The sequence below is a fragment of the Balaenoptera ricei genome, chromosome 16, assembly GCF_028023285.1.
Source record: "Balaenoptera ricei isolate mBalRic1 chromosome 16, mBalRic1.hap2, whole genome shotgun sequence".
NCBI lineage: Eukaryota > Metazoa > Chordata > Mammalia > Artiodactyla > Balaenopteridae > Balaenoptera > Balaenoptera ricei.
In genome coordinates, this window is record NC_082654.1 from 362,266 (window position 1) to 500,828 (window position 138,563).

At 60.1% G+C, this 138,563-nt stretch overlaps 4 protein-coding genes across 11 annotated transcripts; all 4 read right to left on the reverse strand.

The window, feature by feature from the left end:
• Window positions 1–9,794: 9,794 nt before the first annotated feature.
• On the reverse strand, window positions 9,795–11,926 carry VENTX (VENT homeobox). The gene is given in 6 exon segments (XM_059900730.1): window positions 9,795–9,972; window positions 10,508–10,643; window positions 10,934–11,201; window positions 11,204–11,293; window positions 11,361–11,607; window positions 11,889–11,926. Coding segments are annotated over 6 exon segments (957 nt in total).
• An 11,039-nt stretch (window positions 11,927–22,965) lies between these two features.
• Window positions 22,966–24,130, reverse strand: UTF1 (undifferentiated embryonic cell transcription factor 1). Its single transcript, XM_059901101.1, has 2 exons — window positions 23,575–24,130; window positions 22,966–23,456 (listed from the first exon to the last, which is right to left on the reverse strand). The coding sequence occupies exons 1-2, from the start codon at window positions 24,128–24,130 to the stop codon at window positions 22,966–22,968; spliced, it is 1,047 nt and encodes a 348-aa protein (XP_059757084.1).
• Window positions 24,131–27,866: 3,736 nt separating this feature from the next.
• KNDC1 (kinase non-catalytic C-lobe domain containing 1) lies at window positions 27,867–85,293 on the reverse strand. 8 transcript variants are annotated; one of them, XM_059899732.1, is made up of 31 exons: window positions 85,006–85,293; window positions 78,572–78,770; window positions 78,237–78,295; window positions 64,526–64,672; window positions 64,083–64,200; window positions 62,154–62,836; window positions 60,111–60,225; window positions 59,181–59,252; window positions 59,028–59,089; window positions 52,460–52,618; window positions 51,824–51,901; window positions 51,149–51,242; window positions 50,013–50,175; window positions 49,234–49,358; window positions 48,829–48,973; window positions 48,319–48,419; window positions 47,218–47,570; window positions 43,267–43,296; window positions 39,942–40,035; window positions 39,775–39,872; window positions 39,369–39,589; window positions 37,673–37,786; window positions 36,865–37,012; window positions 36,612–36,791; window positions 35,891–36,097; window positions 35,392–35,474; window positions 34,765–34,915; window positions 31,764–31,886; window positions 31,621–31,680; window positions 30,713–30,870; window positions 27,867–29,649 (listed from the first exon to the last, which is right to left on the reverse strand). In XM_059899732.1, exons 1-31 carry the CDS (start codon window positions 85,105–85,107, stop codon window positions 29,418–29,420), a joined length of 4,674 nt encoding a protein of 1,557 aa, XP_059755715.1. In that variant the 5' UTR covers window positions 85,108–85,293; the 3' UTR covers window positions 27,867–29,417. The 8 variants fall into 8 exon arrangements, with proteins under 8 accessions (XP_059755715.1, XP_059755712.1, XP_059755709.1 ...); XM_059899729.1 differs by having other exon boundaries at window positions 39,811–39,872; window positions 49,234–49,943; XM_059899726.1 differs by having other exon boundaries at window positions 49,234–49,943.
• A 16,157-nt stretch (window positions 85,294–101,450) lies between these two features.
• ADGRA1 (adhesion G protein-coupled receptor A1) lies at window positions 101,451–120,317 on the reverse strand. The gene is made up of 3 exons (XM_059900395.1): window positions 120,193–120,317; window positions 103,729–103,827; window positions 101,451–102,749 (listed from the first exon to the last, which is right to left on the reverse strand). The coding sequence occupies exons 1-3, from the start codon at window positions 120,300–120,302 to the stop codon at window positions 101,528–101,530; spliced, it is 1,431 nt and encodes a 476-aa protein (XP_059756378.1). The 5' UTR covers window positions 120,303–120,317; the 3' UTR covers window positions 101,451–101,527.
• Between the last annotated feature and the right edge of the window lie 18,246 nt (window positions 120,318–138,563).

Genomic DNA, 138,563 nt, shown 5'->3' on the forward strand with positions numbered 1-138,563 from the left:
ACCCCCACTCCACCCCTCAAGTCAGCTGAGTGGCCATCCAGGCAGAGGGCATGCCCGCAGGCCAAGGAGGGTGGGCAGGGGCAGTGCAGGGCTGGGTGGGGATGTGGCATGTCTGGGCACCTTTACTGCCAGTCACCTGGACTGCCGGCCCCACCCCTAGACCCCTGACCCCGGATGACACCATGCCGCCCACCCCGCCCCCTGGGTGCAGCCACACTGGGCAGCTGGCCCGTGGGTGTCGAGCCCTCGCTGGGCTCCCAGAGGAAAGCCCACCCTCCCAGGCCAGGCCCGAGAGAGACCAAGCGTTCCTCACCGGCCCCCACACCCGCTTCACCACTGCGAGGTCACAGCCCCAAACCCACAGGTCCTCACACACGTGCTCACACATATGTGCGTGCACACTCAGCCCCCGGGGCTCCCCCTCTCTTCCCACCGCCTGTGGCCCCGGCTCTGACCTTCCGGGCTGGGCGCTCCTCTGTGATCCACGGCTGTCTGGAGCGGGACGGTCTCGGGACTCCCCCCAGTGTGGTGCTTATCCTGGCAGCCAGGACAGGTCAGCCCCAGCCCAGCCCCTTCCCCAAATCCAGGGTCCGCTCGGCCCTCCCAGCCCCCTCCCAGGTCAGGGGCAGCGAGTCCACGGGGGCGGCTCAGCTGGGGGCTCCCACCGGCCCGGCCCAGCCAGGTGGCTTCTCCATCCAGGAGAGTGGGAAGGGGCCCCTGGGAGGCGCCTGGAGCCGAGAGGATGCTGGTTCCAGCTTAGGCTGCCCTTGTCCTTGGGAAGCTAGGCTCCCCCTGCTGGTCTGGGCCTCGGTTTCCTGCTCAGCAGAGCGGGGGCCAGCGCCGAGGGAAGCAGGAGGTGCCCAGTCTCAGGCTGTGCCCTCACCCGCAGCGCTCCCCACCCCTCACTGACCCCCAGGCCTCTACTAAGGGGCCCTCAGTACCTGCGGGGACCCCGAGGGGCCTTGGATCAGGGGTGCTGAGCTGGCCTGAGGAATGCTGTCTGCCTGTGGGTCAGCTGGCTGAGGGCCCAGGAGACTGCCAGGGGCAGCAGCCGCCGAGGGGGGTCAGCCTGAAGGTGACAGGTCCCTCCCCAAACGTGGGGGCCCAGCCCCCTGTGAGAAAGAGACCCCCGGCCCCTGGTTCATGGACAGCAGTGACCGCGCGGGGGCCGGCGGCTGGGGACCCGGGCCGAGCCTGGGGTCGGGACCCAGGGCCGGTGGCCAGGGCTGAGTGTGCGTGCAAGCCTGTGTGACAAGCCCAGCGGCCCAGGCTCTGGGCCAGTGGCTGGGGTGGGGCTGCCAGGTCAGCAGTCTGGAAAAAGCGGCCACAGTTCTTCCTCGGGTTGGGGGTCCCGGGAAGGCCAAGGGTGCCCTGGGAAGGGCCGTCTATGCTGTGGCCTTGGAGGGCGGAGGGCAGTTCCCATGGCCGGGCAAGTGTTCCGGATCTGCCCTGGAGAGGGGAGAGAAAGTATCCAGAAGCCGAGATTATCTCCCCAGCAAGGGAGCTGCTCAGACACAACCTTGAAACCCCGACGTGGAGGCTGGGGCGGGGGGAGTGGGGGGGCCCAGGTCCAGGCTTAACTCCTTGTCTTCCCTCCCAGCCCTTCCTCCGAGCCTTCAGGCCCAGCCTGGCCCACGCATTGGTCCCGCCTGGGGACCCAGCGCCCACAGGGGCTTCCCACAGGTGCCCAGGGCCACCGGGGCCTCTGACCACAGTCACGCTGGCCGCACGGCCCTCCCAACCGGGCCGGGCTCAGGCTCTCGGTGCCAGAAGCCCCGAACCCAGGAGGCCCCGGGAGCCACAGGAGTCTCGGCCCAGACCTGGTTTCCCGTCCCCCCACCTCTCCAGGCCCACGTCCTCTCCATAAACAGGGTGTAAGGACGCCAGATTTAGCAAATAAAAATCCAGGGCACCCGGTTAAAGTGCAGTTTCAGACCAACAACGCATAATTCTTCCCGTGGCCACGCTCCCCACGTTACCGCGTGCTCTCCACCACGTGGACCTCAGGCCGCCGGGATTTCCACCCCCTGCTCTTCGGGGGGCCTTGCAGAGGTTTCCAGTCTGAGGACAGACACTGCTGTTCCAGTCTGTCTGGGGCAGCTCGTCTTGGGTGCACAGACACCTGGCAGTGGAGGTGCCACGTCACAGGGTGGACACCGCTTCAACCTGCTGTCTCCAGACGGGCGGGCCATTTTCAGAGCCTCCTTTGATGGGTGGGGAAACTGAGGCCAGGAGGGGCGGCCTGCACAGCACGGCCCGGCCCCGTGTGAGCTGCAGCCAGGCCTCAGCCGCGCCCTAGGGAGGGGCTGCTGACCCTGCCCGGCCTGCCCCTCGGGGTGGGGAGCGCCAGTGGATAATAACCCCGGGAGTGCAGGTCGGGCGCAGGGCAGGACTGGGGAGCAGGGCAGGTTGGGGCGCAGGGCAGGTTGGGGTACAGGGCAGAGGCCGAGGTCCCTGTGTTCTACAGGCCACCCTCTATGGGAACCCACCAAGGGTTAATGTAGGCTACCTCCTGGTGGCTGGAAACTTTGGCCTGAGTTGAGCAGACAGCTGTGGGGACCCCCCCCCCAGGAATGGAGCAGAGGGAGGGAGTGAGCAGTCCTGAAGGACACCCCTTATCACCAGTCAACTCCATGCCAAGCACGTCCTCCAGGGCCGGCAAGGATACTTTCTGTCTTGTGGGCAAAGGGCGGGCTGGGCCCAGCATGTTTTGTGTTCCAAGGGCCGCTTGTGGGTGCCTCTGCGCCCAGGGTTTGGCTGGACCCAGCAGGGGGCCCTGCCCCAGGTGACAGGGACCAGGACGCAGTGCCCGGGGCTGTGTGGACGCCAAAGGGTTGGCAAACAGGAAGGGTTCCCACAGTGGGGTCCGGCCAGTGGCTGCACGAGTGAGGAGCCCTCGTCCGGCCTCCCTGGAATCCAGCTGCTTTGTCTGCCCGGGGGGACCGTCCTCACCACCTAGGGAAGGGGCTGGACCCGGCATGCACTGCTCCACTCGGCTCCTAGGAAAGTCTGACGGGGTCCCCTGGATGGGTCTGCGGCCAGAGCGCAGGAAGGGGCAGCCTGGGGCCTTGGGTCCCACTGAAAGCCCTGAGGGGCCGCATAGCGCCTCGAGGCAGGGTGAGCACTTGGGGTGCACCTGTTGGGCAGCGAGCAGCCTCAGCGCCCTCTGGCTGGGGCCTTCCTGCCCTCGGCCACCACGGCCAGAAGCTGGCCCTGAGTCCACTCCTTCACCTCCAGAAGCCACAGAGCAAGCCTTTGGGGGCTGAGACCCTAAGAGTCTGGGCCCTCCAGGGGTCAAGGTGGGCTGGATGGGATTGAAGCCCGCTGTGGAAGGAAGGCCCAGCCCCTCAGCCGCCTCCTCCCTCTGCCTAGCTCTATGTGGCAGCCTGAGGAAATCTCCTGGACACAGAATCTACTCCCTGCCGCCTTTGGGGAAACAGTGGGTCCAGCCCCCTCACCCCAGCTGGCCTCCCACCCAAGCCCCCCGGGCTCCCGCTGGTAGAGGGCCAGCTACTCCCACTGCCGGAGGGAAAGTGGAGGCAGGGGCTTAAGGGGGTGACGGGAGCAGGGCCAGCGGCACAGCAGCGGACGGCTTGGGGTCCACACACCGGAGACGCTGGGCTGGTGCGTCCCTGCCCCATCTTCTCTTTATGCCTTTCTGAATTCAAAACGTGGTTTGTAATTAGCAGGTGTTGATTTTATAATCAGGACGGTAAGATTAAGAAGACAAGGGAAGGCCTCCGAGGTGCTTTGGAGCAGCAGGGCCTCCTGCACCCATCACCCCTCCAACTCCCTGTCTCTGTCTCTCTGTGTCTCTCTCTGTCTCTGTCTTTGTCTCTGTTTCTCCGTCTCTCTCTCTATCCATCTGCCTCTCGCCTCCTCTCCTGCAGGCCCATCGCCCACCCACCTGAGCCCAAGGTCAAAGGTGCAAGTGTGTTTCCCAAGAGCCAAGGGAGGCAGCTTCGAGGGGGAGGGTGAAGGGCGATGGAGGCTCAGGATGGGGAGGCCCCGGGGTGGGGAGAGCAGGACCCCGAGTGGTTCTCCAGAGGACAGGGGCCTGAGCAGATGGTCCCAGAGCCGACACTCGAGTTGGGGCTTCACCCATCAGCCTGAGACTCAGCAGGCGGCCCCCCTCGGGCCTCTGAGCTCCCGGAGCGGGGCGGGGGGTCTTCCTCCACCAAGGGCCCCTCCCCTGCCCAGCAGAGGTCGGGGTCTGACACCCCCTTTGTGGCCCCATGCAGCCCAGAGGTCGGCCCGGCCCCTCCCACCCGCCCAGGAGAGCCCTGAGCAACTGCCCACTGGCATCTCCTGACCCTGCGCCCACTGCCAGGCTGCAGGCCCCCAGAGGCCCTGGACTGCGGATGGCCTCCCGGCAGGGGTACCCACCTCCTCCACCCAGCCCCGGGTCTGCAGCTTCTCAGCCACTGCTCAGCCGGGACGGGTCCAGGCCACGGCGGGCGTGTGTCAGGAGGGCCTGGCACGTCCACGGGCATGGGTGGTCGCTCTCTCACCTAGCTTCCCTCACACGTCCACCTGTGCCCTCCGCCTGCCTTTGCCCATCCAGGAGCCCACCCCTCAGTCGGGGTTTCAGCAACAGTCCCGAGGCCCCACTGGTTGGCTGAGCGCCCGAGGGGCTGCTGCACCCCACACACGCAGCAGACACACAGACACACCAGGGCCGGTCTCAGGGCAAAGGGCGGGCAGGGTGGGGTCGCCTCTCTGGACCCTCAGGCAGGGAGGGGGACCGTCCCTGGTCCTGGAGGCGCGGACCACCCCAGGGACGGAGGGGGAGCAGAGGCTGTGGGTGCTGCACGGGAGGGGCCCCTGGGACCCAGGGGACAGGTGGTGGACGTGATGGCCGGTCAGTTTCAGACTCAGGCCACCACCTCTGCCATTCCCCACAGGTCAGAAATGTTCGTGAGCAGAGTGGGGACCCTCGCCCACGTGGAGCCAGCTGCCTCTCCAGCGGGTACTGACTGCACCCACGCCCACACACGGCGGGAGGCTGAGCTGCCCTCCTGGGGCCCCTGGGCCTGGGAGAGGGTTGGCGCGCCTGTGTGTGTCTCTGTGTGGGAAGCCTTGGGTCTTCGATCAGCTGTCCCCTGGGTGCCGCTCCCTCTCCTGTCCCTACAGTGTCCCCCCAAGACTGCAGAGTCCCTGCCCTTCTCCAGACAGCCTGGGGCCCTGGGGCAGAGCTGAGCACACGGCGGGCGGGTGTGGCGGGCGGGTGTGCGGCCAGGCAGAGCTCCCCCACCAGATCCTCTGGACTCCTGGCAGCCCCAGTCCCAGGTGGCCTCCTGAGGCAGGGGTCCTGGGGCTCCGTGGCCGGGGCAGGAGGCCGGGAGGCCGGGAGGGGAGGGGAGAGGTGCCACCTCCCTGGAGGCTCTCTCTCCCCTGTGTGTTCTGGGCCATGACGCAAGCAGAGGCTCGTGGGGAGATAAGGTCCGGAGGAGGCTGCCGGCCAGGGCTGGCCCGGTCCCAGGTCCTGGCCAGCAGCCCCCGGCCCCGTGGGCCTTGCCGCCCGCCTGCCGAGGCTGGGAGCTCTGCTCAGAGCGGGTCTTTGTGCCCCAATCTCGCAGGTGCGGGGGCGGGTGGGGTCCTTGGCACAGAGCAGCCCGTGACCGCACATGACGGCCGCTGCTCCGGGCGCCACCCGCCAAGGTCTCTGCCTCGCATAAAGGGGCGCCCGGCAGCTGCAGCAGCAGAGCCCGCAGTCAGCAAGCGGCTCTCCTCCTCGCTCCTGGCCCCGCTCGCCCGCAGAGACCCCGGACCCGAGGCTGACCAGGTAAGGCCCCGCCGGCCTCCCTGCCTCCTCCTCAGCCCACCAGCCCGTCCCGCTCGCTCGCACCCACAGGACGCCTGCAGCCGCCCAGCCGAGCCCGCAGCTTGTCCCTGCGCCTCACCCGACCCAGCACGGACCCTTCCGGACCCGTGCCTGTGCCGGCCACGCCGCTCGCTGTTCCTTTTTCCTATGCATATACTTCTTTGAGGGTCTGGCCTAAAGAGGTGTAGGGCATGGGAAAATGGGGCGCCGAGGTCCTGCCGCGCCGCAGAGCCCATTCCCCGCCACGCACCTGCCTCTGGACCTGCTTCCACGTCCCGCACGCCGGCTCGGGGATGGATCAGGATGACGGGGCCAGGGGGTCCTTGCCCTCCTCCATCAGGATGATGGATCAGGGGGTGGGGGCAGGGAGAGGGAGGGGTCGCCCGTCGTAGGACAATTAGATCGGGTAACCTTCGCCTCCGTGTGTGCCCTAGAGCTGTGGACGGCGCGGTCCAGGCCCTGCCCCTGCAGGAGCGTGGGAGAGGGGCGGAGCAGGCCCCAGCTCCACGGTGACTGTCACTGGGGCTGCCCTGAAAAGTTACAGAAGGTGCCGGAACAGGAGCGGGGCAGCCCGTTTGGGACCACTGCGGGGTCTGGGTCTGGGACCAGGGGGCTCGGACGTGCGGAGAAGCGGGGCGGGGGGAGGGCGTCAGCGGGGGTTGCCATAGGGCTGCTCCCTCCACCTTCATCATACTTGTAACGAATGAGTGGATTTTCTCTTCGAAAATGTCAATAAAGGTGACTTCATGTAAAGTTCAGTGTGGAAAAGCTTTGACCGTTGAAGCGCTGAAAGCAAAGCTGTCTCCGTCGTGTGCTTTCCTCTCGTCCGTGCTGGTGGGGGCATTGGGGGGGCACATCAGTAAGAGTGAGCGGTCTTGAGGGAACTTAATAAAAAAATACATCGACGTGAGGGAATGAAACGACTCCCAGACACATCAGCTGGGGGGGGCAGTGGGGTGGGGGGCTTTCTGATAACCAGGGTCATGGGGGCAGGACACTCCCAGGGCGCTGGCGGGTGCCAGGTGGGCGGGCCAGGACTCCCAGGGCTGGAGTGAGCACAGCCCGCCCCCCAGCGCTGCCTGGGGCACCGGCCCGCTGGTCCAGGTGGGAACTCCCTGGCCCTGGAGCCTATTGGCCTTAACATCCTGCAGCAGGAAAAGGGACAGAGGGAGCCCAGTGAACTGAGCTTCAACAGCGACGGGCAGGCTTATCTTATCAGCTAATCAGCCCAGCGAACGGAGCTCATAGACACCAGGCTCCCTTTACCAGTGGTCGCCCCAGGCTCGGCAGTGGGAAGAGCACGGGGCCGCCGCAGCAGGGAAGGCAGGGTGTGCAGCCCCCAGGGCCCTCCCTGCTCAGGCAGCCGCCCACCCCCACAGTGCCACTCTCCGTCCGGTCCATCCTCACCAGGGGGCTGGGGGCTGGCTCTGCTGGTGAGGCTCCCCTTGGACCACTGAGAGTATTGAAGGGAAGCAGGTATATACAATACCCTGAGTGCATGAGGAACAGTGGCCTGATCCAGACACCTGTGTTTCCTGTGATGGGGAGAGAGGTGGGTTGCAGGCACGGCTGGATCCAGGCAGCCAGTGGCTCTGCCTTGCTCTCTACCATTATCCTCCAGTCAGCAGCTGCAGGGTATGGCTCCTGGGCCCAGGGAGGGAAACCCTTCGGAGTCACTACAGCTGGCCGGGCATACCCTCCCCTTGGTCCCGGACTTGCCCCAGCCGCAGGGTGGGGTCCCTTGTGGGCAGCTCCCTGGGCAGGGAGATAGGCCAGGAGTCCCCACCAGGAGGTCGAGCAGAGCAGGCCAGTGTGTCCTGTATCAGCTCTGGTTCAGCTGAGCAGCACAGAGAACAGCCCGGGGCCAGGCAGCCCTCAGAAAAGCCAGGTGACGCCCATACAGGCCGCCAGTCTCAGGGGGACCCTGTCCCGGTAAATGGTGGGCTGGAGATCAGAGGCGCTGGGTGAATGGCTTCCCTGTGGAGGGGTTTCCCTCCACCTGCCCCCTTGTCTCTTGCAATTACCACCACAGCTGGGAATGAGGATCTTACCGGCCTGGGGAGGGGGCGACACGGAGCCCTCCAGCTGCAGAGGCCTGGGTGCTGGCGCCTACCTGCCGCCCCGGGAGGCTTGTGCTCCCACCTGGTGGCCAGGAGCCCTGCCCTGTGGCCCCTGGTAGTCCTGACCCCTGGACAGCGATGGTCTTGGATATGGCAGGTCCTCTGCCACCAGGGGCCACTGAAGCGGGAGGAGGACCGAGAATCTGTGCGGTCGTGTGGGGGGGGGGGGGGAGGTGCTCCCACACCCTTAAGGGGGCTTGGCAGTGCCGCGTCTGTTCTGCAGGCCCGCTCCTTCCACTCGGCTATGGGGCCTGTGTGGGTGGCCTGGCTGAGAGCACCCATTCGTGACCCACAACCAGGCGTCACTGCCTGGGCGCCAAGAACTGGGTGGCTCAGAACTGGGGGGGGGGGGCACGGGCGGAGGGACGCGCTTGGCCCTGGGAAGGGGAGGGGCCGACACCGAAGCAGCCCAGCCCAGCACCTCCTGTGACAACTGCAGAGAATAAAGCAAGACAGACAGCCCGTAGACCCCACCAGCTGGTTCCGCTGTAAACATTTGGCCTATGTACCTTACCGTATGGATTTGGAATCTTCTGCATATAAGTTTCAGGCACGAGGCCCTGCAGACTGTCACCAGGTCTTGCTCCCAAACCAGAGGAGGCGGACCTGGCAGAGCCGTGGGCTCTCCCGTGTTCGTTCACCCGGTTCCTGCTCAAGGCCAGCTACCCCAGCCAGTGTCCACTGCAAAGTCCCTGTTTCCCTAAACTGGGATTTAGACTGTTCTGCCCAGTCCCTGCCAGCGGGTGAGGCTCTAACGCGCCTGTCTGAGCAGCAGGAGGGAAGGCGGGCTTGGGAAGCGCGGCCCCACCAGTCACTGCTGGTCACGACAACCGTGGGTTAGAGGGGACCAGGTAAGGGGGCACCGCTGCCCAGAAGTGGGCAGAGGTTGCAGACAAGTGACACCCAAAGCCCTGGGAGCAGGGGCGACAGCACTCAGGCAAAAGACACACAGACACAGAGACACACACACAGACAGAGACACACACACACAGAGGTGCGCACACACACAGAGACACACACACAGAGGCGCACACACACACAGAGGCGTGCACACACAGACACACACACAGAGGCGCACACACACACAGAGGCGCGCGCACACACACACACACACACACACACACAGAGGCGCGCACACACACACACACACACACAGAGGCGCGCACACACACAGAGGCGCACACACACACACACACAGAGGCGCGCACACACACACAGAGGCGCGCGCACACACACAGAGGCGCACACACACACACACACAGAGGCGCGCACACACACACACACACAGAGGCGCGCACACACACACACACATCACGGCACACTGACACTGAGCATCACTCAGCTTCCCCTGAACCACTGGGTAGCTTAGAAGTAACGAGACAAGCTAGACACTGGCTAAGATTTTAGGGTCGAGAGAGAATCCAGGCAGGCGTTTTTGAACCAAAGGTTCAAACAGCTGAAACCACACAAACCTGTACACGTTTAAGCAAATCCCGATCCCACAAGAAATCTTGAATAAATGGCTGCACACAGCTGTAAAAGCCCCACCTCTGTAAAGTAAGCCACAATCGCGATGCAGTAACAAGGCCCACGTGGTGCTGCTGCGAACTTGGCCAAAATCCCAAAGGCTCCAACTGGCCTTCGGCAGCGGCTCCCACCCTGGCCCGGCTCTATCCTCCGGCACCCAGGCTTCTGTTTCTTGCATGGAGACTTTCTGCTCAGAACCCACCCCGATCACCTGCCTCTTCCTCAATCCCTCCTACTCTCCCCCAAAGCACTCCTGTAATGAATACGAAGTGATCCTGTAATGAACACCCAGGTCCCCTCTGAACTGGCCCTTCACCGCGGAGTCATCCCCACGCCCCGGCTCGCCCGCTGTCACCCATGTGGCGCAGACACCCTTTGAGTGCCGTGTCGGAACCCTCCGGAAAGTTTGCACCCCTGGCTCTTTCCTCCAGCGGTGAGGCGGCTTCCAGGCGCGCCTCCGGCAGGGAGGGGCCCTCTCTCTCCTGCTCCGGGGGCACAGCCCTGCAGGCGAGGACAGAGGACAGCTCAGGGGGAGCAGGCCAGACGCTGCGTGGGTCCTTCCTCAGCAAAGGAAGGAGCAGGGCAGCACGGCGAGCAGTCCCTGGCTCACACGCGCTCTGGAAGCTACGATCACCACCGCGGAAATCAGTCACCTCAGTTCCTTTCCCGCTTCCAGCTTCGGGGTCATTGTTAACGTGGAATTCAAACCCCAAGGTGAGAAGCACCTTCACTTCCCCCTAATTCTGCCAGTTTCCATGTTCATGCGCAAAGCTTGGAAGCATATAGCATAAGAATCCGACTTCATTTATCCTAACTGGAAACCTTCTGTTGAATAAGTTACCCTTAACGAAGGGTAACTTTGTTACCAATGTGTGAGGGCCCGGGCAGCGCAGTACACTTTGGCCTTTGACCGTTTGCTGACCCATCACTTCCTAAACCAACCCTTTGGCAATTTTCAGGTATGAAGTGGCTCTGAAACGCCTTCGACTGTAAACCCTCCGCACTCCTAAGGCCGGAAGGTTCCAGGTGCCCACACAGGGGATCGCCGTGCCTCTGCAGGGACGCCAGGCGCAGCTCTGCACGGAGGCCCAGCGTCTGACCGGCCTCAGCTGCGGGCTCCTGGGCAGCCACACGTCCTGAAAAGGCATCCCGGGGGCCTCCCTGGTGGCGCACTGGTTGAGAATCCGCCTGCCAATGCAGGGGACACGGGTTTGAGCCCTGGTCCGGGAAGATCCCACATGCCGCGGAGCAACTGGGCCCATGAGCCACAATTACTGAGCCTGCGCGTCTGGAGCCTGTGCTCCGCAACAAGAGAGGCCGCGATAGTGAGAGGCCCGCGCACCGCGATGAAGAGTGGCCCCCACTCGCCGCAACTAGAGAAAGCCCTCGCCCAGAAACGAAGACCCAACACAGCCATAAATAAATAAATAAATAAATAAATAAATAAATAAATAAAAAAGGCATCCCGGGTCTCTGGCGGGGCGCACAGGCGCCAGGCTCCCCAGGGCAAAGCTGGGCTCAGCGTGTGCACCGGGCTCCCGGCGTCTGGGGGGCTGTCTGCCGTACGAGGCCCACATGGAAGCCAGGGAGGCTGGTTCCGCTCGGCAGGGACCCCAGAAGGAGCCCAGAGGCTGGGCCAGAGCTGGGGGCCCAGGCAAGGATGCCCATGGGCACAGCAGCTGCAGGCCGCAGCCCAGGGCAGAGGGTGGGGGGGGCAGAGCGCCAGGGGCGCACGGAGTGCTGTGGGGAAGGGCGCGCTCAGCTGGGAGCCCTGCAGGTGGCGTTTGTGTTTCACGCGGCGATTCTGAAACCAGGTTTTGATCTGTGGGGAAAACGAGATCAGAGCAGGGCGACGACGGGCCACCCCCCTGCCCGGCCAGCCCCCTCACCTGAACTTCGGGGAGCTGCACCTCCCGGGCCAGCCTCTGGTGCTCCAGCGGGCCCAGGCAGCGGCGGTGCCGGGAGGAGCGCGCCAGGGCGCTGACCTGCTCCGCCGTGGAGGCTGTGCGCACACGGGGAGCCCGAGCGCCCTCTGCCTCCTGGCTCAGCCCTGGGGGAGGGCGGGAGGGCACCCACTCCGTGCGGCTGGAAGTGCTGCCTGGGGGGACAGGGCACCCCCCCGGGAGGTGCCACCAGCTGTGACCGCAGAGGGTGCTGGCAGCGGGGCCTCAGGAGAGCAGCCCGCCCTCCAGCCTCCCGCTGGGCCAAGGCGACACCCCTCCTCGCCTTCAGCTTGAGTGTGGAGGGGGTCCAGAGGCGTGGATGTCGAAGAGGACGACGGAGTGGACAGCAGTCCTGACACCGGCCCCTCACCCGCTGCCCCGTGCTCCCTTCCAGAAACCAGTTTCTTTCACCCGCAGACAAGTAACTCCGACTCACGGCGGGGTGGGGGTGCAATGCGGGCTGGCGGAGCCCACCCTCGGCAAAGGCCTGCGGTCTGGGGAAGCCCTCCCATGGACTCCCCATGTACCCAGGCCCTGTCTCCTGCAGGTCTGTTCTCTGATTTCTAATTATGAGATGGGGGCAGCACTAAGAACCCCCATGAGGTGAAGATGTCTCCATGGTCATTATTTAAACTTTTTAAAACATGCAAATTTACAGATAATACCAGCCCCACTTTTGACCATGTAGGACTTGACACCTAAGAGCGGTCATTAAGTCACAAAGACTAAAAGACGGACTAAGAAAGCCCCGTCCACCAACGACAAAGCGTTCCATCAAGTTTGGAAACCACGGGAAGCTCACGAGGATGGAACCACAACGGGCTCCGTAAGCAACCCTGCAGGACTCCAGGCGGCCGGCGAACAGGCCATAGTCTGGATGCCGAAAGAAGGCACCTGGCTTTGCAGGAGGAGCCACGGTGAGCCCTCCGAACGGAGCAGATTCGTGAGCTGCAAGACGCACTTACCTGCGACCCTCTTGCAGAAGCGGGCCCCAAGGACTTCGAGCTTGAAGGCCACGTGTACCGAGTGCTAAGGTGGGCATCCTGGCTCAGAGAGGGTGGGGGCAGCCCCTCCAGGGCGGGGGGGAAGAGAAGTTCCAAGAGGTCTGAGCAGGGAAGACCGCCACTGTGGTTTCTGCTTCCAAGGGGAAGGGTTCACCGGCCGGACGGGTCCGGCGCAACCCGCAAGCCCCAGCCCTGCAAAGAATGCCCCACCTGCGGCCGGAGTACACAAATGTGTGACCCTGCTCCTGAACCCTCCCCAGCTCCCTTCCCAACCTGGGAAGGAAGGCCCCCCCATCCCCACACCTACCAGGTGTGGGCGTCCCCGGTGCAGACACTCCTGAGGGCTTCACCTCCTCCTTGCCCACGGCCTGGGGGTGGTCCCCTCCGCTGCACACCCGGGCTGGGGCAGACAGGCTCCCCCGGGAGACTTCGGCGGGCCTGGTGGTGTGCGCTGGCCCCGCGCAGCTTCTCTGGGAGAGCCGGTCCACCGAGCCAAGGCTGGAGGCAGGCTCGCAGGCACCAGGAAAGGCGGAGGAGGGAGGCATTGTTGGACGGTGCGGCCGCACTCAGGATCTGCCTCTGGACAGACGGTGAGGGCTGGGAATGGGGTGCCCCGGCCGGGCAGGAGGGCCAGGATGAGCACAGGGTCCGCCTCAGGTCTGGCAGGGCTGGGCTGCACTTATAAGCTCAGGAGGAGCGGGGTGGGTGGGAGGTGGGTTTGCAAAGAGGACCCAAATGCCCCCCACAGACAAGTAGCACCTAATTGCCTTCAATTCAGAGGCACAAAGGAGGCCATTCACACCTCCCCCGGCTCCAAGATGTCTGGGGGAGGGGCGGGCCTGTGTCGCCGGTGAAGGGAGAGGTGGTAACTGAGGACTTGTTACAGCCTTTCATCTCCCCCCCACCCCCACCTGGCTGGCCTGGGCTGCAGGAAGGTGAGGACGGCCCCTTCCCACCCAGCACCCCGGCTGGGAGCCTGTCCTGTGGAGTGCCGAGCTGTCTCCTCTGTCCAACTTGCCCCCGTGGGTCTGCAGTGCCAGAGGTGACAGGTGTGCACACCCGAGGGGGTCAGAGGTCCGCATCACTACTCCCAGCACAGGGAGGGCTTGGACAGGGCGTGTCTCCGGCAGCCTGCTGGCCTGCTGGGTAGGAATGTGGGCGGGCAACTAGCCAGACAGGGTGGGGAGGGGCTGGTCAGAGAGGGTCCCTCGGGCTCTGCTGGCCCTTCTCTCTCTCCACCCCCCAGCCCCTGCCCAGACCCTCTGCTGGGTTTCACTCTGGTGCCATAGGAGCTGTCTCCAGATTCGGGTGACAGGAAGAAAGGGGGTCTGCTGGCTCAGGACGTGGATGAGTGCGCGTCCGGCTCCCAGGAGGAACCGAGCAGGAAGGACAGGGGAGCCACCGTGCTCCGCTGTGGGTCCCCGACCGCTTCGGGCTCTGCTGTGCTGCTGCCTGGCTCCACCTCGTGGCGGCCAGGAGGGCACAGGGCTCCCGCGGACTGAGCAGCCCAGGCCGCACGGGCTAGCCTAGGGAGAGTCACCCTGTCCCAGTGCCCTGTGCCGCCAGCGCCTCACTACTCACTGGCCCCGTCTGCGTCCCTGGCGCCAAGCTGGCCTCGGGGAAGGGGGCGGCGAGGTCTGGGGCGCCCGTGCTCCGTGGGGTGGCGGCGGGGTCAGCGGGACCTCTCCTCCAACCTTGGCCGGACCGCGTCTGTCTCCTCCCCGCCGCCAGGCAGGCGGACACGTGGTGCGTTCTAGACGACCGCAGGGCGCTGCTGCGGGGACCCGCCGGCGGGAGCTGCGCCCCCCGGAGCGCGGGCTCTGAGTCGGCGCGGCGCCCCCGGCGGCCGAACTCGGCCCCCAGCCCGCCGCAGGGCTTCCGAGCGGTCGGGTCGAGCCCGCAGCCTGGACTCCCAGGGGCGCCGGCGCCAGTTTGGCGGGACACCGAGGCCGCCCCCGCGCCCGCCCCGCGGACATCAAAGGCCCCACGGGCCTCGCCTTGGGATTAACACCCCAACCTCGCCCTCGAGCCGCTCGGGCTGGGGAGGGGCCGGTGAGGTGGGAGCCGGGCACACCGGGGAGGAGCCGGGGTCGCGGACCCCGCGTCTTCCTCCCGCCCCTGGGCCAGCCCAGTTCGGTCACCGGACCCTGAGGGGTGAGGCGGGGGATTTAACTCACTCGCCGTGTGTCGCGTGGGGTGTCTTGTAAGATTACTGCACGGTGTCCTGGAAGTCGCGCGTCCCCAGGGCTGTTCCAAGGACGCCCGGGGCAGGCTTCTAAATGCCGCCGCGAGAGTGTCTGTTCCGCTACCTGCGACAGCGGCCGAGCTGGGGGGACGGGGGGACGGGTACGCGGAGCCCCTCCGGGTGGAGGCGGGGCGGTGCCTCCCCAGCGCGGCAAAGAGAAGTAAACCCCAGCCCCACGACTGCTGCAGCTGCACAGAACGGGTGGGACAGGCACCCTCTAGGTAACAGGGAACATTTGTTGGGAATTACTGCACTGTGTGCTCAAAAGCGGTGATTTAGGGAAATGTCAGGCATTAACATGTACCACGTCTTTCAAACCCCAGTTTTAGCATCTCTTCCTTTCTAATCTTTCAGGGCCGGCCCCTCGGTCTTTTGTCCCCACACGGGCACCATCCGCCGCACCCACCACCCCAGTTCTGCTGGGCGACCCCCTCCCTAATCCGGGACCCTCCTCTAATGGCCCTCCCACCTTGACTTTCCCAGCCCCTACCTGAAGCTGCCCTTCCTGAGTCCTAAGGTGACCTCACCTCCGCAGGTCAGACGGCCCCCACCCCGAGCCCTCCCCGCCAGCTCCCGGCTGCTGCCTGGGGTGGTCCCCTCTCGTCCTTCAGCACTGCCACGGGCGCAGGCCCGCTCTCTCCCGACCTGGCTGGCTCGTGTCCCCTGGGGTCTCCCCTCCCTCTAACCCTGGCTGCTCCAGTGACAGCTGTGTCACCCACGTCTGGCCTCAGCTTCCTCACTTGGCTTGGGAGCAGCGTCCTAGGCCCTGCCCCTCTCCTGGCTCTGGGACCCACCCCCCGGGTTTGCTGCCCCTCCGCAACCCCGCTGCTGGCTTCCTCGGAGACCCGGTGATGAGGCGCAGGCGTGGCCTCGGCTCTCGGCAGCCGACCTCGCGCCGAATCCCGCGCATGCGCGCCGCGGAGAGCCGCGTCCCTCCTGCGCCGGGCGGTGCGGGCCGGTGGAGGCGAGCGGTGAGTGGCCGCCCCGCGTTCTCGAGTCCCGTCTACACTCGGGAGGCCCTGCGGCCCGACCCAACCCGCGACCGAAGTCAACTCCCCCCCTTGCAAACGGGCTCTTCCAGCAGCCCCAGCCCTGCGTCCTGGCACCTGGTCCTGGGGGTCCAGTTGCCTAAATCCTTCGACCCGCAGGGTTCTCGCCATCACGGCCTCGACCAGTCCAGGCCACCTCCACCGACAGCGGGGACGACTGCGCCGAGGGAGGCCCCGCCCCTCCCAAGACCCTTTGTCCACGCCCACCCCCACCAAGAGGTGAGGCTGGTCCTGTGTGACCGCATCACTGCTCCTGTCCCATCTCTCTCCAACGCCCCGTGGTCTCGCGACGATCCCAGAGAGCCAGGGCCACGGCACTCCCCCCACCCCCTCCCTCGCAGGTCGGCCCCTCCCCTGTCGCCACGCCCCTCATCTAACCTCCCTCGTTGTAGCCAAGAGGGCGAGTTTGTGCTCCCGATGGCGAGAACAGAGGTGTGAGTGTGGGGGCGTGGTGGGCATGACCCTACCCCCAGCAGGACGACAGTCTGGGAGAGCACCCGGTGGGTGGGTGGTGTCCGATTCCCAGGTGGCAGGTGTGATGAGGTAGAGCCCTGCACGCCCTCCCCTAGTTTGGAAAGGGGCTGCTCATGGGGACCCCATCACATCTGTCTGGGTCTCCCTGTTGGGCGGGTGGGCGCCTCCCCTATGCCCCTTCCTTCCTAGGGGGCCAGGTAGGAGAGCTTCCTGCTGCTGCCCAAGGAACCGCAGCCCTGGACCCTGCCTCCCCCTGTCCCCCTCCATCCTGCCCTCAGAGGCTGCAGCAGGGCAGGCCGAGTGGACAGGCAGAGGCAGGGGGCACCTGCCACCCCCCAGCCCTCACCTCCCGTCCTCAAAACCACCGCCCTGAGGCTGGTGCTGCAGAGTGTACGGGGGCTGCAGCCCCCTCTGCTCACACCCTCCCCCCCTGCAGCCCCCTCCGCTCACACCCTCCCCCCCTGCAGCCCCCTCTGCTCGCACCCTCCCCCCCCTGCAGCGCCCTCTGCTCACCACCCCCCACCCCTCGCCAGGCCTCGCCTTCCCTGCTCTGGTCGGCTGCCTCAGAAGCGATCCCAGCACTGGCTGATTCCCGTCACGTCTCCCTTGGCAGGTGGGGGCTCCGCCATCCTCTAGTCCCGGGAGGGCCTCTGGCAGGAGGCGCTGGGCCGCGCTGGGGTGTGGCCTCGTGCGGGCAAGGTCCTCCGAAAGAAGACAGACTGAATGTCACTGCCCGCAGCCAGGCCCTGTGGTCTTGCATCTGTCCCCCAGAGACACAGGGTCGGAGTGGTACGGGGGCGGGTTCAGGCTGCATTTGGTAAGTCGTCCGGTAAGTCTGAGACTCAGAAAGGGGCCTGTGGTGACCCTGTTGACTCCAGGGCTTTGTCTTTGGTGAAAGGAATGGGATTTTGTTGCTGATAAATGTAAATTTCAAGGTGAGATTCTGAAAATAGGAAGCTGAAACCAATGGCACTAGAATAAAACAGAATTTTACATAAGGACTGAATGTGGAACTCTGAGGCATATGTGGCGACGTAAATGAACTTAGATTAAAAAATTAAGTTCCAGGACTTCCCTGGTGGTCCAGTGGGTAAGACTCTGTGCTCCCAATGCAGGGGGCCTGGGTTCGATCCCTGGTCGGGGAACTTGATCCCACATGCATGCTGCAACTAAAGATCCTGCGTGCTGCAACTAAGACCTGGCACAGCCAAAATAAAGATAAATAAATAAATACCTATTAAAAAAAATTCAGTTTCTCTGTTGCACTGGCCATGTTTCAGGGCTCAGTGACCACATGTGGCTGGTGGCTGTCGAATTGGACGGTGGTGTTCTAGAACATTCCCGTCACCCCAGAGAGTTCTTTTGCTTGGTGCTGTTATTAGAAACAGCAATGAACCAAGACAAGTCAGACAAGCACCTGCTTATAAACATGATGAGGACAATGACCCCTGGGGTCTTCAGGAAGGGACCCCCTTATGGGAGATTCTGGTGACAAAGATGACAGGCATTGCAGATGGCGGCAGGCACGGTGACTAACGTGACCTGTGATGACACGAAACGGGACAGGTTGACCCACAGAGCTGCGCATGAGCAGGGCTGTGTCACATGGGGTCAGGGGTCACAGACAGGACGGGGAGAAGTAGTGCAGCGCTCTAAAAGCCGTGGTGACTCCGACACGGTGGAGAGGGCAGGTGGCAGCCTGGCGAGGGACACGGGACCTTCTGCTCTGTTGACAAAGGCGGGCTTTCAGGAGAGAACTGTGTGGGTGTGGTGACAAACGTTAGTGAAACATCTGGTAGAAGATAGAAACATAAAATGAAGGCGGATTAATCATGGCCCAGCTGACACAGTGAAGAGTAAGACTTACCACCCATCAGCCAGGGATCTGACCTTTCTTGGAGGCCAGGAGGGCCCCTGAAGGAACAGATCAGAGCCAAGCACTCAGAAAATGAAGGCAGGAAGGGGATGCCCACGGGGGTCCTGAAGGGGAAGGAACTGGGTTAGACCCACGATGGGCAGAGAAACTGGACCAGAAATGACAGTGGCACTCACATGGATGAATGGCCAACAGAGATGGGCCGCAGAGACTCCCCACTGACCGCTGATGGAGGCTGGGCAGGGGCTGATCCCACTGTGAGGCCCGGGAAGAGGACCAGGATGGGTCACACACAGGGTCCATGCCGGGGACTCCGCAGGGCCTGGATCTGGGCCAGGTGAGGGGGAGGAAAGCCCCACCTGGAGTAGCCGTTGTCTGTTTAAAAACTGCAGATTGTAAGTGAGGACAGTTCTGGGAGAGGCCAACCAGCATGTGGGCAGGAGGGCTGGGCAGATTGCAGCATGTTGGAGCAGACGCAGCACTGAACCCTGAATGCACGTGTGTAGACTGGCAGTGGTGTCCCGTCTGCTCTTGCTGCTATGACAGAACACCACAGACTGGGGGCTTCAGCAGCAAATGCTGGCTGCTTTCTTGCTGTGGCCTCGCCTGGCAGGGAGCAGGACTGAAAGCAAGCTCTCTCATTTCGTTTCTTACAAAGGCACTAATCCCAACTATGAGGCCCCACCCTCATGACATAATCACCTCCCAACACACCCCCCTCCCCCCACCCCACCAACACCTCCACACTGGGGGTTGATTTCAACAGAGGAATTTGGGGACACATTCAGTCCATAACACAGAGCAGTGTGTTTTTTGGCAGACAAATAAGTTTAGCAGCAGAACCAGGATGAGAGGGAAACATTGCTATTGTGCCTGTTGGCACAGTTGCCCCCCACCCCCCCGGGGGCACAAAAGTGGGGAAGAAATCACAGGGTTGATGTCCTGTAAGAGAAGGGGGTGATTAGGCAGACCAGAGCATGGAGAAAATACTAGAGGGAGCCATCCTTATCTCACTATAAATCACAGAAACGCACATTTACCAAATCTTAGGGATTTCTTATTTGCAAAAACAGTAGATCGATATCCTCAGGCCCCATCTGCACTGACTTGAAAAATGATGCGGATTCAGAGCCTGCCCCCGAGTCCAAGCACCCCAGAGACTCCCCGGTTTGAGATTGTTCCGAATACCAAGCTCTTTGACAGTGGAGCATTGTATAGATGGTGTGACTGGAGGAACAGGTACAGAAGAGACTAATTTGGAAGATGAACAACGAGAATCAAGAAGCCGGGCAATTCTGAAACATGAGGTTGTACAGGAAACTTACTTCAGTTAAATTTTTAGGGACAGTCTGGACATGGGAGGGAGCACAGGTAGCAGAACTAATTAGAGATAAAGAGTGTAGCCCTATCCAGGGGTAAAGAAGCCCCCAAGTTGAGAGGCTTAAATGCCTCTTCGGGGAAAATACATCTAACATTAGGTGTTCCCTTATAACCAATGTATCGCTCATTGGAAATAGCTGCTTTTCTAGGGCCCTACAGCACTGATCCTTAATGGACGAACATGCTGTGAAAACGAATTCTCTCTGGCCCCAGCCTGGGAGGAAACGGAATTTGGGTGGAAGGATGAGGGCGCTGAATGAGGCGGGAGCTGGATTCCAGCCTACTGGCTGCCCACACGGAAACAAAACCGGCCCAGGAGCGAGCCTTGGCTACCACTCTGAGTTACGGGGGCGGACAAGGATGAGGGCCCAGGGCGGTCCTGCACACACAACACGGCAACACCAAGAGGACATGGGGTAAAGGGAAAAAGCAAAGCCAGCCCCAGGGCCCTGAAGCTATGGGGGGCAGGGCCCCATGGCAGGGAGCGGAGGACCCACGGTCACTGCTGGAGGTCATCCGAGCTAGTGGGGGCACAGGTACCCTGTTCACGGGGCTCAGTGCACCGCAGGACAGAACGGGCGTGCAGTTGAATTCACATGGTACGAACACAGGGAGCAGCTGGTGGAAGTACCAGCTAGATGGGTCCACCAAGCAGCTGGACAGGCGAGCATCAGCTGGTCAGCTGCAGCATTGCTATGATTCCACATGCTGTAACACACTCGCTAGGATGGCCGAGATAAAAAAACAAAATCAAAACAGAACATAAGTGTGGACGAGGATGTGGAGAAATTGGAACCCTTGTGCACTGTTGGTGGGAATGTAAAATGGGGCAGCGGCTGGAAAATAGTGTGGAGGTTTCCCCCCCAAATTAAAGATGGAACTACCATGTGATCCATTAATTCCACTTTTGGATATACACCCAAAAGAATTGAAAGCAGGGTCTTGAAGAGATATTTGCACACCGCTGTTCATGGCAGCATTATTCACAATAGCTAAAACGTGGAAGCAACCTAAGTGTCCACCAACGGATCAGTGGAGAAGCAAACTGTGGTCCATCCAGACAATGGAAGATCATTCAGTCTTAAAAAGGAAGGAAATTCTGCAATATGCTGTGACTTGGATGAAACTGGTGGACATTATTCTAGGTGAAATAAGCCAGACACAGAGAGACAAATAATGTCTGATCCCACTTACATGAGGTTCCTACGGCAGTCAAATCCAGAGACAGAAAGTAGGTGCTGGGTGCCAGGGGCTGGGAGAGGGGGCTGTAGAGTTAGTGTTTAATGATTCAGTTTGGGAATATGAAGTTCTGGAGCTGACGGTGGTGACGGCTGCACAAAAAATGTGAATATACCTAATGCCACTGAGCTGCACTCTTGAAATGGGTAAGATGGTAAACTTTATGTTATGTGTATTTTACCACAATAAAATAATAAGTGTGAATCTGCTGGCCAAGGGGCCACTGATGAGACGAGATGGCACTAACCTGAGGACTGGTCCTAGGAGACCCTGCTGGGTCACTGCCCTGCACTCGGGGTCTGGCAAAGGGAGAGGTGTTCTCATGGCCGGGACACCATCCCACCAGGGTGTGTCCACCGCACACGTGCAGAGCCAAACCCAGGATGCCCGGCATAAGATACACGTGTCACAGAGCGGGACAGGGACACAGGCCCGCGAGAGAGCCACAGCCAAAGGCCCGCGAGAGAGCCACAGCCAAAGGCCCGCGAGAGAGCCACAGCCAAGGGCCCGCGAGAGAGCCACAGCCAAAGGGAGTCACGGCAGGGCCAGAAGAAGGGATTTGAGAATTTCCACGCACCAGGAATGGCTGAAGTTTAAAACTAAAGCCACTAGCCAAGGAGCTGGGGTGAGACAGGCTCTCTCCCCTCACCAGGTCAGAAAACGTTAGAGATGCCGGGGGGAAGGGGTGTTCAGAGTCATTACTGCAACATAGGGCCCCAAGGAGAAAGCCATGGGATGTGGCGTCCGGGGCCCCAGGCAACATGGGCAGTAAGGCAGATGGGTTCTCCTTGGTGCCCCCAAATATTTCAGACTCGGAGACTTACACAGATTTCAAGACCCCGAACAGCCTTTCTCCAGAGCAGAAGGTCCCGGGTGACATCGTCCCCACCCCTGGGGGATTGGCGGATTTGCCGGGATGTGTTCCAAGGCTGTCTCAGACCCGCCCCCAGCCCGTGGCTCTTGCCTTCCGGGGGCGTGTGGGGGTGGGGAGAGGTGTTTACAAGCTCGAACCAGCCCACCCCAGGTTTTTGGTGGCTTTCGGACTCACAGGGACCAGGGCACAAACAGCCTCGTGGAGCAAAGGCAAGTGTGTCTTCAATGAAGATTTGGGATTTTCACACGCAGCCCCCAGGCCCTGCCATCAGTACGCGGCTGAAGGACAGGCACACCCTCGGTCTGCCCAGGGTCCCTGCAGGCAGAGGGCCCAACTGGGGCCTCCGGGAAGAAGGCTCCAGGAAAGGGCTGGGGGAGGGGCTGATGCCACTGCCGGCCCAGAGGGCAAGGACCGTAGGGCCCGTGGGGACACCCTTCCCTCTTTTACCTTTGTGGCCCAGAGCAATCACTTAAGTCTCTGAATGAGCCCCTAGTCGGTGAGAAGCTGCGCCGCATTCAGCCGGAGCCTGCATTGTTATGCTGGCCAGCTCCTCGGGCTACTTCCTCCTTCCCACCCGGCTGTGAGCACCTCCGGCCCCGCCCTGTCCCCACTGGGTCTGATCCACCGGCCCGGGGTGGGGCCCTCAGTTACTATTTGGAAAATGCTCCTGGGGCGATTTTGATAAAGTCCTCTTGAAACTGCAGGGACCCTGGCCTCAGCCAAGGTCGAAGATCTCAGACCCCCAGCCCCAGCTGCCCCCGGCCCAGCCACCTCCCTGGGGACGAAAGGAGCACCTTCCCTGGGCGTGCGTTAGCTCTCCTGCCCCCCCCCGCCCCTCTTTCCCTGACCCAACTTAGCCAAGACCGTGAGACTCTTCCCTGGGCGGCAGGCGGTGGGCGCTGGAGACTGATCATACCTCCCCCAACCGGCTCCGCTGAGCCAGGCCGTCGCCATTTCCCTGGACCCTCCCTCCTCCTCCTCCCTGCTCGGCCGGGCTCACTCACCATGGCTGCTCTGCCTGGTGGGAAGTCCCGGGGGCAGGGGCAGGAGACCTGGAGAAGCTGGCGTGCAGTGAGGGCCCCGACCTCGGGTTCCACGTGCCCACAGCCCCCCTCCCCACTGGAGACTGGCCTGCCAGGGTAGGTAGGTAGGACCGGGCAGCATCCCAACGGGGCCCCAGCCCACCCCAGCCCTCCTGGCCCCTCCCCGGGATCCCGAGGCCATTTTAACCTCGCCCTGACCTCCAGCCCTACGTTCCTACCCAGTGCGGGGCCCGCACACACTCACAGGGTTAAGTCGGAAAAAGCAATCTTTTTATTTAACCTATACCTAAGTTAGGGGTGGGGGAGGGCTGCAGGAGGGGTCAGGGCCGAGGGGCGGCCCTGCAGAGAGGACCGCGGCGGCCGGGCCTCACTGGCGCGGGTCGGCCAGGACGCCTCGCTCGGCGGCGGCGCTGCCCAGGATGAAGCCCACGGCCAGGGACACGGTCTGGTCGAAGGAGCCGCGCAGCTGCTCCACGTGCTGGTTCAGGGTCAGCAGCTGGTCACGCAGCGGGCCCAGGACGGACACGATGTCGCCCAGGTGCCCCAGGGTCTGCAGAAGGGCGGCGTTCAGCGACGGCGGCGCGGACTGCGGGGGCACGGGGTCCTCCGGGCGACCAGGCGGCGAGTCGGGATCTTCCCGGGTGGGGCCGGGGGGCGACGGCGGCGGCGGCGGCGAGCCGGGGCCGCGGAAGGGCTCGGGGTCCTCGGGGCGGCCGGGCGCGGGGGTGAATGTGGAAACGGCCGTCGGGGAGCCGGGGGCGCGGGGCGCGTCCACAGACTTGGGCGGGGACGGGCTGAACCGGAGCGTCCAGGCGGGGTCCGCGTCCGGGTCTCGGGCGGCGAGCAGCGGTGGGGCGCCTGGAACGCAGAGCGGGTGGTCGCGTGAGGCGCGCCCGCCCCTCCCCCCGGCCCGCAGCCCACTTCCCCCGGTCCGAGGCCCCCCCGCCCCTCCCCTCCCCCACCCCAGCCCACCTACCCGGCTCAGCGGGCGCCGCGGGGGCCGGCCGGCGGCCGCGCGGGGGGCGCCCGGGCCCGGGGGAGCGGCGGCGGCCGCGTCTGCGCCCGTTGTCGCCCAGCAGCCCCATGAGCTGGCGGATTTGCGCGTCGAAGGGCCCGGGCGGCTGACCGTGCGCGTCGCGGACCTTGTCCTTGAGAAACTTGTAGCGGCGGCGGCACTGCGCGGGCGTGCGCCGCACCTGCTGGCGGGCCAGCGCGGCCGACACGCGGCGGTAGGTGGGCAGCGCCTGGCGGCGGTCCAGCAGCAGCGCTCGCCACACGGCCGGCTGCAGCAGCGTGCCTAGCAGCAGCTCCGTCTCGCGCGCGCTCCAGGGCGTGCGCTGCGCCGAGCCCGGGGATACGGGTGACCCGGGGGATGCGGGCGACCCGGGGGGCGCGGGCGCCGCCAGCGCGCCGGGCGAGGCGGGCCTCGCGGGCGGGGTCCCGGGGACGCCCCCCGCCAGCCGCGGCTCGGAGTCCGGGCTGGCGGGCGACGGCGGCGCGGGCGGGGGCGGCCGCCGGGGCCGGAGCAGCATCCCGGGGCCGGCGGGCGCGCGGGGGTCGGGGCCGAGGCCCGGGAGAAGCCGCCCACACACGCTCGGTGGACCCTGCGCGTTCGCCCTCGGTCGGAGCGGGCGCCGGAGCCCAGCCGGGTCTAGGCGGCCCTCCCACCGCTCCGCCCCGCCCCGCCCCGCCTCTGCGCGCGCCAAGTTCAACTTGGCTGCTCCGGCGCCTGGGTCTCCCGGCCAGTCTTTGGGCCCCTAGGCCCTGAGCGCCTGGAGCAAAGTTCTGCCCCCGCCCGCCCAGCGGGGACGAACTCTCGCCACCGCCGTGTGTACTTCTTAAACTACTCAGTTGCGGTACAAACAAATATGGCTACGTGCATTGGGCGCGCAAGGTTCGATTCGTCTTTACGCATGTGCCATGACCTTTCACTGCTGCGCAGATGAAGCCATGGAACATTCCAGTCCCAGAGGCTCCCTCACGCCTCCTCCTTTTTCCTTTGGTGCGCCCTAGATGTTGTTTGTAAACGTAATTGTGTTCTGGGTCTGCTCCCCGCCCCGTCTTCCTAGTGTGGTCTTAGTCTGTGCAGGAGGTAGCGTTCATCACTGCCTGCTGGCAGCTTTCTGCTGGATCTGATAAAGAGCCAGGCCAGTGGTCGGACATAGTGTCATAATTCACACGCACACTTAGCAGAAAGAAACTTCTTTATTCTGATAAAGAATGGCTACAGCTAACATTGTGGTTAATACAGAGTAGTGAGCCTCTACCCCCCCTGAGAGATTAGGAATAAGACAAGGAGGCCCAACATTATGGCTTCTGCTCAACCTTATTCTAGAAGTCCTAGCCAGAGCAATAAGACAAGAAAAAGGAGTAGGAAGTATAGAGATAGCAAAGGAAGAAGTAAAACAGCCGCCACTTGCAAATGAGATGGTTGTATACGTGGAAAGTACAAAATCTACAAGCACATTATTAGAATTAATAAATGAGCTTAGCAAGGTCATTGAATACAAAAATAAACAAAAGTCAATTGTATTTCTGTATACTAGCTACAGTAGTTTTATAAAACTCCTTAGTTTGGGATAATTCTGTGTCCGAGTTGCACAGACAGCACAGAGTCCCTAACATCTTACTTGTCCGTGGAACTTTGGCAGAGCTAGGAAGTTAGTGTTGACTAAACTGCAGACTTACTGGGTTGTGCCAGGTTTTCTGCTGATGTCCCTTTTCTGTCCCAGGATCCCATCCCTGTGCTGAGCTGCATTTAGTCATCCTGTCCCTTCAGTCTACCCTGGGCCGTGGCCGTTTCTAAATCTTGTTTTCCACGTCCTTGACAGTTTGAGGAGACGAGTCAGGTGTTTTGTGGTGTGTCCCTCAATTTGGGTTTGTCTGCTGTCTTCTCATGATTAGAGTGGGGTTCTGGGTTCTGGGACGAGACCCCAGAGGTGATGTGCCATCTTATTAGTTCGTGTTAGGATGCATGACGTCGGCAGACTTGGGGCCAGGATGCTGATCCCCGTCTCCGGCTAAGGTGGTGCCTGCCTCTCCCCACCGTCAGGTCACCCTCATCCTGTCCTGCCCTGCAGTGGGGGCCAGTCACCAGGTCCCCTGCCACCCACACTCGAGGGGGTAACAAGCCTCACCTCCCGGGGCAACCACGTGTACTGTTTGGGTTTCTCCCAGTTCTTCCCGTTTATTTTTTCATTCAGTTGTCCGTTTACTCCAGTGTGGACTCATGGACGTTTGTCCTATTCCTGGGTCACAGCCCATCACTGTCGTACGTGGGGGCTCAGACAGCCCAGCTCTGGCTGTGGGGAGCCTTCACAGCTCTTTCCCTCTTGTCCTGTGTCCTTTTGATGTGATCTACCCTCCCACCCCCAAGCCCCGCTTTTAGCACTTCCTAGCTCCTGGCTCATCTGGTACTTTCCCCACTCAAGCCCTGGAATCAGCCATTTCCTTTTCTTGGAGAATTGAATGGTATCTGGAAACCAAGATTTGGGTACAGGATGCAGCTGCTGCTGTTGGGGTGTCACTGCTTCTGGGTCCGTGGTTCTGGGGGCAGTTTTGCTCCCCAGGGGACATTTGGCGATGTCTGGAGAGTTGTTGGTTGTCACAGCTGGGGGCAGCGGGCGGTGCTGCTGGCATCTAGAGGGTAGAGATCAGAGATGCTGCGAAACATCCTGCAGGCTCAAGACAGCCCCACAGCAGAGAGCCACCCCCCGACACGTCAGCGAAGCTGTGACTGAGGTCCTGCGGTGGCAGCCGGGAAGTGGACCGCGCACAACCTGTACCTCGGGTCCCTGACCGCCGCGCACCTTGGGCTCCATGAGATCCTTTCTCCGATGGTAGGAGGCCTGGTGCCTTCGTCTCCCGCTGTCTACTCGCGTCCCACCCCCAGCGAGTGCGCAGAGATCCTTTCTCCGATGGTAGGAGGCCTGGTGCCTTCGTCTCCCACTGTCTACTCGCGTCCCACCCCCCAGCGAGTGCGCAGAGGAGCCTCAGAGGGCTGGCCTGGTGCCCGAGAAGCTGCTCCCAACCGGGGTGCGGGCCTCCCTGCAGTTCTCTTGTCTTCAGCTCAGATTCCCTTCAGAACAGCGTTTCCCACGGTCACTGAGGTCCACCCCCTGGGGAGCGGGAGAGGCAGTGAGGAGATGCGGCTGCAGGAAGGTGGCAGCTCGAGCCCGTCCTGTCCCAGGAGAAGTCCCGCTGTCCTTGCAGCAGGTATCAGACAGCAGCCGGAAGGACACAAGCCGCAGGGAGGGGTGTGGCCAGCACCCAGCCGGCCCCTCGGCCACTTACCCAGCACCACCGGCCACTCCAAGCCCGTGTCGCAGGCGATGGCCTGGCTGCCGGGGCCCCACCGGCCTCCTCCAGGTGGCGGGTGCTGGTGCCGGCCCAGGGGCTGCCTGGGGCTTGATCCCAGCCTGCCGGGCGTGGGGGGTGGGACCCCGTTTGTGGCAGGGGGCCTCCCCAGAGCCTGGGTGCGCAGGGCTGGGCTCCATTCAGCATAGGAGGGGCTGCACGGGGTTGGGGGGGCTGGCTGGGGTGCTGGTTGTCAGTTCTCAGAAAAACGTGTTGATGTGATCAGAGCCGGTGCAGTGAAGGGAGAGCCGGTCTTCCTGGTGCTTTACTCGTGTCTCGGGGGGAAGAGGGCCCAGGGTCTAGTGGTTCTAAGGTGGCTGAGGACCCCCCGTTCCAGCCCAGACTCCAGAGCCACGTGGCCACGGCAGCTGCTGGCCACAGTGACACGACCCCACTATCGCCCCGCCTTTGTTGGTGCCCACCGACCCTCAGCTCTTCCACTGGGACCCTTCCCGGCGGTGACCACGCCCCGGGCACGCCCCAGCCTGTCCCCGGCGAGGACGAGCCGGCTGTCTGGCCTGTGGGCTGCGGACGAGGTCTGGGTGGCCGGACGCCAGGATGGGCAGGGCTTGTGGCAGACAGGCGCGGGCCATGGCGCCCGGAGGCCTCGGCAGGTCAGCGACCGTGGGAGGCTGGCTGTCTCCTCCTCCAGCGGCAGGCACGTCCCGGGCAGCGGCATGAGCCTGCCTGCTCGTGGGCCCCGGGTTGTGGGGTTTGGTCCTGGTGGGGTTTGGCCCTCTGCGCAGCATCGGAGGACATCGCCGTGGCCTGAGCCTCCTCGTCCCCTCGTCCCCTCCCGCCTTCGCGAGCAGCCCTGAAGACGTCTTCGTCTGGCTCGAAGGAGCCGCCCTGACCCACGGAGCAGATAAACACCAGGAGCCCGCGGAGGCCATCTTGGTAGAAATGACTTTATTTAGAAACCTAAACCGCACGTGAGGGCGACATGCAGACAGTCGTGCTGGAGCCGAAGCCTGGCCGCTCCCCCAGATAAACCGTTACAGTTGGAATGTTTATTTGCGCTGGGTGCTAACTTCATTTCAGGCTTTGTGGCGCTATCTTTGTTGAATTCAAATCCTGAAAATGTAGGAGTTGATCTGCAGAACCAAATTCTCATATAAAAGCCACGTTTGCAGGGCCAGCAGTGCCTCTCATGTTCCACGAAAGCGGGACGTAGATGTCGCGAATGAATATATGTGGGAAAACACATCTTGACAGTAGAAATTCAGTGTTTTATCACAGGTAATGGTTTTCCTAGAAATACCACGAGCAGCTGCGCTAAAGAATCACTAATTCTAAAACTTAAAAGAACAGTCTTGGGTCTTGCAGCGATTTGCAACGTAAAAACGTTGGTGCCTGGGATGGTGCCAGGGCTCTGGCCTCCCTGCTGTGGAGGTGTGACGTGCTGTCCTGGTCCCATGCCCCTGGCCGAGCGCGGTTTGGAAACAGCCCTGGGGAAGAGCTTGGTACCACTGAGGCCGCAGACCTCGTTTCCTCGTCAGAACGCGCTGGTGACAGCCAGCCTCGGGAGCTAGGCGTGGGTGTGTGAATCACATGCATGGCTGCTGAAGAAGGGGGGGACCCGGCCATGGCCCTACAGCCCCCAGGCCCCCAGGTAGGGCAGAGGGAGGCTGTGTCTCTGCTTTGGAGCTGCTGTCTGACACCTGCATGCTTTGGAAGCAGAGCCTCGGCCCAGGTGTGCCTGCCCCACCAGGAAGTGCTCTCAGTGGTGGGGCGGTGGGCACAGGGGCCACGGGGCACTTGGGGGCTGCCAGTGTGGAGCCATGAGGCACTCGCCGGCAGCAGGAGGCCGGGCTGGGACGGAGGCGAGGCCGGGCCTCTTGGCGGGAAGGGCTGCGAGGCTCTGGCACCTGCACCTGCGACTGGGTGAGCAGCCAGGGGTTGGGGCTGTAGGAGGGGGAGGCCCGGCAGGGAGGAACTGTGAGCCCAGGGTGGGGCTTGGGCCCCCCGGGAAGCCTCGGGCCCAAAGGGAGGGTTTCAGAACCCCCTGGAATCTGTGGTTGGCAGGGGGGTCAGAGGTCAGTCTTGGCCCTTCGTTTTTGGGCAGACATAGACCAGAGTCGCGGGAACACTGCTCAGTGGGCACCTGGGTTTAAAGCCTGAGCTGGGTGCTGTGGTGGGGGGTTTCTGGGGGCTGAATGGCCAGACAATTGGGTGAAAGCTGTTTATCTTTGAGAAATAGAAATGGGTATTCGGCTCCTGGGGAGCTTACTTACCGTATTTTGGTTTAAATTTTTAATCTTTAAATTTAATTTTAAAATTCTCCTAGAAACCCCCCTCAGCCTCTCCTGGCGCCGTCTCTCTCGGGTCTGGGTCTGAGCCCGTGCTCCCGCCCCGGTGCCCCTCCTGGGCCGTGGGGGTCCCTGTCTGACACAGCAGGCACGGCCCCTTCCACCCCAGGCCTGTCCTCGGTGTGGACTCCACACCCAGACCCGCTGTCCTGCGCTATTGGAACGTGGCTTTCATTCTCCGCAGCTTGTCCTGAATCTTCTTGGAGTGCTTCTCGCTGGCCACCTGGTGGGAGCCAGCCCTGCTGTCCTCAGCCAGAATGGAGATGTCGGCCCCGCTGAATCGGGCGATTCTCTGCTTGAGGTGGGACTGCAGCTTGGGGTCGGGGGCGAACGTGTAGGGGTTCTCCTGGAACGCGTGGACCTGGCTCGCCACTTTGGCGATGTTTCTGGGTTGGGGGAAGAAACGAAATGTGAGTTTGCACAAGTCACGGGGGCAGCGTCTGCAGCCAGTGCGTTCCCAGCCTGCTGTCAGGCACTGTCCCAACCAGGCCGCATCAAAGTCCAGACTCTGAGGGACCGGTCCGCCCTTGACCCTGAGGAGGCCTGACCGGCCTCCACCTGACCGCCATGTGGACGATGAAGGGGGGAGAGGATGGAGTGGGGTGAAAGGTCGTGGGGGGAGGGTCTCCCTGGAGACAGGCTGGCACTGTCCTGAGAGGCACTGAGGGCCTGGGGCGCTGCGGAGGGACGTGGGCCTGGAGCTCCTAAGGAGCGGCTGGCCCCAGGGTGGGCTTCCGAGGGCACCCCTGCACCTTCCGAGGCCAAAAGGAGCAACGATCGCCTTTGGCTGGGAGTGTCTGAGTCCCTGGCAGGGTCATGGTGGTGGTCGGCACCAACAGCCCCCCAGTCTGCTCCTCCCAGGTGGGTCCGCAGGTGTGCCGGGCAGTTGAACGGTGGGGACTGACTGAGTCCTCCGGACAGCTCTACGGAGGGGCCCCAAGGGGGACAGCAGAGGCAGGGAGAGAGGGGAGATGTGGCTCGGGGGGTCAGGGAGGGTGGTTGCACAGAGGTGGCGTTCTGGGTGCGCCTGGATCTCCCAATAGGAAGGGAGGTCACGGCAACCTCGGGGCAGTGTTTGGGGCCGTGGACGCTGGACTGTGCGAATTGTTTACCCCTTGTTTGTGGAGAAGGAGGTGGCTGGAGGTCACCCAGGGGAGAGGGTGTGGAGGCCTGGGCTGGGGTGAGGGCTGGGTGAGGGGCAAGGCGGCCCAGGTCTCAGAGGAACAGGAGAGATGGGGGTGGCCCCTCACCTGGTTCCTTTCACCTGTGGGCCCCTCACCTGGCTTATTCACCTGTGGACCCCTCACCTGGTTTGTTTCACCTGTGGACCCCGCACCTGGCTTGCTCACCTGTGGGTCCCCCACCTGGCTTATTCACCTGTGGGCCCCTCACCTGGTTTGTCTCACCTGTGGGTCCCCCACCTGGCTTGCTCACCTGTGGATCCCTCACCTGAGCTTGCTCCACCTGTGGGCCCCGTTGGTCATGGTGAAGCCCCCTGTCTCCAGCTGCTGGATGTGCATGGCCAGGAGGTGGGCTGAGGGCAGGGTGGGCTGGGCCCTGAAGCGCCGTCCTTCCATCAGACACAGGCTGTCGCTCTTCAGAAAGACCTGGGGCCCAGCCAGGGGCGTGGGCGGGGGGGACGACAGGTGACAGGTCAGCCCAGGTGCCCAGCAGGGGCCGGCTCAGCCCGGCCAGGCCCAGCTGGCGCCTGTATTCCTGCTGCATGGGGGCTACAGCACCCCGATTTATCAGCCAGTCCAAAATGTCCCTTGGCTCTTGGGTTGCGGAAAGTCCAGATGTCTAAAGCTTGCAGACACAAAAGGAACACTGACCCCCCCCCCCCCCCAGAAAGCCGTGCGCTTCCTGCTGCTGCTGGCAAATTCCTTTCCAGAAAAGAGCCAGGTGAACCCACTGCCCAAATTAGACTGAGGGCCGGGCTGGCCGGCCGCAGGGACCCCTGGGTGTGGTGGCAACCGAGGACACACAGCAGTCCCCCCACCGGCAGAGCGCTGCGTCTGGGGCCGGCTGCAGGCCGCTCCCGCCTCCTCACTCTGGGAAATGCCCCTCGTCCAGAGGGCGTGTCCCCGTTTAGGATCTCATGAGGGGCGGCCAGGAGGCAGGTAGGTCGGCCAAGCTCAGGCAGGGCCTCAGGGTACCTGCACCCCAGGCTGGAATCACGGCCCTGGAGCAACCCTGCCACATCTGCCCAGGTGAATGGCCGAGGCCCCGGGGGAGATGGGGGGGGGCCACACACGATTCTGAGGGGGCCATGAGGTGGGCGCCACGATGCAGGATCTGCCGGGCGAACCCCCCCTCCCCCGGGACGGGAGCTGCTGGGAGCTCACGCAAAGGGGTACCTCCACGGCTTTCAGCTCCTCCATGACCTCTGCTATCTTTGCAGGTAGAATTCTCCAGGCCTAAAATAAAAGCACAGGTGAAGCTCCTACAGCCCTGCCTGTGCCCACGGCGTGGCTGCAGCCGGCCCCCCCGGGGGACTCACGGGGGACTGTCGCACGGCCGGGTGCTCCAGGCCGCCCAGGATCTGCATAGCTGTCGCGAAGTTCCTCTGCTCGTAGCAAGACTTCGCAATCAGCAGAAATTTGGAGAGCAGGTTCACCCGCAGCTGGAACCAGAGAACAAGACACTCAGCGTCCTCCGTCTCAGACGAGGGACCGGGGCACAGGGGCCAGCGTCGGGGCGCAGGGCGGTGCGCCCACCTCCGTGCAGGGGAGGGGGTCGGGGGCCCAGAAAACAAAGGCACAAAGGTGTGCAAAGTCCATCTCACTTCTCTCCCGGGACAAATCTCCGCTCAGGACAAATGGGGGGAGCAGGAAGGGCACCCCCACTTGGGGAGATGGAGCCGAGGTGTCCAGAGGCAAACGGGGAGCTGATTTCAGCTTCTCGTCCGCCCGGCCGAGTCCACGGCGGGACGGGGTGGCAGCGCCTCAGGGGTCGCTGGTCGGCAGGGCAGAGTCACCAGATTTGATGGGGACACCCCACGGCAGCCCCTGCTGCCCCAGTGGGAGTCTCCTCTCCGAGCGGCCTGGCTCACAGCCCCACAGTTAGCGTGTGGGTTTCACACAGTTCCAGCAACTTCCAGAAGATTCTGGAGAATTCAGCTGACCCCTCATTTCAGAGCTGCCTCACCCTGTGGACTGTCGCCACGCCAAGGACATCCTTCAGGTGGGAACATCGCCTGCGGGTCCCAACCAGACACCCTTGTCTTGGTCACAGGACGGGTGCTGGGGGTCACTCAGCACCATCGCCTCCCAGCTGTCTGGCTTGAGTGCCTCTTAAAGGATCTTGAAAAACATCTACCCACTCCTGCTTCTTTCGTTGACACCTCATTATTTTCTCCATAGGTTCAGATGGATGCCAAGTAGGCGATTTTCAGCCCGTCCAGGCAGAGCTCTGTCCCCTCACCGTTGAACCTCGTACCAATCAAGTCACACAGTGGGTCTGCTCTTGTGACCGGCGTCCCGCCCTCCAGGCTCAGCCGTCGTGGCCTGTGTCACCATCTGGTTCCCTCATAGGGCTGAATATTTTCACAGGGTGGATGGTGGACCACGTTGTTCATCCATTGGTCCGTCGACGGATATTAGGTTGCTTCCTTCTCTTGGCTGTCGTGTTCCGTCACTTTTACACCTGTCTGATGAAGCCAGAGTCCTGGTTTGCTTTCAGTCCCACCGTTATTCATCTACAAAAAGGGAAGCTTTTCTTGAAGGTGAGAAACTTTACACTGTTTCCTTTTCTTCTTGACCTTGTGTTTCCACTGTCTCACCACCCCCCCCACCCCGGGATGTGATCTGGAAGGAATGCACTGTTACCACTGAGGGCTTTTATTAGCCTTCCGTTACATTCTCCGGCTCAAAATTTGAGTTCTGACAAATTTTTCTGAGACCAGAGTCTATGAATGTAGAAGTCAGTCTCCCGGGTTGTTCTGACAGCATAGTGAGTGACACCCAATATGTGGAACAACGTGTATTTCAGAACTTGATCAGCATGTTTGCCGAAGGTGCCCACATGGCTTCCTGAGAACTCCTGGCACTTTCTCCCCTCGGTCCCTGCGCTGTCCTGTCCCTGCTGAGGCGGCACTGCCCCGTGAACAGTCCTCCCTCCAACCTCTGCTCACAGGGACGGGGGAGCCGTTCACGCAATGGGGAGAGTTTGGTCACTGCAACAGCAGTTCCTTCCCGCCAGGCGCTGACCCCGGGTGAGTCTCAGGTGGGTCTGAAGACCGTTCCGTCCTGCGGCCTGGGGACGCCGGCGCCCCTTTGTGGTGACCTGTGGGCGGGGCAGCTGCAGAGGCTCTGGGTTGAGGACTCCCTGGTAGCCGAGGTCCCCTGGGAAGCCCGAGCACCCAGGCCCGTGTGATGTCCCTGATCAGGGGAAGCTGCACTTTGACGTCACTCATGATAACATCGTGGATTGGAACAAACCGGTGGGGGAGGGGGACCAGGCCACATCCTGGCAGAAGTGAGGACGGGTCAATCTGTCAGCTGATAAACCCTTAGAGAAAATTCTCCCGAAAAGGGGAAAGAGTGGAAAACTCGGCGTTTGTTCATGGGCCTTGGGGTTGCCCCTAGGGGCTTGGGGGACACAGGAATACTGGGAAAGGAAAGACACATTGCAGAGGCTCTTAATGCCGGAACGGGCACGTCCGGGCTTCACCGTCTCACGGGGAGGTGGTGGCCGCGGTGGGCTCTGGGGCAGCTCCTGGGACAGAACAGGGTCCCCCGCCCCAAGCTCCCCCTTCGTGCTCAGCCCACTCCAGGGGCTCATGCCTGGGGAGCTGATTCTTTGGGCCTGGGAGGCGGTGGGCGTGCACCCGCGGAAAGGAGCTGTGTGACACAGCAGGAGCCCCGTGGTCCCCACTGGTTCCTCCACGTGGCCACGTCCCACGGGCAGGACCTTGTGACCCCCACCTGCGTCTGGCCTCAGGTGGAAGGACGTCGGAGGCCTTGGCAGCGGGGTGCTCGCTGGGCGGACTCTGGGGCACTAGGCCCACCCGCTGCCCCTCCTGGCTGGGTGGGACCTGAGGGAGGTGCTGGCCCTGAAGCAGGTGGGTCGGTCCAGGCCGAGGCCTGTGGGACCCAGAGGAGCCTCACCTTGATGGGACCACTGACCAGTGTTTCATTTGTTCCACAAACTGGCCGAGGACACACGTGCACCCGTGCTGTTGTGACAGTGGCCACGAGAGCTCAGGCCAGCGGGTCAGTTCCCAGCCCTGGGTCGCGACCGAGGCAGGAGGAGTGTGGGAGCACGGGGGGGCTGTGGGTATGAGGGCGGGAAGGACACCGCGCGTGTCGGCATGTGTGTGGCGCTGCGTCCAGCTGTGAGTGGGGGTGTGCCTGTGTGAGGTCTGCGTGTCCGCGCCGTGGGGACAGGCCTGGGTGGGCCTGGAGCCGCCGTGTACCCCCAGCAGAGGGGGTCTCCCAGGGAGGTGCCCTCGCTGCCAGTAGCCCCGACTCCGCGCTGGGGCCAGACCTGAGGGCACCGACCTTGGAGGTGTGGCTGGTCACGATTTCGGCGGCCACCCAGGTGCTGACGTCGTCTGCGCTTCTTAAAAGCTGTAACAGGTACTTGTCCTGGACGTAACTGGGCAGAAATAAGCTGCAAGTTTTGGCCGACAGAGACTCGGAGGAGCTGGCTCTGCAAGAGACGCGGGCGCACGTCGCCAGGACCCGGGGTGGTGCTCAGGACCCGGGGTGGCGCTCAGGACCCGGGGTGGTGCTCAGGACCCGGGGTGGCGCTCAGGACCCGGGGGGTGGCGCTCAGGGCCCGGGGTGGCGCTCAGGGCCCGTGGGGTGGCGCTCAGGGCCCGGGGGGTGGCGCTCAGGACCCGGGGTGGTGCTCAGGGCCCGGGGGGTGGCGCTCAGGGCCCAGGGGGCTGGCGGGACGGGCCCGGGGGGTGGCGCTCAGGACCCGGGGTGGCGCTCAGGGCCCGGGGGGTGGCGCTCAGGGCCCAGGGGGCTGGCGGGACCGGCCCTGCGAGGCGGCGGTCCAGCTGAGCACCACGGGCATTGCCCTTCCGCTGTGAGTGTCCAGGAGACACGTGGGTGAGGCCCCAAGACCCTCCGGCCAACCCCGCATCCCAGGCTTCTCTGACACCCACGCCGGACACTCACTTGGGGACGGCCACACTTTTGTCCGTGACGCCCAGGGCCCGAGAGTTTAAGAAGTGGACGGGGTGGCACTTTTGAAACAACTCCTGCCGAGGACAAGGACGCAGAGGTCAGGCAGCGCCAGGGCTGGGGTGGGGGGGGCATCTGCAGTCACAGGGCTGGGCCGCCAGGGACTCTGCACGTCCACCCAGACAACAGTGGCGGGGGGAAGGGGTCGCTGGGTCCCTGCCCCTGCTGTCACCTGCCAAGTAATGGGGGCCCAGGATGCCGGGGGGCCTGGGAAGGGGCACCTGGGGGCTGGGGGCCCAGTTCCAGGAGGGAGGGCCTAGCGCACACGGCCCCCCGCCCGGCCCGCAGAGCAGGGCGCACTCCAGCACGCCGGGGGGGGTGGGGTGTGCGCCCTGTGGGACCTCGTGGGGCCTGTGCACCTGGCGCCCTCTTGCTGAGGGCCTTCAGCGCCCACCCCCTTACCCGCTGCCGCAGCGTCAGCCCCTGCCCTCACCTGCTGCAACAGCGTCAGCTGGCTGAAGAGCTGGTGGGTGCTGTACTCGGTCAGGAAGCAGGGCCCCTTCTCGCCGGCCCTGGCGTAGGGGCCGTAGAAGTCCTCGAAGAAGCAGGGCTTGGGCAGGGCGGATGCGATGCTGTACTGGCGCCCCTTGTGGTGGGGCAGCGCCAGCCCGTTGCCCCGGGACAGCCGCCAGGGGAAGCTCTGCAGGGCAGGAAGGCCAAGCCCCGGAGGGTCCCCTCCAGGTTAGGGCGGGGTGGGGAGGGCCCAGGCCCAGGACCTCGCAGCCTGGCTCGGCTAGAGCCACAGGGCAAATCCCTCCCGCCCGCGGCCACGCTGCCTCGAGGACGCCTGTCCTGGTCATTTCGTGGATGGGGCTGTCTGCACGTATCACGGTGAGGTCTCCTCAACCCTGCTCCCGTCCCGGGCCATTTCCCGGCCCCCCCTTGGCCCCAGAGTCAGGGAGGCGGGGTGTTCTGAGCCCCCGGCCGGCCCTCTGCTGTCCTTGTCGAGGGCCAGGGGGCAGGAAGTGCCAGGCCCAGAGGCCTGCTGCCCAGGACCGGCAACACGGGGGGGGCGCGTGCACGTTTGTGCACGTGTGCCTGTCCGTGTGCGTGTGTACCAGGGTACGCGGGTGTGTGCACATGAGCACAAGCGTGTGCGTGTGCGTGCCTGCGTAGGCGGTGTCCCCACGCCGGCTCCCCGGGAAAGGCCGCACCTTCCGGGAGACGCCGTCCTCCGAGAGCCTCTTCCACAGGGCGTTGAGGGGCCTGGCGGCGTCCTCCGCGTCCTTGGGGTCCTGCAGGTCTGTGCTGCGTGGGGCGCCCTCAGCCCGCCGCTCGGTGCCCACCTCCAGGAGGCCCAGCAGGGGCTCTGCGGAGCCGTCCAGGGGCAGGATCTGGGCAGAAGCACGCGGGGTCGCCCGCTGCCCCAGAGGGGCGGTGGCCCCGCTCCCCGAGTCGCGCCCTCACCTGGGAGGCGAGGTAGTCCTGGAGCCTCCCCAGGAGCCCTGCGTCCCTCCTGAAGTCCACGGCATAGCAGTCCTCCAGCCAGGCCTGCAGGAGGCAGAAGCTGCGCCTGTAGATCTTGGAGGAGGTGGAGGTGGGATCCTGGTGGGCCCTGGGGGCAGATGGAGGCCTGAGCCACGCAGGTTCCCCCGCGCCCGCCTGGTGTCACACCCAAGCCAGCGGGTGCGTGGGGTCTGAGCGCGGCTCTGTCTTCACGGCACTTCAGCCCCACCGAGCCCGCCCACCTGGTGACGGGGGTGGGGCAGCGGCGCCCCCCCCCCCCGCCCCCCTGCAACCTGGTGCCCGTCCTGGAGACCCTGCCACCCTCACAGCCGGCACCCAGGGGCTGGAAGGCGTCCCAAGAGGCAGGGCGGGAGCCTGGCTCTGCGTGTGGGGAAGCAGGGGGCTGGGGTCTCCCATGAGTCCCTCCTCTCCCAGGGCTCCCGGCCTGGGCTTGTGGAGAGTCTGGGGGGCGAGGACAGGCCAGCTCAGAGGGCCAGAGTGCGTCCAGCACTGCCCACCACCCCTTCCCCTTACCTTGTTGACCCCACTTGCCGGCTGAGGCCCGCGGGACCCTCCCTGCCCCCCAGCTGCCCTCCCCCAGCCCACGGGGGGGCCTGGCGCTCACCTCCTTCCACCTGTCCCAGCCCCCGCCCTCTGCCTCCCCCTCCTCCCCCCACCACGGGCAGCGGCGGCCCCCGCTCCCCTCCTCTGCCCTCGCCTGGGCCTTCCCGGCGGCTCTGGCCTCGTCCTCGTCAGGGTCGGCGGGTACCTGGACAAGGTGCTGCTGATACGGTCCAGCAGGAAGTGCAGGAAGTCGTGGGGGCTGCAGAAGTACCGGAAGGTGTACAGGAACTGCTGCACGTAGCCTTCCAGGAAGGCGTCGCTGCGGGGAGGGGGCAGTCAGCCGCTAGCACGTGGCCCGGCGCCCCCAGCCCCGCGGTCCCGGGGTGGGCTCGTGTGCGCCTGAGCCCCTCGCCAGGAGGGAGGCCAGCAGGAGCGCCGGTCAGAAATAAGTGGGGGGAACACTGATCACGTTAGAAATTCCTGAATGTTGCGGGTCTGAGGACTTCTGTAACGTCCGTTTTTAAGGCCCTCACTGTGTCGTCTTTTAGAAACGATTCAGAAAGCTGAGCCAGAGCAGTGGCCCAGCCCGAGCCGGAAACCACTGTGTTGGGAAACAGGCAGCTGAGGGCGCGAGGGTCCTCGCCCCTCGGGGAGGGTCCCCCACCTCGGGGTGCCCCAAGGAGCCAGGGGAGCGAGAAAGAGGTGGGGGTCCAGGAACGAGGGAGCCTGTGCCCGGGACGTTGCGGCCTGGCTCAGGCCGGGGACTAGGCAGCCCGGGTTCAGCACCCCGCAGAGGGGACACCCGCGGGGTCTGCAGAGAGAAGCCCGTGCCCCCTCGGAGATGCTGCGTCACACAGAACGCACAGCACGCCCCGTGATACCGGCACGCATGCGCGCGCACGTCTCCTGGAAAGCACAGTGCCTGTGGCGGCGTGTGACGTCCCACGTTGCAGAGGAGGCCCGAGTCTGAGGGCAGCCTGGAGCCCTGCCGGCAGGAGCCCCAGTCAGCCCACCTCGGGGGAACGGGCCGGGGAGCGGGGAGAGGCAGCTGCCCCGGGAGGGCCCCTGCTCCCCACTGGCTGCCAAGAGCCAGCAGTCTGGGGTCACCACAGCCTCCAGCCCGAAGAAGACCCCGGGGCTCCGAAGTGGTGCCATGAGTCCCTAAAAGTCAACACTGGGGTGAGGCCTCCACCCTCGTCTGGAAGGAGGTCTGTCCCCAACCCTGATGGGGCCCGGGAGGGGGCTGCCCTGTGCCTGAGAGCCAGGTGGAGCTGGTGGGGCGGACGGAGGGATGGCAGGGTCGGGCGTGGCCCGGGGGCCCCTGTGACCCTGGACGGAGGAGCCTGGTCCTTCCCGCGGTAGGTGAGCCCGCGCACCTGCATTATCAGGGGATCCCGTGAGCCTAAGCCCCGCTGATGCCCAGAAATGCTGCAGAGAGCTGGCTGGGGCCAACCTCACCACAGCCCCGGGGAGCCCAACGTTTAATTATGGGGTGTCTGACTTAGGAAAGTGGATGGGGTCCAGGTGCCCCTGAGGTTCCCGGCTGCGTTCAGATTCAGAAGCCCGCCGGGCTGTTAGTCACGGCGGCCGCATTCCTGGGCTCTCCTTCAAAGCGCCCCCTGCACACCTGACCGAGACACCCGGGTCCACAGGTGCGGGTCCAGCAGGGCCCATGGCTCTGAGGCCACTCAGCCAAGGACCTGGAGGCCAGTGGGAGCCAACACAAGGCAACTTAAAGGGAACTTTCTAAATAAAAAGTGCAAACCCATCTCAGATGAGGGCAGGCGAGAGTTCCCACCTCTTTCACCCCCTGCCCCCCACCGCGGGGCCTATTTGTTTCCTCTCTGCTTCTGTCTCCGAAAGCCTGGGGGGCACAGAGACACCCTTCCTCCCCGCTGCACCTGGAGTAGAGGTAGGCCATGAGCCCCAGCGGCGTGCCGGCCTGCAGGACGCGGGCCTTCCTCTGCCGGCCGTCACGCGGGTGCTTGCTGGCGTTGTAGAAGATGAGGGAAGAGGACTCGTCCAGGGGGCTGAAGTCCAGCGTGTCGCAGTGGGCGGACGCGATGTTCACGAGCACGGGCAGGGCGCAGGGCTCCAGGCCCCACCGCTCCGCGTACATGACCTGGGGTGCGAGTCACCACTGTCGGGTTGACCTGCTGCCGGGTCACCCCGCCCCTGACCCGGGGGCAGGGAGGGGGTGGCCTCTCAGGGGTGGGTATGTTTTCACAGGGACCAATTTCCAAGGTTTTAGCAGGAGGAGCCCTGCGGGCGCCAGGCCTCTGGAGGGGGGGGGAGCGGGGGCCTTGCCTGTAGGTACTTCTTGACCAGCCCGAGGAACTGCACCTTGGACCGCATCTCTTCCAGCTGCCCTTTCAGTTTGGACAACATGGTCTTCACCTCGGAGCCTGAGGGTGGGCAGAGTCAGCCCAAAGCGACCCCCAACCCCAGCCCCGGCCCACGTCCAGCAAGGCTACCTTTGTTCCACTTCTCCTTCTGTAAGAGCTTCTGGTAGAACTTGAGGGTTTTCCGGAAGTTTCTCTTCTCTATCATGAGCTGCTGCTCCAGCTCCTGGAGAGGAAAGAGCCGTGAGCTCCAGGCGCCCACCCCTCGGCAGTTCAGGGGAAGCAGGTTTGCACGCAGGACCCCGAGGCTGGCCTTCGGGCGAGAGAAGGGACGTCCGCGTCTGGTCAATGGAACAGGACATCCAGACGGGTTAGCAAATGTCTCAGTAAACTAACTGGAAAGAAGCAGATGCGATGGACTCGCTTAAAAAACGAGGCCAAATGTGTGAGGCAGCGGTGAGTGTCAGCCTCTCCTACCGCCCCCAGGTGGCCTGCCCCCACCAGCCGCCCAGGAGGAAAGGTGGGCAGAGCGGGGTGGGGCACGTCTGCTGCCGGTGGGTCCGGGCCACGGAGGGCCTGCCTTCCAGTGGGATATCCAGGCAGCACGCCCACTGCTGGGGGCCGGGGGGACCTGGGTGCACGCCTCCTGTGCTTTCTCTGGTCCTGGGGACTGGCCTCCGGTGGGGTGTTCAGGGCAGGTCCACGCAGCAGGCGGTGGCTGTCTTCACGGGCACGTGTGGTCCCGAGAGGCCTCTCTGTGGCCCCAGGCACACCCCCTGAGGCCCCCACCCCGCGCTTGGCCTCTGCCCCTCAGGACCCCCGTTGCGGTGCAGCCCGAGCCTCCCCCCTGTGGGCCCGGGGGCCTCCCGAGCCCCCCGTGCGCTCGGCCACCCTGCTTTGAACATGAGGTTTGGACACGCCCAGCGTCGCAGACCCCATTTGACCCGTCGAGACTGGCCCACCCCCGAGCCCACCGGGTAGGTCCCCTTGAGCCCCCGCTGCCCACTTGGTGCTTCCGTCCAGAAACCCAAAGACAGCGGGGGCTTCAGCCAGGCCACGTCTCCGCGAGGGAAGCGGGACCAAGACTCGCAGGCTGCAGGGGAGCCGAGGGCCCCCAGTTCTGCTTCGTGTGCCCAGCACCACGACGGGTCCCAGCCCCTTCCTGCAGGACCTGCATGTTCTCCTCTCACAAGGGGGGAGGGAAGCCCTGGGGGCCGGACTGCCCCCTTCAAGGGGGGGAGGGAGCCCATGATTCTGGGGCAGGAGTGGGCTCTGGGAAGCCTTGGGGGTCCCTGTGAGCTGGCCCTTGGGTTCTGGTGGGTCTTCTGCTGGGACTGTGAGGACAGGTCACAGAGAGGGGCTGGGCTGGGGGCAGAGGCCAGGGGACCGCTCAGACCCCTGGGGAAACCACTTGCTATTAACAAGAGGGTCAAGGTGGCCCCCAGGGCCTGAGTCGGCCGTACTTGCAGGAGCTCTACCCTGACAGCCGAGCACGTGGGCATTCACTGTGGGGAGTCTGACCACATCCAGTCCAGACAACGTTCCCCCGTCTCATCGTCCTACAGCAATGGACTTAGCTTTGTCGAGAGCATCTGTTTCTGAACAGTTCTGTGGAATAAAAAGTGCAGGTGGCACTTTTCTTTAAACACCCGAATCCCTTCTATCTGGTGGTTTCACTGAAAACTGGGGGTTCACGTGGCTGTCGTTTTCCACGTGCTAGTGTTTTAACGATGGTCGTAGACAGCCCCACGGGGGGTGGGACCTCCGGGCCGGGGCAGCTGGGGAGCAGGGGCCGTGCCTGGGGCGGGGGAGGTGCTGCGGCCTGAGCACAACACCTCGTCCCTCTGCGGAATCTCAGCTGTTAAACCAGGTCCCTCAAGACCTCTGGCTCCTCCTCCAGCTCAGCCGTGTGCAGCCTGTGGGGTGGACGTGTCACGGCGGGAGGCCCTGCTGGAGGTCGTCAGGAGCTGCCCCACAGCTGGCGAGATGTCACTTTCCTGGACGTGCCTCGGAGGAGAGCTCGGGCTCGTCACACAGCCTGGGTCCCATCCAGTCCCCACGTGACAGCTGGCCAGCCCCAGGCATGGTCGTGGGAGTGGGAGTGGGGGGAAGATGGGGCAGGAGGGCATCACGGTGGTTCGAGTGTTAAATGAAAAGCTAATTCCTCCGCCACGTGGGCCACACCTCAAGCGCTCAGTGGCCACACGGGCCGGTGCAGCCCCATGGACTGCGCAGGTCTGGAACGTCCCATCGTGGAGCACGTCCTTTTGGATGGTGCCGGTTGAGGCTCGGCAGTAGGCGAGGTGGCCCCGTGCCATCGGCCTCTGCTGCCCGGCACTGTCTCGGCGAGGCCCAAGGGTCTGCACGGCACCCCCTCCCCCATGCCTGCTTCGTGGTGGCCCTGGCTTCCCGAGGACGGTGGCGGGGACCCCGGCCTGCGTTCCAGGGCACAGCTCAGGTCCAGCCCTTCACCCTCGGGCCGCTGCCCAGATGCTGACTTGAGAAAACTCCCCAGCAGGGGCTTGCGGGCATTGGCGGGGGCCGCCGTCAGTGCCTCCATCACCTTGGCTTATAAAGCGTGAAGTCTGTCAGCAGCACTTCTCTCATCACTGAACTGCAGACTGACTCTTAGAAAAGGACCGTTTTGACTGATTTTAAGGATAAATCTACACGAACCAAGATTCACAGGGCGGTTGGTGTGAACTGTTGTCACCTGCATGGCCACAGCCCGGCAGGCGCACAGGCAAGCGCGGCCCCCAGGCTGAGTCAGACTGGCGGGTCTAAAGGAAACACTCAGGATCAGCTGAGTTTAGGTATTTCCTCCCGGCCTAGCCCGACCGAGGGTGGTTCTCAGAGAATTAAAAGAGCATCAGTTCACTGGACAGATAAATGAGGATGATCTGAGGCCCAGCGGCTACTGGACTTACGTGGCCCTGAGGCGGACAAATATGAAGAAGTGAACAAATAAAACAATAGCCAGAAGGAAGCTGGAAGACCAGACATCAGAGACAAAGAGAAAGGAGGGATGAACCGAAATCGGTGCCATCCACCTAAACGCTGGGAGCAAAGCCTGTGTTGGCTGCGAGCTGAGCGGGTGCTCGGCTGGCTCCCTTGGCCTGGGGGATGCCCGCAGTGCTGGACACGAAATCACGGCCGGGGCCACGCTGCGCCCACCCCCACGGCGGCGCCGGGTGGAGAGACGCTGCCGCGTGGTCAGCGATGGGAGGAGCCGCCCGCTTGCCCTCCAGTGGCCCCGCCCACCCCAGCGCCTGGCCTGTTGTACCCGCACTCTTTTTGGGCAGCAAATGTGAAACATGTCCACTAGCTGTTTTATGCCTTTTGTGTTTTCCTGAGGCCCCTGTTTGAAAGAGACACAGCGGGTCTCAAAGAGAGTGTGGAACTGTGGCCGGGGTCGCCCAGCCCGCCCGCGAGGCAGAGGAGGGCACAGGGCACTCACCTGCATGTACTCAGGTTCCAGGAGACACGCCTTCCCAGGTGAGCAGGAGAAAGGGAGAAACATGGTCACTGGTCACCGTCCGGCGTTTCCCAGCCCACCTCACCCCCTGAGGATTGTCCCCCACGTGAGCCGCCCGCAGAGCGACGGTGGGACCCCGTGTGGGAGCCTCGTCCCAACCACGGGATCACGAGCAACTAAGAACGGATGCTGGCCCAGCAGATCTGGGACCTGGGCTGGTCTCAGCGTCCACCTTCAAGGACCAGCGACGTGCGATGCAGGGGGGCACCCGGGGCTCACCTGTGGGCATGTCTCCCTCCAGGGAGCAGCCACTCCAGGACAGCATGGGATCGAGGACAGGCCCCTCGGCCCTAACCAGGCACCTGCACAGTGGACCCACTGGCACCACCCTCCAGGGCCCTGAACACGACACAGGCTGACGACGGGGCTGCCTGCCCACAGGGGTCCACGAGGACGTGATGCTGCCCGCGAGCGTGACCTGTGACATCAGAGGTTGTGACCTGTGACGCCAGAGGATGTAACTTTTGATGTCAGAGGACATGACCTGTGATGTCAGAGGACGTGACCTGTGCCTTCAGAGGACACACGGGGACCAGCCCCCCACCCTGCCCAGCACTGTCGAGAGGAGGCTGTGGGCAAGTCCGTGTGGAGCTGCCTCTGAAGGGGCCCCGTCCTCCCTGGGGCTGGCGGCTGCTCCCGGGGGACGTGGGCTCCCAGCCCTGCCACTCGCCAGCCCTGGTCAGCAGGGGTCCCGTCCTGTGGTCCAGCTGAGGTCAGGGTGACACCACAGTGCTGCTGGTGGGACGCTGTGGACACCTGGGCTCGGAGTTGAGGGGTGGCGGGCGCAGGAAGCCCAGCAGGGATCAGGGACCCCCAGAGTCCCTTCTCTATTTAGATTCAGCTACAGTGACGTCCGCAAGTTCGTTTCAACCCTCAAGTCCCCAGTGCTCACCCCTCCCTACTTTTTTTTCCCGACTCATTCAAAATTTTTTTATTTTTAAATTTCTTAATTGTGACAAAATATACATAACATAAAATTTACCATTTTAACCATTTCTCATTGTGCAGCTCAGTGGCATTAGGTACATTCATTCACACCGTTGTGCAGCCATCACTACCACCATCTCCGGACGTTTTTCATCTTCCCAAACTGAAACTCTGTCCCCGTTAAGCACCAGCTCCCCAGACCCTGGTAACCACCATTCTGTTTCCTGTCTTGTCGACTTTGACTATTCCAGGGACCTCCTATAAGTGGAATCATATAGTATTTGTCTTTTTGAACTGGCTTATTTCCCTTAGAATAATGTCCTTAAGGTTTGTTGATGTTGCAGCAAGTGCCAGAATTTCCTTCTGCTTTAAGGCTGAATAATATCCTTTGTGTGGATGGACCGCATGTTGCTAATTCATTCTTCCATTCATGCACACTTGGGGTGTTCCCACCTTTATGGCTGTCGTGAATAACGCTGCTATGAACCAGGTGCACAAATATCTATCTGAGTCCCTGCTTTCAGTTCTTTTGGGTGTATATTCAGACGCTGAACTGCTGGCTTACGTGGGAATTCTGTTTAAATTTTTTGAGGCATTGCCAAACTGTTTCCCACAGTGGCTGCACTATTTTACATTCCCACCAACGTGCACAAAGATTCTGATTTCTCCACATCCTCACCGATGGCTATTGTTTTCTGCTTTTTAAAAAATCTTTTATTAATAGCCATCCTAATGGGTGTAAAGTGGTAGCTCATTGTGGTTCTGATTTGCTTTTCCCTGATGACCAATGGCATTGAGCATCTTTTCATGTGCTTTTTGGCCATTCGTATATTTTCTTTTACAAATCTATTCAAGTCCTTCACTTGTGTTTTAATCAAGTTGTTTGTTTTGTTATTGTTGAGTTCATCAGTTCTTCAAATATTCTTGATATTAACCTCTTATCAGATAGATGGTTTACAAATATTTTCTTCCATTCCATAGGTTGCCTTTTCACTCTGTTGATGGTGTCCTTTGATGCACAAAAGGTTTTAACTTTGAAGTCCAATTTGTTTACTTTTGTTGCCTGTGCTTTTGGCATCATATCCAAGAAAGCATTGCTAAATCCGTCATGAAGCTTTCCCTTATGTTTTCTTCTAAGAGTTTTATAGTTTTAGCTCTCATGTTTGGGTCTTTGGTTTTCTAGTTAATTTTTGTATATGGTGTAAGGTACAGGTCCTGGTTCGGTTTTTTGCATGGGTTATCCGGCTTTCCCAGCATCATTTATTGAAAAGACTGTCCTTCCTTGTTGAACGGTCACGGCACTCTTATATGTGTGATAGTTTATTCCTGGGCTGTCTATTCTATTTCATTGGTCTATACGTCTGTCTCTGTGCCTGTCGCACACTGCTTTGGTTACAGTAGCTTTGCAGTAAGTTTTGAAATCAGAAGTGTGAATCCTCCAGCTTTGTTCCTTTTCACGATTATTTTGGCTGTTGGGGTCCACTTGGGATCCCGTATGAATTTTTAGATGGGATTTTCTCTCTGTAAAAAGGGCCGTCTCTCCCTGTTTAGTTCAGCCGTCCGTGTCAGTGTGGATGCACAGATATTCCGCACTCTTGGGTCAGAGTCCAATGCTGCGTTACTTCTTTTATAGCTCCCACCACTCCAGCTGGTTCCTGTGACCTCTGACACACCCTCTTCATTGTCTTCTTGATCATTTCCTTACTTTCGGGCACCAGAGATGTTCCCGGCTCCTATTTTTTTTTGTCCCGGTCCCAAGATCAGCCATTTCTCCAAGGAGCCCTGGTTCCTTTGACTGAGAATGGCATTAGAAACCAAGAAGCGGGCACTAGGTGTACTCACTGCTTCCAGGCCCTCTCAGCTGACGACTAGGAGCTCTGTGGGTGCACACTGGGTTCTCCGCCACCTCTTGTAACCACCTCACAGCAAACGCTGTGTCCACGGGCCCCTTCCTGCCGGCCGAGACCCCAGGCTCCTCGTGACCCTTCAGTGTCAGAGCGGCTCCATTTGGGAGGACCTGCTCCGTACTCGGTTGCGAGGCCTGCGCTCGTTTTGGGGTTGTCGTGAGCGCTGCCCCATCACTGATGCTGCACTCTGTCCTCTCGTCAGCCTGCGAGTCCCTTAACTGCCCCGCCCCCGCCTCCCCAGCCTCCTCTTCTGTGACAGCGGGCGGAGCAGTGGCGCCCCGCCGCGCTGGCACTCGCTGCTGGGGACGGGGACCGGGACACTTAGTACCTCCGAGTGAGCTGCGCTGTGCACAAACGCACAACAAAGAAAGGGCACTGGAGTGGGAGGAAGGAGGCCGGGGCTCAGGGGTCAGTATGTGGGCCGGGGGCCACCCTCTCCTGGTCACAGCTCTGGGCTCTGACACAGAGACATCGGGCTTCCCCAACCTGGATGCCGCACGGGCTGGCCAGGCCTGGACACTCTCCAGTCTAGGGCGTCCCCTCGCCCTGCTGACCCGGGAGGAGCCCAGGCTGCCCCTGAGCCGGGGCGGCGCGCAGGGTGCGCCGCCCACCAGAGACGCCCCCTGGGGCCTGCCCCGAGCTGACCGCCACGGGCCAGGTGCTTCTGTGCTGCTTTTCATCTCGTGATGCTGCCTGAGGGCTGACCTTGATGCCCAAACCCGACTGTGGTCCCCAGGGTGAGGTAACCTCCTGCCAAATGTCCCCTGGTGGCCAAGAGCCGAAAGAGAGAAAAGCCATTTCCTTTCCCCGATGTGGGGGACGCATGCAGGAGCACAGCCCCCCTGTGCGGACACGCAGAGAGGGGCCCAGACCAGCGTGGCGGCTGCTGGTGACCGACGGCACCAGGGCTGGGAGACACGGGGGCCCTTCTGTCCCCCGAGGAGCCCGGGAGCGCCAGCGTGAACCCGTCCTCACGCCCCACGGTGCCCTGGGGCCGAGCACCCTCCCCTCCAGCGGTGGACAGGAGCCCGGGACTCACCGGGCCCTGGGCGTTGGCGGCGGCGCACCCGGCGGCCTTCTGCCTCGCCAGCTCCTTCACGTAGCGGTGCACGTCGGCGCTGAAGCAGTCGGCCTCGTAGAAGGCGCTGCACCAGCCGGGGCTGCAGCTCTGCAAGCCTCCTGGGCCTGCGCTCACGGACGGGCCGCCCTCCAGGGGCCGGGCTAGCCGGGCCGCTGCCTCAGAGCCCCCAGCCAGGCCCCCGCCCTGCTGCCGGGCCTCTCCTGCCTGGGGCTGCTGCTCTCTCCCAGCTTTTACCGACTTCTGAGGCCGAAACCCCACCTCAAAGTTGCTTCGTGAGAGCTCGTCTGAGTCCACGCCCGGCTTCTCCTTCCCTGGACAGAGGAAGGGGGGGGCGGGTCACACGCGGCAACAGGGGTTCCCGGGGGGAGAATCCGCCCCTGATTACAGAGAGGCGACAGGTCCCGAGTAGGGGGCAGGAGCCCCCTCGGACCTCCGCTCTAGAGGAGCCGCGAAGGGTCCTCAGGGTCGGGGTCCCTCGGTCCCCTCCCAGATGGGCTGCCATGCAGGGCAGAGTTGTGGCAGAGACCCGAGGGACCTTTGAACTGTCCGTAAACAGACAAAGCAGAGAGTCCCCCAGGAACCAAGGGTCCCAGCTGGTCATAAGCTGCTCCCTGGGCCTCTCCATTTTGCTTTCCAACTTCCCAAGCGTGCACACGGTACGGGGGGCTCTCACTGCCGTCCTGTGTGTGACTGTAGTCACACAATCTAAAGGACACGGTCCCCAAAGCCATGTCCCACTCAGATCGGTTTTGGGGAAATTACAAAGATTTTAGTTATCAGGGAGTCCTGGCTATGGATCTAGGAAGATACGCCTCAGGGTCTTTAAATGGCACGTTTCCAAGAAAGATGCAGAACCCCCCATCACCAAGCTGCTGGCCCCAGCCCCTGCCCTTGCTGCCCACCTGGTGGCCTGGGGAGAATGCCCCCCTTCGCAGTACAGACCCCCCAGAGGAGGACGGGCCCTGCCCTTGGGACCCTGGAGAGACACAGGGTAACCTGGCCCCAAGGGTGGAGAAGATCCAGCTGTGGAGGGTCTCAAGCCACAGCCCTCTGTCTCACCCGCTCCAAGATGTGAGGGCCTTTTGCCGGACGGTGAGCAGGTGCTCGGAGCGCTGGTCCCACCGCCGCCCTCGGGCTGTGACCCAGCCTCCTCGGAAGTGCTGCCATCAGAACGGAGGACACTGCAGGCACCCCCGGGACCCTCCCTCAGGCTTCCCCTGGGAGCGAAGCGGGGGTGTCGGGGACTGAGGCCCCCCCAGACCTCCAGGACGGCCTGGCCACAGGCCACAGACATCACAGACATGGGCCCTTTAGCAGAGGACTTTCTGGGCGTCCGTCTCTTGGGGTCCTTCGATGGCTCCCCCAGTGATGTGACCCCACAAGCCCCCTTCCTGCCAAGAGGAGCGCTCGCCTGAAGGGAGAGCTTTGGAAGCAGAGTGGGCCTCGGGGCCGGGAAAGAGGGGCCCAGCAGGCGGCCGCTCTGGGGAGGGTGAGGAGCGGGCCACGGGGGCAGGAGGAGGGCCCTCGGGGCACAGCGGGGGTGGGGAGGCCACAAGGAGGGGCTCTCACTTCTCGGAGGGCGACGTCCTCCCGTTCACCACTCTGAAAAGACTCTGCAGCAATCTCTCCCCCCAGTAGAGGTCACAGAACTTCTCCGATATGGCCCCACAGAAAGTGGCATAGGTGAGGTCTTTCAAGGCGTAAATATACTCCCCTGAGTTTGCAAAAAAACCACGGGGGTGAGTTAAGATGTATGAGCGCTTTTCTGGGTTCCCCTGGTCCCGGGAGCTGGCGGGGGCGGAGAGCACAGCGGGGGGGCGGGGTGCAGCTGGCTTCCTCTGCTGGCCGGCCCCTGGGGGTCTGCCCTTTGTGCAGAGACGGGAGGGTGGGGGGCCCTCCTGTGGTGACCTCCCCCAGCGCACGGCTCCCCCCGGGCCTGTCCCTGGTCCTTGGGCCCCCGTGGCCCCGTGGTACCCATGATCAGAGCCTCCAGGCCGTGGTCCAGGTAGCCGTCAAAGGCAAACTCTTCCTGGATGAGGCGTGTGGCCTCCTGCAGCGATGGGCAGGCTGTCCCCTGTGGGAGGGGCGAGGCGTCCACGCTGGACGGACAGAGCTTGTGGTCCGCTGGGCACGGCCACTCCGGGTGACCTTCTGGGGCCCGGTCACCCCACTCCCTGACAGGGGCTCCCCCGGGGCCGTCGGGACTCCCTGTGGCTGACGGGGGGCCCTCGGGCTCCTGGCCTGGGCCCTGGGTGGCCCTGCTCCTGGGCGGCTTGGCTGGGTGGCAAGGACTGTGGGGGGCTGCGGTGGGCCCGGGGGGGCGGGGCCCGAGGCCTCCACAAGCAGCTGCAGTTGGGATGGGTTCCTTCGGCCCTCGCTCCGGGGGTGGCATCTGTGTTGTCATGGGCGGGGCCGGGGCCGGAGATTTGGGCATCACCAGTGAAGCCCCTTCCAGCGGGCTGGCCGGGGCAGGGGCTGGGGGGCTGGGGCAGCCCTGGGCTGAGTCTCTTGGCGCTGACTCTCTGGGGGGCTCTGGGGAACCGGGTGCTGGCTGGCTGGGCGTCTTCAGGTCGGTGGCCGCTCCATGGGCCTCGGAAGCCCGCTTCCCATCACCCTCCCCAGCCAGCCGGCCTCTCCTCTCCTCAGGCCTCTCAGCCAGCCCCGAGGTCAGGGCGAGCGTGTCCCTGCGAGCAGAGAGGAGAGAGAGTTCAGGGGGCCCGGCAGCCCGCCAGCCCCTGGGTGGGGACACTCACCTGGCGACACTGGCATTGGCAGCGAGGACGATGGGCCTGAAGTGAGTGGCCGGGGAGGAGAACGCCTCTGGCAGCAACGTGGCCCCTTGGAGGCAGGAGGGTTGACCGGGCACCAGCCCCTGCACGGCCACCAGCCTGCTGTCACTGCTGATCTGCATGAAGCCTGGAGACAAACATGGGGTGAGCAGGGTGGGTGCCGGCCCTAGTGGGTGCTGGCCTTAATGGGTGCTGGCCTTAGCGGGTACTGGTCTTAGCGGGTGCTGACCTTAGTTGTGTACTGGCCTTAGTGGGTATTGGTCTTAGTGGGTACTGGCCTTAGTGGGAGCCGACCTTAGTGGGTGCTGGCCTTAGCGGGTACTGGTCTTAGTGGGTGTCGGCCTTAGTGGGTACCGGTCTTAGTGGGTACGGGTCTTAGTGGGTACCGGCCTTAGTGGGTACTGGTCTTAGTGGGTACTGGTCTTAGTGGGTGCAGGCCTTAGTGGGCACTGGTCTTAGTGGGGTGCAGGCCTTAGTGGGTACTGGCTTTAGTAGGGGTGCCGGCTTTGGTGGGTGCTGGTCTTAGTGGGGTGCTGACTTGAAGGGCCCAGGAAGCCTCAGGGGCACTGGGAGGAAGGGAGACTCCAGGGAGAGGCCTGAGGGAGGGGCCTGGAGTCCAGGGCTGCCCCGAGCAGGGAGGGAGGGGGTGCGGTGCTCGGTGGGGGGCTGGAGTGATGGAAGAGGCCAGAAGACCCAGCCACAGACCGGAGGCTTGGACGGGCCTGTGGGGAAGGGTCTTCGTAGGCAGCAGGGGGCGGGTGGGTGCCACTGAGGCGCAGACAGGGCAAGACAAGAGCTGGGTCATCTGTGGGGCGCGGGAGTGGAGGCGAGTCGCCTGCTCTGGCTGCTGGTGAGACGGGAGGGCTGACCCGAGTGAGGCCTGAGAGGCCGGGGCCAGAGGGGCCGGCAGGAGTCCAGAGCAGGGCGGCTGGGGGCCAGCTGCGGGCACGCTGCCTGCGGTCCCGGCCATGCCCAGAGGTGGCCTCCACTCGGGGCTGGATTCCCGGAGGCAGCCTCTGGGGGGACGGCAGCGGGGGGCAGTGCGGGGCGAGGGGCCTGCAGGGCAGGGGCGGTGGGGACGGGCCGGTCCCGGGGCCCACCTGAGCCGGGCCTGGGCGCAGCTGCTGTGCTGGGGCTCAGTTCAACCACCGAGAACGCGTTTTGCAGACCGATGGTCTCTTCCTCCTGGCAAACCTGGGGCAGAAGGACACGACAGCTCCCGGTCGGGATGGGCGCAAGGCCCCGGGGGTGCAGAGAGACCCCCGTGGCGCGAGCCCCCCACCTGTGCTGACACGCAAGCCTGTTTCTCTGGAGCGGGAGCCCCTGGGGCGCGGGGCTTCCCAGTGCAGCAGGGTTCCGGTGGGTTTCCGGGGCGTGGGAAGACCGCCAGAACCCACACTCCCCAAGTTGCTGTGTGCTCCTGTCTACATCCGAGGGACCCTGTCACTGCCCGACGGGGCCCCGGCCGGTCAGCACAGCAGGACGCCGACAGGCACTGCGGGTCCCTCGGTGGGACCCCCAGGGTGCGCCCCCGCCCGCACCTGCCAGGGGTCAACAGAGACCAGGGTGTGGGCCTGTGGGAGGGGCTGCTCTGTGAGCTCGTTCACGGTGGAACGAGCCAAGGAAAGTTGCGTCAGGAGGATGAAGAGTGCTTTGCCTTCCGCCCTAGAGTCTCCACGCATCTATTCAGTAAACAGGGAAGAGCAAGGGGCCTCATCTCCGCGGCCCCAGGGGCGGATAAAGGGCCTGCGGGGTCTCCGCGGTGCCCAGCTTACCGTGCAGGTCAATGCCCTCAGGTGGGCTAGGATCTTTCTGCTGTCCATGCCTCTGTGCAGGAGGTAACCGCTGCAGGTCTGAAAGCAAGCACGGGCCAGCGTCCAGCACGCCTGGGGCGCCGGCCCGCTTCACTCCCTCAGCGGAGCCCGTTGGAGTGTGCGGTGGCAGCCGGGCGGCCCGGGGGCTTCTCTCCAGGAGGACCCCACAGCCCCCCTTCTTGGGGAGAGCCACGTGCACCCCAGCCTCGGGGGCCTGGGATGAAATTCAGAGTCTCTAGCTGTCCTTCCTGGCTGTCCTGAGCTGGGAAGCCACGGAACGACAGGGCTGCCACTGACCCAGCCTGGGGGACCCTCGGAGGAGTGCGGGCAAGTCGGGCATGTGGGGGACGCGCTGCATGGGGTCAGGGGTCAGCGCTCGGGTCCAGGACACCCCCAGCCACTCTCCGGCCGGTGGATGCACCAGAGACACAGGACCATCTGGGGGGAAGGCCGGCGCTGAGCAGCAGAGACCCCCCGCCGCCCGTCCACAAATGAAGCCATGTCCTTCCCCGTCCAACAGCACTGACCTGCCCCAGAAACAAGAACCCGTGTCCCGGGCCCTGGACCTTGAGCTGGGGCCCCCCACAGCGCAGTTACCTCGATGGCCTCGGCCGCGGATGGCCGCTCCTGGGCGCTGCGTCTGGCCATGTGCAGGAGGAGGGTCTTGAGCCTGCGTGGCAGGGCCAGCTTGTGGTCTCGGGGGACGCTGAACTTGGCTGCTGTCCACAGGACCGCGGCCACGCAGTACACAGACGCCTGGGTGGAGGAGGGGGGACGGCCGGCTGGCTCAGCAGACCTGCCCCCGCTCGGGCCCCGCCAGGGGCGCACCCGGGCACCATCCCCCAGGGCTGGGAGGTTCTGCAGAACCTGGAGGCCCCACCGCAGACCCTGAGGGCCTGGCCTGGGAATCTGCATGGTTAACAAGTACCCACAGGCCTTTAAGTCTCAGTGTGACCAGGACGACCTGGGGCCCCGGCTGGACCTTCCCAGTTCTCTCTCCACGAGGGTGAAGGTGGCACCTCAGGGAGCCTGAGGCCAGGAGTCCCCCAGAAACCGTGCTGTGCTGCTAAATGGCTAAGGACAGGCTCTCTGAACAAAAACCCAGGCCTCTTGGTACACAAGAGGTTTATTCTAAAATTTGCTGATAAAAAGGATGTGTCGCATGCGCTTGAAAATAATCACGAAAAGGGCGACGCTCTTCCCTGTAAGTTCCATGGAGTCAATTGCTTCTCCCCGAATGCTTTCCCCGATGTTTACCCTGCTCCCGCATCTGCAACCGACCTGTGACCAACACGTGGTTCCGACGTACACGTGGCTGATACCTTTGTTTCTCTCAAAAAGTGAAAGAAAGTGAAACCAGAGACACAGCTGACATCTGTGCTGAGTCAGGTCACAGTGGCTGAATCCTCAAAGGAGTATTTCCCAGAGCTTTTGTACAGACCTGACACACTTTTCAGTTTAATTGTGTTGTTCATGTTTCCTCCATTACGTCAAGTCTAGTCAATTGACAAAACAACGAATCAAGCCTTGAGTTCAGCATTTGCTGATTTCCACGGTGTGAAGACTCCCGCACGGCCAGCTCCAAGCTGCCAAGGTGGTGCCAGTGAGCCGGGGAGGGGGAGAGATGGGGGGGGCCCCCTTCCTATAGGGCTCCCGCCCAAGAGCGCAGATAACAGTCAACTATAGCAAATCATTAGGAAATTCTTAGTTTTGAGTATTTATCAACCTTTAAAAAAATTAAGCTTTTTACTTTGAGATAATTGTACATTCACATACAGTTGTAGGAAATAATCCAGAGGGACCCCACGTACCTTTCACCCAGCTCCCCACCGCAGTGATGTCTTACAAGGCTGTAGTGTGGCATCACAACCTGCTCCCTGGCGTGGACGCTGGGAGATGCAGGACATTTCCATCACCAGGATCCGGCCTGTCCCCTCCCAACTTAGTCGCTGGCAACTACTCATCTGTTCTCCATTTCTTAATTTCATCATTTCATATAAATGGAATCACACGATAGGCAACCTTCCGGGGCTGCCTTTTTCTCGCGGCCCCAGCATGCGGTGGTCGTCTCATCAACACTCCGTGCCTCCCACTGCTGCTCTGCGGTGTGGACGTGCCACCCACTGAAAGACATCTGAGCTGTTTCCAGGTTGTAGCTACTGCAAATAGAATTGCCATAAACATTCGTGTCCAGGACTTTGTGTGAACATAAGTTTCATTTCTCTAGGAAGAATGTCTTATGCGTGCAACTTCTGGGTTGTATGGTCGTTGCATGTTTAGTTTTGTAGGAAACCAGCAAACTGTCTTCCTAAGGGCTACACCATCTTGCATCCCCCTCAGCAGTGGATGAGGGTTCCTGTCGCTCCACATCCTCGCTAGCATTTGGTATTGTCAGTGTTTTGGATTTTAGCCTTTCTAGTAAGTGTGTAGTGGTAGCTCATGGTTTTAATTTGCATTTCCCGAATGCCACATGAAATGGAATACCTTTCACGTGCTTATTTGCCATCTGATACCTTCTTTGGTGAGGTGTCTGTTCAGATCTTTTGCCCATTTTTTAATTGGGTTATTTGTTTTCTTACTCTTCACTTCTAAGAGCTTTTGGCATATTTGGGATACAAGTCCTTTAACAGATATGTGTTTTGCAAATAGTTCTCCCATCTGTGGCTTGTCTTCTCATTCTCTTAACTGTGTCTTTTACAGAGCACAGCATTAAAATTAAGCATTTAATTTTAATGAAATCTAACATCGATTGTTTCTTTCATAGATCATGCTTTTGGTGTGGTATCTGAAAACTCGTTGCCTAGATTTTCTCCTATGTTATTTTCTAGAAGTTTTATAGCTTTGAATTTACTTTGAGGCCTATGTTCCATTTTGAGTTAATTTTTGTGAAAAGTGCAACAAGGTCTGTGTAAAGGTTTTCTTTGGCCTGTGGATGTCCTGTTGTTACAGCACCACTTGTTGAGCAGACCGTCTTTTCTCCAACGATTGCCTTTGCTCCTCTGTCAAAGACTAGTTAACTGTATTTGTGTGGGTTTATTTCTGGGCTACTTTGTTCCATTTATTTTTTTGTCTTTTCTTTTGCGGAAACCACACTTGATTACTGTGGCTTACAGTAAGTTTTAGAACTGGGTAGTGTCAGTCCTCTGACTTTGTTCTTCTCCTTCAATATTGTGTTGGCTATGCTGCGTCTTTTGCCTCTACATAAAAACCTAAGAATCAGTTTGTTGACATCAACAAAATAACTTGCTGGGATTTTCATTGAAATTGCATTGAATCCATAGATCAAATTGGGAAGAACTGACATCTTAATAATATTGAGTCTTCCAATCCATGAACATGGACTATCTCTCCATTTATTTAGATCTTTTTCGGTTTCTCTCATCAGAATTTTACAGTTTTCCTCATATGAATCTTATACACATTTTATTAAATTTTATACATAAGTAATTTTTTTGGTGCTAACGTAAATGGTATTTTTAAAAAATAATTAATTAATTAATTATTTTTAAAATGGCTGTGTCTGGTCTTAGTTGTGGCATGCGGGATCTTTCATTTCTGTGCATGGGCTTCTTGCTAGTTGTGGTGTGTGGGTTTTTTCTCTCTAGTTGTGGCGTGCAGGCTCCAGGGCATGTGGGCTCTGTAGTTTGCAGCAGGCAGGCTCTAGCTGAGGCATGCGAGCTTAGTAGTTGTGGAGCGCAGGATTTGTTGCCCCGGGGTATGTGGGATCTTAGTTCCCCGACCAGGGATCGAACTTGTGTCCCCTGCGTTGGAAGGCGGATTCTTTATCACTGGACCAGCAGGGAAGTCCCTGGTATTGTATTTTTTTTTTTTTTTACTTTTTATTATTATTTTTAAAAATTTATTTATTTATTTATTTTTGGCCGCATTGGGTCTTCGTTGCTGTGCGTGGGCTTTCTCTAGTTGCGGTGAGCGGGGGCTACTCTTCGTTGCGGTGCGTGGGCTTCTCATTGTGGTGGCTTCTCTTGTTGCAGAGCACAGGCTCTAGGTGCGTGGGCTTCAGTAGTTATAGCATGCGGGCTCAGTAGTTGTGGCACACGGGCTTAGTTGCTCCACGGCATGGGGGATCTTCCCGGACCAGGGCTCGAACCCATATCCCTGCACTGGCAGGCGGATTCTTAACCACTGCGCCACCAGGGAAGCCCTGGTATTGTATTTTTAATTTCACATTCCAATTGTTCATTGCTGGTAAACAGGAAAGCAATTGACATTTGTATTTTAATCTTCTATCTACAGTCTTGCTACAACTGCTTATTAGTTCCAGGAGATTTGTTGATTCTTTGGGATTTCCTACTTAGACAATCATGTCACCTGTGAACAAAGACAGTCTTATTTCTTCCTTCTCAATCTACATCCATTTTCTTTTCTTTTCTTGTCTTACTGCATTAGCTAGGACTTCCAATATGACGTTGAATAGGAGTGATGAGAGGGGACATTCTTGCCTTTTTCCCAATCTTAGGGGGGAAAGCATCTAGTTTCTCACCATTACTTATGCTACCTGTTGGCTTTTTTGTAGATATTCTTTATCAAGTTGAGGAAATTTCCCTCTATTCCAAGTTTGCTGAGAGTTTTTATTATGAATGGGTGCAAATTTTGTCAAAAGCTTAGCACCTATTGTTATGATTTTTCTTCTTTAGTCCATGTGATGTATTACATTGACTTTCAATTGTTGAGTCAGCAATCCATACATGGAATAAATGCCACTTGGCCAGTTTTAAATTTTGATGAAGTTCAATTTATCCATTTTTCCTTTTGTGGAAAACTTTATGGATAGTGCTTTTGGTGTCAAGTATAAAAGCTTTTTGCCTAGCCCTCCATTCCAAAGATTTTCTTTGATATATTTTTTTCATCAGCCTTTTGTAGTCTTTAGCATATAAGTTCTGTACATGCTTTGTTAGATTCACATCTAAGTATTTCATTTTTGGGGGAGTGATTGTAAATGTACTGTGTTTTTAATTTTGGTGTCCACATGTTCATTGCTAGTATATAGAAATACAATTGATTTTTGAATGTTTATCTTATATCCTGTGACCTTTCAAAACTCAATTCTAAGTTCTGGGAGGCTTTTTTTGGTAGATTCTTTGGAATTCCTTGGAATTTTCTATGTCGACAGTTATGTCGTCTGCAAACAGTATTATTTCTTCCTTCCTGGCCTTTATGCTTTTTACCTGCTTTTCTTGCCTTATTGTAGTGGCTAGAACTTCCAGTACAATGTTGAATAGGGTGGTGAGAGTGGGCATCCTTGCGTTGTTCTTGATCTTAGGGGGAAAGCATTTAGTCTTTCCACTAAGTATGATGTTAACTGTACAGTTTTTTTGGTAGATGATCTTTATTAAGTTGAGGAAGTTTCTTCTATTTCTATTTTTCTGAGTTTTTTTTTTTTTAATAAATGGGTGTTAAATTTTGTCAAATGCTTTTTCTGCATCAATTAATGTGATCATGGGATTTTTCTTCTTTAGCTGGTTAATATGTTGGACTACACTGATTGGTTTTCAAATACTGAACCAGCCTTATGTCCCTGGAATAACCCCCACTTGTTTATGGTGTATAATTGTTTTTATATCTTAGTGAATTCTATTTGCATATATTTTGTTAAGGATTTTTGCCTTTATATTCATGAGGGATATTGACCTATATACATATTTTTTGTACTATCTTTATCTGGTTTTGGTATCAGGGTAATATTAGGCTTCATCAAATGGATTGGGAAGTGTTCACTTCTGTTTTCTGGAAAAGACTGTGTAGAATTGGTATTAATTCTTCTTTAAACATTTGGTATACCACCCCAGTGAAAACATCTTGGCCTAGAGGTTTATTTTTGAGAGTTTAAAAATTACAAATTCAATCTCCTCAACAGTTATGGAGCTATTCAAAGGTCTGTTTCATCTTGGGTGAGTTGTAGTCTATGTTTTTTGAAGATTTGGCCCATTTCATCTAAGTCATTGAATTGTGTGCAGGGAGTTGTTTGTGGTTTTCCATTATCCTTTTGATGTCTGCAGGGTCCGCAGGGATGTCCCCTGAGTCATTCCTGACACTGGTAATTGGTGTCTTCCTTCTTTTTGCTTTGTCAGTTTTGCTAGAAGTTTGTTAATATTACTGGTCTCTTCCAAGAACCAGCCCTTCATTTCATTGGTTTTCTCTACTGTTTTTCTGTTTTCATTTCATTGAGTCCTGCTCTCAGCTTCACTGCTTCCTTCTTTCTGCTTTGGGTCTATTTCACTCTTCTTTTTCTTGGTTCTTGAGGTGGGTGCTTAGATTACTGAGTTGAGACTTTACCTCTTTTTTAGTTTTCAGCATACGAGTCCTGTACATGCTTTGTTAGACTTACATCTAAGTATTTCATTTTTAGTGATTTTGTTTTTTTTGAGGGGAGGTTGCCTTGTCACTGCTGGGTGATGGTGAAAGTCCCAACTCTTCCTGAGGCCTCCTCTGACTGACACTCCCACCCCGGGAGGGGCACGTCTCACTGATGGGCAGGGGTCCTCGTCACAGGCTGGATGCTCAGCCTTTTCCGACAGCACCTGGCCTGGGTGGGCCGCCCTCCCTTTGTCCTGGTGCTCCGGCTCCAGCATGCGGGCTTCCACTGGGCTTCTGCTGTGTCCGCTGGTGTTTCCCAGATGTGCTTCCTCATCCTTCACGTGTGAGGCAGGAAGGACACCCGGGACTCTTAGGACCGTTGCTCCCCGGGCCCAGGGCCCTGGCCTTCCTGTCCTCACACGCCAGCTTTCAGAACGGCGTGCTTTGTTTGGGGGCAGGGAACTTACGTCTCCCCCACGTCCCCGAAAGCAGAAGTTCTACCTTGGTTCTGAATATAATTTACCTGATTTTAAGTCTGTACAATTGAAGCTGTGTTTGACAAGCATCTGGCACACATCCCTGAAAGTTCAGCCGTGGGGTCTTGTGAGCGCTGCCTGGAGCTGAAGTCCAGGCTCAGATGTCACCCCTGTCACCCTCCGGGAGGCCCCTGCAGAGCCGGGCTCTGGACGCAGGGGCTGCGTTGGGGGGGGTTGCCTTGACTCCGCTGAGTCCTGATGCTGGGCCCATCCTCTCCCCACCCCCTCCCCCTCTCACGCTCTCTGGACGGAGGGCGTGGGCACCACGGAGGGGGGTAGGGGGCCACGGGAAGGGGTGGGGAGGGCCCAGGTACCTTTTCAGTCATCAGCTTTTGCTCTGCGACCTCGGGAGCCAGAAAGAACGAGTTGTAAGCACCTGAGAGAGAAAACCCCAAACCCACTGAGCTTTCCTTCAGCCTTGGCTGTTGGAACCAGAGCGCAGCCCCCGGGGGGGCCCACTTACGCACCGCTGGCAGGAGGTGGCCCGAAAAGCACAGCTCCATCCTCGGCCACCAGCACGGAGTCCAGACACAGGTAGGCTGCAAGGGAAGGCGAGGGTCAGGGCAGCTGTAGACTCACTGGGGGACCTGGTCCCCCTCAGGGCCGGCAGAGCCACGGTCGTGGGGCAGCCCCCTCTCTCAGCCACCCCACGGGCTCCCAAGCCACCCAGGGAGTGCGGGGACGCCGGGGCCCTTGCTGGACACAGCACAGGGGCCAATTGCTGGCTCCCTTTCCCAGATGCCTGGGCGACAGGCCACGGAAGGGCCATTTCAGCCAGCCCCGCCACCCCCGGACCAGCCTCCCAGCTGCCTGGGGCACAGGAGCTGCGGGAAGAGGAGGGGGACAGAGGGACGTGACCCACCCGCCGAGCGCGGCCCTGGGAGGGGTCCCGGGGGAGGCTGGGTGCCAGCGTTTGTACCCACAGGCCTGAGGCTCACAGGACCCGAGGGAGGCCAGAGAGCAGCGCCCCTGCCCTGGTAGAACCACCGTGGGGCTGGAGACCAGTCACTCTTCCTGGTAGGGCTGAGCTTCAGGGGCCACAAACCAGTCTAACGTCCGAGGACCGCCCCCCCCCCCCCCCCCGCCCCAGCCAATCTTCGTCTCCTTGGGGACAGCGTCGCCCCTGCTGAGAGGGTGTGGGCCAGGGCCCCCGCACAGCTCCTGCCCCTCCTCAGCAGGAGGAGGCCCACGTTTTAAGCTGCCCTCTGACCCCCTTGGTCCTGAGACCAGAGTGGATACCCCTAGGCCGCCCCCGGCTCACAGGGTGGACACTGCCACCCGGCCCCAGGCTGTCCACACAGCCTGCACAGGCGACAGAGGCCCCGTGTGGCCCTGGGTCCTGGCCCGGACATGCTGGGGGTCGGCGGGCTGGACGAGGACCCATGGGAGGGCGTCACCTGGGTGCTGGCCGTGCGTCCGCAGGGTGCTGAGGCAGGCGTGGGACAGAGCCCAGAGCTCGTACTCCTTGAAGGGCCGGCCCAGCTTAGACAGGAGGTCCTGCAGGGAGACGCCCTGGGGGGGCGGGGGGAGGAGCCACATTCAGTGTGTGGGCACCTCAGAGGGATGCACGGAGGAAGGCGACAGGGCAAGGACCACCTCAGACACGCGGGGTCTGCCCCACGCCGCGCACTCATGGCAGGACGGGCTGGGAGAGTCCCCACGTCAGCACTGCAGGCGCTGGGGGTGCACGCGGAGAATCCAGCACCTGTGCACGGCCGGTGGGAGCGTAAAACGGTGCAACGACGTGGAAAACAGCACAGAGGCTCCTCAAAGAATCAGACGCAGGATTACCACCTGACCCAGCAATTCCACTTAAAAGCAGGGTCTTGAAGACGCATTTGCACACCCATGTTCACAGCAGCATGATTCACGAGCGCTAACACGTGGAAGCAACCCAAGTGCCATCGGTGGATGGATGGATAAGCATTACGTGGTCCATCCATACGATGGATGTTATTCAGCCTTAAAAAGGAAGGGAATTCTGACACAGCTACAACATAGATGAAGCCTGAGGACACTCTGGTCAGTGAGATAAGCTAGTCACAAAGGGACAAACACTGTATGACTCCTCTTATATCAAAGACTAAGGGTAGTCACACCCATAGAGACAGAAAGTAGATTAGAGGTTATCAGGGCCGGGGGGAGGGGATGGGGTGTTTAATGGGGACATAGTTTCAGTCTGGGATGTTGAGAAAGTTCCAGGAATGGATAATGGTCATGGTTGCACAACAGTGTGAATGTACCTAATGCCACTGTCCTGTACACTTGAAATGGTTAAGATGGTAAATTTTATGTTATGGGTCCCCCTTCCCTCGCACCGCACCACCCCCGCCCCCGCCATTAAAGTCCCAGAGTCAGAAGAATGAGTTCAGCTGGAAGGGAGTTCTCTGCTTTGCGGCCACGGGAAGAGCTGGGAGTACAACCGCCCGCTTGGACACAGAAGTGCTTGTTCAGAGGAAGGTTCCAGAGGCAGTGTCTTCACCCCTCCTGGACCCCCCTCCGCGCCCAGGGTGTAGCTGTCTCGGTCCTGAGACTTCCCTCCCTGCCTCATCCAGCCTGTGCCTGGCCAGCGGCCCAGGTTCTGGGGCACAGGGCCCCCCAAGCCTCCTGCTACATGTGGGGTTGGAGCAGCCAGCTTTGCACCCAGGACATGCTCTCCAGAGGAGATCTGGGTCCCTGACTCTGGACCAGCCCTGACACCTGACGGGTTGTGACCTGTGTGGGGGCCGAGGTCTGGTGGGCCCTGATCCCTTGAGCCTTTGGGGCAGGGAAGCCTGGTGGTTAAGACCATGGCTGGGCTCCCAATCAGCTGTGCCCTTCAGCGACCGCCCACCCTCCTCATGGCGGCCCCAAGCCTCAGTTTACCCATCCGGGAGGTGGGCTGTCTGTGAGGCTGGTGGGCATTTGAAGGCGAGCAGAGCCCTGGGCTCAGGCCTGAGGTTTTCACCTCGGTGCCTGGGCGCTCTGTGTACACGAGTGTGGTCGTGTGGGTGGACATGGGGAGGCCAGTGGAGATGGTGTGGGCTGAGCGGACAGCACGTGGGCATCGAGCACGTGTCAGCGCGCTGGGGTCTCCAGGATGGACTTTCATTTTAAAGTAACCATATTTTTCAAGTAAATTACCCTCAGGTGCTTGCTTATCAGGATATGAATAAAAATGTAACTCAGAGTCTGCCCTCCCCTTTGACCTCTGGGTCAGCAAAGCATGGTGGGAATGAAGCTGGTGGAGTCGGCACTGCCCCACAGACGCACGTGTGTTGGGGCCACCCAACACCAGGGGACTTCGTCCCAAGACGCTCACAGGGACCCACCTTAGGGGAGCGACTTACTTCTTACTCAAGAACCCAAGCCTGCGGAGGGCGCGCGTGCGTGGGTGCATGTGCATGCGGGTGCGTGTGCACGCAGGTCCCTCCCGGGCCCCGCGGGACACGGTCACCCACCTGCTCCAGGGCTGCTCCGCCCGGCTCCCCGGCTCTGTCCGCAGTCCCGTCATCAGGCTCGGGAGCCCCTGGGTCTCTGCCGGCATCGCGAGGGCCCTTGGAACCGGGCGGGGGGCTTTCCTCCGCGGGGCCCCGGCCACGCGCCCCCCTGTCCCCGCCGCGCCGGAGCTCGGCGTCTCGCTCCGGCCACAGACTGGATTCGGGCTGTGCCTGGAAGCTGGTAAGGCCATTTTTCCCCTCCGGAAAGGGCTTCCTGGGGTCTGGAGGGAAGAATTCTGGGGCCGGCGGCTGGGTTTTCGTGCTGGTCAGCGACAGGCAGAGGGCGCCGGCCTCGGGGCCGCAGGGCGGCAGCCGGGGCAGCGTCTGCACCTTCCTCAGGCAGCTCCTCTCCAGGAAGCCTCTGTCCGGGTCCCCCAGGGGCCGCTGGGCGTCCAGGAGGAGGCAGGCCAGCCTCTCGGGAACCAGCCCCTCCTGGCCCGGGCTTTCTCCGTTTTTCACAGGGGCTGACAGCAGAGCCTTGGAGGGCGGGGTCCCCGGGTGCTCCAGGCCTTCTCCGGCAGGGCTCGGGGGCCGGCTCTCCAGGGCAGGCAGGGCCGCTGGGTCCGCGGAGCGGTCCCCTGCCTGCCTCTTGGGCCCCACGCTTTTTGCAGCCAGTCTCTCCCTCCAGGTGATCTCACTGACATCTGCGCAAAAGCAAGACGTGATTACAGCCGAGGGCCACGGCCAGGATGGGCCTCCCGCTGCAATCCCCGCGCTCACGGCCACCAAGGCACCCACTCCTGCAGGACCCCTGGACCCCACCCATCACAGAGAGCACGGGGCCTCCCAGGCCCCCCAGCCCTTCCCTCAGGACTGGCCCAGAAACGTCCTCATCTGCTTCCTTAATCACACCATCTTGGCTAAGTAACGAGTCTCCGAAGGCTCCCCGTGCCCCCGCCGCCCAGCCCAGGATGAGCTTCCCGAAGGGTTTCCTAAGGCCTAATTAGCTCATCCAAAGAGCACATCGTTTTGCTATTACAATTACACAAGTGATGCTCCCCAAAGGAATAAATTAAATCTGGCAGCAGCCCCAGCTCGTCCTGACGTACAATCTTCCACACACACGTGTCTGTGTGAACCCCTCTAGAGACACACGCCCTCCCCTCCCCGTGGCCTGCAGCCCCCTCGACGGAGCCTCTCTCAGTGTTAACGGCCTCCCTGATGTTAGAGCCGCCAGCGGGCCTGGTGCTGCAGTGTCACAAATGCCAACTTGGTGGGAAATGCCGCTCGCTTGGCTGGGGGAGGGGCCCTGCCGCCCCCAGAGGCTCCACACCTCCCCTCAGGACCCTCCAGGCTCCCTGCTGCGAGCACAGCGCAGAGCAGACGCTGGCATTTGTTCAAAGTGCCACCCGAGATTATGCCTTGTGAGCCATGAAAATCCAGATGCTTCAGCAACAGCTTGTGTGGCCGGGTAGTAAGTGGCCACCAGACAGGCGGTGCTGCGTCCATGTCCCCAGTGTCCCCAACGCCCACAGAAGAGGACAGAGGTGACCAGTCCTGAGGGCAGGCACTTCCCACATGACCTGCCTCTCACCTCCAACTGTGGGTCAGAGCGGGTGAGTGTGTGCACGTGTGCAGACGTGTTTGTGCGTGTGGGAAACTGTGGGCGTGTGCTGCGTGTGCACGGGGGTGTGCTTGCTGTGTGAGTTAATAGTCTAAATAGGTGTGTCCGAGTTTGCACATGCGTGTATGTTTCCATGTGTGCTGTGGGAGCACATGTGACCTGTCTGCATCCGCGTGCATGTCAGCGTGGGTGGCCTGCACGGTGAGTACGCCGGCGCGAACGTGTGTGTATGTGAGCGTGGTAATGCTTGTGCACACCCATGTGTGCATGCGTGAGGGCGTGCACATGCCTGGGCGCGTGTGCGGCTCGCCCACCTGTGCGCTTACCTTGAAACGCCGCGAAGGACTCGATGGAAAGCACCCTCCTCCCGGCGGCCGAGAGGCTCTGGCACAGGCGGCAGGAGGACGCGAGCTGCATCTTCTCCTCGCACAGCGCGATGATGTTCTGTGACCGGGGCCAGCGCTCAGCCCCGCCCCCCGGCCCCCGCCGCCCCCCCCCACCGCTCTAGGCGCCGGGATCGCGAAGCGGGGCGTCCTGGGCTTGGTGATCCCCGCGGGGCAGAATCTGCTTCGTGAAACCAGCAGATTCTGTCCTGCCCGTGACAGTCATAATGCACGCCGTTCGTCACAAAAATGTAAAGAAGTCGGGAGCCCGGGGGACCGGCGGGTGGGGGCCCGCGTGTGCGTGCCGGCTGTGCGTGCACGCTGGCCGGGGGCGCGTGGGGCTCCGGGCCGCGCCTGCGGGAAGCGGGGGCTGCCTTCGCGCTTACCTGCAGGTCGGGCCTGTCCCCGGGGTCCTCGGCCTGCATCTGGCCCAGCAGCGCTTCCAGCTCCCGGCTCAGCCTGGGCTGGGGCTCGGGCTCTGTCACATAGTCGAGGGCTGCCTTCAGCGTGGCCCCCAGGGAGTAGATGTGAGCCTGCGGCGGCACCAGAGAGCCGGCTGGGCGCGGGGCAGGGCCTCGCAGCCTCCCGGGGCGGCATGTCCCCAGGCGGCCGCCGCCCCTCGGGGCCAGGAGCACCTGCTCCTTACAGGGCCGCCTCCCCTGCCCCCAGCGCGGCGATCCCCGCGGCCCCGAGCCGCCCCCGTGCTCTCGGGCCTGCGGTCTGTGCCGGCCCCGCCGCACCAGCCCCAGCCCACCTCCCCGGCACAGGCCCTCGCCTGGCGCCTGCCCTGTCTTCAAAGGGCCAGCCTTTTCTTTTTCAGGTGTATGCTTCAAAAACCGATTTGAGGAGGAGGAAAGGCAGGTTTCTTGCAGTCTGGAAGTCAGGGTTTTCCCTTGTGTGCGTGGGGCTCTTCTCCCCATGCCCGCTGGGACAGGCTCACAGGGAAGGCCTCGGCCCCCGGGTCCTGCCGATCCCCGTGGCCAGGTGTCCTCCAGCACCACCTGGCCTTCTCGCCTCGTCCCAGGACCGCGCACGTGGGGCCTCATCATCCCCGCTTCACTGCCAGGACGCTGATACCAGAGAGGTTCAGGAACCTGCCCGGGGCCACACAGCCGGGCCAGGAGGAGCTGTGAGGGCCCTGGGCCGTGTGGCTCCAGAGAGGTGGGTCACACAGCTCAGGAGTAGAGGCCGGGCCCCCAGAGGCCGGCTCTCCCCACCTCCCTGCCCCAGTGCTCCCCCCACCCCAACCAGTGAGTCCCCCACCTCCAGCCCTGGGCCCACGCTGGTCCGGGGTCAACTCCTAGCCAGGGCCAGACTCAGCATGGCTGAGTGGTGGGGTCCTGGCCCTCTCCCTGGGCAGCCTCGTGACCTGTCAGGGATGTCTTGCCTGGCCTCCTCACATGACCCTCAGACCCCACCTTCCCGGTCTGTGGGGAGGTCTGGGACCACCGGCTCTTGCTGCTGTTCTCGGGCTGTCTGGTTTCCACTGGCCGCCTGGCTGAGACGTGCCCTCCTGACCCACCTCCCTGCCAGCGTCTCTCTCAGGAGCTGGGCACGTGGGGGTCCACCCCTCGCCACTCAGGGCAGTTCCTGCGTTTTGCTGTTGTGACCAGCGCTGCAGTGGCCGTCCTCATGGGGACGTCTTTGTGCACCCACAGTATGTCCAGGAAGGCTCAGGCCCCGCGAGTGGGGGACCAACCTGGGCGACGTCCGTTCCGTCTGCAGTTTTTGGAGCTGCTGAGGAGCTCCACTCGTGAGTGACCGGCCCAGCCATGTGCGTGTGTGTCTGTGTGTGTGTCTGTGCGCGTGGGGGGGGGGGGTCGTCAAACCCCTCCCCCTTCCAGCTCGCGGCCTCTGCAGCTTCCCCAAGCTCAGTGTCTCGTGCTAACCTGCATTTCTGTGACCGTGAACGAGACCAAGCATCTGTTCATCTCTATTCGCTGTTTTAAATTTTCCTCTTTCTGCCCATTCATGGACTTTGCTAATTTGTCTGCCGAGCTGTTGCCTGTTTTGAGTGCACCCGTGGCACATGAAGGGGCTGATCCCTGGTCTGTGTGTCACACGTATGTTCTGTCACTTATGTTTCAACTTCTTCATGTGTCTTTTGACATTCAAAAATTCTAATGTTTAATTTGTGAAAATGGATCATTTTTTTATTGGCTTCTTAAGAGGACCTTCCCTAGCCCAAGACAATAAAAACAGCTTACTTCTGCTTTTTCCAATACTTTTATAATTTTAAAGCATCTAGCTCTAATCCCTGTGGGTTGTATCTTTGAGCTGGCGCGCTGCAGGGATCCAGTTTTGTCTCCTTCCTGATGGAGAGCCACCTCCACCTCCCACACTGTTAAAGAAGAGCCCACCCTCTGTCTGCCCTGAACCCTCGTCCTGCTGCCCTCAGCTCTCCAGGGCTCCAGGCTCTGGCTGGCCTCCCCTCCTCTCACTCTGTGTCTCTCCCTCTGTCCAGACTATGCTACTGTGCTATTTTAATTATGGTAGCTTCAGAGTGCATTTTCTTTCTTTCTTTCTTTCTTTTTTTTTTCTGCTCAGCCATGTGGCTTGTGGGATCTTAGTTCCCCAACTTGGGATCGAAGTGAAAGCGCCAAGTCCTAACCACTGGATTGCCAGGGAATTCCCCAGAGTGCATTTTCATACCTGGTGGACAAATTGCCCTCCATTTTTTCCCCAAAAATGTTTGATTATTTTCACATTTTTCAGGTTTAAAAAAATATATTCCCCCATTCCCATTTAAAAAAAAAACCCCAAAACATTGGAATTTTATTGTAACAGCACTGACGTTGCAGAATTTGGGAAGGACCAACATCATACAAGATGAAATACTTGGATGTCAGCAAGATGGCTGTCCCTAGACTGTATCCCCCTCAACAACAATTTGGCATCCATCTGTGGACAAAATTTCCTTTGTGGGAGCTGTGGGATCCAGCAACATATACCAAGGGACCTGGCAGGAGTCTTGCCCAGCTGTGTGTCAGGTGAGAGGCAGACAAACCTCTGTCCTGGTTGTGGGCCCTTTAGCTAGCCTAACTAGGGAAAAAAAGAGAGGATTCAAATAAATAAAATCAGGAATGAGGGACGAGACATTACACCTGATACCACAGAAACACAAAGGATCATAAGAGACCACTATTTATATGCCAACAAATTGGATAGCCTAGAAGAAAATGGATGAATTCCTAGAAACCTACAACCTACCAAGACTGAATCACGAAGAAATAATCTGAACAAACTATTACTAGTAAGGAGATCGAATCAGTAATCAAAAACCTCCCAACAAAGAAAAGCCCAGGACTAGATGATTTCACTGGTGAATTCTAATAACATGTATTTAAAGAATTAATACCAATCCTTCTCAAATTCTTCCAAAAAATTGAAGAAGAGGGAACACTCCCAAACTCATTTTATGAGGCCAGCATTACCCTGACAACAAAGCCAGATAAGAACAGTGCAAGAAAACTATAGACCAATATCCCTGATGAATATAGATATAAAAATCCTCAACAAAATATTAGCAAACTAAATTCAAAAGTACATTAAAAGGATCATATACCATGGTCAAGGGGGATTTGTCCCTAAGATGCAAAAATGGGTCAATATACACAAATCAGTAAATGTGAGTCACCATATTAATAGAATAAAACATAAAAATCATATGATCATCTCAATAGAAGCAGAAAAAAGCATTTGGCAAAATTCAGCATCCTTTCATGGTAAAAACTCTCAATGAACTGGGTATAGAAGGGATCTCAACATAACAAAGGCCACATATTACAAGCTCACAGTTAACATCATACTCAATGGTGAAAGGTTGAAATCTTTTCCTTTAAGTTCAGAACAAGACAAGGATGCCCACTCTCATCATTCCTTTCCAACACACTGGAAGTTCTAGCCAGAGCAATTAGGCAAGAAAAAGAAATAAAAGGCAACCAAACTAGAAGGGAAGAAATAAAATTGTCTCTATTTGCACATGATATGATCTTATATATAGAAAATCTTAGATGCCACCAAAAATCTTTTAGTAACAACGAATTCAGTAAAATTTCAGGATACAAAATCAGCATGCATAAATCAGTTACATCTCTATACACTAACAATGAAATATCTAAAAAAGAAATAAAGAAAATAATCACACTCACAATAGCATCAAAAACAATAGAATATTTAGAAAAAACAATAAAATATTTAGGAATAAATATAACCAAGCAGGTGAAAAATCTGTACATTGCAAAGAATAAGACTTTGATGAAAGAAGTTGAAGACCCAAATAAATGGAATGATATCCTGTGTTCATGGATCAGAAGAATTAATATTGTTAAAATGTCCATCTATCCAAAGCCATCTATAGACTGAATGCAATTTCTATCAATATTCCTATGGCATTTTCATAGAAATAGAAAAAAAAATCCCCAAAAGTTTGCATGGAACCACAAAAGACTGCAAATAGCCAAAGCAATCCTGAGAAAGAACAAAGATGGAGGCATCACACTTCCTGGTGTGTGTATTACACAGCTCTAGTAATCAAACCAGTATGGTATTGGCATAAAAACCATCACATGGAACAGAATAGAGAGCCCAGAAATAAAACCACGCAAATACAGTCAACTAGTATTTGACAAGGGAGCAAAGAACCCTTACTGGGAAAGGGCAGTCTCTACAATAAGTGATATTGGGAAAACTGGACAGCCACATGCAAAAGAATGAAACTGGACCTGTATCTTACACCGCACACAAAAACTAACTCATAATGGATTAAAGAATTAAACATAAGACCTGAAAACCACAGAAATCATAGAAGAAAACATGGAAAGCTCCCTGACATTGGTCTTGGCAATGATTTTTTTGGACATAACACCACAAGCACAAGCACCAAAAGAAGAAACAAATAAATGGAACTACATCAAACTAAAAAGCTTCTGCATAGCAAAAGAAACAATTAACAACATGAAAAGGCAACCTATGGGAGAAAATATTTGCAAACCATTTACCTCATAGGGGGTTGATATCCGAAGTAGATAAAGAACTCACACAACTCAAGAGCAACAAAATAATCTGATTAAAAAATGGGCAGAAAGAGATTTCCCTGGTGGCCCAGTGGCTAAGACTCCATGCTCCCAATGGTCAGGGAACTAGATCCTACGTGCCGCAACTAAGAGTTAGCATGCCACAACTAAAAGATCCCGTATGCTGCAACTAAAGATCCTGCATGCCGCAACTAAGACCCGGCACAGCCAAATAAATAAATAAATAAATAAATAAATAAATAAATAATTTTTTTAAAAAAGATGCTATTTAAAAAAAATGGGCAGAGGAACTGAATAGACATTTTCCCAGGAAGACATACAAATAACTAACTGGTACATGAAAAGATGCTCAACATCACTAATCATCAGGGAGATGCAAATCAAAATCAAAATGAGATATCATCTCACACCTGTTAGAATGGTTGTTATCAAAAAGACAAGAGATAACAAGTGTTGGTGAGAATGTGGAGAAAAGGGGACCCTTGTGCACTGTTGATGGGAATGTAAATTGTTGCAGTCACTGTGGAAAACAACGTGGAGGTTCCTCAAAAAATTAAAAATAGAACCTCCATATGATCCAGCAATCCCACTTCTGTGTGTATATCGAAAGGAAATGAAATCAGGCTCTCGAAGAGCTATCTGCACCCCCATGTTCACTGCAGCATTATTCACAAAAGCCAAGACATGGAAACAATCTAAGTGTCTTTGGGTGAATGGATAAAGAAAATGTGGTCTATATACACAATGGAATATTATTCTGCCACAGGAAAGAAGGATGGTCGTTGAGGGCATTATGCTAAGTGAAACAAGTCAGACAGAGAAAGACATACTGTATGATCTCACATGTAGAATCTAAAAAACTGAACTCATAGAAACAGAGAGTAGAATGGAGGTTGCCAGGGGCCTGTGGGCGGCGGGGAATGAGGAGACACTGGTCGAAGGGCACAAACTTCCAGTTATAAGATGAACAGGTTCTTGGCGTCTAATGCACAGCATGGTGGCTACAGTCAACAATACTGTGCTGTATACTTCAGAGTTCCTAAGAGAGTAGACCTTAAATGTTCTCACCACCAAAAAGAAACGGTAATTAGTGGCGGAGGTGTTAGGTGTTAACTAACCCTACGGGGAAATAGTTTTGAAGTATGTTAAGTATATCGAATCATTAGGCCGTAGGCCTTGAACTTACACAACATTAAATGTCAGCTTTGTTGCAGTAAAGCTGGAAAAAATATTTCGTGTAGGGACAGGGTCCGTGTCCTCATTTTCTCGTGCCTTGTTTTTTCATCTTTAGAAAAGTGGTTTGCTGTGCACTTTCAACTCTTCCTACCATGTTCACTCCCGGGCTTTCTGTGGTCATGGCTGTTATAAGTGGGACTTTTTCCATTTCCTCTTGAACTGGTAACTACCAACACAAAGGAAAGCTACGTACTTTGGGGGATGTATCTTGCCTTCCGCTGACCTCTGCAGTCTTTTATTCTATCATTTTCCACTGAAGCCCCTGAGCTCTCAGGCCCACAACCTCGTCACCTACAGACAACGCCAGCCTGCTGAGGAGGGTGTCCAGCTGCCCGCTCGGGGCCCTGTGAACGCGGCTGGTGCCCACCCTGACGGCCCGGAGCCTGTCCGCTCTCCCTGTGCATGAGGCCGGGCCTCCTCTCACGGGAGACACTGGCACCCCCGCCCTGGTCCCCACCTCACACGCTGACCTCGCCCTCCGCACCCAGGGCCTCCACCTGGGTCCCCGCAGAGCCAGCACCCAGGGCTTCCTGAAGGGGCCAAACGTAGGTCAAGCTGCTGCACAGACTCAGGCAGACGCCTTGGTTTGGGAGCCCTGCTGGGTGCTGGGGGTGGAAGGAAAGGCAGACCCTACGAGCCCCGACCTGCAGGCCAGGCCGCAGCAGTGAGGCCCCCAGCAAGTCACAGCCCCGAGGGTGAAACCTGGCTCTGCACCAGGGTATCTGCTCCTGCCCTCCACACCCTGTTGTCCCCTGCAGGGACACTGGTACCCGTCTACCCTCCCACACATGCATCCATCCATCCATCTGTCCACCTCCTCTCCATCCGCCACCCACATTTATTTTTCCTCCCTCCCTCCCTTCTTCCTACTTTTCTTTGTATCCGTATCTGTATCTTTCTGTTTCTGTCTACCTTCATCCATCCATCCATCTCTTTTAGTCTGAAAATAACTCAGCAAACAAACTTCTCATCGGCTGTCAGATGACACTGTCCACTACACACTGGCCAACACCAGCGTCTTTGGCCCTCGAGATCTTTCCACCTCTAATTCCTGTCTTGGAAGCCCCCCTAGTGGTGATCCTGCGAACCCTACTCGCATCAAGTCCGTCCCCCTGTGGACCACGGCCCATGAGGCAGGATCCCACCTGCTCTGCTGCCATCTGAGCACAGAGCGGGGACCCCAGGATCATAGGCGGTGCCAACACCGGGATCGGGGCACCGGCGCCCACGCTGACACAGGTGTGAGGCGAGAAGGACCTGCTTGCCCCATGGGAGGAGCAACAGGGAAAGTCACCAACCACCCGCTGGGAATTACGGCGACTCAGAGAAGAAAACTTGTCATGATAGGAAGATTCCGGGGACAGGAAGCCTTGAAAAGGAAGGGGGAGCCCCTTCCTTCCCGCTAGGGACAGTCTCTCCCTTCCCCGAGCGTGGCCCGCATCACTCCCCCCTCCCTGTCGTGGGCCTGCCTGACCCTACACCCTGCAGCAGGCGGGGTCCCTGCCCCGGGAAAGCCCCTCCACCCAGGGAGCTCTGTCACTTGGAGAGCGGATGGCAGCTCCCTTCCGTTGCTGGGCTTGCTTTCTCTGCAAAGGGAGGGGTACGGCGCCGTCTACACCTCAGAGTACGGAGCAGACAACTCGGCAAAAAAGGAAAAGCGACAAAGCGACAGAAGACCCGAATGGCCCAACGCGCGGGGAGGGACCTGTGGCTCTGCCTTTCACCTGAACACTTAGAGGCCATTGCAGGGTTATTAATTGGCCTAATTTCAATACTGTTGTGTCCCAAGGATCAGGGAGGCCAAGGAGAGGGACCGGGAAGGGCGGTCAGTGGAGAAGTCAGAACACACGCCGCATCTGTCAGTGAACTGTGCCGGGGAACAATTACAATAGCAATGGTAAAGATCACTGATCACAGATAACCATAACGAATCTAATAATAGTAATTATAAAGCTTGAAATATTGTGAAAATTCCCAAAATATGACAGAGATACACAAAGTGAACAAATGCAGCTGGGAAAAATAGTACCGACAGACTTGCTCATTGCAGGGCGGCCACAAACCTTCGGTTTGTAAAAAATGCAGTATCGGGCTTCCCTGGTGGCGCAGTGGTTGAGAATCTGCCTGCTAATGCAGGGGACACGAGTTCGAGCCCTGGTCTGGGAAGATCCCACATGCCGCGGAGCAGCTGGGCCCGTGAGCCACAATTACTGAGCCTGCGTGTCTGGAGCCTGTGCTCCGCAACAAGAGAGGCCGCGATAGTGAGAGGCCCACGCACAGCGATGAAGAGTGGCTCCCACTTGCCACAACTAGAGAAAGCCCTCGCACAGAAACGAAGACCCAACATAGCCATAAATTAAAAATAAATAAATAAATAAAAATTTAAAAAAAAAAAAAAATGCAGTATCTGCAAAGCACAATAAAGTGAAGTGCAGTAAAGTGAGGTCTGCCTGTATCACAATAAAAAATAAGAAAACCCCAACCCATTCTTTCAGAAGAAATCCCAACGGAAATAAAGAAACACCTAGAGGGATTTCCCTGGTGGTCCAGTGGTTAAGACTGCCTTTCAACACAGCGGGTGTGGGTTTGATCCCTGGTTGGGAGCTAAGATCCCACATGCCTCACAGCCAAAAAACCAAAACATAAAACAGAAGCAATATTGTAACAAATTCAATAAAGACTTTAAAAATGGTCCACATCAAAAAGTCTTTTTTTAACAAAATAAAGAAACACCTAGAAGTGAATGATACTGCATATGCCGTGTGGCAAAACTCGTGTTCGGAGGGAAATTCTTAGCTTTAGGTGTTGACCCTAATATTAGGAAAGAAGAAAAGCTCAGACTGATGAACTCCGTGTCCAACTCAAGTTAGGAAAACTCACTAAACTCGAAACAAGTACAAGAAGAAAGAGACTGGAACATAAGAGCAGAATTGATGGCGAAGAAGAAACCAAGACGGGACAGGAGACCTCACACCATACAAGGTGGGCTCTGTGAAAAGCTGATGGAAGAAACTTTCACGTATGGAGGTTTGGGGAAGTCGCTCTGGCTCGTATGTGATTTGGCTTGAACTTTGTGCTGGCCAGAGCAGCCTGTCTTTTTTTTTTTTTTTTTTTTTTTTTTAAGATACCTGTCCCTGAGCTCCAGGAGGGCAAAGGGAATAACAGTCATTTAACAATATTAATAACAATAATTACACTCATTACTGACATTCACTGAGCACTCACTACACGAACGGCTGCTAAGGAGATCAGGGCTACAGGACATCAGAGAGGTGAGAAATCCCCACGGGATCCAGTGGTAGGGAAGGCTTCTGGAAGGTGGTGGACTTGACGGGTGCAGAGAGGAGACCCAGCAAGTCCTTCTGGGGGCAAATCACTGTGCACTCACCACTGCCATGTTAGCTGCACTCACATGCAGCCTGTCTTTTTAAAAAATTTTATTTTATTGAAGTACAGCTGATTTACAGTGTTGTGTTAATTTCTGCTGTACAGCAAAGGGACTCAGTTATACATATATGTCTTCTTTTTCATATTCTTTTCATGATGGTTTATCAAAGGATATTGAATATAGCTCCCTGTGCTCTACGGTAGGACCTTGCTGTGTATCCATCCTGCATATACTAGTTTGCATCTGTTAATCCCAAACCCAATCCACCCCTCCCTCACCCCTCCCTCACCCCTCCCTCACCCACACCGCCCCCTTGGCAACCACAAGTCTGTTTTCTATGTCTGTGTGTCTGTTTCTGTTTTGTAAAGTCCATTCGTGTCATGTTTTAGATTCCACATATAAGTGATATCATATAGTATTTGTCTTTCTCTTTCTGGTGTACTTCATTTAGCACGATCATCTCTAGGTCCATCCATGTTGCTGCAAAGGACATTATTTTATTCTTTTTTATGGCTGAGTAGTATTCCATTGTGTGTGTGTATATGTGTGTGTGTGTATCACATATATATATATATATATATATATATATATATATATATCACATATGCATATGTATCACATCTTCTTTATCCATTCATCTAGAGCAGCCTGTCTTAAGGCCTGCTGAACACACACTGTACAACTGCTTTAACCATTAAAGAAAAGGATGCATTTAAAAATCAAAATGGAGTAACTGTGGTTCAGGCATCCAGGATGGAGCCGGGTGGCTGCTGTGGACGTGGTTTCAGACACATTCCTGCATCCCTGAGAACTTGAATTCAGCACTCTATCGGACGCAATGACACCACCGGCCGTTCTCAAAACAGTATCCGCCAGCAGCTGCCACCCACAACCTTAGGTCTCAAGTCTCTCCTTGTAACTATGCTACCATTTCAGACCCCGACCAATCATGCTTAACCAGCACCCTTACTTCTTGCAGCTCCAATCCTAATTCCTGACAAACAACTTAAGGAATTTTGTGGATTTTGCCTTTATAAGCCTTCCCCATTTTGTAGCCTGGGGAACATGATTCAAGTGCTTCTTGAATCTGTGTCTCTCAGGCTATAGTCCTCAGTTTGGCTCACATAACACTCTTTCCTTTCCTATTATGAATTGTTATTGATTATTTCTGTCGACAAAACTAAGAAAATATATAACCCGCCCCCCCCTCGGCAAGGCTGGCAAGAGAAAGTACAAATAAATTATCCAAGGAGTGGAAGAGGGCACCTACGATGATGCAGTGATTCAGAAAGGACCTCACCTGCAACTTTAAAAACACAGGTAACAGTGGGTAAATTTTTAGAAACATATGGTTTACCAAGAAGCTGACTCAATAAGAAATACACAACAGATAAATCCTGTAATTATTAAAAATAGAGCAGCAATTAAAAATCTTTGCTCCAAGGAAACAGATGGCTTCATAAGTAAGTCTGACCAGACTTTGAAGGAACAGACCATCCCATTCTTACATAAACTATTATACGGCAAAGGAAGCGGGGGCATTTACATACAGCCAGGATAGTCCTGATGCCTCACACAAGTCAAAAACATCAACAGAATGGAAAACTACCAGTTCACGCGAGAAAAACACACAGAGACCCAAAGCAGGCATCAGTCAATCAAATGCAACGGTGTAAAGAAAAAATAGGACACAGCCAGTTTAGGTTTCTCTAAGTAGGAAAGGTTGATTTAAGGCTAGAAAATAAAAAAGGGAAATGTTAACATCTTGATGATCATTTCAAAGTATGCAGAAGCATTTCCTGATACAACTCCATCCCTCTGACACAGTGGGGACCTCAGGGGGCCGCTGCAAATGTCATCCAGGGTGGGGAGGCGGGAAGAGCTCTCTTAGGATCGTGGAGAAATCACTGACCCCGTCACACCGCTGCTCCAGGCCCACTCAGGACACTTGGCAGGGCAACCTGGCACCAAGCCTTTGGGGACGGCGGGATCAACACTGCCTGCCGCCTTCTGCTGGTGATTTGATCAGTTAAACAGAAAAACTACAAGACTCTATAAGTTATCAGAAATAATAAAAGAATTTACCAAGATGGCTGATGTGAGAGTAAGATGTTAAAGCGAACTGCATTTCTGCAGACTTGCCCCAAAGAGCAAAAAAAGGTGATTAGAAAGATGACCACCCATTTAGAATAGAATCAGAAAATATCTCATTCCTGAGAATAAACTAGTAAAGGATATCCAAGTAAAACTTACAATAAAGGTTTTAAAATGTTACTGAGACGGTAAATTAGAGCTAAATAAATGAAGAGGTATAACATACTATAGGGGTATGAATTCTCCCCAAACTGATCTATACATTCAGAGCCATTCTAGTCAAAGTGCCAACAGAGCTTTTCCTGGAACTTGATAATAATTCTAAAATCTATGTGGAAGAATAAAGAGTTAAGAATAGTCAGAACGCTTCTGAAAAGAACAGGGACCGGGCACGTTCGCTGTGAGATGCTGGGCTCGTGGCGGAGCTGGGGCCAATAAACGCCGCTCTAGTGCAGGGGTGGGCAGACCCCCATGGACCAGGGCAGAGGCCCGGGAAGCAGACCCATCTTTGTCCGGAACTGGGGTGTACATGGCTTAGGTGGCATGTACCGGGGCCAGCCAACAAACAGCTGGGGGCAACGGTTATCCATATAAAAAAAATGAACTTGGATCCTTGCCTCACATACATAACAAATCAACCTCGGGACCGCCCCGCAGGCCCAGTGGTTAAGACTCCACGCTCCCAATGCCGGGGGCCCGGGTTTGATTCGAGCCCTGGTTAGGGAACTAGATCCCACATGCTGCAACTAAAGATCCTGCAACTAAAAGACCTGCCGAAACTAAAGACCCGGCACAGCCAAATAAATAAATAAATATTTTTAAAAAATCAGCCTCAGGCGGATTAAATGTGAAGAACAAAACTTTAGAACTCTTGGTAGAAAATGTCAGTAAATATCTGTTGGATCTTGAGGCTGGCAAGGTTTCTTAAGGCACAAAAGAACACAGTGAAAGAGAACAATAATCTGACTATATTAGAAATGAGGAACTTTGTTTTCCATCAGAGGATGCCTTCAGGCAGCTTTTCTCAAAGCGTGGTTCCAGAGGCTAAACAATGTCCCAGCAACAGGCCGTGGAGGCTGCCGGGGCCGCGGGCCTGTGCTGTCACAGCAGACTGGACGCAGACGCGGCCGTGAGAACCCAGGCCTCCGCTGAGCCGGGCATTCAAGAGATTTACAAACGTGTAAAGCGATGCCACTCTCCTCACTGTTTTTTTTTGGAAGGGAATATTGTTATTTCTCACGAAAATATGTTATATGTGCTAACGTGCAATGGGTTTACAGTTGTCATTGAATGAATTAATAGGTAGACTTTTTACGCATTTCTCCGTTTTAACCTGTAATACAGTGAGTACTGGCAGATATAACCCACACAAACAAAGCTCTTTGGGCACTCAGTGATTTTTAGGAGTGTAAAGGGTTCCAAGAACCAAAAAGCTTGAGAACCGCTGCCTTCAAGGAAGTGAGACACACGGTGGACATGGCATTTGCAGTCCTGACAAAACGGACGAAAATACAGGGAGAAAAGCTGAGCAACTGGATGGAAATGGGCTCTCCCACAGAGGGGGTCCCCAGCCCACCACCTGCAAGCCCACTGTCCTGACCGACAGGAACGCAACCCCTGGCGATCCCGGCGGAACCGATCCCGCAGGAGCGGGTGAGGGGTCCCTGGGCGCTGGTGGGAGCGCACCTCAGGCAGCCCCGTAGGAAAGAGCTGCCCTGCTCTGCAAGCGACCCCGCCGCCCCGCTGGGAGCTCTCGCTGGACACACGGAGGCCACGCGGCGCAGCACGGACCCCACCAGGCCTCCCCCCACGAAGGACACGACACCCAGTGCGGAGGAGTCTCGGGAAACCACATAAAAGGAAGTTCCAGAAGCTAAGACGCGGCAGGAGACTCTTTCTAGAAAGTGGAAGCAGCACGAGGGGCCCCTCCCTCCTCTAGGTCCCCTGCCCACCTCGCTGCACTGGGGGCGCCCGGGGGCCCCGGAGGCCTCGGCCTGCCTGTGTCCTGGGCGTGGCTGTCCCTCACTCTCGTGGGTGATTCTCCGGGGCCGCGAGCCGCCCCTGCCCGTCCCTCAGAGGGCTGCGACCCCCGTCAGTCGCCCCCGGTAATTTCAGGCGCTCTTCACATCTTAAATATAGCAAATCGCACTCGGGCGACACGCTACGCGCTGTAGCGAGGAGCACGCGGCCGGACGCAGGCTGTCGCCGCAGCCAGGTCGCTGGGGACCCCAGGGCACAGAGGTGGGAGTGACCCCGAAGCCCCCGGGGTGCCGACCGCAGGCATTCACTGCCGCCAGGTGACGGTTGGGGGGTGCCGGGCACTGGCCACCTGCTGCCACTTACCTCAAAGGTGTTCCCAGTCACGTCGAACTCCGGGGGGACAAAGGCTCCCTCGGGGTCGTCTGGGAAGGGAAGAGAAGGCGCCGGGTCGCACGGCGACCCTCCCTTCCCACTACCCCCGACCCGGGTCACTGGGGAAGACAGGCTTCCAGGCTCTCCCGGGACGGGGAGCTGCGAGCACCAGTGCGTCCCGAGCCCCACAACGGCGGAGGGGGGGGCAGAGGTACCAGCAGGTGACCACGGAAACCCGGCTCTGGGACCATCGGCCCAGGGCGGGCCCGCGTCCCCTCGGGCCGCTCTGCGCTCCCGTTCCCCGCGGGCGCCGGCCCAGGCCTCACCGCTGAGTTGCTCCATGAAGCACACGTTGCCGCTGGTGTTGAAGGCCAGGGTGTCGGGCGTGATGCACAGGGTCTGGAAGAGGGCCGAGTGGGCGACGCTCCTCATGGACCGGCTGCACTCCAGGCACACGGCCCAGGCCTCCTGCTCGCTGAGGCCGCGGTCCCGCAGGGAGAGGATGTCGGCCAGGGATACGTTCTCCTGCAAGAAGGCCTGCGCTGAGCTGCGGGCGCCTGCAAGGGGCGGCGCGTCTGGGGACAGGCCCCCGCGGCCCCCAACGTCCAGATGACTCCCGGAAGCAGACGCCACGCCGCAACGGTTCATTCTATGTCGGGCACGAGGTTTTCGGCAACCAGACGACATCCCACGGTTCCCGGACGTCAGAGCCGCAGAGCGTTTGCTGCACCGTCAGCTGCTGCTGGAGAGGCGTTTGCCCAGTCTGCCCTTCGTCCCGGACCGTGCGGCCCCCGGCCCAGGGGCTCAGCACACAGACCTCGGGGGGCACGCAGGGAGCCTCACCTTTTCAGGCTGTGAGCAGGTGAGTGGATGCAGGAGTGAGGGAAGACGGAGCTTTGCCACGAAGGCACAGCCGTGCGCGGGGAGTCGCCAGCCCGGCAAATGCGACGTGAGCCCACGACAGTCACGGGGCACGCGAGAACACGCCCACGACCCCCCGGCTGCAGAGCTGCCGGACACAGTCACGTGGCCCCCGCACAGCTAGACTCCGAGGCCGCCCACCCAGCGGGCTCCACCTCCAGGTCTGACTCAGCTGTGGTCGTGCCACCCACACTCACACACACACACACGTGTGCGCACAGGGCGTGCTAACACAATCTGTCCTGCGTGTGTGCACAGACGGACCCACGCCAACAGGCACACAGCTCTCACACATTTACTTACTAACTTCGATGCACAGGAACGCAAAACCCACACATCCACACACGTGCCCACATGTGTTCACGCAAGTCACACATGCACACACACATTCATCAACGGGTGCACACAATACACAGGCTCACACATCAGACACCCTGTACCTCACAGCCCTTTTCTGGCCCATTGTTTGACGCACTGGTTAGCTCCGTGTATTTGTGTGTTCACGCACCACCAGCCTAAGGAGGGGAGGGGGACTGAGGGAGCGAGGCTGGGAGCTGGGGCCTGGGGGAGCAGGCCGGAGGGTCAGGAAAGGTCCTGGACACCCAGACTCAGAGGGCAGGGTGGAGAGTCAGGGTGAGTTGGGGGTGGAGGGTCGGGGTGAGTTGGGGGTGAGTTGGGGGTGAGTTGGGGGTGGAGGGTCGGGGTGAGTTGGGGGTGGTACAGAAGAGAGGTGCCCCTGCTTCCGCCCCCCCCCCCCCCCCCCCACCTAGCTCTCCCTCCAGCCTCCTTGCTCCATCCTCCCAGCACACAGGATGTTCTCACGTGTAGCCAAGCTGCCGGGTCCTAAAAGGAGCCTACCATCTCCTGCCCTTGAACTTCTCCCTCCTGTACTGCACGGGGTCCCTTGACCACAGCAAAGATGAAGGGTTTAAACCAAGAAAGAAAGCAGCAGCACGAGCAGCCGCTGCGTGTGTGTCTGGCCAAGCAGCGTGCGGTGTGCGGGGCGGCGGGGGGGCTGCAGGAGGGGGACGCGGCAGGTCTGCCCGTGTGACTGGGCTCATCCCACGCCTGTTCCTTCTCAGTTCAGGGAGGGGCTCAATGACATCCTCCTGGGCCCTCCCAGCTCTTCCTGTTGGGGGGTGGTGGTTAAGATGGAGGAGGAAAAGGCAGCTCTGAGAGCAGAGAGCCCCTTGCTGGGCTCCCTTATTGTAGTGACCCTGGGTGGGGGGTGGACGGGGCATAGCAAAAAGCAGAGCACGCGATTAGACTGGGGCGGCAGAGAGGCTCGTGGACCAGAAATCTCAGCTTCCTGGCCTCCCGGCTGTGTTCCCCGGGTTCGCTGATGAAAGGTCTTCCTGATTTGGCTCCACCTGGGGGCCTCTCTGCCCCACCCAGGACCCCTCACGACTCAGGAGAGCCCGAGGCCCCCCGGGATGCCCGCGAGGCCTGGTTAGAGAGCCACCTGGGCGCTGTGGGCACACACGCACGCACATGCACGCGTACACACACAGGCCTGCACCGTCAACAGCCCGAGGACCCCGTGGGCCTGGTTACTTAGGAGGGTGAGTGTGCGCCAGTCCCACTACAGCGGCCTCGCTGACTCTCCACTGCCTGTTGGCATGCAGCTGTGACAGATGTGCTGCCAGGAGATGGGAGCCCAGGGCAGAACCATGGCACGGCTTCCTGCTCATGCCCAGGCCTCTGCTGCCCCTGCCCCACAGAAAGATGCCCTGGTGAGGTGGAAACTCCTCGGGGAAGCTGGAGACCTGCACCCATTCATGGCGAGCACCCGCTGGGGAGAGCACCTACTGGGGGGATTCTCTGCGCGACTCTGTGGGGTGACTTCCATGGGTCCTGAGTCACTGCTTCCGTGGGGCTGAGGCCTCCACTCACTGGTCTTAACCCCTCCGAAACCCCACTGTTACAACGGGAAGGCGGGATTCAGCTGAAGCAAGTTCCAGGACAGCACCGAGGGACGCTGCAGGCCCCCGACACACCCAGGGCAGGTGTTGCCACGTGACGAGGGATCCCGGACACTGCGCCCACGGTCACCTCCCTCTGGGACCCACAGCCCGCCCCTCTGGTCCATCCTGCTCTGGCCCAGGCAGCAAGAATGACCCTTCCTTGCCTGAATCCACGGCCCAAGTAGGGCAGGCGGGGGTGCTGGGCCGCCTCGGCTGATGGGCCAAAGACAAGGACAGGGAGAGACCGGGAAGCAGGTGTTGGCCATTTAGGCCCCCTCAGTCCACCACCCGCCCCCAAATTCCAGCCCTGATAGATGGGAGCCTGTGCTCTTCCCAGAGGGGCAGCTCATTAACCCATGGGCCCTGAGCCTCACGCCATGAGGCCCCGATCCACACTCAAGGGGACGGTGCCTGGAGGCCGGCAGGGGCTTCACGGGCCGAGACAGACGTTTGTGTGTGTGTGTGTATGTGTGCGCGGGGTGACATGCTATGAACAGAAGAGCCAGCGAGGCTCCTCCAGATGCCTGTGCTCCAGCCTCGCCTCCGGGCACCCACCAGGGGCTGCTGCAGGCTTGGGGAGACTTCCCTCCTGCCACTGCCCACGTGGCCTGACCTGGTCATTGCCGGCCAGCTCCATCTCCTGAGTATAGAGCCAGCCTTCCGGGCAGACCCAGAAAGCCTACCGGAGCTCACCCCTCACCCCTCACTACTGCCCAGCAAGGTGCTGCCTGGGTGGGCTCTGGGGGGAGATCTGAGGGGGAGACCACCCAGGGCAGGAAAGAGGGCCCCCCTTGCAACTGTGTGGGCATAGGCTCAACCCCCATCCTGGCTGGGAAGGGGGCTTGGGAGGCAAGAGGACGCGGCTTCCCAGGGCAGCCCCTGTCGCCAGTCGGGGTCCTAGAGGGCAGTGCTGGCTTCCTGCCGCGGGCCGCTGTCCAGTGACGGCAACACGCCGGCCGTGCAGGAGCTTCTGCCCCGCAGACGCAGACTGCGAGCCAGGGCCACGTGGGGGCCACAGGACCCATGGGACATTCTGCATATTTCAAATGCTCCCCATCTGCTTTCAGATCCCCAGGCCCAGCCCAGCTCCCGGCCCACAGACGCTGGGGAGATGCCCCGCTGGACTCAGGAGGGATAAGAACGCTCCTTACCCCTTGGGGGAGTCTGGGGACTGGGAGACACCCTGCCCCCCGAAGGTCCCTGAAGGCCAGTGGCACCGCCTGCCTCCCAATGGCCTGGGGTCTGCCTGATCTGCAGCTGCTCTGCCTGATCCGCACCCCGGCCTTCGCTTGTACCGATGCAGTGGTGCTGCCTGCAGGTGGCCAGGGACCGGGCGGGCTGTGACCTCCAGGACCTCGCTGGGCGGTGCCGGCCCCCTCAGCACGCCCCCCGGGTGGTCTCCGGCCCCGAGTTCTCGAGCTCATGTGTCGCCCATGGGTCATGTGTCTCTGGGGCAGGTGCCCAGACTGAAGTTGCTGGGACACAAGTGCAGGCATCCCCACTCCACTATTGGATGCCAAACTGTTTTCCAAAGAGGCTGGTCCACTCCATCCCCCCTACACCCTGGCAGAGAGGCAGGGCCGCTACCACCCGCTCCCCGCCAGCTCGGGCCACTGTCCAGCTTTCTGGTTCTCGCCAACCTGGCGCTTGTGGGAAGGTTTTCGCAGTGGGTGTATTTTGTGTTGCCTGATTATAACGAAGTCAAACATGTTCTCATATGTCCACCAGCAATTTGGATTTTCTCTGGGGTCACAACAGGGCACGGACGTTCCAGGGGCTCCTGCGGGGTGGGGTCCACAGGGTTCTATTTCCTGAGCTCGCTGTGGTCAGTTGATATAATTAGCTGTATAACCAGCAAATGCCTGTGCCTCATGTGGCTTGTACAGTCCTGGGTCTGGCACCCACCGTCCCTCCCTGGAAGCTGCCCGCTGTCCTTGGCCACGGTTCCCTCCGGGGGCTCCTCCAGCACAGCCCTCCTTCCTCTCACGCAGGATGGCTTTTCGGATACAACCTGACTACACAACGCTGTCCCAGGCAGCCACATGTCCCTGGCGCGGATTTAAAACCTTCAACACCAACCACACCCAGTGCGTGCAGGAAGCAGGGACATTCCTCCTGTTTCACGAGAACACACCCAAAGGCATTGCCTCTCTCTCCAGGGAGGGTGCGAGAAGTTTGGGGAGCCCCGAACTTCCCGGCTGAATGCTACTACAAAGGTGGCGTCCCACTTCACCTGGAGGTGACGGCCACAGGATGATGGGGACCCCCGGCCCCATGCACTGTGCACAGCTGGGGGCTGCTCCAACCCCGAGGGGCGCTGGGGACACTGTTACCAGGAGCAGGCCTCAGGGCACGGCCGCAGGACGGACGGTGGGCTCGGGATTGAGGCTTTGCGTCCAAATCCCGGCTCTGCCTCTCCTGTTCATTTGTCATCAGTCACCGGCTCGGTGTGCCAGGCACGGAGAGGCCCTGGAAGTGTGGGGCAGCCAGTGCAGAAAGGCCGCACGTGGAGAACCACATTGTGCGTCTGCCTTGGAGAGTGATTCGGGGGGGAAGTGAGTCTTCCAACAGACACTCTAGAAATGCATCCTTCCGGGGGGAGTGTTCGAAGGCTGAGGGCTGGGAGCACCCTTTCTTGCTCCATCACAGCCATGGAGATACCCACAGGGTTATTTATTCCCTTGCCTCTCCTCTCCGCAGCCTCCTCTCTCGCCGAATCCAGGCCACGGTGGGGGGGGGGGGGTGGGGGGTGGGGGGTGGGAGGAGAGGCAGCACCACCCCCCCGGGCACTGCCTCAGCAGCCTCCTCAACAGACTCTGCCTCCAGAAGGACTGCTTCTAGGGCATGAGCCCCTCTGTCCTTAGAACCAGCTCTGCTGGGGAAGTGGGCAGGGTCCAGCTGAGGGCGAGGGACCTGGGGACTGCAGCTTCAGCTGTTATGAACCCCCTCTAGCCCCGGAGGGGCTGGCCAGGTCTGCTTCGCTGGCGGGCCTGGCCAGATGGGCACGTGGAGGGTCTTGTCATTTAGAGGGCAGCATTGCAACAGCGCTCTGTTAAGGGCGCACGGCGCCAGCAGACCCCACGGATGGGCGCCTGTACCTGCTAGGGACTGGGAGGGCCTCTGCACAGACCCCCAGCCTTGGGAGACTAGAGGGTCTTCTTGGGAGCAGCTGTGTCCTCTGGGGGCCACCTCTCGTGTGGCGGGGACTGGCTTGTTCAAGGGCCACGGAGTTTATTCATTTGACCCCAACCCACAGTCTGTGGGGCACTACGGGGAAGCCAGAGCTACAGGGACAAACCCAGGCGGGTGGGGAGGCGTCTCTGACAGAGTTGTGGGCAAACTGGCCCAGTTAATGGCCAGAAGCCCCATGTGACAGAGACCCTGGCCCCTCTGCACCCTGGCTGGGGGCTCAGGACTTGGGCTCCTGACTGAAGGCCACTTTTGTCCTCTATGAGCAGGAATCAGCCCTCAGTCATGGGGGCCCCCAGCTCCTGAACAGTCTGGCCTGACTGGGCTCTGCTGCCCGGAGCCTTCCATTGACCTCCTAGGGCCTCCGCAAGGAGGAACACAGACAGTGCTCGGGCCCTGCCGCTAAGCGCCCCCCACGCTCATGCCCCCCCCCCGCCATCTGTAATCCGGAGCCCACCCCCGCAGGGCGCCAACTTCTTCAGGGACAGCCCACCCGCTGCTGTCCCAGGTGGCATCCCACGGTCCTGTCCCCTCTGGGGGAAACGTTAAAGGCTGGTGCTGGTGGTGAGAACGGCTTTGGGATCCCCCTGCTGCCAGGACCTGGCCCGGGACAGGGGGCCTGGGGACTCTCCGCGAACCCCTCCGTGGGGAACGGTGGGGGTCCCAGCGCGCGTCGGGGGGCTCACCTCGTCCTCCGGCAGAGTGGGGAGCGGCTCGAAGTCGTAGAAGTCTAAGTCTTTGCCGTCCTCCTCGTAGAAATCCGCCGCAGCCGGGTCCATGGCCTGCATCCTCCGCGCGCCGCCGGCGGCGCCACACTCTCGGTCACTGCCTGAGCCGCCGCGCTCCGGCCGGTGGCGCACCCGCCGCCCGAGATCTACGCGGGGCCGGCGCCCCCCGCCTGGCCTCGCCCCTCCAGCGGCCTTGGCGTCCCGGCCTCCGGCTCCGCGCACAGGCTCGGGCTCTGCGAGCCGGGATGGCTACGCGCGCACGGCCGCCATGGCAACGCCCCCCGCACCGCCCACCGCGGCCCACGCCGGCCCCGCCCCCGCCGCGCCCCGCCCGCGCGCTGCCGCAGTGTCACCAGAGCGGGGAGGGGGGTGGGGACACCTGGGTGCGGAACTGGGGGTCGGGGCAGTCGGAAGGCCGTGCTCACTTTGCCGGGCAACTGGGGGCGACTGGGGCCTCCGAGGGCGTTCTGGGGACTTTGTCCCTCGGGGACGTTGGCCGCTTTCCTGAGGGATGCACTGCGGTGGGGGGGGGGGGGGAGGAGGCCTGTGCGCGGTTGGCACCATTTGGGGGCGGGGCCAGCCTTGTGGCCGGTGTTCCTGAGCGGCGCGTCGCAGGCAGCCGCAGGGTCTGTGGGCACACGGATGGAGGGCCGCGGCCCAGCCCGCGGAGAGTGCCGGGCGGGTGGTCCACCCTCCACCCGGTCCCCCTCGCTCCCTGCCCCCGCCGGCAGGGGGCGGGGCTGCCGCAGTCCACGCGGGGAGGGGGGGAGGGGCGGCTGCAGGGGTGCCCAGGAGGGCCAGGCAGGGCTGGGGGGGCCGGGCAGGGGGCGGGGTGGGGTAGAGACCAGGGAGAAGACCCGTCTGAGCGGTTGGGGTCTGGCCTGCCCCCTTCTTGAGTTAGGGTGCCATGGATGGGGGACCAATAATTAGAGCTTCATCCACACCTTGCCAGCCTGCCTCCTCGGTGTGGAAAGGAAACCAAAAGAACTGACAAGCTCTCCCTCAGTTTGGCATTCCTGCTGGTTCGTGACTAACCCCTTCGCCGCCCCGTTAGCGTCTGCTGGCTGGGTTTCCTCGGCACGGGGACGAGCCTTGTGCCAAGCCGGGGCCTGTGGCCGGGCAGAGAGCAGGACACCCCTACCCCAGCCTGGCAGAGATCCAGGGTGCCCCCTCACAGTGAAGCAGAGAGCCGGACAGCCCAGCCTCCACGTCTTCCGCAGGAGGGTGACGGGTGGGCGCCCTCCCCCGGCGCAGAGCAGGGGGTCGGAGCTCCCACAAGACGGTGGGCACTGCGGCCAGGCTCACAGCAGCCACTCCGTAAACGCTCCTCGCGAAGGAAGCTGACTCGCCGCGGGCCCTGCCAGGTCCGAGGCTGCAGGGCACTAATTCCATCCCGGCTCGGGTCTCGTGGCCCCAGGGGCCCCGCGATGTGACCCCAGGCGGGCGAGGAGCACCCGGCCAGGGGAGAAACAGGTGGGCAGCGAGGCCTCAGGCTGGCGGCCGGGGTGCCGGCAGCCCCACCTTGTGCAGCCCACCCAAGGCCCCTGAGGGAAGTGGGTCTGGCTGTCTGGGAGCTGGGAGCAGCAGCCAGGGCGGGCGGGCGGGCGGGTGGGTGAGGGCAGCAGCGGTTGGCGAAGATCCGTCTCAGGATGAGTGCCTGGGCTGGCGGTGGGCACCACCCGGTCTCAGAGGGAGGCAGGCCCTGCTCCAGAGCCCCGGGGCTCCAGCTGCATCCTGTGCTCGGACCCTGGGTCCACGGAGCCGAGCGCCCTGCCTGCAGGGTCCCTGTGCTGCAGGGGCGGGGGGCTGCCCCTTCCCTCTGTCCCAGGCTGGCGTGGAAGGCTGTTGAAGCCTGCGTGTGGCCTTGACACCCCTCACCCGCCATCCAGCCTGAACACCCTCCGGGGGTCTCAGCTGTTGTGGGCCCAAAGGGAGGGTGCCGACGTTGTCACCTGGTTCTCAGGTCTCCCTGCAACCGGGCCCGGGCTCTGGGCTGAGGGCTGAACTGGGGGGCGGGGTGCAAACCCCTAAACTGAAGGAGCAGTGTCATCGCCAGTGCTTCTGGGCCTGATGGCATTGTCTACTTCGGGAAAAGGTGCATCCAATTTGGGTAAAATACAGAACAAATGGGCTGTAGACGCCGGCTGAGTCAGCTTTGGCTGCTGCAGCCTAAAAGCACTTAGTGGGCATTTCCCATCTCCTCGGTCAAGCAGGGACCAGGGCGCCTGGGCCAGCGGGGAGGGGCCGGCGGGAGCCCTAGGGAGGCACCTGGTAGGGGCCGCATTGCCCTTCCTTCTTCTACCCGCCTGCTTCTCCAAAGCGTTTGTGGTCACTGGTCTTCGTTGTTCAGTGGAGTGACCGGAAGCTTCTGCTGGGTGTTTTGTGAGTCTCACTGTGTGTTTGCACACTTGCCCGCGTTTATGGCCAGCTCTGCTCCCTGGAAGGGCGTGGCACCCTGTGTCCTGGTGCCTCGGGCGTGCTGGGTGCTCGTCAATGTTGGTACACGACTGTGACATTACTTTCGAGATAGACCAAGTCCAGATGGGGCGCTCCCAACCTTCCCAGAGCCAATGGGACAAGGACGTCCAGGCAGTCCTGGGCGCCCACTCAAAGTTAATTTCAAGCTTAGCTCCAAACAGGCCGAGAGCCCTCACGAGCAGCCTGCCGCGAGGGCCCGCTCGCTCCGGCCTCTGCGCCAGCCTCTCCCCACCACCCGCACGTCCAGCACATGCCCAGTGAGCAAGTCTGCTTCCTGGGACTCTTAGGTGCTGCCGGAATCCTGCAGAGGCTTCCTGGACGCACGGTCAGCTCCACGGCCAAGGCCACGGCCTGGCGGAGTCCCGTCTCCTCACCGCTCTTCCCTGACCCGTCGACTCACTCTGCTTCACCCCCATCTCCTCCAAGACCCTCCGTCTGTCTCCAAGCAGGTCCTGGCCCGAGCACCCTCCCTGCCCACCGCCGAGCCTCGGACCTCAGCCCTCCCCCGCCGCCCTCAGTGACCAGGGAGGCTGTACTCCACGCTAGGCTGGGCCCTCGCCACACGTGACCCCAGGCGCGCTCTCTCCTGGCTTCCGCCGTGCAGTCAGCGGCTCTCAGTAGATCAGGCCGAATGTGGGGTGGGAGGGAGTGGTGCAGGATGGGTTTTCAAAGCTCTTGTTTTCCCTGAAAGAATTTTGAGAAGCTGTCACACCACTTGTACATTTTGAAGTCGACTCTACATTTTTGAAAAAATAAGAAATGTAAGTAATTGCAAAGAATGTAATTCTGGCGTGGGATAATTATTGACATTTTGAAATAAAGCTGTTAGTCACTCCTGTAAATATATCCAAGGACCTAAAAACCAAAGTGGTTTTGATACCCATTATCAATCATTTAGAAAAAAACACATAAACGTGTTTTTTTTCATAGTCGGAAATCTTCATCATAACATCTTCCTTAAACTCATTATTGTTATCTAACTTCAGCCAGAATTTTATCCTACTGTGATATATTTTTATGCTTGAAAATTTCTGTAGATTCTCCATAATACTTTGCAACAAAAATGCATGTAAGTTTTAATAAATTAAATATTTATTAAGTAAAAATTTTAAACATTTTTGTTTCCAGTGACCATAAGACTCATTTTACAGTATCGAAATATTCTGACCATGTTTCTCCTGGCGGTAGGACCTAGACCGCTGACCTGCTTCTGCTGGGGGAGCCTGTGCCGTCCTGTCACTTGGTGGCCGCCACTCCGCGTCTGTCACTTGGTCTCTGCACACTCTGGCTCGCCCCTGTGCTGCCGGCCTCCCTGAGCGGGTGAGGGCAGGAGGAGCCCCTTCCCCGCTGTTCTTCCCAGGGCGGGCAGCTGGGTCCTGTTTCCAGCCCCCCAGAACCAGCCTCATCGTACCCCAGGGACCCCAGCACCCATGGGGCACCCTCCCCAGAGGTCTGGGCCCCGGGCTCTAACAGCCCTGCCCCCAGGCGTGCTCCTGAAGGCACTGTCCCCAAGGACCCTCATGCCCCTCTTGCCTTCCAGCACCTGCTTCCCGTGCACATGCTCTCTGTGGAAGTGACTGGCGCGGCTGCACCGCCCACAGGTCCAGACCAGGTCCTTGCACTCACGGGTGTCGTGTGTGTCGGCCGCCTCCACGTCCTCACAGTCATGCAAACGTGCAGCTGAGTCATGAGTCACGGGCTCAGCGCGTGAGGGAGCTCACGGCTCCCAGGAGGGGGCGCAGACCGGGCTCCAGGGCTCGTATCTCCCGGCACGCGCTGCCCACGCCCCCGGACCAAGTTCCTCGCCTCTCGACGCGCGCTGCAGTGCTTCACAGTGTGGCGGATGGGGTGAGGTCGCTACCCACAAAGGTCGCCAGTCCAGCTGTCCTGCTAGGGAGCATGCCCGACTGGGAGCATTCAAAGACCCCAGATGCAATTTCTCACACCTGGGGAGCTTGAGAGAGACTGGGGTCCCCTCGTGGATGGAGCTGGCAGGGCCCCCATCAGAGGTGGGCAGAGTGATGGGGGGACCTTGGTCAGGAAGCTGCGTCTCTAACCCTTCCCCCCCAACACTGTGATTCTGATGCCGTCACATGCGAGCTCCCTGGGCTAAACCACCCGTCTCTCTAACCCTGACCGTGGGTGTCCCATGCCCCCACCACACTGCTGGTCTTTGCTGCCCCTGTGAACACGCAGGTGACATCTTGGCTCCAGAGCTCAGAGCTGGGCTGGAGGTCTGGGGCTCCACCTCGGAGCTCCTTGGCTCCGGTGTGGACACCTGTCCGGCATCAGGTGACGGCAGTGAGCCTGCCTTCTGTTGGGACACAGATAAAGCTGCCAGCACCTGGGGGAGCCAGCCCCAAGCAAGGGGGAGTCACAGCCCGTGGAGGGCAGGTCCTGGGGGTGCCAGAGAAGGGCCGCTGGGAAACTTACTGTAAATTGCAAATCAGGACATCCAGGGAGAGAGGGGCACCCTCCTGACCTATCAGACAGGATAGCAGGCAACGTCCCCCCAATCCACCCCCTGCACCCCGAGGGCAGTCACTGCCCTACCCTTGCAGAAGAGACTTCTCTACTCTCTTTTTTCATATAGTTTTACCACTAAGCATATGTCGTTAAAGAAATAATTTAGTTTTGCTCATTTTTTTCTTTTTTGGTAATTTGTATAAATGGAATCACACTGTGTGCATTTTCTTTTTTCGTCTGGCTTCTCTCGCTCAGAGCTGTCCTGGGAGCGGAAATCTGCTCATTGTTGTTACTGAATTGTGTTAGATACATGAATCCACCGCTGACAGATGTCTGCGCATCCAGACATATTCTAGGTCTGGGGTGTCATCTGGCACGTATTTTGCTCGCGTCGTGCACCTGCACGTGTTCTTGCCGGGTCAGAGGTGATGCTCGTGTCCAAGTCCACGCATGCGTGCAGTTGCCCAGCCTCAGTCTGCTGGAAAGACACCGAGGGCGCACATGTGTGAGTCTGTCCATTGGCCTGTGGTCAGCCTCGCAGACGTCCCCATGCTCCGAGTCTTCCCGCGCCCCCGCCCCCCTCCTCCTGCTTTTCCTCCAAGAATGTCTTGGCTCTTCTGGGCCCTGTGAGAGCCCGCCTGCTGTGGGCCTTCATGGTCCTGCTGGATGTGAGCGGGATTGTGTGGCGTGTGCATGCCACAAGCCTGAGGAGCGGCAAGTATTCTAGCCCCGAATGTGGGTCTTTCCCCTTAGAATCCGGCTCCCTTCCTGTCTCTTGATAATATTTTGTGGTTTTCTGTGAGGAGGACTTGCATTTCTTTTATTGTATTTATCATGAATATTGGGCGTATTTTGGTACTATTGTAAATTGTATCTTTGTAAAAATTTTGTTTCCTGTTTAGTGCTGGCCTACGGGAGTCAAATGGGCTCTTTTTAAAAAATTAATTTTTATTGCAGTATAGTTGATTTACAATGTTGTGTTAGTTTCTGCTGTATAGCAAAGTGAATCAGTTTCAAATCGGCTTTTGTCCGATGACCTTGTGCCCAGCAATGTGCTAAGCCTACTGAGTGGTTCTGATCTGGAGACTGACTTAGATTTCCTGTGAGAGCGATCACACTTCCTGGGAATAAGCTCCGCTTCTCCGTTTCTCATCCTCACCACGCCTCTCCCTGCCCTCACTGCCCCGATGGGACCCTAGCGCAGCGCCGAGCAGACGCGGTGAGACGGTCCTCTTGGCTGAGTTCCCAAGGTGAGCAGCTGGGCTTCGCTTCTTCACCGTCAAGGATAATTTTGCTTTCGGTTTTTGTAGGTTAATGAAGTTCCCTTCTATTGCTAATTTGCCAAATGTTCTTTTAAAATCACAAATAGATGTTGAATTTTGTCAAATGCTTTTTCTGTGTCTATTAAGGTGATGGTTTGATCCTCTCCTTTATTCCGTGAGTGTGCTAATGTCTAAGGTAGACTAATTTTGTTCTCTGGGAGCAAATACACCCAACTGTGACACATCGTCTCCTGCAGATCTCGGTCCTGCTGGACTGCCGCCCATGGTGCCAGGGGCAGGGCACCTGAGGCATCTCTTCCGCTCCCTCCACTGCTCTGGATTCTCTGTAATGAAAAGCTTGGCGTGGATTTCGGGTAAGTTCGGAGGGTCCCGGCAAGGCTTAGCCCTTCCCTGCGGTGGGCACGCCCGTCCTGGGTCTTTAAGTACAGCAACACCTCTCACGGGGACTAGCATTCTTTTTCTTTGTTTCTGCTCATGGAACCAATTTCAAAAAGGGTTTTTGCTGTGATTGGTACCCCTGCCCCCAGCGGAGGGGCAATAGTCCCTTTGTAATGTGAAGGGGGTCCGTTCATTTGACAGGCAGGGCCAGCTGAGACTTTCTTGGCCCCTAGACTGGCACTGATCCTTCATAAAGCAAATGTTGATCTTTAAAAACAAAACTCCAGAATAAATTCAATTAAACCCAGTTTAAACAAGACATTGCCAAGACGTGGAGCTTATTGGCTATTACCCCTATGTGCGAAAAGCAGAATTGGTTTAATACCGTGGGTCCCTGTAAGCAAAATGCTGAAATGCCACCATCTTTCCTGGATGGTGATGTCTTATGTTTCTTGAAAAATAGCAGAAACTCCATTTCATTCACTTCAATGGGGTACATTTCTCAGAAAAAGGTGAAAAGATTTGAGACTCAGATACACAGTTATATTTTTCCTCTTTTATCTGTTTCTTGACATACTGAACACAAGGACCCTTGGGCCACAGGGGAGCAGGGCACAGGAATTCCCTGTTGTCCTGGGTCTCCGTCTCCCCTTTGCTCCAAACTCCCTGAGGTTTCTTCCCTTTGGAGATGCCCTGCCTATTCCCAGCGTCCTCTTCCCAAAGTCTCTGCAGGACACAGCTTTGGAGACTTTTCCACGGAGCTGGGGACACGGGCTGAGCTCCTAGGCCTTCTCAGGGGTCCCTCGGCCACCGCCCGTCAGCGCTTCCCACCATCTGACTCGTGAATGGGCTTTTTCTTTTTTTACCAGGAGGTCAGTTCTATCATTCATCCCCAGGGAGGTTGGCTCCTCCCTGGGTGGGGTTCGCAAGCCCTGCTGGCCGTCACCCTCCTCTTATGATGCAGCTCTGCGGGCGGGGGCTTGCTCTCCCCTGGAGCCCGAGGCCAACACTTTCTGTGTAGGATGTTTCCACGCAGCTCATGGAGCGAACTCCGCGTGTTCACGGACATTCCAGAAGGTGCTCCTCCCAGGCATTTGTACTTACCTGCCACAGTTTTTGGAGCATTTGTAGGAAATGAGAGAATTGTTTCTTTGCTTGTCCGTCATCTTTATCCTATGAGCTCAGTCTGAGGCCTTGAAGGAGGCTTCACCTGGAGAGCTCCATCCATCCGTCGATGCCACTTCCCTGGTTCAGGAGGGACCCCTCCACATCCTCCTGCGAAGTTGGCTCCGAAGGGCCCCTCCCCACCCCCTCCGGGTTCCCAGCCCACACGGAGGCCACCAGCGTCCCCAGAGCTTCCCAACTGCTCTCAAGCTGTGAGGACGTGGACCAAGTGGGGAAGAGACGTGGGTGGTGGGCTGCAGACAGACAGCCGAGCCTGCCACTGGCTTGTCGTGTGAAGACGGAGGGTCCCTGGCTGACGGACGACCCCCATCTGCCCCTCGTCTGGTGCGGTGGCGGATGCAGGCTGGGGCCCGGTGAGCGTGGCCTCTGCGCTGCTCCCCTGGAGCCGCCGGGGGAGCTGGTCACGGAAGCTGTGGCTCTGCCCTTCCTGACTGTGTGATGCTGGGCAATTTGCTCAACCTCTCTGAGCCTGCTCACGAGGCTGGATGTGAGCATTTGACAGGTGACGCGTGAAAGGCACCTGGCCGGGCCCGCTTGGTCACTTGGGTTTGGCTGCGAGTGGAGGGCAGGCGGGAGCGGAGACTGTGGGTGGAGGAGGCTGCTGGCCGTGCCCTGAAGGAGGCTGGGAGCTCGCTTTCCCCGGTTGGCGCTGAGTCGGGAGTGGGGGGAAGACAAGAGGAGGGAAGGTGGGGGTCCGGACCACATCCTGTCGCTGTGAGCTGGTTGCAGGTTGTGGGCAGGAACGCTGCCACGGGTAGGGCCGCTGTCTGCTGTGAACCCCGACTGCCCTGCACCCTGCAAGGGTTCCTGGACCCAGCGCCGCGGGGCCGAAGGGACTGTACACCCGCCGTGGGTCCCCTCCTCCCCCAGGGCCTCGCCCCCTGCCGCAGCTCAGATGTGGCAGCTCTTTGTAAACTGTGAAGTGCGGTGCACACTCCTGGACCTCTTGGCCCAGCCGTGGGGCAAGCATGACGGGCACTTCGGCGGCCCCATCTCACGCTCCAGCGTTTCCGTTGTTATAGCTCGTGTGTCTCCAGCACGAGAGATAAGGTGGCCGCTGATCTGTCTGCAAACTGATTCTGGCAGGTCCAGCGCCCCTCTGCCCGCTTCGCCCGGCTTGGGGTCATTTCTTCACCTGGTTTTGGGCTGTCCTGTCCCTGCGCCCTGTAACGGCCTTGGTCGCTGGCTCTGGTGAGGACCCGGCAGATGCTGGGCGTGGACTGTCCTCTGAGTTGTGTGTCAGCTCAGCATCCCCGACACCCACACTGGGGCCACTGGGGGGCCACCAGTAACACTGATTCTGTCTCCATTTAAAATTTTGATGCCAGTCACCATGGATTTTTTGGTATCAATTTTGGTTTTTTAAAATATTGTGTCACAACATTACTTGCTTTATTACTGAGCTTTGGGGCCCCTTAAATCTTGCTCTGAGCATCTCACCCGCCCGGCCCCTCGAGGCGCTGACAGCTTCCAGCCTGTGCTTCCCGCCGGACCCCGCAGTCTCGCCCCTGGGGCTCTGGGCTCCCGGCCCCTCCCCAGACCCTTCAAGCCCTGTGCCCTCTGCCCTGGTCCCCAGGCCTCCCCATCCTCTGCCGATGCTCCTGAGAGGCGGTCTCAGCGTCTGACCAGCCACGGGGGTCCTCCTGCCTTTGCGGGCCCCCCAACATTTGTCCAGGATCCATCCACGCAGCGGCGATGGCACAGACAGGCTGCCCGCAGGCCACACAGAGCCCGCTGTTCGTCAGCCAAGTCCCAGCCGCACTGCGACCCCCTGGCGGTGGGGGCGGTCTGTAAACAGCCGGAGGCCTGCCTCCACCACCCCCCCACCCCGCGTTTGGAGACGTTGGCGTGGGGTGACGTGTGTAGAAGCTGCGTGGCACCAGCTGTCTTTGGGGCCCTGGTATCCCTCACGCACGTGTGTTTCCTCGGGAACCTCCCACACAGGGGCCCCGAGGGTCTGTTCCCGGCTCCTGGGGCCGGCGACAGTCTGTTCCTTATTTGTGATCACCCATCTCATAGCCCGTGTGGGCAGCTGGGGTGTCAGCCCCCCAGGGCAGGGCCCAGCTCCCGGACTGTCTTCTCCGCTGGGTCTCCAGGGACCAGCCCCTGCAGACTGGAGGGTCTGTAGGACGTGCATCAGCCCCCCAGCAGCCCGGGTTCCATGGAGGGAGGTTCTTGGTGTCCCATCGCCTCCCTTGGGGGCACGAAAAGACCCTGCCACACACCTTCCACTCAGCCTCTGGGACATTGGGGCCCCTGGAGGCACGGCTCGGGACCCCCTGGAGGGACCTGGGCTCCTTTCCCGGAGAGGAAGGGCTCACAGCAGACGGGGGCTGCCAGGCCAGATGGGAGGGAGGTCAGAGCCTCAGTGGGACTGAGACAGGCTGGGACCTGGGACCGCTGGCGGCAGTGCTGCAGTGCCTGCACCTGGACACACGTCTCCTGGAGCAACAAAATACAAAGAAACCGCGCGGGACTGAACAGACCTGCGTGGGGACTTCCCTGGGGGCCTAGTGGGTAAGACTCCGCACTCCCAATGCAGGGAGCCTGGGTTCGATCCCTGGTCGGGGAACTAGATCCCGCATATGTGCTGCAACTAAGAGTCTGCATGCCACAAAGAAGAAGCCCGCATGCCTCAACTAAAAAAAGATCCTGCGTGTCGCAACTAAGACCCGGAGCAGCCAAAATAAATTACATAAATAAATATTTTAAAAATACATAAATAAATAAAATTAAAAAAAATTAAAATAACTGTGTGCATGCACAGTTGGGGCAAATTCTGGACCCAAAAGGTACAAAGAGGCCAAAAAACCCAACTTCCACTTTTGAAGAGCCTGGAGCAAAAGCAGGGAACTGCCCCTGCCCCCTGCACACAACATCACCTACGGGGTGGACAGACCACCGACGCCACCCTTCCGGCCCGACCCCTGGACATGCCCCTACCCTCACCCCATATAAGGAACCAGCTCGCGCCCTCTCTTCCCCGCCCCGCCAGGGAGCGAGCAAGCAAGGGGGTGTGTTGTTTGTTCTCGCTCCCCCGGCTGCAGCAGGGGCCCCAATACAGCCTCGCCTGAATTTCTTGTCTGGCCTCTGATCAATTTCAATTGACTGGGGAAGGCCAAGAACCTTGGTCGGTAACAGGACCTGCTTCTGGGGGGAGAAGCCTGGGGTGAAAGAAGCCTGAGTGTGCACGTGTGTGTGTGTACACAGGCCGCCGTGTCTCTCATGTGCTTCCTTGCACTCCTGTGTGTGTGTGGGGACACGCGTGTGCTTATCCGGGTGTCTCCCTGAGCAGAGCTTGTGTGTGTGCCCGAGTGCACCCGTGTACCTGTGTGTCTGCGGCCTCCCCTGCCCTCTGAGGCTGTGGCCTGTGCAGGGACCCCGCCCACCGTCCCCAGGGCTGCTGAGCTCCTGGCTCCTGGGCTGTTCTGCCCCCCCCGGCTTCTCCGCCGGAGCACTGCTGAGGCCTGTGCCTGCCCCGCCCTGACTGACCACACGCCCCTGGTCTCCCACCTGAGACCCCAACTCTACGTCCAGTCGGCCCCCATGACCTGGGACCTCCTTCCCGAATCTTATTTCTTGGATCTACTGCGGCCCCAACCCCTTGCTCCCACCATGTCCGTCCTGTGCCGCCCACCTGCTCCCCCGGCCCCGAGCTCAGCCCTGCGGCCCCCTCTCCGCCCTCGGTGGGGCAAGGCCTCCCTGGTGACCAGCGGCGCCATGCAGGTCCGTGCACCCCAGAGACGGCGTTTCAGTCTCACGGGCTTTCGTAAGAGATGCGGATCGTCTGTCCTTGGCCCCAGACTTGCCCCAACACAGACACATTTCTCCTGGATCTGAGTGACTGAGACTCGACCCTGGGACCAGGCCACGGATACCGGCTCGTGCGAGGACCTGCGCTCCAGGACCCCGGTCACACGCGCCTGAGTTGCTGGGCTGTCCCTGACAGGGGCCACCCGGGGGTGTCGCCAGAGCTGTGTGTGTGAGAAGTAACCTGCTGCCAGGGACAGGGGAGTCTTGGCGTCTGTGCACAGAGAGTGGATATAAACCAGTGTCCCTCTCAGTGCATCCACCCAGGGCGGCGGGAGGGCCTGGGACCCCCTGGGCGAGGGGGAGGCCGTCCGTGGCCAGTGCCCGCCTGGGCCTCCGAGCAGGACAGAGCAGAGCCGAGGCCGCTGGCGTGTGGTGCCCGGGAGGCTGGATGTGAGGGCAGCGGAGAGGACGGTGGAGCCGTGACCCAGTGGGGGAGATCCAGAGAGCCCTGCCCCCCACGCCTCCCAGCCACCCTCCCTCCTGGGTGCCAGGGTTTCTGGTCCACCTCCGACGCCAGGCCAGCGCCTTTGGATCTGCTGTCCGGCGCCCTTAGAGGACTGTCCCTGGGGTGGCAAGTCTGTGCTCAGGGCGCCGGCTCCGCGGCTCATGGGAGGCCCGGGTAGGTGGCCGGTGGGCCATGGGACTTGGCCACGTGCACTCCGGCCCCAACCAACACCCCCTGCCTCCCAGCCCACCGGAGTGGGGCACGCGGAGCCGTCCTGCCACCAGCCCCACACCTGCAGGCTGAGCCGCCCGCCGCGAGGTGGAGGCCCGCCTCCCAGAAGTGGCCGCATGGGGCCCTGGGTCACGTCTGGGGGAGCCCTTCTCACCCGTGCCGAGGGGTCTCCCGTGTGCCCCTTCCTGCCACGGCTGCCCTCCTGAATGGCCGAAGCTCTCCGATTTGGTCCTCAAGACCCCCCAACGTGGCCTTTCTGTTCCCCTCCCCCACCGGCCTCCCCAGGCACCCACCAGGGCCACGCCCTCCACCCTGCAGCTGGCGTGGCTGCCGCGGCACTGCTCCCCGTGTCCCCACAGGGCTCTTACCCTGTCCCTCTGTCCCACCTTCTGGGGGGGATGCAGAGCTGGCCTCCAACAGGACCAGAGGTGCCCCCTCCCCAGCTTGCAGGCCCCAGAATGTTCTTTGATGTTGGATCCAACAGGCAACTTCATGCCCCGAGGGGCCTGATAATCAATCATGTAGTAAAAGCTGCTGCTGAAGCCTCGGCTCAGAGACGAACCCGGGGGTGTGCAGGCCAGGGCGGGGTTGGCGGCCACCCTCAGAGGCAGCACACGCACACCTGCTGCCCTGGATTCAGGCCAATCTTGGCCGGTCAGCCTGTGTCCAGCTGCCGGTGACACCAATGCCTGAGGCCCGCCAGTACCCCTCCCCACCTGGGAAACACCGAGGGTCTCAGGGCGGGTGGCAGGACTACAGGGGCAACCTGGGTGCCCGCAGGGCAGATGTGGCCCTGCTGCAGCCACCGCGTCTCTGTGTGGCCATTCACGTGGCTGGCCGTGCCCCTGTCCAGGGTCCCGAGAGCTGAGGGCGTGGTGCTCCTGCCAACGTCCCCAGCCTGGCAGAGGACAGGCCTCCCAAAGCGGCGAACACTGCTGCTGCCACCCCAGCCCCCACAGGGGGCCCAGCACGACGCACCAGCCCCCGGACGGCTGCCTTTGCAGACGCGACTCATGCCCTGGGACCCCACCCCCCCGAGGCTGCTCCTGGGCCCCAAGGCTCTCCTCGACTGTCTGCGTCTTATAGAGCCCAGCGGGCCAGCAGGATGAGAGACAGTGGGTGCCCCCCGAATCCCGGTCCAGCCCCTTCCTGCAGACCCAGCTGAGGCATTGCCACAGACCCGGAGGGGCTCCCAGGGGTGGCTTGTTCAGAGGTGGCTCAAGGGGCTTCTTGGAGAAATCGGGGAGGGGGTCGGTGGAGGTGCCCTTAACTGAGCACCAACGCTCCCCGCGGACGGCAGTGCTGGCCGGACCTGTGGGCGAGTGCTTTCCAGGTCCCCAGCGGATGACGCCACACCAGCGCTCAGGATGGACCGTGACGCGTCCCCGGCTGAACCACTCAGGAGAGGGCTGCTCAGACCTGCCAAGTTCCCCGAGTCCTCTGGGCTGATTGAGGTTGTCATGGTGACCCTGTGAGGCCGCCAGGCCTGCACCCTGGTAGTCAGACAGGAGCGCACAGCAAGGCCAGGGGGCTCTCTGTGAAGGGCCTGTACACGCACGCACGCACATTCCCACACACACACGTGTGCTCTTCCTGCACTCACACATACAACTCAGGCACCCACACGCTCACACATGCCCACTCATCCCCACACTCACACCTCTACGCAGCCATATGATCCAAACACAACGCACACGCACATGCAAGCACACACACATGCATGCACTCACACGTGCACATGCTTTCACTTGCCCGTGCACACGCTTTCACACATGCACATCAGCACATGCTATCATGTGCTCAGTCATCTTTATACACGTGCTCTCACACTACACACACGCATGCACACTCACTCACACGGGCACCCACCCACCCAACTCAGCACAGCACAGTCCCACCCTTGCACGTGCACTCACAATGCACACACACGTGGCAGACTTACGTGTGACATGCACACACGCATGTGCACAAACCAACTTGAACACAGAATGCACAATGCACTCAGCACACGGGCACACTCATGCACACTACCCCCCCCCACACACACACACAGGAAGCACACTCTCACACACACCCCGCATGTATGCACACACATAGCAGAAAGGAAGGGGTGACACACAGCGTTAGACCTCAGACGATGGGCTGTGGCTCTGACCTCCCGCCCTGCATCCCTTTGGAGGCATAGTCCGTGTGGGGCGCTCCCGATGTGGTCGTGCCGTGGATTTTTATTCCTGGAAAACATTACCTGCAAACGGAAGGTGTCACAACCCTGTCTCCAAGTGGACTCAGGAGGCTGAACCAATATTAAAACACACGATGTTTAACATTTAACGTCGAATCTCTTTGGTCTGAATGATGAGCTCCTCTCCCTGGTCTGTCAGGGCACCGGGGCAGGAAGGATGGGGGGGCGCCCTCTGGAGGGGCCGGAAGGGGCAGCCTCGTGGCTCCCCGGCCTCTGCCAGCCCTGGGCACCACGGTGGGCCTGCCCCCCTATAGGGAGAGAGATGCTTGCGGATGCTATGAACCAGCCTCCCAAAGTGCCAACAAGGACAACACTGTATTTCGTCGACGGTTCTCCGTCGACAGCGTGTGCCCAGCACAGCCCCGGGGCGCTGGTCGGGTCAGTCGCAGGAGCAGGCAAGCAGGCTGGTCGGCGGTGGAGACAGGAGCCACCCAGCGGTCATCGGTTACCCGTCTGGTCGACACGTGAGGACACATGGGGCTCGGGGCAGGTACCGGACACCTTGGTCTGTTACAACGTCACTGTTAAGTTTACAGGAATTCCAGGAAGCGGGGCTCCTGTGCTCAGACACGGGGCATCTCGCCTGGGACACCGGACACGGCCCCAACCCAGGTGGGTGTGAGGAAGGATCTGCTCCGGCTGGAGTCCCCGCCCAAGACACAGACGCTGACAAGTCCCGGTGATGAGGCTGCACAGGGCAAGGAGAGCGTGGCGCTCGGACGGCTGGAAAACACTCTATCCTGTGTGTGCGTGCCGTGCCGTGTGCACGTCTGTGCGCAGTAGACGTGTGTGCACGGGTGGCGTGTGTGATGTATGCTGTGTGCAGTGCATGTGTGTGCACTCTTGTGCATGTATGGTATACTGTGCACGTGTGGGGAGTGTGCATGTGATGCACATGTGCATGTGGCACATTCACACCTGTATGTGGTACATGCACCAACACGTGTGCACGTGTGTGTGGGGTGCACATGTCTGCACATGTGTTACAGACCCCGGGGCATGGAGGGAGGGAGCAAAGACTGGACAGGCTCACACACACATCCCTTTGGGTGTCTCAGCTTCTGTCTCCACGGGGACCCGTGGACCCCTTCCCTTGAGACATGCCACTTGCTGTCACAGAAGGATCGCTGTCACCGACGTCTGTCCTCTGAGTCACGGCTTTGTGCCCGGATGTTCACGGAAATGCCAGACCCTCTCTTTTTGTGGCAGGGGACTTTATTGTTCCCAAACGCTCATGGTGCGGGCGGGACCCAGCCCTGATGGCGCCTGGCTTCGGAAGTTGAGTCTACATTAAAGGGTGTGTGGGCATTTCCAAAAGCCCAGGCCCCTCAGAGACCCCACCGGCCCTTGGAAGGCCTAGGGTCGCCGACACTCCCTCTGCCCTTGTGCTCCCAGAGTACGGCTGCTGCCCCAGCGTCTGTGGTGCTCTGAGGCCTGTGGGGCGGGGGTGAAGGCGGAGCCGGCACTGGGCAGAGGTGCTGACTCGAGTGCCCCTGAGAGTGGAGGGGCCTGGGGCAGCTGCCCAGAGCGCTCTGGACTGACAGGCAGGCTGCCTGCCCGCCCCGAGGAACAAACCTAAACAGAAAACACACATTAAACACTAGGAAACATCGGGGGCGCCACCTGCCGCGGCCAGGCCCAGCAAGGCAGGTGGCGGGACAGACGGGATACACGCCGGGCGCTGAGAGTGGGTTTCTGCCCTGGGCTGCCGGGGACTGGGCACTACGGGACGAAAGCAGGTGACTGTGGACGTGGACCGCTCGGCTGCCCTCGGGGCTCTTGGAGGCCGACGTAGCCCAAAGCGTCTTCCCGCTCAGGTCGTCCAACGAAGGGGTCAGTGGCGGTGCCGCCAAGGCTGGGTCACGTGGTGACCCCCTGCCCACCTCACGTGGCCGAGGGCCTGGCTCTGCTCTGAAGCACGTCCAGGCCGTGTGGGCGAAGGGGACAGAGCCCCGCCTGCTACACGGTCGTCTCGTTCCTCCAGGGCCCCGTGCGGATGTTACCCGTGCTGTCAGAGCCAAAGGGCGCAGCGCCCCGTGCATCACCCTTGACCAGCCCGTCCTGGCCGGAGCCGCCAAAGGGCAGGGACTGTGTCCTCCGGAGCACCTCCAAGTGGGCCGGGCCGTGGGCTGCCTCCCTGCCGGGCCGTGGGGGACAGCCATAGAGCACGGGGCTGGCGTCGCCACCCTCGGGCTGGCTGACCAAGGGGAAGGGGTCACCCTGGGCACAGCAGGCCAGCGAGTGTGGCCCCATTGGGCCCTCGAGCGAGCTGGGGGGGCTGTCCGTGCGCGAGCTACGGGGGCTGCCCTCCAGGCTGGACGGGATGTGGTAGGCGTACTCCTGCTCGGCCGCGGCTGCCCGGTGCCGGCTGAAGTAGTGAGGCTCAGCTCTGCCCTGGATGCACCTGTGCAGGTGCGGGTCATGCCCGAAGGCGTCCTCCTCGTGCACGTGGACGTGGGCTGCGTCCTCCATCAACTGCTCGCAGGGCATCTGGGCACAGCAGGGTGTGGCTGGTGACAGGCAGCTGACGTGGCTTTGGGTGGCCTGCAGGTTGGTCATCTTGCAGTGGCTGGCTGGCGGGTGGCCGAAGCCCAGCATCTTGCCGGGACACGGTGAGTCCTGCAGGCAGGCTGCGTGGCTCAGCACATCCCCGTTGGCGTCGAGCGTGGGGCGGGCGCCGAGCTTCGTGGCGTGGGGGTCCCCACGGGAGGGGCAGCAGGACCACCAGCAGTGCCACACATCTTCCCGCTTGGCGCAGTGGTGGATGAGCACGAACAGCCCCAGGGTCACGCAGAAGGCGCCGTACAGGCAGCTGAAGATCATGTCCAGGAAGTGGCCCTGGGACACGGCCAGTGCCCCGAAGGTCCACGTGGCCACGAACAGGAACAGCGTGAAGGCGGCGGCCCGCAGCTGGGCCTTGAACGAGTGCTCGTTCTGCAGCAGCGAGGTGACCGGGGCATCGTGGGCGGGCGGCGTGGCCGCCGGGGCCCCGGGGCTCTCGCCGGCCTCGGGCCCCGCCAGCCGCTGCTGTTCCTCCGTCCGCTCCCGGAGCTCGTACCTGCGCTCTGGGTGGCGCCGCAGCTGGACGTAGGTGCCGAGGAAGTACACGCAGGTGACCAGGGAGATGAAGGTCGCCGGCCCGTAGAAGGCGCCCAGGCTGGGCTCCCAGGCCATCCAGCAGCTGTGGGAGGAGAGCAAGTCAGCGAGGGGGTCGCACCAGGCAGGGCACCGGCTGGGACTAGGGGTCACTGCTTCCCTGAGCTCACGGGAGGGTCATCGTGAGAGAAGGAGACACACGAAATCGGGACGGGGCCGCCCCTCCTGCCGCCACCAGCCAGCGTGGTGGGAGCTTGGGGGCGCCGGCAGTGGCGGTGGCCTGCAGGCGGCAGCCAGGCCTGGCTTCCAAGCCTCGGGCCGCCTCTCTGGCGCTGCTGCTTTTCTCGGGCGGCTGCCTTTCCTCCCAGCTTCAGCCGGACAGGGTGGGGCCGCAGTGCCGGGCCCAGGAAGGGGTGAGCCCCAGGGGGAACAGGGCCTGCGTGTCCTGCGGGGCTTTGCCCTGGGGGGGCAACTGGGGGAGGAGTGTGAGGGTGCGGGCATGGCTCCAGCGCCGGGGGTCTGCTGGGGGCCGTGCTGCACCGGGGCTGGCGCTGCTCCTGTGAGCGAGGGGGCCAGACCGGCCTCCCCAGGAGGCTCTACGGTGAAGGACGGGGGGGCGGCTTCGGGGAGAGCCCAGGGGGGACCCTGAGAAGCCCACAGAAGCCACTGCCAGGTGCAGCCGACCGGTGGCCTCACGGCGGGAGCGGCCTGGGCAGGGCCAGCGAGGCCGAGGGCCCCGGCCCACCCGCCGGCAGCGGGGGGCGCTGGAGGCGGCAGAGCTGGGGCGGGGGCGCCGAGAGCGAGGGGGGCCGGTGGGCGGGGCGCCGACGGGGCGGGGTCTGTCTCGGCTCCTACGCATGGCCGGGTCCACGCTCAGCCGTCCTGGCCGGACGGCCCTGTTGCCAGGGGCACCCCCCAACCCCTCCTGCCAGCCCACGGTGCCGGGGGGACGGGAGTGGGGGACGGGGGGTGGGGGTTGGTTGGCGGGGAAGCCCGCGTGCGGGGAGGACGGCGCTCCTGGGCGGGGCCACACCGCCCCCCACCGCGCGGCGCCGGCTACTCACTACGCGGAGTCCTCGTTCTCCATCCCGTAGTTCCCGATGTTCGTGGCGGCCGTGATGCCGCAGATGATGAAAGGGGCCCCTCCGCTGATGAGATAGAACCTGCGGGAAGGGGCCGCTCACTGCGCTCCAAGTACCCCTGTAGCCCCAGGGCAGCCCCCCTTCGCCTTCCTCGGGGCAGAGCCAGGGAAGCGAGGCCCAGGCGTCCCGGCCGAGCAGCTGTCAGGGCGGCACCGGCCCACCCTGGTGGCGTCGCCGCTGCCAGCGCCCCACCCGACCTGGCCTCCCCCGCGCCCCCTCCCCCACGAGCCCCACATTCCCCATCCCCTGCATTGCCCCCCGTGTTCCCCCACATCCCCCCACCCCCTGGGTCGCCCCACGTCTCCTCCAGGTGTGTCCCCTCCCCCCACTGCTACGCCTGTGCAGAGGTGACCCTGGCCGGGCCCAGCACGTGCGTCTGGGGGCATGTGGTGCCCTGGTTCATGCGGCAGAAGTAACGGGGACAACGTGAAGCCCCTGAGTGGAGGGGGGACCACAGCGGACAGGGTGGAGGGGGCTGCGTGCTCCATGGGGGACAGTACGGGGCTGTGGCGGACACTGTAGCCAGCCGCCTGGCCCCCTTCAGGCGGAGCTGCTCATGCCGCCGGCGCCAGGGCCTCTCAGCTCGAGCCCAGGTAGCGCCTGTGCCAGCAGGTGGCTGGCGTCAGTGACTAGCCGCGCGTGCTCAGGCCTGAAACTGGCCTGATAACCTCAGGGTGAGAAACTCCCGGGGGCCGTTCCTTGTGCCTTTGTGTGCTGCCTGGCGGCCCGGTTTCTCAGCTGCTTGGGGGCAAGTTCTGGGTTTGACCCCTCCCTGGGAGGACAGGGATTCGCCTGGAAGGGAGGTGCCTGCCCCCCGTGAGCTGCCCGTCCCATCTGTGGGGCCGCAGCCAACAGCTCCATCCACAGGTGCTGGAGCGGGATCCTGGGGAGCGCGAGGGCCGGGGACTGCCAGGCGCCCGTGCCACGGGCACCGGGCCATGGAGCACGCGGGTTGTCACACACGGCGATGGGTGGTGCCTCTGGAGCGGAGAGCAAGGGGCCAGCTCGGGGACGATCCCCCATAAGAGGGTGTCATTCACAGGATGCCACAGATGCCCAAATCGATGGGAGGGCACCAGGTCCCCAGCGAGGGGAACGACACGGATTCCAGGTCCACGGGTGGGAGTGGATGGCCCTGCACATGGTCACACGCGGTGACGGCTGGGGACTGCGTGCCTCCCGGAATTCTGTATCCAGAGGGCACGTCCTCTAGAGTGAAGGAGAAAGACACATTCTAACAAACATAAAACCGGGAGCATTCGTGGTCAGCTGACCTGCACTTAAGAAATGCCAAATAGAATCCTTCAGGATGATAGGATGCTGTACCAGACAGAAACTTGGAGGAATGAAGATCATCAGAAATACTGAACATCTGGGTAAATATAAAAGATTTCGTTTCTTCTTAATTTCTTTAAAATATATATTGGTGTTTAAAGAAAGAATTTTAACACTGCCTTGAGTTTACAATATAGGTAGGGGCACTATCTATAGTGTCTGTAGCATAAAGAGGGTGGGAGGAGAGATGGTCCCATGCAGTTGCAAAGTTTCTAATGTATTTTACATGAAATAGTGTAAGTTTCAAACTAAAAAGACTGTGGAAAGGCTGTGGATTTTAATCCCTAAAGCAACCATAAATAGCTAATAGGCAAAAAGTTAATAGATAAATTAAAATGAAATGTTAAAAAATATTAAAATAACCAAAGAAGACAATAAAAAAGGAAAGGGAGGACAGAAAACAAAAAAAGAGAAAAATGAAGCAAAACCAGAAAACAAATAATGAAATGGAGACTAAATCAAAACTGCCATTAAATTTTAATGGAATAAACATTCTAAGTCAAAGCCAGAGATAATCAGAATAGATTAACAACAGCAAAAAAGCAAGACACAGTTATACAATAGGAGGAAACATTTTAAATAAAAAGATATAGAGAGGTTGAAAATTAATGGATGGAAAAAACTATCCACACTGAGTCCAAGAAGGCCAGAATGACTGCATTAATACCAGACAAAATAAACTTTTAAGAGAAGAGAGAAAGAGGGGCATTTCATAATGATATCAATGTTAGTTCACAGGAAGACATTAAACTGTAAATGTGTGGGAGCCAAAGGGAAGATTCAAAATATGTGAAGCAAAAATGGGCAAAGTTAAAGGGAGAAATCAACAATTCCAAAATCATAGTTGATGTTTTGAATTCCCCTCTCTTAGCAATTGATAGAACAAGTAGGCAAAAAATTAGTAAAGAAATAGAAGATCTGAACAATAACATTAATCTTTTCTCTAATTGCTCTTTCTAGAACATCACACCCAATAATTGCATAGCACTCATTCTTTTCAAGTGCACACTATTTACCATTGCAGATGATGCGATGCCCCATAAAACAAGTGTTGATAAGTTTAAAAGTATCGAAATCATACGGAGTATATTCTCTGATCAAAGTGAGATTAAATTAGAAACTAATAGCAATAAACTAACTAGGAAAACCACAAATATCTGAAAAATGAAATGACATACTTCTAAATAATTCATGGATCAAAGGAGAAATCATAAGGGAATTTAGAAAATATTTTAATCAGAATGAGAAAAAATGCAGTATAATATTTCTGGGATGCAGGGCTTAGAGGGACACTCATAGCCATGAGTATTTCTATGAGGAAAAAAAGAAAGGTCTAAAGTTCAGTGGCTGAAGATTCCACCTCAACAGGGCAGAAAAACAAAAGAGCAAAGTAGACTCAAAGTAACCAGGAGGAAGAAGATGACAAAAACAGGGACAGAAATAAATGAAAAAAGAAAACAAAAAATAGTGAAAATTATCATGCCAAAATTGATTTCCTGAAAAAAAAAAAAAAGTCAACAAAAGGATACACTCATAGCTGGATTGATCAGGGGTAAAGAAAGAGAGAGAGGACAAATTGCCAGCATCAGGAAAGAGGGGTCAGCGTTGTCCACCCACAGACACTGGAAAAATCAGTATACTATAAACAACTGTACGCTAACTATTTAGCAACTTAGATAAAATGGATACATTCCTTGAGAAAAATACAAGTTACCAAAACTGAAACGAGAAGCATTAGAAAATCTGGATACTCTCTTTCTAGTAAAAACACTGACTTCAATATCCACAAACATCTCACAGAGAAACTCCAGGCTCTGCGAGTGTCCCCAGTGAATCAGAACACACATCTGAGGAAGAGAGGACACCAATCTGATATGGGCTCTTCTGGAAAATAAAGGAGGAGGGAACACCTCCTGACTCAATTTATGAGGTCAGCATGAGCTGATACCCAGCTCAGATGGAAACATTTAAAAAAGAGTTGATTACACACAGCAACCCTCACGAACACAGACACAAACATCTCCAACAGTGTGTCAGCAAATGAAATCTAGGACTTTATGAAAAGGACAAAACATCATGACCAAGTAAGAATGATCACAGAAATGCGAATTAGCCTGTTATTCATAAACATCGATCAATGCAGTTCATCATATAAATGCAAGGAGAAGCGATGTGATTGTTTAATAGGTATAGCAAGAACATTTGAGAAAATTTAAGACGCATTCATCGTAAAAAAATCTCAGCAAACTAGGAGTCGATGAATCTCCTCAACCTGCTGGGAGGCGTCTATGAAAACTGGTAGCCAGTGTCATCCTTGACGGTGAGATGGTAGAGGTTCCCCAAGATCAGGGACAGACAAGGTGCCCCTCCCCCCAGTCCCTCCGAACCCTGTCCTGGACACCCCGGCACCCTGATGAGGCAGCAAAGAAGTAAAGGCACCAGTGAGAACGAAGTAAGTACATTTCTGGTTGCAGGTGACCTGACTCGTTACCTGAAAAATGCTGTGGCGTCTCCAAGACAACTGCTGGGACTAGCGAGAGAATTTAGACGGTTGCGAGCTTATCACACAAAAATCAGTTATACTTTGTACGTGAGCAGGAAACCATTGGAAAATAAAAATGCTGTTTACAATGACATCAAACCGGAATCCCAGCAGATTCTTTTTTTTTTAAGTGGATAATTTATTCTAAAATTTATATGGAAATGTAAAGGGTCTAGACAATCAAAGGCCATCCTGAAAAAAAGACGGACTGCAGGATAGACTACGAAGCCCCAGCATCAGGACCGTGTGGTCCTGGAGGGAAGAAGTCTGACAGCGGACCGGGACACTGGGCTCTGTCCCATCCAGGCTGGCTAGGGGTCTCCCCATGGAGAGAACAGCTGAGCACGGCCCCTCCACCGGGGGCCTCCCTTCCTGGGGTGAGGCCGGGGGCTCCTCACTTGAAGAGAAGCTGTCAGAGCTCTTTCTAGGAGGCGGGGCCTATGTAGGCAGCCCTTTCAGCCTGATGACAACCAGTGACAGGTGACCGGGCCCCTCCAAGCACCTCCGTGGGCCAGACCCCCATCCCTGCCTGCAGCCCCCCCAGGCTCACTCCTGCCTGCGCCTCCCCTTTCTGTCTCTCTGCCGGGACCCCGGGCCCTCCCGCGGCTCCGTCCGTCCTGCGGCTCCAGGCTCACCTCCTCTGCACCTGCCGCACCGTCTGCTTTGTTCCCTGCATGCCCGGGTCACCTGCATGTTCTCCATGAAGACGGGGGCCTCGCCCACCCCGTTCCCCTCAAGCTGCTGCCAGCACAGCGCGTTCCTCTAAGAGTGGTGCCGAGTCTCTGTTCTCGTAGGCCGTTCACTATTTGTAGGTGAGAGCGGGCACAGTGAGGCAGGCCCCTGCACTTGTCCCAGCACCTCGGGCCATGAGCTCTGAGTGCCTTCGCTCGGGCTCCGGGTGTGAGCACGCGGCCCACGCGGCCAGCCCAGAGCAGGAGGAAGAGGGAAGCGACGTGCCCAGAAACTGGGCAGATTCGCAGGACGCTGTCCCAGGCCAGTGTGGCCCGAGGCCTGAATGAGGGGCAGCCTGAGGGCCAGAGGCTGGGGGCGCTCCGCCTCCGTGGGGGGCCCGGGGGAAATGAGCAGCGTCTGCAGACCCTGCAGGTGCAGCGAGCCAGCCTCCGGGATTCCAGCTCAGCGCGAGGCGGGGCAGCGGCCGGGCCAGATAAAACTGCGGGGACGATGGCCCGACTGCCTCAGTGAGTTGGGGAAGTCTTCCCAGGGGAGCGAGTGCTTGGGGACCCGGCCCGAGGGTCCTGCTCCAGCCACGCAGCAAAGGGGTCTGGCCTGCGGGCCTCCACGCCCCCGTGTTGCAGCCGCTCTGCTCCCGCTGCTGATGGGGCTGCTCGGAGAGAAACCCGGGGTTTGATCAGGAGACACCTTTAGCACACGGTGAGGTGCATCGGCAGGCGGCCCCACGGGATGTGACACGCATGGAAGGGACCCCCCTGCTCAAGCCTGCAGTGCCCCCCGCGGCCCCATGGCTCAGAGAGCCCCCGAGAAGCCCTGCAGCGGGGGACCCAGGGTGGTCTCTTCTCTGGTGTCTGGGTGGATGGAGAAACGGGCGACATGGCTAAGCCACAGCCAGCCGGGGGACAGCTTGCCCAGAGACCCCGCCGTGGGTCTAACCCCGGGGCGATTCAGCGCTGCCGCCGCCTCTCTCTTCCCTGGAGGCCGAGAGGCAGCCGGGGCCCCGGAGCCAGTAGGTTGGCTCTGCCCCGCCTGCGGTGGACAGTCCGGGGCCCACGCGGCTGGCACCGCCCTCCCCGCCACGGCGAGGCTGCAGCCCGAGCCAGACTGTGCCCTGGATGGGGGGGGGGGGGCATGCCGAGCACAGGTCGCGGGGCGCCGTGCAGGCTCGGTCAGCAGAGGGCGCTGGAGGCCGCCCAGGCCCCTCGGCCAGGGCGGCTGTTCTCGCTGCGGCCGCTGGGCGCTCCGCGGCGGGGATGCTCCGCCCCGCACCTGCCCCGGCTCCCCCGCCCCCGCGTGGACCCTCCGGCAGCAGCCTCCACTCCCCACCCCGACCGGCCAACTCCAGTCCAGCCGCAGCCTCTCCGTGAGGTCGTGACCCCAGCGCTGGAGGGGCCGCGAGCCGAGGGTGCAGCCGCCACTAGAAGCGGGCAAAAGCACGAAAACGGATTCGACCTGGAGCGTCCGGAAGGGCCAGCCCTGTCCACACGTGCATTTAGCCCAGGGGGGCTGGTTTAGACGTCTGACCCCAGGACGGTGTGATGATAAATCTGTGTAGTTTTAAGCCCCTGAATTTGTGGTGATTTTTTCCAACAGGAGCAGGAAACTAACCCTGTCCCCCAGCTTACACCACCCAGAAATTCCCGTCCCAGGCGGAAGTCAGGAGTGTAAGTGGCAGTGGAATCACAGAGCTGAGTGCACGAGGCATCTGGAGAGAAGGACGGGTTTGTTAACCGGACGCAGCCTTCGTGCCCCAGACTCCTGCTTCAGAAGGTGCCTTCCAGCCGGTGGGAGTCGGGATAGCCGTTTGTAACACCAGCAGCCCCAGGTGATGCAGGGGGTGTGTGCTGTCCTACGCAAAGGACAGACGGACGGACGGACGCACGGCCCAGAGGGAGGATGGGAGGAGGCTGGGTGCTCAGCAGGGGACGGCAGATGGGACCCCCAAGAGGTCCCCCCCGGGGAAAGGGGCAAGGGCTGAGGGGTTTGGTGGGGTCACACCCCACCTCCGGCGCCACCAGGAGCAGCGTAACTACAGGAGATCTGGTCATTTGTCCACGTCACACGGCCAGATGGTGACACAGTTACAGAGATGGGTCTGACAAACACTCTGTGCAGTGAAAGAAACCAGATAAAAATATGAAATGAGCGATTCCATGTGGATACGGCTCAAAGTCAGTGCAGACAAAACTGGTGTTTAGGGGTGCATACTTGGGTGGTAAAACTGTTAAAAAAGGCAATAAAAGTCATGAATCAGGACAGGGAGGGGGCTGGGTGTGGGCACGGCTGAGGTTTCCGCAGGGGAGGCTCTTCTTTCTTCCCCTGAAGGGCACACGAAAATTTCATAAACCTGTGCTGATGTTTTAGACTTATTTGGGGTGTAAATGTTCTATTTCTCAAAAAAAAAAAAAAAAAAAGGAAAAAAGAGAAAGGACCAGCCCTCTCCCTGAGCCTGGGGTGCCGCAGAGCCTGGAGAGCGTGGGCTCCGGCAGCTCTGACCCCGCCACCCGCCTGCCCGGGCACCTGACCGTCCCCCGTCCTGTCCTCTGAGCTGGGCCTGGGCCCTGCCGTGCACGCTCGTCTGGCCGGAGCCCGCGTGCAGTCAGAATAAACCAGCTCCCGGGACAGAGAACGCTGGACAGCGGCGCAGGGCCCAGATGGAGGGCGCTGTCCCTGCCGAAGCCGCTCGGGTCCTGGGCGGGCAGCTGTGGGGCTGGGTGAGGAGCCCCTGCGTGTGCCTGTCCCCAGCTCCAGGCAGGCCCAGCTGCCCTCGAGGGTGCAGTGTCAGTGACGGGCACACGGTGAGCTCAGGCCACTGGGGTTTCTGGCTCCAGCAGCGCAGGTCCCATCTACTTGAGCTTCAGTATTTTAAACGGGCTTTTGTTTAAGAGTCCCCTCTTTGCGCTTTTAGGCTAGTAATCCGCAAGCCTCCAGGGCCGCAGGGAAACCTGACTTTGAAATCCCAGCGGCCTCCCCAGTGCCTTTCCTGTGTCAGCTGAGCTGAGCAGGGGACCCTCTTTCCAGGCCGAGGGGGAGCAATGCTTCCCCGAGAGTCCAAAGCGCCACAAGAGAGGATGGAGGCCAGCAGAGGCCACTTTCTCCCTCTGCGGCTCGGCCGCCAGAAGGGACCAGTGGGTGAAGGAGCCCCCAGAAAGGACCTGGGAGGAGAAGCCGCGTCAGGCTGTGATGAGGGTCCTGCCCGCGGGCTGGGGGCCATGAGTCCCCCTCGCCCCGCTGGACAGTCGGTCCACTGTCCGGGGCCAGACGTGCTCAAGGCGCCCTCCCCCAGGACAGCCCGAGGAACCGCCGTCCGCCGACAGACCCTGGCTGGTCCGCGCCCTCGTGGAGCCTGGGTCTCTCTGGACGAGATGCGCTGACATGAAGAGCGGGTATGAACGATTCTCACGGGGGTCACTGCTGCCAGGCCTCCCCGTGTCCTTGAGCCGGGGAGATGCAGGCGGGGGTGGGGGGGGTGGAGGCTGGAGGGAGGATGACCTGTGAACCTGCCCAGGCACCGCCCTTCAGACCCGGTGTCCATCTCCTGGTGCAGTTAGCGTTCCTTGTGTTGCTCAGGACTTCTGAAACGCGAGAGATCAGGTTGATGATTTCAGCTCAGGTGAGAGAGCCGTCCACATCCATCGCCCAGGTATGTGGCTTTTAGAGCCACCGACGTGCCTCTGAGATGCAGACCCTCACATCCAGCTTGCACTGACCGGGGTGGACAGAGGACGGTGATAACCCCTGAGGATTTGAGGCCTGGAGAAAAGCTGGTGGATGAAGGCCTCGGGGCCACACAGTGAGGGACGCCTGTCCGAGCCCTGACCATGCCGTGCAGATGCTCCAAGACCATCTCCTGTTCAGAGTGTGCCAGGGTAACATGTAGCCAGGGTGCTTTACGATGACCAGCATGAAACCGCACCCCAATTGCCATGATTCTCTCAGTGACAGGTGCCAGCACGTGGGGCCGCGTGGTTGCTTTCACCTAGAAGGAGCCCTGTGTTCCTGGGCCGGGTCTGTGAGCCAGGACGTGATCCCAGGTGTGGCCTCACGGGGCCCCGGGGGTCAGGCTTGGAGGGTCCTGCTCGGTTCACCGACGGCCCCGGAGCCCTCTGCCCCCGTGGCCGTGCCGGGGAGTTGTGTGGTTCCGCCTGGCCCAGCGCTTGCCGAGCACGTCCCAAGCCCCTGGCCGTCTTTAATCACTGCTGCGAGAAGGGGTTCCTGGCAGAGAGAGCCCCAGGGAACTACCCCTCCGCCAGGCAGGGCCGTCCAGAGTCGGGGCCGGCTGCACGTGGGCTAATGGACGAGCCAGGGCCTCAGCTCTGCAAGCCTGTCATCCCGGGTGTAGGCACCTCGGCACCAGCGCCAACTGCGGTTTCCAGATAAGAAAACCACTGGCTGACCTTAAGGAATAGGAAACTACGTAGGTGCGCTTTATCAGAAAGGGCAGAACAGACTGCAAAATTAGGATGTAATTACATGCAGCTAAATTGGGAATTAGCCCCTGACCATCGGTAAAATCACAGCAAGAAGCTCCGTTTGATCCTGAGGTAGACGCCCTTTGGCCGACTGCTGTGGACTGAATGTCCCCCGTTCCCATGTTGAAATCCTCAACCCAAGGTGGTGGTATTGGGAGGGGCCTTGGTCATGCGAGTGGCGCCCTCACGAATGGGATTAGCGCCTTGTAAGAGAGCCGCAGAGAGCTCGCAGCCCCTTCTGCCGTGTCGGGTCGCAGCGAGAAGACGGACCTCTAGGAACCAGGAAGCTGGCCCTCACCAGACACCGAAGCTGCTGGTGCCTTTGTCCTGGACGGTCTGCCTCCAGAGCGTGGGAAACAAGTGTCTGTTGTTTAAGCCGCCGGCCTGTGGAGTTTTGTCTTCGTCACCCGAATGGACTAAGGCTAAGGGAGCGGGAGAGGTGGAGAGGTCTGTCCACCCAGAGACCCTGGCTGAGGGGCCTTGGCCGGCCCAGCCCATCCACAGAGGCTGCGGACGGTGCCCGGCACAGCTGTTCTAGTGGCTCCCCCGGCGCTGGCTGAACGGCCCGCGAGCGGCTGGGCTTGGAGACTCACGATCACCAGCTTACACGCGGCACCTTCCGTGGGGATGACACAGGCAGGGAAGATAGAGACGTGGACAGAGAAGGGCCTGAACGAGGCTAAAGAGACAAACAGTCGTGAAGTTTGGGTGCCGAGCCCTCCTCGTGGTGGTGGCCTTTCAGCAGTGGCCGAGCCACGGCTCCTGGTCCGTCAGCGTGGACACGTGCCTCGTTTTCTCTGTTTGTGTCTCTCAGCCAGGCTCTCCCTCCCCAGCTTTCTGCCTCTCCTCCCCCCCGACACTCGGAAGTGCTGACCAGCAGACCGGCTCTGCTCCCCGGGGCTGGCGGCTGGGGACCTGGGTCTCGGTGGTTGCCCGTATCACTGGCTGATAAGGGTGTTCGTGTGCCGGCTCGGCCCGGACACTTGTGCCAATGGCAGGTCTGGGGCGCCTGCTTCCTCCAGGGTCTGCAGGTCACCAGCTGTGGCGGTCGGGCTGCAGGGGCGCCTGTGTGGCCAGTCCCCAGGGCAGATCCGCGCGTGCCCGCAGCCGGCTTCCCTGGGCAGAAACCCTGTGTGCGCCCTGCTCCTGGGCGACGCTCCCGCGTGAAGAACCCTCCACCTGGGCTCTTGCTCGGAGCTGCAGCACCTTCTCAGCCCCACGCTGCAACTCACACCCCGACCGGCTGGACCCGCGTGGCAGACCCGGCCCTGGACTCGGTCTTCTGCTTGTTCCTGCTGCTTGGTTTGCTTTCAGACCACCCAGTGAAATTCCCTGGTGCCAGTGGCCCTCAGCTGCACCCCGGGCCCCAGCAAGGTCCGCACCTCTGGGTCGAGCGCCTTGGCTGTGCCCTGTGTGCCTGGCACGGCCCCGTGGCCCCCCTGTGAGCACAGCGAGCCCCCTTCAAGGCCTCGTCTGCGCTTCTTCCCGGAGCTGAGCTTTATCACCCCTCACCCAGCGTCTACATGCCCAGAACCCCCTCCCCAGCGTGCGAGCCTGTGCGGATTCGCCCAGACTCAGCCTCAGGCGTCTCCCCCACTGCGGCCCCGTGTGGGTCCCTCTGTGGAAGCGCAGCTAAGCAGCCGTCACCTCCGTGCTGAGCAGTGGAGGGGGGACCCCGGGAGTCCCGTGATGATCGCTGAGCCTCTGGTCCTCACGTCAGAACAGAGTTTTGCTCAGACTGCTTTCCTCCAGCGCCCAGCTCAGATGAGCACTGAGGCTATGCATTCAAGGCCGAATTAAAAAATATTTACTGAATCACTGTCATTCATCTGCACGTGGTCTCGACATTTGACGAGGAGGAGCTGTGGGCCTGGTTCCGAGGAGACAAAGGGGCTAGAGGCAGTCCTTTCCCTCGGGCCAGGGGGAGGGCGCAGCAAAGCCCCTGTTAGATGTACTGCGGTGGCTGCCAGCGGCATTCTGTGGGATCCAGGGATACGGCCCTGCAGGAGCAAGGGGAGTGGCAGGCGTGGGGAGCGGCCGTCATCACGTGGTGGAGGCAGGCGTCCTAGCAGGGGCTGCCGGGGGACGGCGGGGGCTCAGGCTGGGGACCGGCGTCAGCGGCGTCGGGGCCCTGCGTGCTTCCACGTCAGGAGGGGACTCTGGAGGGACGGGGGTTGGACGGAAGGGCACTGAGGGCGGGAGGCCTGGGGGACGGAGAGCGGTCTGAAGGGAGTACAGTGGCTGAGGGGGGCGGGGTGACAGAGGAGGGGAGGCTGGGAAGACGGGGGCTCCTCCTGACGTGAGGAGGGGACGAGACCAACGCGGAGCAACGCCCAGCTTCCTGACCCTGACGTGGGGGTGGCGGTGCTAGTGCCTGACTGAGCCGCCTGCTGTGTGTGGTGGTGCTGGGCGTGGGCTCGGGTCCATGTGGACACACCAGGGTGCTGGGCGTGGGCTCGGGTCCACGTGGACACACCAGGGTGCTGGGCGTGCGCTCGGGTCCACGTGGACACACCAGGGTGCTGGGCGTGGGCTCGGGTCCACGTGGACACACCAGGGTGCTGGGCGTGGGCTCGGGTCCACGTGGACACACCAGGGTGCTGGGCGTGCGCTCGGGTCCACGTGGACACACCAGGGTGCTGGGCGTGGGCTCGGGTCCACGTGGACACACCAGGGTGCTGGGCGTGGGCTCGGGTCCACGTGGACACACCAGGGTGCTGGGCGTGCGCTCGGGTCCACGTGGACACACCAGAGTGCTGGGCGTGCGCTCGGGTCCACGTGGACACACAGGAGTGTGGGTGTGGTTTTGTGGCCCTCGTGGACACACTATTAGTTGTGTTGGGGCCTCTGAGAGACAGCATTGGCATCTTGGGGCCCGAAGGCTGGACCAGGGCTGCATGGACACTGGGCATTGGTGGCTGGAGTGGGGAGCTCTGCCTCGAGTCCCTCCGGGCATCTTGGTGTGAGGGGACCCTGTCATGGGTGGGCGGCGCTGTGTCCTGGATCGGGGGGCCTGGTAGTGGAGGCTGGGCTGGGTGGGCCCTTGGGAGCTGGACCGGGCTCCTGGCCGGGTCCATGGTCCAGTCCTGCCCCCTCACTGGGCAGCTCCCCTGTGGGGCATGATCCTCCCTCGCCTCCTGCTGTTCTTTCCCACCTCCGCTCTCCCCCTAGCCCTTCACAATGCTTCCTGCGCTGCCCATGTGCTGGTTCCCCAAGGCCTACCCGCCCCCCCCTCAAGAAAACCAGAAGGTCCTGGTGCCAACACCCTGGGCCCAGCTGAGGCTCTGAGTCTGTCCCATCCCCAGACTCCCACCCCCAAAGCTGAGGGGTAGCACCTCCTTGTCTAAATGTTCACCCTTTTGTTCCAGGTGGTGATACCCCAGCAGGAAGCCCTGAGGCAGGGCTGACGGGCCAGGGACCCAATTCACACTCAGCTCACAGCCACGAGAGACCCGTAAAGGCCTTGACTCTGCTCGGTGACCCTTGGCCCTGGCCCGGGGCCTGAATCGAGGTGCTCCCCTAGAGCCCACACTCCACGCCCATTCCATTCCTCACATAGAGAAAGCAGACAGCTAACCTGGCCATGCAGCCCCACAGCAGAACCTGCAAAGTGACCCGCCTCCACCCCAGGCCCTCCTCGGCTCCTGACCCTGACCTCAGAGCTTTCCAAGCACCGGAAGGAATGAAATAGTATGTTTCCCATCATTGGAGTCAAGATCTCTCCCCTCAGCCACGTGGCCCTTCAGTCAATCTGGAATTCCCTCACTCAGCTGTCTCTAAGACTTTCAGCACAATTCTAGAGAGATTCACCCCACCCCCTGAAAACTGAATCATCTGTGGAAAATAAACAACACATTCATAGATAGCCAGTGGGTAGAAGAGAAAATCACAAGGACAATCAGAAAAGACCTTGAGATGAATGAATAAACCCCACAACACACCACAACCTCTGGGATCAGCAAAAGCATTGCCCAGAAGGAAATTCATAGCCATAAGTTCTAGAGTCAAAACAGAAAGATCTCAAATCGGGAATCTGACTTTATACTGTAAGGAACTGGAACAAAGAAGAGCAAACTGAATTCAAATCAGCAGAAGGAAGGGAGTAATAGACACTAGAGCAGAGATAAATACAACAGAGGCGGTCACTAATTAGCTGCTGATGTGTGAACTGGGACAACCCTCGAATCTCTATGCCTCCGTTTCCTTATTTTGTAAAATAGAAATAGTCATGTTCCCTCTAATGTGTGTGAAAGTACTTTGTAAACTATGAGGTATTAGTAAACTTACTTTACGTCGGACACATTTTCTGTTCTAAACAAACTGTGAATAATCATAAAACACATGCCTGCCCTTTAGCGTAGAGCGTGACGGAGTATGTGCTCAATAAATGTCGCCTATTTCCAAAAAGAAAAATTAAAAAATAGAGAAAATTGATGAAATCAAAGTTGGTTCTTCAAAAAGATTGACAAAATTGGCTAACTATTAGCTAGACTAAGAGAAAAAGAGAGAGGACTAACACAGTCCTGGAAGTCCTAGCCAGAGCAATTAGGCAAGAAAAGAAAGAAAAGCATTCAAGTTGGAAACAAAGAAGTAATACTCCCTACATGCAGATGACATGATGTATATAAGATCCCAAAGGATCCACAGAAAGTTGCTGGAGCTAGTAAGCAATTTCAGCCAAGTTGCAGGACACAAGATCAACACAAAGGAATCAGTTGTATTTCTATACGTATGTAATGAACAGCCTGAATATAAAGCTAAGGAAACAATCCCATTTACAATAGCATAAGAAATACTTAGGAAAAAATTTAACCACGGAGCACAAGATATGTGCACTGAAAACTGTAAAACATTCCCGGGAGGAATTAAAGAAGAATGGAAAGACATCCTGCGTTTACAGATTGGATACTGTTAATAATGTTAAAATGGTAACACATCTTAACATGCTCTCCAGATTCAATGCAATCTCTATTTAAAGTCCAATGGCCATTTTTGCAGAAATGGAGAAAAACTATTTTAATATTTGTGTGGGATTTCACAACTGTTTTCTTTTTATTTCTCAATGGAAAACTGCAGAGCTGGGCTGGGAGGACACAGGGCCTCTGGCCACTGCCCGTGCCGCCCAGCCCTCCCCGAGGGTCCAGCAAGACCTGGTGCGCTCTGTTCTGACAGCTTACGCACGACGCCCTGGCAGCACGTGGCCTTTTGGGGCGCTTCCCTCCCAGGAAGTCCCAGGAGCTAACTTCCTGTTGCTGTTGGTAAAGCCCAGGAGACTTTCCAGTCTTGGGAGTGGGGTCAAGGATGCAGTAAAAGGACGCCTGTTGCGGGGCCGGTGGGAAGATCCCCACTGACGAGGATGCTTCCGGGGTGAGGAGGCTGAGGGCAGAGGCTGCAGGGCCTGGAGTGCGGAGGGCACGACGTGAGCCCCGGGGGCCTGGGACGAAAGTCTCTGGTCCCTGATGGTTCCCCCCAGCCTTTGGGGTCCCCACGACCAGCCTCTGGTCTCTCTGGAGAAGGCCCAGGCCCATCACATTCGCTGCCAGCCCCCGGCCAGGCCGGGCCCAAGACAGCAGACTGTGGTGGTGATGGGGGGAGCGGGCCCGTGGTGGAGCCAGAAGCAGACGCCCCCCCCACCCCAACGTCTGCACCCGTCGGGGGTGTGCGTGCCGGGACGGGGTGGCGACGGGCAGGCCGGTAACCGAGGGAGCTACTGGGGTCACAGCGCTACGTGGACGCCCCAGCGTCAAGGCCCTTTGTACTAAAGGAAGTGGACGCCGGGGCGGGGGGGTGGCAGTGGCCTTCGGGCAGCACCAGGAGGAGCGGCCAGTTTCCCAGAGTGACCTGCGGCTGTGACAGCGCGGCTGGGGCGGTCCCCACCCCAAGCCCCAGGTCGCGGAGCCCCGCGGCGCCGGGTCGCGTGCACTTTGCAGCTGTCAGAGGAAAGCAGAGCGTGCTCCACGGCCCCACCCCAGCCTTCAAGCGACCAGGCAGCGCTTCCGTCAATTTCAGACCCGCTAACGCATTTTGAGAGTGATTTTTAAACCCAGGGGACCTGGGGCCTCCCTGGCAGGAGACGAGATGATGAAACCCCGCCTCCCTGGCCCAAGTCACTGCGAAAGCGCCACTGCCCCTGGTTGCCACGTGGCAACGCGTCTGCTCCACCTGAAAATCAAATAGTGTCGGAAGCCTGGGGATGGGGACAGGCTGGTGTTGGGGGGCGGGGCACTATCCACTTAAATAACACAGGGCGCTTTTTAATCTGCCTCAGAATGGGCGCTCTGCCGGGCTGTGGGCTTACTGAGCGCTGGTCCACGGCCCTCCAAATGCAAAGCCAGACAGAGCTCGGTCCGAGGGGCCGGGAGTCCCTGGTGCCCCCCGCCTGGGCCACAACCTCACAGCGGCAGCAGCTGCCTTTCCCAGAGACCGCCTGGTTGGGATCGTCTCAGGAATCCCAGGCAAAAGGCTCCCAAACGCCAAGGGTCCCCCCACCCCCAGCCCAGTTTCCAGGGCAGCCTCTGGCCGAGCTGCACGTCACCACCAGCGGGCGCCCTGGGGAAGCTCAGTGGGCAGCCAAGGCTTATGCTCTCCGAGCTCAGGTGACGTCCTGGAGATGGTGGCAGCCGGATGGCTTTGGGCAGCTGGTGCCCAGGCTCAGGGCCACGTAGGCCGATCTGAGCCTGGCTCTTGCCAACGGCCGATTTGGGTTCAGTCTTGGCTCAGAAAATTGAAGGGCAGAGCCCAGCAAAACACTGATTGCCATGGATGGCTGCCCAGTGATGGGGGCAGGTATGTCCTTGTCTAAAGGAGCCGAGATCGCTCCTTGGTGTGAAGTGAGATGCACTCCTGCCGTGGCCCTGGCAGGCTGGTGCCCCAGCGTTTCCCTGGCTCCGATGCTGGAAGGGGGTCTGGGGCTCCATCGGCCCCAGGCCTGTTCCTACCACGTCCACCTCGAACCCTCCCGGCCCGAGGAAGAAACAGGGACAGCTGGCTGGAGCAGGGGCCTCCAAATCCGTGCCCAGGCCACGCGGTCACCCTGAGATCAGGTTCCCCTCTTAGCTCACTGAGGCCCGTGAATAAACCAAAGCCAAGACCAGGGCACTGACCCACCACGGAGCCATCTCTCCGCATGCCCACCCAACGTGGGTGCTGGGGTTCTCCCAGCGGAAACTCAGCAGCACCAGAGGGCAGTCACCCCAGCACCAGGGCCCCACCCTGCCCCTGGCCACCTGTGCCATCGGATCGTCCTCAGGCCCCAAGTTCCCTTGTGGCCAAGACCCCCAGAAGGAGGTCCAGGGCCGGGGTCTCTTGGAGCCGGGTGGTGGGGCGGCCAGGTGCACTCAGTACCTGAGCAGGGGCTGCTTGGGGTACGGTGGCTGGTCTGCCCCCGGGCACAGCGGGGCCTTCTTGGTCACCTGCTTGTAGATGTTCCTGGCGGTCACTCCGATCCACAGCATGGTGGAGAGCGTGGAGTAGTGCAGCGCGATGCCCACCTGGGGGGAGAGAGCCAGTGAGCCAACCGCCCCCAGCCCTGCCCCCGCCGGCGCACGTTCCCCCAAGTCCGAGCCCCTTCCCCTTGCATCCGCAGGGGGCAGCTCAACAGTGACAGGAAGTGGGCCTGGCGGGGGCACTGGGGTCCTCAGGGCAGATGCCACTCTTCACAGGGGCTGGAGCCCAAGGGAGCCGCGTGGGCTGCCAGGACCCTTGAACGAGGTCAGATGCCACACTTCACAGGGGCTGGAGCCCAAGGGGTCGCGCGGGCTGCCAGGACCCTTGAACGAGGTCAGCACGGCCGTCCTGCAGAGAGGTGTGTGAACGACACCCTGGGCATCCTGGTGGCGAGCACATCCTCCCGCGTGTGGGCCGGGTGCACACGTCCGTGTGGTTGGCGTGGCTCTGCCCCACCGGCGCCCACCAAAGGAAGGGAGGGGCGGTGGCGCAACGGGGTCTCCCGGGATTCCGGTGTTTGCGGCTCGGGGGTGAGATAAAGCGCTTCGGGGTCAGAGGCTGAAGTTCACTCCCTGCCAGTCGGAGTCACTCATTACTATGGCAACAGCCCCAGTTGCCCATGGCGGCGGCTCTGCCTTAGCTGATTACGTATTCCACACCCCGTCATCTCTATCCGATTCTGTAAAATGAGGTTACCTTTGAAGTAATAACCTGACATTTCGCAATGACAAGTAAAATATGGCTGTAATTGTAAGGATGTCAATGTTTAAGGAATACAGAGATTCTGTGAATAAAGGTAAAACATCGCACCATTATAATGATTTATCAAATCCAGGGTTCAATTTTTACTTATGAGAAGGCTCCGTAATAATCGGTGAGAACGCTGTGGGGTGGTGGGAAACTCCCCGGGCTGTGTTTACGGTTTCAGATGGCTCCCTGCAGGTGGGAGAGCCCAGCCTTTCCCTCGGCCTGGCCTGGGCCTCGTGATGGGGCCGTGTGTGCCTGGGGCCTTGAGCTCACGGCCGCACCCCAGCCTGGCCGAGAGGAGGAGGCATGAGGAACTGAGGGGCCAGGACTCCCTGCACCAGAAACAGCAGGAAAGGGGACCGTGTGGGCCTGGCCCTCGACTGAAGGACAGCAGAGTGGCTCTCATCATGTGTAAGCAGAAACAGTCAGAGACACGTCCTTGGAAGGAACGCCACCCTCGGCCTCTGGAGCTGGTCCCAGGCCAGGAAGAGGACCCGGAGCCCAGAGCGGGGGCAGGGAGGTGGCGGAGCCGGCTGGGCCCTTCATCCGCCTGCTCCGAGCGTCGCCCGGACTGTGCACGTCTGTGGCTGATGAGAAGGTACACAGAGCAGGACGCTGTCCGCCAGACGCCAGCTTCAGGCTGGACACGTGGAGCGGTCGCAGGGTCGTCACCCTGGCGGACAGACAGCCCCTCCACCATCCCGGCCGCCGTCTGTGCTCCCGGACCCAGGGCTGGCGCTGACGCACCGGGGTTAGCGGGGCCTGCGGCGGCCGCCCGTGCCCACGACGTCAAGGAGCCCTTCGGTGAGGCGCGCAGCCGTGGTTTCATCGCCATAACAACCGTCCGTTCTCTCCAGCCATCCTGAGCTCTGGGCCGCTCCCGTTCCTCACGTCTCTGTAACACGTATCGCTGTGACGCTTGGATGAGGAGGGCTGGCTGCGGGGTCTGCGCCAGGCCTGGGGTGGCGGTGAACCGTCACTGTCCCCGTGCGGGCAGGCTGGCCGCCGGCCGGAGCAAATCCACATTTACGTTGATGCACCGGCTTGTGTGGTCACGGAGGCTGAGACACCCAGAGTTTGCAGCTGGCGGGACAGCCGACGGTGTGGTTTCGGTCTGAGCCCGAATCCAAAGGAGGGAGACTGAGGCCAGCCCCAGGACACAGAGGGGTCTCTCTTACTCAGACTTCTGTTCTGTCCAGGCCCGCGGGGACTGGATGAGGCCGGCGTTGGGAAGGACAGTCTGCTCTCCTCAGGCCACGGCTCGAATGTTCACCTCACGCTGAAACACCCTCACAGACACGCGCAGAAAGACGTTTGCACCATGACCGGTCGGCTCGACACAGGACGTCAACCTTCACACCTTCCAGCCGTCCTGGTCCTGGGCTGTGTCCCCTGGGCTCTCTCTCCTCCAGCGAGTGGCGGCCCCACGGCTGTGGCCACCCAGCCCCGCACCTGCTCTCTCTCCCCATCTCTCCTCTGGGCACTCGGTGGGCGCCGTTCAGCCCGTGTGTGGCCGGCCGTCCTGCTGGAATCCTGTTCTCACTGCCCCAGACCTGGCCCACTGCTGGTTAGCGAGAGAGAGCGAGGCCCTGATTCCTTCTGGAAACGTGGTCAGGAAGCCAGGCCAGCACGGACTCCAGAGCCGAGGCTGCTCCCCGACAGGGCCATGAGGTTGTCACTACAAGGGGACCGAGCGTGTCTCACACCAACAGGACCTCTGCAGATCCTGCCTCTCCAGACCCTCCAGGCCTGTCCGCCCCCATCCACCACACACTTCGGGGTCCAACCGGCTGCACCGGCCAGGCCTCGGCTGCCACAAGGACGCCTGGCCCCCGGAGCCTCTGTCTGGGCTGGCAGTCTTGGGGTCAGTTCCCGGTTGGGGGAGGCGGGGCTCCCAGGCCTGTAAGGGCCGTGATGACCTGAGGGGCTGGGGGTGCCTGGAGCTGGCTGCACCGCCAGGTCCCAGGGCTCCCACTGCAGGGTCCCGGCATGTGGAGCGCTGGTGGCAAAGTGTGGATTAAAGATAACAATCCATTTCACTGCTTCCAGACGGCTCCACGTCTCAGCAGGTGTTCACAGGCGGATGGTAAATTGGATTTCCCGGGGCTCTCCCAGGGGGTGTTTCCATGCTATCGAGAGGCTTCCGGAAGCGTGTCTGCCCCTCTGCGTGGTTTTCAAGGATGTGCTGGTGACTTTTCTGCTGGGGTCCAGGAACAGGTGGCAGAATCGGCTTCCCAGTGGGATGGTTGGCCCTAACATGGATTTGCAGAAAAGCGACCTCTCTTCTGTGTAGAGGCGCCTGGGGAGACTGGGCCACAGGGCCCCCGGGTCCTGTCTCATGGGTCTGGCACCTTGTTTGCAGGGGGGAGGCAGCGAGGGAGGAGCTCACAGCCTGATTCCTCCCCAAGGTACCCCTGTGGGGGCAGCCTCTTGCCCCTGATACCCAGGAGTCGCCCAGCTGCTGCCGTCTGTGCAGGAGGACAAGTCATTTTTCGTGTGGACAAGGGGCGTGGAGGTCAGGTAATTGGGCTGCAGCAGCCCTCACGGCTGTCAATAAACTGTTGTTGAATTCACACAACCAAGGCTGCGAGGGGTGCATGTGACGTCCCAGTGGGTGCTAGCAGAGACGCTCCCTCCATGTGGTCCAAGCAGATGGACACACACCAAATGAGTCCTTGGTGAGATGCCCTGTGGTCCATGGGGAAGCCCCACCTGGCCCCTGCCTGGGTGCTGGAGGGGTCTGCCCGCCTGGAGGGGACTGTCCCCCTGGAGGGGACTGTCCACTGGGCTGAGCTGAGGCCAGGAGTAGGCGGGCTGGTGAGAGGCTGGAGGGGGAGAGCACGAGGGGCCTCGGTGTCCAGTTGCAAAGGCACCTGGGCCTTCTGTCCTTGACTCATAGTTGACAGAAGGGCCTCTTCTGGGCTCTGTCAGGACCGGAGGGTAGTTCGTACTACCCGCCCTCGCCTTCTTTTGGCCGCGCTGCGCGGCATGTGGGATCTTAGTTCCCCGACCAGGGATCAAACCTGTGCCCCCTGCAGTGGAAGCGTGGAGCCTTAACCACTGGACCGCCAGGGAAGTCCCTTTCCCCCCTTTTAAGGAAGGTCAGGCAGGGCTGTGGGGTGGGAAGAAGACCCCTCTGTGCCTTCTTCTCGATTCTCCCCTTTCACCTGAGGGGGCCAGACCTCCCCAGCACAAGACCGCCGAGTCCCACTTGGAGGGTGGGGCCCGCATGTCTCTTCCATTGGCCCCGAATCCCTGGCGACCCGCCAGTGATGGCACTCTCTCCCTGACGAGGAGCTGCGGCACCTACATCCATGGACTCTTACCTGGGCCGAGGGAGCAGGGGGTCCCGCCCCTGTGCTCCTACCCCACCTGTCTCTGCAGGAGAGGCAGGTCGTGTCCCTGTTTCTGCGATGAGCCCCGGACTATGAATGTCTCATTAACATGTCACCATAGGCCTTGGAGAAAACTGGTCCGATTGGAAAAGAAACTAAATGACATGATCAAATGCTGAGCAAATCGGTCAGACTCACACGGGAGAGGTGTAGACGCACGGGATGCTTAACTGTCCCCTTCACGAGAAGCCTGAACAAGCACTCGAATGTGGTTTCGTACCCAAGACGGTTATCACGAACTTCCCCTTTGGTAGGAGAGTCGACAAACACTTCAGATTTTGTAGCAAAATGAAGACCCAACAGCACTCACCGCCTGGCACAGGATCGGGTACTTGGTGCGGTTGATGCCGCCGGCGAACACAGAGAAGGTCAGGGCCGCGTGGAAGCAGAAGTTCAGGAGCGTGTGCCGGCCTTTCCGGCTGATCCGGATGGCGCTGCAGGAACGGAGATTTCAGGTCAGGAACCGGCCTCTCAGGGCAGAGTGTAGAAGTGAACCCTTTTCTCCAAATGCCGCGTCCCGTCCACGCGGGGAATGGGCTGAAGACCTCGGAGTGGGACGGAGACGGGCAGGGAAAAGCACACCAGAGAGACCAGGTCGGGGAAAGATGGATGGACACGCTGAATCCACCTTAGCATGTGGCCTTGGGTGGTTTGTTGGAAAATCGCCCTGGAATGCTGTGACTGGAAGGTCTCTGGTCATTGGACAGATGAGGACCTTGAGGCCCTGGGACTCTATGATTTGTCCAATGTCACAGAGGGAGGATGGGGAGGAAACCCAGTCCCGCCTCCTGGTTCCCCAGACAGAGTTCTTCCCTCTCTGAGCAGAGGCTGTACCTTAGGAGGAGGCTGTGATTGACTGTCTCTGACATGATCCCCTGTAGCCGGGCCTGTACCTGGATAGGACGCTGCCTGTGGCTGTGAACATACCCATGACCAGGCCCCAGCCCTGGCGATGGACAAAGTGAAATTTCTTAGCCTATGCCTGCAGCTGTGATTATGACCACAGCTCCTCTGTGGCCTTGAACACACCCAGACCTCTACCTATGACCATGGCCTTGGACATGCCTAAGCCTCTACCTGTGACCATGGCCTTGGACATGCCCAAGCCTCTACCTATGACCCTGGCCTTGGACACGCCCAAGCCTCTTCCCCTGACCCTGGCCTTGGACACACCCAAGCCTCTACCTATGACTATGGCCATGGCACACCCAAGCTTCTTCCCATGACCATGGTTATGACCGTGGCCTAGGCTTTGCCCATGACTTTGATTGTGGACTTGACCGTGATGGCGGCCGGGACCCCTCCTCACATTACCCAGCGCATCTTCAGGTGATGCCCCACCCCCTTCAGGCAGACGTGGCCAGGAAACCAGCTCTGTAGAAAACCAGCTGGACTCCCCTGTCGATGAAAAGCAGAGGGCAAGGCTGCTCGAAGTTTCCGCAGCTGCTCTAACTTCCTCAGGCCACGGGCTGTCGGGGCCCCTGAACGGACACGGCGCCACTGGAGAAAGAGCGCGTGCCACCTGATTTGATGAGCACGGGGAGGCCCGGGATGGAAGGCGAGGCTGTCCCCCAGCACTTGGCCACCCTCGGCCGCCAGAGCCATCTGGGCGCTGGGCAGGCTCAAGCTGGCCGGCTGCCTGTGAAGTACCTTCCAGGGACTCCTTGCTACGTGAGGGCAGGAGAGGGCTTGCCCTTGAAGGTGAGGGGCAGAGCGGGCCTTACCTCTGGTGGACGACGTAGGTGATGGCGGAGGCCAGCAGACACAGCAGCATGACGGCCGTGCAGGCATACACCACGGGGTGCAGGAACTCCCCTGGGGACTGGGGCAGGGACAGGACGGTCCTCAAATCCTGGAAAGGACATGGAGCACACCCGTGTGACCAAGGTGGCCGGGCTGTCCCCAGGTCCAGCCTCTGTCCGGCAAGGGGCTGGAAGCATTTCCTGGATCGCGTGGAGGTTCGCAGGTCTCAGCAGAAATGGTCGGCCTGGGGCGGGGGGGGGGGGGGCCCCCCCACCAGAGGAGCACTCAGGGCGGGTGGCGTGTGGCCTCGTGGGCCCCCCACCAGTCCACTCAGCTGCGGGTGCCTCTGGGGGCTCTGACGGCCAGCTCCCCAAGGGCAGCCCCCTGAACACCCGGCTCCTGCTTCTGTCAAATGCCCTTGTACGATGGCACAACTTGCCCCCGTGAGGCTTGTGTCAGGTTACCCCCGAGTCCACTCCGGGCCTCACACCCACTGCAATGCTGCTTTTAGTGGTCTCCCAGGAGAATTTGTGTCATTTCAGTAAGTCTGCCCAGAGGTGACTCAGGTCAGTGGGGGAAGAGCAGCAGGTGTGAGCAGGCTTGAGAACCCCGGGTGCACCACCTTCACTGTTTGTCACAGCCCAGGTAAAGGGCTGAAGGTCAGGGTCCAAAGGACATCCATTTTCCCTGGAGGATGTAAGACTGAGGGCAGAATGTCCCGGGCTGGACATTCAGAGCTGAGGGAGGGTCTGTCTTTTTATTCATCAGGTAAGCGAGGCCCCCTGCGTCAGGCGCTGGGGTTCAGAGGCCAACCCCCGACGCAGCCCCGGAAGTGCCCTGCATCGGAGCTGCATTCCCAGGGCGAGCCCGGGCACACCTGCCAGGGGCACCCCCAGGGCCGGTGAGGACCCGGAGGGGCGCGGGGCACACCAGGCTGGGAGGTAGGGGCGAGAGCCTGCGGCACCCACCTCTGACCTCTGACCCTCTGCCCGCACCGAGCCCTGCTCTGGACGCTTCGTGTGGTACAAGTCGTCGAGTCACACGAGAAGCCCGCTGTGGACTGAGTTGTCCCCACCATCCGGAGGGCGTGGCTTTTAGGGACGTGGCTCAGGTTGGGTAGGGTCCTCGGGTGGCCCTGACCAAAGGGACCAGAGCCCCTGTAAGAAGGGGCCGGCAGAGGAGAGGACGGCACCAGCACACGGCGGGAGGGGCCGTCTACACCGCAAGGAGAGGCCTCGGGAGAAGCCAACCTGCAGGTGCCTGGACCTTGGGCGTCCAGCCTCCTGGACTCTGGTTTAAGCCGCCTGCTCTGAGGGACTTTGTCACGGCCGCCCCGGGGGACAAGCTGAGCGGTGCTCTGGTTCCCACTGCCCAGGTCAGAGGGTGGAGCCCTTGCTCGATGCCCCAGCCTGCACGCCCTGCTCTGCTCCCACGGCCCTGGGGGACACGCTGGGCTCTGGGGCGCAGGCTGGGGGCACTGCCCACGGCTGAGCTGGGCCCGCGGAGAGCCGCCTGGCATCCCCTGGGGGACCACCTGAGCTGCGCCGGCTGTGACCACGCGGCTGGTGGTCAGAGCCAGGGCTCTGCCGTCGTGCCGGCCCCATTCCCGCAGACCGCGGGGGCGTCCAAGGCTGACGCCCCCCCCGGGCCCAGAGCAGCTCCAACTGGTGCCTCCCTGGGCTGCGAGGACAGCGGAGGTGGCTGGCGGCTCCTCCAGGATGGGGTCGTGGGGAGCAGAGAGGCACCCGAGAAGGCCTTGGCCTGTCACAGCAGGAGTCAGGAAGCCAGCGCGTCCGGGCTCAGGTGGCTTCTCTCCTCGTGGACGTTCCTGGAGGCCCGGCCAGCCAGGGGACGCGCTCAAAGGAGCCACCCTGGGCCCCAGCTGGGGCCTCCGCACCCCGACTTTGCTCCGACGCAGGAACTTTGGTGAGGAGGTCGCTGTTGTCATGGCAACAGCTGATTGCATCTGGTCACCGGGAAGAGGCACCGAGTGACCTGGACGCCGAGGGGGCCTCAGCGTCTGGCTGCCCAGGGTCCCCACTGTCCAGTGAAGCCAGAAATAGCGCCCTGCCCAGAATAAGCCGGCGGTCGGGGAAGGGCGCCGCGGCTGCCCTCGTGCTGCAGGCCTGACCGTCCACGGGCCGGGAAGCCTGAAGCGCAGGTGTAGACGCGCACAGAACCCCAACGGCTCCCGTCCAGACACCCAGGGTGTCAGCAGGATGCACGCTGCGCTCACAGCCCAAATCCGTGGACTCACGAGCTCAGGAGGAAAGGCAGCCAAGAGACGCCAGCCTCAAGGTGACTGGGACGCGGAGGCTGCACGTCCCCAGGGGAGACCTGGAGGTCCCGCCCACTCCAGATGCCCGGGAAGGCTCGGCACAGGGGAGGGTCTGTGGTCAAATCCCGGCTCACACCTCACCCAGGGGAGCACGAAGGCTGCTGGGCCCTCTGTCCTGCAACCAGGAGCCTCCGTCTGGGCAAGGATGGGCCTCTGTGACGAGGGGCAGGATGGTCTCCTGGTGGAGAATAGATGTTTCACAAGAAAGAGAGAGCAGCTTGCCATTCTTACTTCCCGGGGGCGTTCAGCTCCCACTAGCGTCCTGCCTGCCAGGGGCCCTCACGCATCCCGAATTCTGGAGCATTTGCCGTTAGGCGACGGTGGGAAGGGGGCTCACGAGGCCCAATAGTCCCAGGGTGTTTCTGCATTTGTCAGGCTCCGCGGGCACCAGCCTCCTGCCAGATGCAACTCACTGCAAGCGTCGAGGAAAGGCAGGTTTTCCTGGTCAAGCCCCGATATCAAATGATCTTTTCTTCCGAGAGTCGTCAGCCGGGAGTGTTTGGATTCAGGTCTGACTGGGCCCTGGCGGCGTCCCTGGGCCTGTGTGTATCGTCCTTTTCATGGGAGACGATGGTGTGTCCCTCCTGTGACATCAGCCGGGGCTGAGACCCCCTGACTCTTCACAAAGGTGCACCCGGGCCTCTGTTACTGGTTTCATGTCCACACGCGAGAGCCGCTTCGGGTCTGGCCTGTCCGGTTCTCTCACTGACTCAATCGGGACCCGTGTCCTGGTGTCTCTCCTGGAGCTGAGGGACCCGGGGTGGGTCCACCCCCTCTGGGGGGCTTACAAGCCCCTTCCCCACCTTTTCCGGGTGCTGTCACCTGCACTGCTTCCCCTAAAGACTGAGGTCAGACCCCTGACCCTTTCTGGGGTTGGGGGAGGGATGGAGGAGGGGGGTGAACAAAGCAAGCACTTGCTTCCTGATGCAGCGTCCACAGCAACGGCCTGATGCCCTGGGTCCGAGGGCCACAGGTGCATCTGACCCACGATGGGGGAGCCCATGCAGCGCCCGGACCTTCGGTGGAGAGCTTACCTCCAAAAGCATCTTATCTGCCAGTTTCTATTCACACACGCAAAACCCCTGTACGTTAAGCCTAGTAAGAGCCAGAACTGGTTTTCCTGCAGCAGGAAAGCATCTCAGAGCATCCGTTCAAGACACAGAGGCGTTTCCTCAGGATGACGCCCAGCCTGTCATTGGACCAGTCCGGAGGTCACCCTGCCTTTGGATCCCTTCCTTCTCGTCCGAGGGCCCAGTTTTGAGGCTTCTCACGGTGGTGAGGGGCGTCTCCAACCCCGCAGCAGCTGCATCCACAATATATGATTTAGGAGAAACAGATTTAATTCCACTTGGCCTCCTATTTTTTTCCCTTTCTCCAAATCAGAGTTATCAACAGTGCTTTCTACATTTTTAGAGGTGACATTTAAAATTCAAAGTAAGTAATGCAAAATGGCGATGTATTTTATGTTTTAAAGTTCACACATGTACAAGTTCCTCTTGGAAGAAGCTACTCTGCAAGTGTTCCACAGGCAAAACCCTTATGATGGTCCAGTATGTGGTCAGACAGCATCGGATGAACAAGTCCCTCAGAGGCTGTGGAACCAGCGGTGCTCTGGGGACCAGCGACAGTGGATGGAGCGTTGACCTCAGAGCAGAGAGGCTGGAGAGAGGTCCAGAGAACCCACAGAGGAAGAGGGGAGGCGAAGGCAACGCCCAGCGGACGAGGCCACACACCAGGTGCCGGGAGCCGCGGTGCTGCCCGGCTGTGGGGCTGAAGCCCGCAATTCCTGCTCACGTCTGTGCCTGCAGGATGACCGGCGGGGCTGCGGGAGAAGCTACAGCCAAGGTGTGTCTCCTCCGGGGACCCCGGGCTCCTGCTTCCCCGTGGAGCCTGCAATGGTCCCAGGGCGGCAGTCCCCGTGCTGCTTGGTTTGAATTTCCCCTTTTCCTTTACACCTCATTATGATTTTAGTTGGATGTGTCCTTTGTGGTATGTTCTGCAATCAAACAAATCGGGATGTTAAGAAAGACAAGAAGAAAGGAGGGAAGAGGTCAGGTCAGGTGTCGCTCGTCTGATCAAAAGCGGCAAATTGGCCTCTCTGGGCCGCGGTGCAGACCGTCTACGGGCGTCCCTCCCGCGTGGCCAGGCATCCACCCGGGCTTGTCCCGACCAAGACTGAACTCTGTGGAGCCCGCGGCCCCTCGTCTGCTTTTTGGTGGCGATCCTGCTGACCTGTCGGCCTTCCCTGAGGGAGTCCCGGGGGAGAGGCAGACGCAGATGAGCCACCTCTTCCCTCGGAGCACGGGTTGCCCCGATTGGACGTTTGTGTGGTTTGTAGCCATCTTCCTTTGAGGGTGGGTGGGCTGGTCTAATTATGGAGAACTTTGGAGAAAAGACATTGAGAAATACGACGGGCTTTCCTTCAGGACTGGGGTTACTTGCTTAAAACCGTCAACAGTAAGGGGAGGTCTGAGGTGGGCGACAAACTCTGTGAGATGAAGGCAGGTTTTATAAGTTGTTAGAAATCTAAATATTGGACTGAATAGAAAGCAGCAAACTGGAGGAACTCACGGAAGCGCTGAGGCTGGAGCTTCGCAGGCGGGCAGCGGGCAGGTCGGAGTGGGAGCCGCCCCACAGGCTTGGCCCGGGTTCCACTGGCTCAGAGGGAGCCCACGGATGCCCTGCGGGCCCCCAGCCCCCTGCTGATCCTCGGCACCGGCTTCCCGGGCCCCGCCCTGCATCCACCCTGGTCTCTCTGGGGTTTTACTTCCACCCTTCTTGTGGGAACGCGGGTGCTTCTGTGTGGACCGGGGCGTCCTGCGTGGTGTCTGCCCTTGGGGCGGCCTGGCCTCTCAGCCTGTCCCGGCTCCGGGCCCTGCAGGGCCTGGCGAAGGTCACCCCGACTCAAAGCCAGCGGGGCTGCCACTGCGGCCGCCTCCCGGGCCCGGGCCACACTGATGCGCCATCGCCGAGCGGGTCTCTGTGGCACTCAGGCCACCGCATCGGTGAGCGGGTGGGCTCCCCCTCTGGGCCCCACTTGAGGCCACAGGGGCTGCGGGGAAGCCGCGTGGGGAGGCCACGTACACCATTCCTGCCGCCCAGCTAATCCCCTGCGACGGGTATGGCCGGAGAGCAGCGGCGGTGCCAGCACCGCCCGCGGGACCGCCGGATGCCACACTCAGGAAGGAAAGAGTGCCCAGGCTTGGACGGTTTTTACTCCAGTTCCAGACGTGTCTCTTTGTTCCCTTGGAGAGCGCTGTTCTCTGTGCTAACGGTGAGGATCACAGGGGAGCGCGAGGGGCGAAGTCACACGCATTTTGGGACCTGCTTGAACTTGAGTATCCACGGCATCGTTGCAGAAGCAGCAGTGCAGTCAGATCCTGTTTTACACTCTGATGAGGGTCAGCGCTGGGCAGGTGTCGGGGCCTGGGCGTTACCTGCTGGAGACCACGCTGCAGGGTGCAGGCCCCCAGCCCCTCAGCCCCCAGCGGAACGCCTGGGTGTTCACCACCCTGTTGGTGCCGAGGGCACACAGGCAACTCGCTCAGAAGGAGGCACAGGTGCCAGAAAGCCTGCCCGAAGACGCTCAGGGTTCAGCCCGGTTCAAACCGGGGTCGTGGCCTCCAGGACACCTCGGTGCCATTACACTCAGGAGCTGGTCAGGGCAGCTGACTTCCAGGGCCAGGCCCGAGCAGGTGGCCGGAGCGTGGCAGCCTGGGGCACGGGGCCGGAGCTGCCCCCGCTGGCTTTCCTCCCCGCGGCCCCCAGGGGCCGCAGGCGTCTCACCCACAGGCTCCCAGACACAGGCAGGAAAGTGCTTGCAGCAGAGCTGCAGCACCACACGTGAGGTTGGCATCTCTATTCCTCTCAGAAGCTCTCTCCAGTGTGAATGTTATTTGTTAGCGATAAAAACCCAACAAACTGCTGAGATTCCAAGCTCTCCAGGCAAGGGTAATCCAGCTGGTTCCCAGAGTCCCAGACTGGCCGGCGTGGAGGGGGCTGGGAGCTGGGGGGAGGGTGTGGATGGACTTGGAGGAAGGAGGGTGCTTGGCGGCCTGGGCGGCCCTGCAGATTTGCACAGAAGGGCTGGAGGGTCAGAGACGGAGGCGAAGACGGGGCCTGACGCTGGGGCACCTGGATCACGTGTGGTGGGGCCCCCGGGGGCGGTGTTGCCCCCCTCCCCCGTTCACCCTTCATCTGCCAATGACAGGACCCATTTTGCAAATGAGGATCTAAATTCGAGGATGCAAAGCTTCAAACGCGGCCAACCCGGAGGCCCTGGCTTGTTGCAGGGTGGTGCCTGCAGGCAACAGGTGACGGGCTCAGAGCTGGGGTGCGGGCCGGGCTGCGCCTGGAACACACGCCCTCAGACGCCTGAGAGGCAGGTGGCGCGGCAGCTCTGCGAGATGATGCCGACCTTTGGCAAAAAGCATCTCTCTTGTTTGGACATTTCTAATCCAACAGGAAGAAAATGAGCAAGTGACTCAGACACAGCCCTGCTTGTGAAGAGTCGGGTCTGCACTGACGACCCACTGTCGGTGTCCGAGCCTCGGCCACTGTGGCCGCGCTGCCCTCGGCCATCGGCGTTCTCTGCGTGCGCTCGGCCGCTGTCCCTCACGAGCACGCACAACGCGTTACTTACTCAGCACCACCCTTTCCGGAATCCAAGCCAGTGGCAACCACAGGGAAGCGCCCCGAGCCTGCAGGCCGAGCCCCACGCAGCCGGCCGCACCCCCTTTTCTGGTGAGAGCGGCGTCCTCTGTGCTTGTCGAACGTGCCTCTGAAGCCCACCCGCATCCCCTGCCATTCAGCCAACTTTCTGACGGGAAGGGGGCCGGCAGGGCCGCAGCGGGAGGGCTGTGTGCGGGGCCTGGGGCCAGGAGAGGGAGGGCCCCGGCCCGGGGTCAGAGAGGTTTTCACAGGTCACGGGTTGAGCCTGGGTGGTGGTGGGACACTGTGTCTTCCACTGATTCAGTGATTCAACGCTGCAGCACGTCTGCCGCTAATTAGTATGAGCTACGCCGAGCAGCCGCTGACGAGCAACGGAGCAGGCAGCCCGCGGCCCCCCTCCCGCCCCGGCCCCGCCCCCAGGGCCCCTGGCCGCAGGGCCAGCATGCGCCCACCGCCCCCGGCTGACCACAAGGCAGCTCGCTCTCCCTGCCTGGGGATCCGTGAGTGGCGGTGGCAGCCTCGGCCTGCCCCCCCCGACCCGGTCCCCGCGTGTACTCACCATGAGCACAGTGAAGTTACTGAAGTGTGAGCAGGGGATGGAGGTGGTGCCAACGGCACAGCCGATTACGTCGCACCGTTCTCCCCGCCGGCCTCCATGGCCGTCCAGAAGGTCAAGGTCCCAGGCAGCGGCCACGGGGTCGAGCCCTGGGCGACCGTGATGGGGCGGGTGAGGGTGAAGAGGCCGCCCCCATCTGCGAAGACAGGGCAGGTCAGGGCGGGTGGGGGTTCTCCCTGCCACCTGCATCTAGCACCCACCCACAGGGCAGCCCCCCAGGTGCCGCCGGCAGCAGCTCCTTCCGAAGTTTGCCCCCATCTCCTCTCCCCTCGACCCAGCCAGCCTGTCGGAGTGTCTGGCTTGGGGTATCTGAGTCAGGCAGAGGCTCTGGGGACCACCTGGGGCCTCAGAGCCTTAGAGGGACGGTGCCCCCGGGGAGCACTTCCTTCTCCATATTTAAAAACCAACCTCCGCTCGCCATCCCAGCGCGAGACACTCAGCCCAACCTCAGGCTGCAGAAGACACGTACAGCATGTCTGTCAGTTTAAGTCAAGAGACTCCAGTAACCCCCAACGGACAGCCAGACCCGGGAGGGCAACGCTGCCGCTGCCCGAACGTGGCCAGACCTCACGGGCTGGCGTCTCCCACACAGATCAGTTTATCTGGTGGCTCCGTGCCGTCTGTGTAACCCAAAGTTGTTGAGAATCTGCATTTGGAAGGGCAGGAGCTGCTCACTCCTGGTTGGCACAGATGCCCAGGAAGCGGCCAGGGCAGTGTACGCTGCGGCCACCGGGCTCCGACCTCGCCTCCCCCCGCGTCCTGCTGCCTCCTCGCCCGGGGGCCCACCTGCCGCGCGGACCCCGGAGAAACGCAGCCCAACTTCTCACCTATTTTGGCAAAAACAGCAGGAGTGGCAGCGGTCTTGCGCTTCCTGTTGGCGAGAGGCGGTGAGTTCCCGGGTCTGGGAGCAGTTTTCCACCCCAGGGGCAGCGCTGGAGCCCGTGAGTGGAGTTATCAACAGATTGCAAGGCTGCAGCCCGGCGACGGCCAGGGCTCTGCACCGGGGAGGGTGTCAGAGCCGGAGGGGCAGGCAGTCACTGCCGTTCTCAGCAGGCGGCCTCCCGGACTCCGGTGAGGAGTGCCAGCGGCCGGCGGCCGGCACCTGCTCCCTCGGGCGGGCGACAGCCAGGGACCAGGGACGGTCGGGAAGCAGGAGCCGTAACCATGGGGATGGGGGAGGCGCTGATGGCGGCGGCCAGCTCCCTGCGGCAGGGTGGGAATGGTTCTTCCCAGCCAGCCCGCCGGCCCCATCACACCGCAGAGCCGATTTAAAGAGACAACCGGCGGTTTTGCCTTCCGTTCCAACAGAATCGGACACCTCACAACAAAACATCTCCCTGAAGAAGGCGGAAGGAGGACTGGCCGATTTTATTTTATTATTACAGGAAACCCCTGTCCACTAGGGCTCTGAGGACAGAAATACAGCCAAGGAAATTGATTTTGGAGGAATTTTCACGGTTCTCATATTAAAATATTCTCAAATCCAAATATGGCCACACCGAGGTGAACCCACGAGTCCGCACCAGCATGAGTCAGCAGTGTGATCGTGCCAGTGTAGACAGGCCTCAGCTGTGCAGAAAGAGGCCCCCAGCCCCCTGCCCAGCCCGGGGGCCCAGCCCCCAGCCCCCAGCCCGGGCGGTAGAGCTGGTAATGACAGGGCACGGGAAGGAAGGCGAGTGTGTGGAGGGGAGGGGACAGGAGGAGGGCACCCAGCGGGATCCTGCCTGCGGGGGGGGTGGGCCGCTGCCTGGCCAGCAGGCCTCTGGGTGGGGCCTCCCCACGCTCCTGTCCCTCATCCCACCAGTATTCCCAACGTTCCTGTCTGCACCGCTCCCGGTTCTCCCGTTGCACCACTGTGGGATGCTGTGATGGGTCCTGAACTTCAGCTGAGGGACAGGAAACCCCAAGGGGTGAAGGGAGTTTCCAGTCGCCCAGTGACTGGTGTCAGAGCTGAGTGGAGACCCTCACGCCCAGGCCCGGCCCACCTGGCGTCCTGGGGTGGCTCCCTCAGGGCTGGAGGGCGCTGTGGAGCTCCCTGGGGGCCCGGGTTGATGGTCCTGGACAAGTGCGGCAGTGGAGGAGGTGGGAAGGCCCGCCCAGGATTGGGGGGCCTTTTGCTCAGGCTCCCCCAGGCTGCGGTGGTCCCCACGGGGCTTGTGCCCACCTGCAGCTGCCTCCACAGACTGTCCGGGGAAGGGGCACACAGGTGAACACGGGTCAGGGGCTCCTAGACCAGAGGTGACAGAAAGGCAGGTGTGAACAACCCATCACGGGGCCCAGGTGCCCAGGTGGCAGGAGGGCACAAGGAAGAGGCCCTGTGGGGGGCTGTCCCCCTGTCCTGTGCACGGCCTCCTGCGCTGTCCCTGTGCCCTGGCCAGAGAGTAGTGACCCGCCCTGGCCTCAGAGCCGGTGGGGGCCGGGACCAGAGGTGGCTTCTGGGAGAACTTACAGGAGATGCTGTAGGAATGCAGAGGGATGGCGGGGCTGGGGGGCACTGGCCTGGCTTGGGGTGGCCTGGAGGAGCCCCTCCTAGCCCAGGCCTCAGTCCCACCCTGTATGCCCAGGGCCGGGGCCCACAGGCTCTAAAGGGAAAGGCTAATCAAGCTCCAGACCCGCCAGGGGTCCAGGTGGGGCACATGGAGGGTCCCTGAGTGCTTTGGGGGGCACTGGGGGCTGGGTGGGGTGCACAGAAGGTTCTTGGGTGCTTTGGGAGGTCCCCCGAGGGGGCAGACAGGCCTGTCTGGCTGCTACATCCCGACCCCGTGGGTGCTGGCCCCGGAATCCCAGTGTTAGCCTGGGTGGGGGTTGGAGGCGGGGCGTCTCTCAGGAAGAGGCCGTCCTGGGAGCCACGTCCGCGGGCCTTGGGCTTTGTGACGGTGTGGGGAGCTGGGCCACCCTCAGGGCTGCTGCACCAGCCCTTCCTCGGGCTTGGCTACCCAGTGCCCAGGAGCTGGCGCCGAGCTGCCCACAGAGGGGACGCGGGCCTGGCGATGCCCTCACACAGCCCCACACGGTGACCGGGCTCTGTACGCGTTGCAGAGCAGCACACCTGCGAGATGGGGAAACCGGGGCTGTCGGCTGCTTTGCTGGCCACCGGGTCAGAGGGGCAAAGCCAGGCCGGGGAGAGCAGGGCGCTGTCGGCCGGCCCTGTGCCCACGACCACTGACACTGCTGGAGCCTCAGGCCTGCTCCCTAACACGACGGCCTCCGCTCAGAGGGCCCAGAGGGACCCGCGCGGACGGGGCTGCGTCCCAGAAGTCATGGGTGCCATGCTTTGTGCTGGGGACGCACCCTCGTTTGCTCCTGGGGCCTCAGGGTGGCCTTGGCTGGGGAGCCTCAGGCCACCTTCTGCCCCGTGCCCTGAGCTTCTCTGCCATCCGTGAGCGGAGCCCCTGCTTTCTAGAATTTTCAGCGACCACAGAGCCAGGTTCAGTGGATCCCCGCTCTTTATGGTCTCTAATGCCCCAAACATGTGTCTTCTAGGCACAGGCCTCTCACCGTCACCGAGAACTCACTCCTGAAACCTGTGTGGCTTCTTTGCGGTAAAACAGGTGTCTCCTTCAGCGGGTAGGCTCTCAGCCCTCACTGCACTGAGCCTCTGCCTCCCCCCGGGAAAGACCCCTTTCTGGAACATTCTGTGAGTTCAGGACTCGCCGCCACCGAGGGTCTGTATGCTGCGTGCCCCCCACCTGACCCCCTCTTGGCAGCCCCCCAGCCCTTTATCCAGCCCCTTGGAGGGAGAGTCGCTCCTGAAGCGGGGGTGACCCACGGCTCTGCGGGGCCAGGGCAGGGTGGGCGTGTGGCCAGGACGTGCTCAGGGGCAGCCGGGGCTGTGGGCGTGGGTCCCGCCTCGTGGGGGAGGGAAACCCCGGGGTGAGGATCGGGCCAGGCAGGAGGGCCGGGGTCCTGGTCCCCATGCCCAGGGTGTCGGGCGGGCTTTGGGAACCTGCAGGCCGCTTGTGCGAGGCCAGGAAACAGCCTGGTGACGTGCTGAGCTCCTCCGGACAGCCTCACGGTGAACGGGGTCACAGGTCAGATGATGGGCTGGGGGTCAGCTCAGGGGGACGGGGTGCCGTCTTCCCTCCCTGGGCGTGAGTCTGGCCGCAGCTTCATGCGCAAGTGCTCACTGAGGACGGCCCCGGGGCCGCAGAGCCTCAGACCGGCGGACCTGCCTCTTCCGTGGAAGCTGCCGGGGTCCTCGGGCTGCGTGCTTTCCGGCCGCTTCCTGGAGGCTGTGTGCGCTGGACGGAGGTGGCGCTGGTGGCGTTTCCGGGCTGCGTGCAGCCTGGCCCCGGAGGCCGGACGCCCGACCCATCCCAGCCGTGCGCTCAATCCGCAGCTCACAGAGAGGAATGAAAACCATTCTCTGGTTGCCATGGCAACCAGCCATCTCCCCTAACAGTGTCAGTTTGAATTTGTGCAGAACATTTCTAACCAAGATTTATGCCAACAAGTTCACTCTGCCCTGAGGTCAAGCCGAATCTGAGAACCAAATAGTAAAATTAGCGAACGCACCCTAGTCTCATGGCCACCCCTCCTCTACTGAAGCCTCTTGGAGCCCCCAGAGGACCAGGCCACCCCCAGTGCAACTTCTCGCTGACCACCGGTGACCAATGGGCAGCCTCGGGGGTTCGTGGTCCCCTCACGGAAGAGGTGTCTCGGGGGTTTCACCTTGAGAAGCATTGCGGGGGTCCATGCCCACGCACATCCCCGCCAGGCTCCTGGGCGCATCCAGGGGTGCAGGGCCCTTGTAGCCAAG

Coding starts and splice junctions, on each gene's coding strand:
- UTF1 (XM_059901101.1), bottom strand. CDS start 24,130: ATGCTGCTCCGGCCCCGGCGGCCGCCCCCGCCCGCGCCGCCGTCGCCC. Junction 23,457..23,574: donor CGCGGCGCCCGCTGAGCCGG/GTAGGTGGGCTG, acceptor TCTGCGTTCCAG/GCGCCCCACCGCTGCTCGCC.
- KNDC1 (XM_059899726.1), bottom strand. CDS start 85,107: ATGCAGGCCATGGACCCGGCTGCGGCGGATTTCTACGAGGAGGACGGC. Junction 37,787..39,368: donor ATGGCCTACCTCTACTCCAG/GTGCAGCGGGGA, acceptor CCCTCCCCGCAG/CGACGCCTTCCTGGAAGGCT. Junction 36,098..36,611: donor AGGACGGCGTCTCCCGGAAG/GTGCGGCCTTTC, acceptor CCTGCCCTGCAG/AGCTTCCCCTGGCGGCTGTC.
- ADGRA1 (XM_059900395.1), bottom strand. CDS start 120,302: ATGCTGTGGATCGGAGTGACCGCCAGGAACATCTACAAGCAGGTGACC. Junction 103,828..120,192: donor CCCAAGCAGCCCCTGCTCAG/GTACTGAGTGCA, acceptor CCCTTCCCGCAG/GTTCTATCTCATCAGCGGAG. Junction 102,750..103,728: donor GAGAACGAGGACTCCGCGTA/GTGAGTAGCCGG, acceptor CTCCTCCCACAG/CTGCTGGATGGCCTGGGAGC.